The sequence below is a fragment of the Camponotus vicinus genome, unplaced genomic scaffold (genome assembly GCF_025532165.1).
Source record: "Camponotus vicinus isolate PSW18456_S1 unplaced genomic scaffold, iyCamVici1.0 SCAF_2, whole genome shotgun sequence".
NCBI classification, from domain to species: domain Eukaryota; kingdom Metazoa; phylum Arthropoda; class Insecta; order Hymenoptera; family Formicidae; genus Camponotus; species Camponotus vicinus.
Window position 1 is genome coordinate 19,886,631 of NW_028141956.1, and position 144,179 is coordinate 20,030,809.

The following is a 144,179-nucleotide window of genomic DNA, read 5'->3' on the forward strand; positions in this document are numbered from 1 at the left end:
ACGTCAACAGGTTGTAACATTCTCGTTGAATTTGGATATAAACAAATAAGAATTATCTCTAATTCTGAACAAAGTTTGCTTACTTCTAAAGTGACATGACTGCTATGCCCATCGACAAATAAAATAACAGGAAATTCAATCTTTTCTTTTTTGAGATAAGGATAAAATATATTTTTTAAATATTCATAAAATAATTCTACATTCATCCAGCCACTTGGTGTAACACCGATTCCCCAATCATTAGGTACTGATCGTCCAACAGAGGCAGGTAATCTTTTATAAGGAAACACAACAGTCGGTGGAGTTGTTACTCCACTTGCACTAAATGTAAATAATACAGTCAAATTTAACTTAGAATTTCCTCTATCGATTTCATAAACATTTCGTGCTCCACGAGGAGCTATCACATTTTTCATCTTTGAACATACCATAAAGTACGTTTCATCACTATTAAATATACGTGTTGGATCTTCCAAAATATGTAAATAGTTATGTTCTGCTAAATAATTATATACCTCTTTAAACCAATTTTTAATATCATTTTTACTAACACAAGAACTAGCATTGGTAACTCCTTCTGGATGTCTTTCAGTAAGAATTGGGTTTCTTCTTAACAAACCTTTATACCATCCATTCCCTAGTACGTTGTTACGAAAAGGATTTTTTATCTTTGTTTGATTCAAAAATTCTTTGACACTAGTTTGTACGTTGATTTTTCTCACAGGAAATCCTTTCCGTTGGCAATCAATAATCCAATTTACCAAATCATCTTCTCCACTACGACCTAATACAGGAGCTGGACCTGGAGTTGTTTTCACAAATGCATTACTCATTCTAAACTGGATAGTCGATCTTGGGACACCATATTGTTTTAAAGCTGCATGTTTTGACATTCCATTTTTTATTGCATGAATAGCATCTTCAATTTGTTTTTCACAATATTTTTTTTGGTACTTGTTATCTTTTTTAACTTTTGGCATTTTTTTAATGGATCAATTTAGAAATGTAACCTAAAAATTTTTAATTTTTAGGTTACATTTGTTATTAATTATAATTTTTACATAAACTAATATATTTATAATAAATTATTTGTTTCTATTTATTATGTTATAATACTGAATATAGTTACAGCTGAAAAATATATCTTTTTAGTAATAACAAATATAACTTACTGTCTTATCTGTCACTCGATGTAAGAGGCTAATAACTGTCACATAGTTTCCATAACTACAAAACAATAATTGGCCGAGTGGCCAATTACTGTTGTAAAACGTCAATCGTGTGTTAGTCGTTGGCATAATATAATTTTTAAAATATATATGTTATTTTCACCGATATGAATTTTTTTTACAAAATTTAAACTTTATTAATGTATGTCTATCACGAAAACAAAAATTATATGTCATAAAAACATTTAAAAATTTGCAAATTGTTGGTTCCACTCTTACGGTTTTTTGATTGAACGGAGACAATTTTCAAGTATGTTACCAAAGTCATTTTAATCATTATTTATATAAATTGTAATATATAGAAAATAATTAAATATTAATTGTATTTGAAGCAGAAAAATGTATTAAATATTTTTTTATTTGTAATTAAAAACATTTTAATAGTATTTTCTTTTAATCTTTAATTTTTTTAAATGTGGCCAATCATTGTAGAGTGGCTAATAACTGTACTGTTTACCCCTATTACAATAATATTAAATAATAATATTATTACTTAACAAGAATATCTAATATGATTTATTCTTTATATCTTTTTAAATTTTATGTCTATGTCATTAATTTATCTTCTTTCTTTCCTTTTCCCAGTGAGAAATGTTGGTCGAATCTACATCGATTCGAAATTGATTCGACAAATTATTTCTCACTGGGTTCTTTCCGTTAATTTCTTCTTTCTTTTTGGTTTGCTGCTCTACCTCTTCTTTCCTCTTTATCTCTTCTCTTTCTTTTCTTCTCGCACTGTTTTTCTATTGCTTATTCTTTTTTAACTCTAAATAAATAAAACGTTTATATATTAATCTCTCTCTCTATCTCTCTCTTACATATATACAGGGTGACCCATTTTAACTTAGGCAGCCAAATAACTCGAAAAATAAGCAAGATAGAGAAAAATGTTTTAGACAAAAGTTGTATGGTTTCGAGGGGGCCATAAGATGGTATCATTGGTTTGACCTTGAAGAGTCATTTGAAGGTCACGTGAAGGTCACTTCAATTTTTTTAAATGGAATACCCTATATATTTTTGTACATTCTTGTAGCTTATTTCGAGAGCTTTCCAAAACACTATAATTAAGTACCTTTCCGTTAAGTACTTTTTGAGTTATGATGCTTGAAATAATTTCTTAATTTTACATAAACCGTAAAATATCTTGTAAAATATTCATTTTTCGATTATCTTACCTTAATACTTTTATGTACAAAATAATGAGAGGAATCAATTGGTGTAAAGAAAACACATAGTTGTTTTTAAGAAAAAATATGGAATTGTTAATTGCAAATTACATATTTTTTCTTCGAAACAACTATGTGTTTTCTTTACACCAATTGATTCCTCTCATTATTTTGTACATAAAACTATTAAGGTAAGGTAATCGAAAAATGAATATTTTACAAGATATTTTACGGTTTATGTAAAATTAAGAAATTATTTCAAGCCTCATAACTCAAAAAGTACTTAACGAAAATGTACTTAATTATAGTGTTTTGGAAAGCTCTCGAGATGAGCTACAAGAATGTACAAAAATATATAGGATGTTCCATTTAAAAAAATTGAAGTGACCTTCACGTGACCTTCAAATGACTCTTCAAGGTCAAACCAATGATACCATCTTATGGCCCCCTCGAAACCATACAACTTTTGTCTAAAACATTTTTCTCTATCTTGCTTATTTTTCGAGTTATTTGGCTGCCTAAGTTAAAATGGGTCACCCTGTATATACAGGGTTTGTCAAAAGTGTGGAAACCCCTAAATATCTCACAAACGGTGCATTTTAGAAAAAAATGTTTCAAGCAAAAGTTGTTTGGTTTCAAAGGGGCCATAAGACGGTACCATTGGTTTGACCTTGAAGAGTCATTTGAAGGTCACGTGAAGGTCACTTCAATTTTTTTAAATGGAACACCCTATATATTTTTGCACACTCTTGTAGCTTATCTCGAGAGCTTTCCAAAACACTATAATTAAGTACCTTTTCGTTAAGTACTTTTTGAGTTATGAGGCTTGAAATAATTTCTTAATTTTACATAAACCGTAAAATATCTTGTAAAATATTCATTTTTCGATTATCTTACCTTAATACTTTTATGTAGAAAATAATGAGAGGAATCAATTGGTGTAAAGAAAACACATAGTTGTTTTTAAGAAAAAATATGGAATTGTTAATTGCAAATTACATATTTTTTCTTCAAAACAACTATGTGTTTTCTTTATACCAATTGACTCCTCTCATTATTTTGTACGTAAAAGTATTAAGGTAAGATAATCGAAAAATAAATATTTTACAAGATATTTTACGGTTTATGTAAAATTAAGAAATTATTTCAAGCCTCATAACTCAAAAAGTACTTAACAAAAAGGTACTTAATTATAGTGTTTTGGAAAGCTCTCGATATAAGCTACAAGAGTGTGCAAAAATATATAGGGTGTTCCATTTAAAAAAATTGAAGTGACCTTCACATGACCTTCAAATGACTCTTCAAGGTCAAACCAATGGTACCGTCATATGGCCCCTTTGAAACCAAACAACTTTTGCCTGAAACATTTTTTTCTAAAATGCACCATTTGTGAGATATTTAGGGGTTTCCACACTTTTGACAAACCCTGTATATATATATATATATATATATATATATATATATATATATATATATATATGCAATAAAAGTTAAATAAGATAATTATATATAAATAACTTATACAATATCAATTTTTCTTTATCAATTTTCAGAAATTCTAAAGTTAAATATAAATTTCCTTATATACATAATTTTTTACGTATCTATTGTTTCGTTGATTACCAAGATAAACTTTTAATGCTTGCCAAGAACGAACTCGCGAAAACGCAACATAAAGTTGCCCATGATTAAAAACATCTTTACGAAGATCTAAACCAATTTTATCAAACGTTTGTCCCTGTGATTTGTTAATTGTCATAGCAAAAGCTAATCTTATTGGAAACTGTCTTCTGGAAAAAGTAAAAGGATATACATTTTCACAATATAATGTTATTCGATTCAAGAAAACAATATCTTCTGCTTTGTCACCTGTTAAAATCTTACACTTCAATATATGATCCGCAAGCTCTATAACCATTAATCTAGTACCATTGCAAAGTCCTTCATTGATACTAAGATTTCTAATCAACATAATGATACAATTTGGTCTTAAACGTAATTCATGTGGAGATAGAGATGGTGGAGATAAACTATTTAAATATTCTGGTAGCACAGCTTCACTAATGTCACCATTGTCACTATTTACAACACAATCTACACTTGTATAAATTTTTTCATCAGCACTATCTAATAATTCAACAACTTTTTTATTGATTTCGTCTACATCAACATTTCTTGCAGAAAGTATCGCACATTTAGCTATTTTAACAAACTGTTTTTTCCGTATTAAATCTCCATATATACACAGTCTGTCCCAGATCCGATGAGACTGGTCTAAAAAAAAATACAAAGCGTTTATTATTTTGATTTTTTATTCTTGTTTATTCAAAATAGTCTCCTTCTGAGTCAATACAGCGCTGGAAACGTTCAACAAATTTTTCGAAACATTTTTTATACTCATCGGCTGGAATGGCCTTTAGTATGGCGGTCGAAGTCTTTTGGATGACCGGGATGGTATCGAAACGATTTCCTTTCATCGCCAATTTCAGTTTGGGGAATAGCCAGAAGTCGCACGGAGCCAAATCAGATGAATACGGTGGATGATCGATAACAATGATGCCGTTTTTCGTCAAGAATTCACGTACCATGATGGCTTTGTGCGATGGTGCATTATCGTGCAACAAAAACCAACTGCCTGGCTCTCGATATTCCGGTCGAACTCGTCGAATTCTGGCCCACAATCGTTGTAGAACTCCCAGATAATATTCTGCGTTCACCGTCTGACCAGAATTCGACGAGTTCGACCGGAATATCGAGAGCCAGGCAGTTGGTTTTTGTTGCACGATAATGCACCATCGCACAAAGCCATCATGGTACGTGAATTCTTGACCAAAAACGGCATCATTGTTATCGATCATCCACCGTATTCACCTGATTTGGCTCCGTGCGACTTCTGGCTATTCCCCAAACTGAAATTGGCGATGAAAGGAAATCGTTTCGATACCATCCCGGTCATCCAAAAGACTTCGACCGCCATACTAAAGGCCATTCCAGCCGATGAGTATAAAAAATGTTTCGAAAAATTTGTTGAACGTTTCCAGCGCTGTATTGACTCAGAAGGAGACTATTTTGAATAAACAAGAATAAAAAATCAAAATAATAAACGCTTTGTATTTTTTTTTAGACCAGTCTCATCGGATCTGGGACAGACTGTGTATCTTCCACAATATCAGCATTAATAGGCGCTACACAACATTCAGGAATTTGTATATTATCATCGAAATCATTTAATATGCCATCTCCCATATCCAACAAAAACTTTGCAAATTCAATTTCTTCTGGAAGAACTCGCATATTTTGTGTTAAAGAAAATTTTATGAAATGTTTCCAAGTAGAACTAAATTTAATAGAAAGATTTACAATTTCACTTCGAGTAGCATGTACTTTAATAGGCAAAAGTTGTTTGAAATCGCCACCTAATAAAACAATTTTTCCACCAAAAGGAAAATCCTTATTCATAACATCACGTAATGTTCTATCCATAATCTCTAAAGCATATCGTGGTGCCATTGGTGCTTCATCCCAAATATAAATCTCAGTTTCTTTTAAATATTGAGCTTCTTTTGATTGTATTTTAATAGCAGATGATGAATCAGCAAATAATGGAATCGGTAACCCAAATGTCTTATGAACTGTTTTTCCAGTAGGTAGTAATGTGGCTGCGATTCCTGTAAAAGCCATTGTACATACGCGTTTATTTCTAATTCTAGCTAAATGATAGATAGTTGTATATATAAATGTTTTTCCTGATGGACCACCTGGACCATCAATATAGAAACAATTATTATTATGATTATTATTGTCTAATCTATTTAATAAAAGATCGACTATTTCTTTTTGCTCGTCATTTAATTGTCTATATTGTTTGGTACCTATTTCTATAGCTTCTTCAAGTGTCATATAATCCTCCTCATCACTATTTTCCATTAACTGTTCCATTTGAGGAAAATCAGCAAGACTTTTACCTTCAGCACGAAGCATATCATTAATTCGCGCATAAGCTTTATTTTGACCTTGTAACATACCAAAATGTCTAACGTAATCCTCAGACATAGCCACTTTAAAACTTTGTCACAATTCTTCAGGATGTAGCGGCTGACAATGTAATAATATACGTACAAATAATCTACGAAGTTGTCTCGGCATCATCCATCCAACAGCTTCATTCATAGCTCTTTTCCATTCATCATCATTTTCAATTAAGCCTAAAGCTAAACATGCTGCTGAAAACGATTGACAAACTTCTCCATTTACAGTTTTTATTTTATCAAAACTCGTAGCTCCCTTTACTGTGAGTAATAATAGACGTAAATGATATAATTCAATTTGTGTTGGGCTAACAGAATACATTCGTCCTATGCAATTATAATGATTCTTGCGTTTACTCCAACGTGATACATTTCGACCATTAATTTTTACTTTTTTAAACGTATAATAATGTGGAATTTCTACATATAAATATTGTTTTGCTTCTTCATCGCGAGAATTCAATGCAAAATAATCTATTAACATAGTAACTTGATCTAAAGCAGAAGTCATAGCTTCTTCAATTGCTTCGTTTTCAATTATAACATTTTGTTGATTAGGAAGATGAACAGGTAAACGTACGACAGTATGGCTTTTATCTTGTAAATTTTTCTCAAGAATACGCCAGCTTGCTTCTACAGGTCCAACATAACGAGCTTCTATAAAATTGCGTATTTCATCATGATCTATAATTATATTTTCTGTTATTGGTTCAATTGTAATAGCAGCAGCATCATGTCCTTTATAAATATATTTATACAGATAATTAACTGATTTGATACTTGAAACAACTTCAACATTAATATGACAATTAAATATAATTGATAAAATAGGACAATATGGAACTACATAACGATTATCAACTATACAGGGTGACCCATTTTAACTTAGGCAGCCAAATAACTCGAAAAATAAGCAAGATAGAGAAAAATGTTTTAGACAAAAGTTGTATGGTTTCGAGGGGGCCATAAGATGGTATCATTGGTTTGACCTTGAAGAGTCATTTGAAGGTCACGTGAAGGTCACTTCAATTTTTTTAAATGGAATACCCTATATATTTTTGTACATTCTTGTAGCTTATTTCGAGAGCTTTCCAAAACACTATAATTAAGTACCTTTCCGTTAAGTACTTTTTGAGTTATGATGCTTGAAATAATTTCTTAATTTTACATAAACCGTAAAATATTTTGTAAAATATTCATTTTTCGATTATCTTACCTTAATACTTTTATGTACAAAATAATGAGAGGAATCAATTGGTGTAAAGAAAACACATAGTTGTTTTTAAGAAAAAATATGGAATTGTTAATTGCAAATTACATATTTTTTCTTCGAAACAACTATGTGTTTTCTTTACACCAATTGATTCCTCTCATTATTTTGTACATAAAACTATTAAGGTAAGGTAATCGAAAAATGAATATTTTACAAGATATTTTACGGTTTATGTAAAATTAAGAAATTATTTCAAGCCTCATAACTCAAAAAGTACTTAACGAAAATGTACTTAATTATAGTGTTTTGGAAAGCTCTCGAGATGAGCTACAAGAATGTACAAAAATATATAGGATGTTCCATTTAAAAAAATTGAAGTGACCTTCACGTGACCTTCAAATGACTCTTCAAGATCAAACCAATGATACCATCTTATGGCCCCCTCGAAACCATACAACTTTTGTCTAAAACATTTTTCTCTATCTTGCTTATTTTTCGAGTTATTTGGCTGCCTAAGTTAAAATGGGTCACCCTGTATATACAGGGTTTGTCAAAAGTGTGGAAACCCCTAAATATCTCACAAACGGTGCATTTTAGAAAAAAATGTTTCAAGCAAAAGTTGTTTGGTTTCAAAGGGGCCATAAGACGGTACCATTGGTTTGACCTTGAAGAGTCATTTGAAGGTCACGTGAAGGTCACTTCAATTTTTTTAAATGGAACACCCTATATATTTTTGCACACTCTTGTAGCTTATCTCGAGAGCTTTCCAAAACACTATAATTAAGTACCTTTTCGTTAAGTACTTTTTGAGTTATGAGGCTTGAAATAATTTCTTAATTTTACATAAACCGTAAAATATCTTGTAAAATATTCATTTTTCGATTATCTTACCTTAATACTTTTATGTAGAAAATAATGAGAGGAATCAATTGGTGTAAAGAAAACACATAGTTGTTTTTAAGAAAAAATATGGAATTGTTAATTGCAAATTACATATTTTTTCTTCAAAACAACTATGTGTTTTCTTTATACCAATTGACTCCTCTCATTATTTTGTACGTAAAAGTATTAAGGTAAGATAATCGAAAAATAAATATTTTACAAGATATTTTACGGTTTATGTAAAATTAAGAAATTATTTCAAGCCTCATAACTCAAAAAGTACTTAACAAAAAGGTACTTAATTATAGTGTTTTGGAAAGCTCTCGATATAAGCTACAAGAGTGTGCAAAAATATATAGGGTGTTCCATTTAAAAAAATTGAAGTGACCTTCACATGACCTTCAAATGACTCTTCAAGGTCAAACCAATGGTACCGTCATATGGCCCCTTTGAAACCAAACAACTTTTGCCTGAAACATTTTTTTCTAAAATGCACCATTTGTGAGATATTTAGGGGTTTCCACACTTTTGACAAACCCTGTATATATATATATATATATATATATATATATATATATATATATATGCAATAAAAGTTAAATAAGATAATTATATATAAATAACTTATACAATATCAATTTTTCTTTATCAATTTTCAGAAATTCTAAAGTTAAATATAAATTTCCTTATATACATAATTTTTTACGTATCTATTGTTTCGTTGATTACCAAGATAAACTTTTAATGCTTGCCAAGAACGAACTCGCGAAAACGCAACATAAAGTTGCCCATGATTAAAAACATCTTTACGAAGATCTAAACCAATTTTATCAAACGTTTGTCCCTGTGATTTGTTAATTGTCATAGCAAAAGCTAATCTTATTGGAAACTGTCTTCTGGAAAAAGTAAAAGGATATACATTTTCACAATATAATGTTATTCGATTCAAGAAAACAATATCTTCTGCTTTGTCACCTGTTAAAATCTTACACTTCAATATATGATCCGCAAGCTCTATAACCATTAATCTAGTACCATTGCAAAGTCCTTCATTGATACTAAGATTTCTAATCAACATAATGATACAATTTGGTCTTAAACGTAATTCATGTGGAGATAGAGATGGTGGAGATAAACTATTTAAATATTCTGGTAGCACAGCTTCACTAATGTCACCATTGTCACTATTTACAACACAATCTACACTTGTATAAATTTTTTCATCAGCACTATCTAATAATTCAACAACTTTTTTATTGATTTCGTCTACATCAACATTTCTTGCAGAAAGTATCGCACATTTAGCTATTTTAACAAACTGTTTTTTCCGTATTAAATCTCCATATATACACAGTCTGTCCCAGATCCGATGAGACTGGTCTAAAAAAAAATACAAAGCGTTTATTATTTTGATTTTTTATTCTTGTTTATTCAAAATAGTCTCCTTCTGAGTCAATACAGCGCTGGAAACGTTCAACAAATTTTTCGAAACATTTTTTATACTCATCGGCTGGAATGGCCTTTAGTATGGCGGTCGAAGTCTTTTGGATGACCGGGATGGTATCGAAACGATTTCCTTTCATCGCCAATTTCAGTTTGGGGAATAGCCAGAAGTCGCACGGAGCCAAATCAGATGAATACGGTGGATGATCGATAACAATGATGCCGTTTTTCGTCAAGAATTCACGTACCATGATGGCTTTGTGCGATGGTGCATTATCGTGCAACAAAAACCAACTGCCTGGCTCTCGATATTCCGGTCGAACTCGTCGAATTCTGGCCCACAATCGTTGTAGAACTCCCAGATAATATTCTGCGTTCACCGTCTGACCAGAATTCGACGAGTTCGACCGGAATATCGAGAGCCAGGCAGTTGGTTTTTGTTGCACGATAATGCACCATCGCACAAAGCCATCATGGTACGTGAATTCTTGACCAAAAACGGCATCATTGTTATCGATCATCCACCGTATTCACCTGATTTGGCTCCGTGCGACTTCTGGCTATTCCCCAAACTGAAATTGGCGATGAAAGGAAATCGTTTCGATACCATCCCGGTCATCCAAAAGACTTCGACCGCCATACTAAAGGCCATTCCAGCCGATGAGTATAAAAAATGTTTCGAAAAATTTGTTGAACGTTTCCAGCGCTGTATTGACTCAGAAGGAGACTATTTTGAATAAACAAGAATAAAAAATCAAAATAATAAACGCTTTGTATTTTTTTTTAGACCAGTCTCATCGGATCTGGGACAGACTGTGTATCTTCCACAATATCAGCATTAATAGGCGCTACACAACATTCAGGAATTTGTATATTATCATCGAAATCATTTAATATGCCATCTCCCATATCCAACAAAAACTTTGCAAATTCAATTTCTTCTGGAAGAACTCGCATATTTTGTGTTAAAGAAAATTTTATGAAATGTTTCCAAGTAGAACTAAATTTAATAGAAAGATTTACAATTTCACTTCGAGTAGCATGTACTTTAATAGGCAAAAGTTGTTTGAAATCGCCACCTAATAAAACAATTTTTCCACCAAAAGGAAAATCCTTATTCATAACATCACGTAATGTTCTATCCATAATCTCTAAAGCATATCGTGGTGCCATTGGTGCTTCATCCCAAATATAAATCTCAGTTTCTTTTAAATATTGAGCTTCTTTTGATTGTATTTTAATAGCAGATGATGAATCAGCAAATAATGGAATCGGTAACCCAAATGTCTTATGAACTGTTTTTCCAGTAGGTAGTAATGTGGCTGCGATTCCTGTAAAAGCCATTGTACATACGCGTTTATTTCTAATTCTAGCTAAATGATAGATAGTTGTATATATAAATGTTTTTCCTGATGGACCACCTGGACCATCAATATAGAAACAATTATTATTATGATTATTATTGTCTAATCTATTTAATAAAAGATCGACTATTTCTTTTTGCTCGTCATTTAATTGTCTATATTGTTTGGTACCTATTTCTATAGCTTCTTCAAGTGTCATATAATCCTCCTCATCACTATTTTCCATTAACTGTTCCATTTGAGGAAAATCAGCAAGACTTTTACCTTCAGCACGAAGCATATCATTAATTCGCGCATAAGCTTTATTTTGACCTTGTAACATACCAAAATGTCTAACGTAATCCTCAGACATAGCCACTTTAAAACTTTGTCACAATTCTTCAGGATGTAGCGGCTGACAATGTAATAATATACGTACAAATAATCTACGAAGTTGTCTCGGCATCATCCATCCAACAGCTTCATTCATAGCTCTTTTCCATTCATCATCATTTTCAATTAAGCCTAAAGCTAAACATGCTGCTGAAAACGATTGACAAACTTCTCCATTTACAGTTTTTATTTTATCAAAACTCGTAGCTCCCTTTACTGTGAGTAATAATAGACGTAAATGATATAATTCAATTTGTGTTGGGCTAACAGAATACATTCGTCCTATGCAATTATAATGATTCTTGCGTTTACTCCAACGTGATTCATTTCGACCATTAATTTTTACTTTTTTAAACGTATAATAATGTGGAATTTCTACATATAAATATTGTTTTGCTTCTTCATCGCGAGAATTCAATGCAAAATAATCTATTAACATAGTAACTTGATCTAAAGCAGAAGTCATAGCTTCTTCAATTGCTTCGTTTTCAATTATAACATTTTGTTGATTAGGAAGATGAACAGGTAAACGTACGACAGTATGGCTTTTATCTTGTAAATTTTTCTCAAGAATACGCCAGCTTGCTTCTACAGGTCCAACATAACGAGCTTCTATAAAATTGCGTATTTCATCATGATCTATAATTATATTTTCTGTTATTGGTTCAATTGTAATAGCAGCAGCATCATGTCCTTTATAAATATATTTATACAGATAATTAACTGATTTGATACTTGAAACAACTTCAACATTAATATGACAATTAAATATAATTGATAAAATAGGACAATATGGAACTACATAACGATTATCAACTATACAGGGTGACCCATTTTAACTTAGGCAGCCAAATAACTCGAAAAATAAGCAAGATAGAGAAAAATGTTTTAGACAAAAGTTGTATGGTTTCGAGGGGGCCATAAGATGGTATCATTGGTTTGACCTTGAAGAGTCATTTGAAGGTCACGTGAAGGTCACTTCAATTTTTTTAAATGGAATACCCTATATATTTTTGTACATTCTTGTAGCTTATTTCGAGAGCTTTCCAAAACACTATAATTAAGTACCTTTCCGTTAAGTACTTTTTGAGTTATGATGCTTGAAATAATTTCTTAATTTTACATAAACCGTAAAATATTTTGTAAAATATTCATTTTTCGATTATCTTACCTTAATACTTTTATGTACAAAATAATGAGAGGAATCAATTGGTGTAAAGAAAACACATAGTTGTTTTTAAGAAAAAATATGGAATTGTTAATTGCAAATTACATATTTTTTCTTCGAAACAACTATGTGTTTTCTTTACACCAATTGATTCCTCTCATTATTTTGTACATAAAACTATTAAGGTAAGGTAATCGAAAAATGAATATTTTACAAGATATTTTACGGTTTATGTAAAATTAAGAAATTATTTCAAGCCTCATAACTCAAAAAGTACTTAACGAAAATGTACTTAATTATAGTGTTTTGGAAAGCTCTCGAGATGAGCTACAAGAATGTACAAAAATATATAGGATGTTCCATTTAAAAAAATTGAAGTGACCTTCACGTGACCTTCAAATGACTCTTCAAGATCAAACCAATGATACCATCTTATGGCCCCCTCGAAACCATACAACTTTTGTCTAAAACATTTTTCTCTATCTTGCTTATTTTTCGAGTTATTTGGCTGCCTAAGTTAAAATGGGTCACCCTGTATATCCACCAGGACGTTCAAAACTTTTACCATTATCTCGTCGACGATAATAAGGATAAGCATCTTCATCCATTCTGGTCTCTTCAAGATAAGATTTAGGATAATGTTTCGAACATTTTCCATCTACCAAACACCAATTACCACAAGGTCCCTGAATCATATGTCTCATAACTATATCATGTAAAATACGATTTTCACATGGATCAGGAATTTCAGCAGAAATATATTTATTAACGATTTGTGGAGTTGTTATTTTGAAATTATATTTTAAGGTAATCAACATGTGAACATGTGGCAAACCACGTTTCTGAAATTCAATAACATATACAAAGGCTGTTACTTCTCCGAAAAATTTTTGCTTAACAATTAAATCAATTAAATAATCTTTTTTAATACTAAAAACACGAGCACAAATATTAGGTCTATCAGAAGCTTGTTGACCAGGCAAAATATTTTCTTCAATTTCACGCCATTTTGGATTGCAAGTCATTGTAATAAAAAGATCTGGTTTACCAAATTTACTAACAATTGCCATTGCATCTTGATAATTTTGTAACATATTACGTGGAGATCCAACAAATGTAGATGGAAGTATAATCATTTTTCCAATACGTCCATGTAAGTTATTTGCCATAGTTTGCATGTAATCTCTTAAACCTTGATATGTTTCAGTACGTAATTCTTTTTGATGCTCTTTACAATAATTTATTCTGTCTTTTTCAATTTTTACATAACTGTCTACAAGCCACTGTTGAAATAAACGACGACCTAATAAAAAGACATTAAATTCATCACGAATAGCCATGCGATATTTAATATACTGACCTCTATTTACTCGTTTATTACTATTTATTTTTCTTAAATTACAGTGCCATCCTCTAGTTCCATATGGATAAAATAATGGATATATCCATGGTTCAACATTTGGATCCATGGAACTAACATTTTGTAAAGCTTTGGTATTTCTATTACGTATTGTTACATATGATTCTGGAATTTCCCCATTAGCAGTTGTACGAAAAACAGCAGCAACTTCATTAGATCTTTGTGCATTATACCGACGTCGATCCATACCAGGTCTTAAAGTAAATAATAATTGTAACTCCGGTAATAATTGACCAGATTCCATTTCTAAACGCCGTTGATTTTCTAGTTCCTCACCCATCATTTGATAAGATTGAGCAAATATATTAAATTCTCGCATTATATGTTCAAGATTTTGTACAATTTCTAAATCTAAATATGAATTTTGATTAAGACGATGATCTATCGCTTCATTTGAATCCACAATAAAAAGTTGACCATTAGTAGGACTTTCATTTTGTGCAGCATATAATGCTGTATTAATTTGATAATAAATTTGACCTTGTATTTTGAAACAATATGGACCAGCTCGTCTATCTTGAAAGTTAATTAAATTTGCATTAAATGATGCAAACGAAAACGAACTATTATAACTACGAATATGTTGGAAAAAATCATTAGATTTTATATGACTACCATCAAATAAACTACGAATAAATTGAGGATGTTCAGGTAATGGTTGCAAATATACTGCACCGTGATTGCAACAATCGTGAAATGAACTTCCTCTATTAGATATTTTTTCAGCTGCAAAATGCTTTGCATTGCAGTGAACACAAGACACGTCCATAGAACCAATATAATATTCAACCACATTGCTAATTAATAAAGTATTATCATTAATTAAACGCGGTTGATTTTTTTGTCGTGATCGATAACGAGATTGATTTTCTGCACAATTTTGATAAAGTGGTGCAACATTTGTAGAATTTATGTTACTATTATTTGAAATTGCTTTCGCAATCTCACGACGACGACGCTGATTTTCTGCTTTCCTTTCAAGACGTCGACGTTGGAATTCTTCTTCTTCTTCTAAAGTACGTTCTGCTCTACGTTTTGGCATTTTGAAATAATCAAATAATTATACTAACAAATATAAAACTGTAAAAACACAATTTTAATTATATGTAATTTTTTAATTTATTTTTTTAATAATTCTAATCAAAATTTTTAAGTATATTGCAATAAAAGATCAATAAATAAAATGTAAATTATATATATTATTTTAAAGAATATGTTATAAATAAATTATAATAGAGAACAAATTAAATTAAAATTATTATACAGAATTTTAATTAATATATAATTATAAATGTATATTAAATAATGTAATTTTAATTATAATATATAATTTCTATACTTTTATCTCGCTTAATCATCATCATCATCATCATCATTATCATCATCATCATCATCATAATCATCATTAATTATTAATTCATTCAAAATTAATTCATTAATAAGTTTAATTTATTAATTTATTAATTATATTATAATAACGTCTTTATTAATTTTAAGTAATTAATTACAAATATAATTCTTCAATTATTAATAAATAATTTAATAAATAATTTATACATTAATAAATAATACAAGATTATAAATTTATTAATAATATTAACAAATAATATTAAATAATAATATTACAATAATATTAAATAATAATATTACAATAATATTAAATAATAATATTATTACTTAACAATATTATCTAATACAATTTATTCTTTATAACTTTTCAAATTTTATGTTTATCCAATTTATTTATCTTCTTTCTTTCTTTTTCTTTCCAATTCTTTTTTCTTTCTTTTTGGTTTGTTGTTCTACCTCTTCTTTCCTCTCTATCTCTTCTTTTTCTTTTTTTCTCGCGCTTTTTTCCTATTCCTTAATCTTTTTTGACTCTAAATAAATAAAAGGTTTATATATTAATATCCCTCTCTCTATCTCTCTCTTACATATATAGATAAATAAGATAATTATATATAAATAACTTATACAATATATATATAAATATATAATTACCTAATATTATATTTTTTTTTCTTCTGTCTCTCTTTTTCTTTCTCTTTGTATCTCTTTTTCCTTTTATATTACTTTTCTCTCTGTTCTGTCTTTTCTTTATCTCCACTCCCTCTTTCTCTTTCGCTCTCTTTCTTATGCTTATTCTTCTTTAACTTTAAATAAAGAAATAAATATACATATTATATATTAATACATACATAAATACATACATATATATATATATATATATATATATATATATATATACACACACACATACATACATATATATATATAGTATATATAAAAATAAGCTGAAACGAGATATAAAGATAGAAAACAATATAAATTCTCGGTAAATAAATCAGAAAGAGCTAATAAAGAGAAATAAGGAATTGTTCGCGAATCGCCTTACGGAGATTCCCGGCGATTCCGCCAACGCTTTATGTTTAACCGCGAATTGCGAGGCGACACTAATAAAATTGAAGATACGCGATTTAGATACGGTAATTATTAATAAAGACAGATGATCGATCAGGTATATTAGGCCTCTATCAAGAAACGATCTTTAAGGTTTATTTATCGTTCTATCCTTTCATTTGAAATATATCCGATCACAATTTGAAGAAGTAATTATATATATATATATGTATATATATAAATATATATATATATATATATATATATTGAAAAGAAAATTAAAGGAAACTAATGGGATAGATTGCTTTAAAGAATTGTTGGAGAGTGGGAAAGTATTCACGAAGTCCAATTCTGAAATCCAGAACGAATAGATAAGAGGAATATTCGTGAATTCCAATTCTGAAACCCGGAACGAATAGATAAGAGGAATATTCGTGAATTCCAATTCTGAAATCCGGAACGAATACATAAGAGGAATATTCGTGAATTCCAATTCTGAAATCCAGAACGAATAGATAAGAGTTATATGGAGAGGGGAATTGAACTGTTAACGATAAATTACTATCGATGGTTACTATGGAATTTTAACTGATCGAGAGTATTATTAATTAAACTCTTATTACCTTAAAGATCTATAACTCAACTCTTTAATTACTTAAAGATCGTTTCGCAATCGCCAATCGAATGGGAAGGGGAAATAAGGACTTGTTCGCGAATCGCCTTACGGAGATTCCAGGCGAATTAGGAAGAACAAGGAATGAGACTGGAGGAGAGGTGAGACAAGGATTGATTGATTGATAGTAATTAGTAAAAATATAATGGTTATTAAACCGTTTAAAATTATTTGTCAAACGTAGATTTGACAATACGCCTGACAACGCTCTGACAACTTATATTATATCTATATTACCTATTCTGTAACATTTAACGACAATGTCGCTATCATTACGTGTTATTGCGCATGTCAAAATACATGTATTTTCGTTAAAAAAATAGGCCTTATAGAATAGGCCTACAGTGGCATTGAAAAGTGCCGATTTAATGCAAATCGAGATTAATTCCACTGTTGTGAGTAATTAAAAATGTGGCACTTTTCAATGCTGTTTAGCCAATGAAAAGTGCCAGTTGGCGCTAAAAAGTGTCTATTGTTTCTTCATTTTTTGCCCTCTTTTTGTTCTTTTTGTCCTCGTCTTCAGGGTCACTCCATCTTCTCCCGCTTCCATTTTCTTCTTGGTTCCAATTCTCGAGCATACACGAACAATTTTCGTATACGAAAACAATATTCATTCAAATACGAATAATTGTTCGTATGAAAGTTGTTTGTATATGCTCAAGAATTTGGATTTTGATCTTCTTTCTTCATGCATCTTTCCTGTAAATCTACAACAGTCGACCAACTTTTAATATTGAGGAATGAAAAAGATTAATTATGAAGAATTAACAATATGTTATAACATATACATGGTCAGAACTTACAGTGAGTAACTTTGTTTCTAAATTTTAACTATTTTTAATGATGCTCAGCCTTAATTTCATGACTTTTCTTTTTCTAATCTAATATTCTATCACTCACTCACTCACTCACTCACTCACTCTCTCTCTCTCTCTCTCTATTTCTCTCATACGCAACTATTTATGTAAAATAAATAGTCGAAAGAGAGAGAGGCAGCGAGAGAGGAGAGAAAGAGAGAGAGAGAGAGAAAGTGAGTGAGTGAGTGATAAAATATTAGAGTAAAAAAAAAGAGTGGTGAAATTAAGGCTGAGCATCATTTAAAAAAGTTAAAAATTTTGAAACAGATGGAGAGTTACTCATTAAGTTCTGACCATGTATGTTATAACATTGTTAATTAGATTAGGAATATAAAAAAGTAAATTTTGGTCATGTACAAGGGCTGCTTTCGCCACAGAATCAAAATGATCCAGATAAAAATGATCCTGCGCTATTATTGGTTAAATCTGAAATTTCATTATGATGGTTCTAATAAAATTTCAGATTTGACCAGTCACAGCGTAGGATCATTTTAATTATGTTGCGAAAGCAGCCCAAAATGTATATTTAGTTTCATACAACTGACCTAATTTTCTTCTGGTTGCATCTCGTCGTGTTCATCGCTCCATAGTGTTCGTTCATTTTTATTTCTTTCTTCCGGACGATGCAAATTGTTGCGGGCCCTATTCCTGTGTCGTTGCTTGGCCGTTCGTAGAGCATCCCGCATATATGTTTGGAATGCAGCCCGCATTGGTCTTTCAAAATTTTTATTTTCGCAGATGGCATCTGTAAAAGGAAACAAATATAAAATAGTACCATTGATAACACAACTGTAGCATTATGTGTAACAGTATATCATACCGTAAATAGCGTTCACCAAACGGGTATTGTATAGTGGTCGTTGATTATCCTCACGCCCGAACCAAGTATATAAGTTCATCAAAGAATCTTGAAATATCTCTTTGAAGCACAAATTAACACACTCTTTGGCATTAAGACCACCAATAAAAATCAAATAATTCACCTATAAAGAATATTTTGCATTTATATTTTTATTTACATGTAGTCTAAGGGTTCTCACATCGACTTTAAAAGTTCCTATTAAAAATACATTGAGTTTTCTGTTGTATGTAAACGAGATCAATATTTTTTATTCTTGTAATTATCTAAAACTTAACTACATACGTAACTTAATTACATAAAAACTATTGAGAAGTTTAAATAAATAAAATATTAAAAAACTAAAAACTTTTACATTTTATCTAAATTAAAAGACTATAACAAATTAGAATTGCTTATTATGTCTCATACAGTTACGTTTTATACAATTTTATAGTTTGGTTTTAATTACAAGAATACAAAAAAAGTGCTATAACAGACTAACTGTGCGAGAGAGAAGATATTGTCTGCACCGTTATGTTTTCGCTCACTCCTCCTACTGAGTTAGCAATATAGGAGTACTATATACAGGGTATCCCATTTTAATGTCCCACCCCAAATAACTTTCTTATTTTTAATTTTAGAAAAAGATGTTTCAGACAAAAGTTGTATAGTTTCGAGAGGGACATGAGATGGTGACATTAGTTTGACATTGAAGAGTCATTTGAAGGTCACGTGAAGATCACTTCAATTTTTCTAAACGGAACACCCTATTTATTTTTGCACATTCTTGTGCTTATCTCGAGAGCTTTCCAAAACACTATAATTAAGTACCTTTTCGTTAAGTACTTTTTAAGTTATGAGGCTTGAAATAATTTCTTAATTTTACATAAACCATAAAATATCTTGTAAAATATTCATTTTTTGATTATCTTACCTTAATTCTTTTACGTACAAAATAATGAGAGGAATCAATTGGTGTAAAGAAAACATATAGTTGTTTCGAAGAAAAAATATGTAAATTGCAATTAACAATTACATATTTTTTCTTAAAAATAACTGTGTTTTTTTTACACCAATTGATTCCACTCATTATTTCGTACATAAAAGTATTAAGGTAAGATAATCGAAAAATGAATATTTTACAAGATATTTTACGATTTATGTAAAATTAAGAAATGATTTCAAGCTTCATAACTCGGAAAGTACTGAAAACTAACTTAATTATGGTGTTTTGGAAAGCTCTCGAGATGAGCTACAAGAATATGCAATAGAAAGTAAGGGGTTTCATTTAAAAAATTGAAGGTTACCTTTACGTGACCTTGAAGCAACTATTTAAGGTCAAACTAATAACACCACCTTATGTCCCCCTTGAAACCATACAACTTTTGTCTGAAACATCTTTTTCTAAAATTAAAAATAAGAAAGTTATTTGGGGTGGGACATTAAAATGGGACACCTTGTATACGGTATAGGTACACTTGTCTCGTTCTAATTTGTATTACCCTTTGCTAAAAACATTTGCCTCAATTAACTTCAGTGTTATTAATGCCATATGACACAGTAAGTATTATTAATGATAATTATTTACAAAAATATAATCATAGGAAACTATTGTTGAATTATTTATAGATTTTTTCTTGAATATTATCTCGAAACATTTTTTGAACAATGTTTCTAGAGAAGGATTTTACCGAAACGATTAACCAATCAGAAAATCACAACAAGGAGGGAGAAATCTATACGATATGATTGTCTGTTTCTCCAAGTTTGGCCGTCCCTCATCTTTATTGGCTCGTTCCAGTATGGCCGTGTTCAAAAATTTATTGCCAGTACAGTAAGGCCCATATTCTGAATCCTCTTTTATCGATAAAAGTGCTCCTAAAAGCGGCCTGTAGCCAATCAGAAGGCTTATATGCCACTTTTAGAGGCACTTTTATCGATAAAAGAGGATTCAGAATATGGGCCTAAATCTATAGTTTACATTACGTATAGTATAGATTTTCAGTACTGACAGTGAATTTTGGAACGCAGTTATGTATTAGAGTTCAGTGATGCTTATGACGCCATATTTTTTTTTAAGTTATGTGTATTATATATACTAAATAATTTGTTTAAAGAATGGCTTTAGCAAACAGGAATTAGATCAAATTTATTATAGTTTAAATCTTGATGTATGGATTAATCCTTACAAGTCGTTATTAGGACTTGGCAACTATGGTCCATATTCTGAATCCTCTTTTATCGATAAAAGTGCCTCTAAAAGTGGCTTATAAGCCTTCTGATTGGCTATAAGCCACTAATAATGGACCTATGATATTAATGTTATTATGGCTGCTCTTCAGTTGCATCTCTTGTATGTCTCTACTCAGAATATTTTCACAATTTTCAACTCTGCCAATTCATCTTCCACCTATCGGTGTATTTTGGGACATTGAGAACTGTCAAGTTAGTTTGCTTCTTTTATCCCAAAAAAAATCTATCATTAATGTAATCTTTTATCTAAAAAAATCTATCATTAACATAATCTAAAAAAAATCTATCATTAATGTGATATTTTACAATATTATAGGTTCCTAAAGGCAGATCCGCCATAGCAGTTACACAATTAATAAGAGATAAATTTTTTAATGGTTATAGGGAAGCAGAATTTATTGTAGTTTGCGACGTTTAAAAAAAAAATAACCAAATTATACAAGAACTGAATGATGCTCAGGTAAAATAGCTGTGCAATATGATTTTGTCATTGGTGAAATAAATTTGTTATATTATTTTCCAATTTATTTATCTTTCTTACACATTTATTAGGTTAATTTAATACATGTAGCTGCCACATGTAAGAATGCTGCGGACGAGAAACTTAAACAATCCATCAGAAGGTTTGCCGATATTCATGATAGCCCAGCAGCCATAATTTTAATATCTGGTGATATTAATTTTGCTGCTGATCTCAGTGATTTACGTCATAGGAAAAAAATTTATGTAATACTGTTACATAAAAAAAATACCTCAGAAGCATTAATATTATGCGCTAATGAACATTATGATTTTATGGAGCTCACAGAGCCGCTTCCGTCCAGAACTCCAACAAAGGTATGAAAACTGGTATATGAAGATAATAATATTGACAAAGATCCCCTTTTTATTTGAAGTTGCAATAATACAAATCATGGTATACTTTATATACATTTATTTAATGAATGATGTGTGACACACACATATACAGTAAAAAAAAAATGGATAAAATGGATATAAAACATTAATTCTATTATTAAAATAGGTATAATAATTAGCTTTTGAAAGTACACATTTTGGTATATTATTTTCTCCTGCATTTCATAAGTTAGAAAATTTATTTTATTAATCACAATAATAATGTAAAATAATAATAAAAATAATTTTTTAAAGAATTTTGATTAAAATTAATTTTAGTAAATATATATATATATATATATATATATATATATATATACATATATACAGAGTGGCTCATTATAAGTGATACATTGATTTTTCTCGAAAACCAAGGCTTGTATTAAAAATGTTTAAAACAAAAGTTGTTCTATTGGAAAGAGGACATAAGTTGATACCATTGGTTTGACCATTTGTGAATGTGCCATGATTATATGGAATTCAACTTTGTTTTTTTAAAAGAAATCCCCTATTTTTCATTATATATTCTTGTAGCTTACCTCAAGAGCTTTTCAAAACACTAATTAAGTTATTTTTTATTAAATACTTTGAATTAAGAAGTTTGAAATAATTTCTCAAATTTACATATATAAACTATAAAATATGTCATAAAATATTCAATGTTCGATTTTACCTCGATACTTTTAGACACAAAATAAATGACAAGTAAAATTTGATAATATTATTGTATATTCTTTATTTGTAGATAGTTGTTATACATTTATGCATAAAAAATTAATACAAAAAAAATATTTTTTGACATTAATATAATTTTTACATTAGAATATAGTTATAGGACAGTTTTGACATTAGAACGTTAATAGAATTAATGAAATAAATATTTTTTAAAAAATTGATTTGTATATACATGTGCTTTAGAAATGTTTAAATGACAATTAAGATTTTATAATATAATTGTATATTCTTTATTTATAAATTATTGTTAACATAGCTATGACACAGTTTTGACATTAGAACATTAATAGAATTAGTGAAATAAATATTTAAAAAAAAATTGATTTGTATATACATGTGCTTTATAAATGGATTAATTGAAATAAGATTGCAAATTGTAGGTAAAGGAGCTATGTGCATTACATGCACTAAACAATTTGTTTCAAAAACGTGAATGAAATTGAACAAATTTATACATATATATTTGCATATTTACAATTTACAGAATACTGTATAGAATCAAGTCATTTTATTTTACTATAATCTAAAAATAAAAAAATAAATAATTTTTATTAACAGTATCAAAATTTATTTATTTTAAACTTTATTTGACTTTTTAAGTAATAACATGTTTATTATGCTTATTCATTATTGTTTATTGCAAGTAATCAATCTTACAATCTTCTGGATTTAAGTAAAGTTAAATTATAAAGTATTCATTGTTTGATGATCTTATCTCAATACTTTTAGGTAAAAAATAATGAAAGAAATCTATTTGTGTAAAAAAATACATAGTTATTTAAAAAGAAAATATGTAATTTGCAATTAACAGTTACATATCTTTTCGTAAAGATAACTATGTATTTTTTTACACCAATAAATTCCTTTCATTATTTTGTGCCTAAAATTATTCAGGTAAGATCATAGAACAGTGAATATTTTATGAAATATTTTATGGTTTATATATTATAGCCTCGACATTTTCGTATTAGAATTTTCATCTTAAAATATTACAAAGAATTTATCATTAAAATATTGATCTCAAATTCAGTTACACCCTATATTGTATATACAGGGTGTTTCATTTTAATCGCCCCAGGAAAATATCTCGAAAAATATGGAAATTATAAAAAAATGTTTCGGACAAAAGTTGTATGGTTTCGAGGGGGTCATAAGATAGTAACATTGGTTTGACTTTGAACAGTCATTTGAAGGTCACATAAAGGTCACCTTAAATTTCTTTAATGAAATCTACTATTATATAAATATATTTATACAGATATTTAACTGATTTGATACTTGAAACAACTTCAACATTAATATGACAATTAAATATAATTGATAAAATAGGACAATATGGAACTACATAACGATTATCAACTATACAGGGTGACCCATTTTAACTTAGGCAGCCAAATAACTCGAAAAATAAGCAAGATAGAGAAAAATGTTTTAGACAAAAGTTGTATGGTTTCGAGGGGGCCATAAGATGGTATCATTGGTTTGACCTTGAAGAGTCATTTGAAGGTCACGTGAAGGTCACTTCAATTTTTTTAAATGGAATACCCTATATATTTTTGTACATTCTTGTAGCTTATCTCCAGAGCTTTCCAAAACACTATAATTAAGTACCTTTTCGTTAAGTACTTTTTGAATTATGAGGCTTGAAATAATTTCTTAATTTTACATAAACCGTAAAATATCTTGTAAAATATTCATTTTTCGATTATCTTACCTTAATACTTTTACGTACAAAATAATGAGAGGAATCAATTGGTGTAAAGAAAACACATAGTTGTTTTGAAGAAGAAATATGTAATTTGTAATTAACAATTCCATATTTTTTCTTAAAATACATCCATTATGAAGAATAATCGAAAGAATAAGATAATGATCAATTACTGATGGCACATTTAAATTAAAAAATAACATTATAAATTTTGATGATGACAAATATTTAAATTTAGATTTAATAAAGAGAAATATAATTAAATGAATAATGAATATTTTACAAGATATTTTACGGTTTATGTAAAATTAAGAAATTATTTCAAGCCTCATAACTCAAAAAGTACTTAACGAAAAGATACTTAATTATAGTGTTTTGGAAAGCTATCGAGATAAGCTACAAGAATACGCAATGATAAATAGTAGGTTCCATTTAAGAAATTGAAGGTGACCTTCATGTGACCTTCACATAACTCTTCAAGGTCAAACCAATGATACCATCTTATGGCCCCCTCGAAACCAAACAACTTTTGTCTGAAACATTTTTCTCTAAAGTGCTTTGTTTCCGAAATAATTGCGTGCGTTAATTAAAATGGCTCACCCTGTATATATATATATATATATATATATATATATATATATATATATATATATATATATATAGAGAGAGAGAGAGAGAGAGAGAGGGAGGGAGGGAGAGGGAGAGAGAGAGAGAGAGAGAGAGAGAGAGAGAGAGAGAGAGAGAGAGAGAGAAGGAAGGAAACTTAAGAAAAGTATGTTTGTGTAGGTGTGTGTATATATGTATATATGTAGAGAAATATAGACAAAATTAAAATAAATAAAATTAAATTAAAAAACAATTTTTTTAATTAAAATAAATAATAAAATGATTTGGGAAATTTTAAAGTCATCTTCTTTATTTTAAGTATAAAATGTCAATAATTTTTTTATATTTTAAACAAAATTGAATAATTGTTATTTCCTCATAAAACGTATAAAAATGTAATAATAACGTATAAAATAACATATAAATAATAATAATAAATATTAATAATAAAGCAATAATCAGGCTAAGTAACAAATTTTAAAAAGTACATTATTTTATTAAAAATATATTAATATAACATAAAATAGTAATAATATAATAGAACATGAAATTAAAGGAAAGAATTTTTCGAAAACTTAATGAAACTTGCAATTAATAAATATGTAATTAAATTTTTTGTTGAAACTTGCAAATGATAAATACGTAATTAATAAAATTTTCAATTAGTAATAGTTGTTTAATTATAAAATTTATATTGAATTTCTTTTATTCTGCATCTGAAAAAAATATTGTTTGTTAATATATAGAAAATGTTTTTTAACTAAAGAAAAGAGAACATAAAAGTTTAAAGCAATATAGTAAATGGAGACTAAATAAAGAAAAAAAAATCATAAAAATAAACATGGAAAATTATAAAAATATATAAAAAATTATCAACAATTTTAAAATTATTAAAACTTTTTACTTTGGAATATATACGATTATAAATAATTGTACATATATAAATTTTTTGAAGAAATATTTTTGCAAGAAAAAGTAAGCATTATAAACACAATTAAAAATATTGAAATTATTTATTTTTGCAACAAAAATGTAAGTAAGATAACTATTTAAATAATTTAACAATTTTAACGTAAATATTTTAGGGAGTATTATAGAATTCTGAAATTTTTATTCGGAATGATTTATTATGGTTATTTTTATTCTTTCAAGAGAAAAATTACGTTAGTTTTTAAAAATTATTTCTATATATAATTTTTAAATTTTATGTTTTTGTAGAACAAACTCGTTTTTTCATATACTCTTATTTGGCGTGGTGGTACTATTTACCTGATTATCTTCTGCTTTTCTTTTCAGAGGTATTTCAATAGCTTTTATCAATTCTTTTAAGGGCATTTTTCCAACTTTCTGATGTATATCTTTAATATTATTAACAACTAAATATGGGGGAACAGCTATAAAATTAATATATTAATTAGTAAATTGAATAATTCAATATGAAACATAAAGATAAGGAAAAAAAGAGAGTTACAATATATAAAAATCATCAAAGAAATAATTAAAAATTGATTTCAAATAATTATAATATCAAAGGAAGTAAATTATTTCGTACTGGACTTTTTAGAAGAAATTTTTGCATGAGAATAATTTAAAAGATAATAATTTAAAAAATTTAATTTAATTTAAGGAATAAATATATTCGAAATAAAGCATAAATATTTATAGGCAAAATATTAAACGTGAACAAAATGTATAAATGATTGTTGTATAAAATGATATTCTATATTTAGAAGAAAAAAAAATAATGAAAAAGATCAAATAAATTTAAATTAATTAAATTTTAATTTATTATTTATTTAAATTAATTATATTTTAATTTATTATTTATTCAAATTAGTTAAATTTTAATTTATTACTTATTTAAATTTAAAAAGTAAATTATTTCATACTTAATACTTAAATTTTAAAAAAATCTATTTTGTCGAAGTGTTTGCATTAAAAATTATTCAATGATATTTAATCTAATTAATTTATTTTTAATTTAATTGGTTTTATAAACATAAAATTAAATAATTAAAATTAATAACTGTATAAAGCTCCAATAATAATAATCAAAAAATTAAATAGGTAAAGAGAACCAACGGAATAATTAATTTGTTTTCTTTGTTATATTAAATTAATATTAAAAAGAGGAAAATGTCTCATATAAAAAAAGAATTTTTTAAAATTTAACAAAATTATAAAAAAAAATTTTAAATTATAAAATTTAAAAAAATTAAATTTAGAAAAAAATGTATATAAAAAAAATTAATTCTAAAAAATAAAACATTCATAGATAATATATTTTATATAATTATTATAAATATTTTTACCTGAACTTTGCATAGTTCCGATTATTTCAATTTTGTCACCTTTATTTAAATTTAAATTTAAATATTCATCATCATCAAAATTTAGAATACTAACTTCTAATTTAAATTTGCCATCGGTAATTGAACCACAACCTATGATTTTATTTAATCTATTGTTCATAACCGATGCAAAATTTGTTTTTATATATGCTTCTAGAACTGAGATATATATAATGTTAAAAATATGTTAAATAATTTTAAAGATTAAAAAGTAAATTTTTACTTTAAGTTACAGTACGAAAAATTTTTATTTCAACATATATTGTAGAAGATACATTCCTAAGTAAAATATTATTTGAATTTTACGGCGGTCTCACTTCGTTTAAGAGATATACGAATTAAAATAAAAAAATTACTTGTATCATCTTTTCGTTAGATTCTATTTATGCTTTTATATTTTTTGTTTACATTTGTTCGTCACGGTTTCATGTTATACTTTACTTGAGTATTTATATTTTTTTAAAGAATTTACCTTAACCACCAATCCTTTCATCTCATACCACGCCTGAATCAGCACGAAACGAGGTCTATTATTGTATAATTGCACATGAGTTTGTAACTTTTTATGCGAAACGAGGTCTACCATACACAATTCCAGAGTCAGTGTGAAACGAGATCTATGGTTCCTTGTTTCGCATGGAAAGTTACAAACACATATGGAATATACAATAATAAATAGACCTTGTTTGCGCTGACTCAGGTGTGATGTAGGGTGGACCTCGCTTCTCATTGAAAGTTGCAAACCCATATGGAACTATTCGGAAAGATGACCTCGGTAATGTTTTAAACAAAAAATATTAACATGTTTAGGATATAATGAAAATATGATATAAGTATGTAATTTCGAAATCGTATATCTCAGGAACGAAGAGAGATCGCTGCAAAATTCAAATAGTATATTACTTAGGAATGTATCATCTACAATATATGTCAAAATAAAATTTTTATGCTGTGTCACCTAAAATAAATATTTACCGTTTAAAATAATAAGCACACATAAAACTTACTAATACATTCGGAAGTATTTATAGCTTCACTTAATAAAATTTTTGCGGATTAAATGATACAAATTTTGGATTAGATTTTCCCAAATTATTAATCAATGTGTTTTTTCTAATTAACAATTCATAAGGTACATTACCATTGTTGTATATACTCATTTTGGGCATTCTCGCTTGTACTCCATCTAAATGAACAACCTATTCAAGATTATATTAATGTTAAACTATATTCATTTAATTAAAAAAAAAAGAAAAAGGAAAAATTATAATAAAAAAATAAAAAAATTACAAAATTATAAAAATATAAAAAATAAAAAAATTACAAAATTGCAAAAAAATTACATAATTTGATCTAATAAAATGCTCAATCCGATCTATATCTTCGTTCCACGCGACAACCTGTATCCTTCTTCCGGCTCCATTGTTTGGATAGAATTTAAAAAATTTATATTGTGGACTTCTACCAACAATACGAGACGCCTCGATGCCATCAACATAACCGATTATTTCACTATATAAGAATTATAAAATTATAAAATTACATACTTTCTTTTTGTACACAAAAAAAGTAATGCATTTGAAAAAATAAATCATAGAAAAACATAAAAAATAACCATAATAAAAAGTGAATCTACATTAACTATGTTATTTAGGTAGTGACATGAACACTATAACTAAAAAATTAATTAAAGAATTAGAAAGGACGCTATTATTGAAAATAAAACACAATATTATTATTATTTGAAAGAATTATTGTTATTATTATTATTATTATTATTATTATTATTTTAAATTATTATTAAAAAAAATTTATTTATGGTTTATTTAGAATATAGAATTTTAAAACTGAAATAAATAAATTAAAAGAGAGAGAGAGAGAGAGAGAAAGTGTGTGTGTGTGTGTATGTGTGTGTGTGTGAAATATATATAATGTAATATGTATAATATTTGTATATATAATCTATATAATAGTTTGTATATTTTATAATTGTAGTAATTGTTGTAATAACTATAAAGAATACGTACACTGTCGAATCAAAAATTTGAATTTTATCCAATATTTCATTTGGTGTTAAACAGTCTATTAATTCATCAATTTCATTCTCTCTTCTTTCGGGTATAGCTTCGTTTAAAACATCTTGAAAATCTGCTTCAAATTCCATTTTAAATTTGATTGATGTATATTTAATATTTTATGACTATATGTCTGTGAAATGTTTGTAATAAAATATTATTGATGTAAATATTTATTTATTAGGTTGTCATATAATTTATATCCTTTCTTCGATTGTTTTATTCAGAGAGTACTTCGTGTAATATAATAGATAAAAATCAATAGGTCGATTTTACCTATTACGATATTGACTATCTTAAACATTTTTCTAAGTATAGTGATATCAAAAATTTATAATCAAGCATATCATTTGGGAATATTGGTATATTGGATATTTGTAGATAATAGTAAATTTTAAACATATTTTAAATTTAAAAATTATTGAATATATTTTTAACATTGTATATATTTTATAATTCTACAAGCATAAATGAAATTTTACATCCATTATGAAGAATAATCGAAAGAATAAGATAATGATCAATTACTGATGGCACATTTAAATTAAAAAATAACATTATAAATTTTGATGATGACAAATATTTAAATTTAGATTTAATAAAGAGAAATATAATTAAATTAATAGGAACTATGCAAAGTTCAAAGAAAAAAGAATTATAGTAATTTTTTAATTATAGTAATTCATTAATATTACTTTGTTGGAAAACGGCTTCAAATTAAATTATGCTGTTTAAAATTTTTAGGATATATATCCATTTAATGTATCTAATGAAATGTGACTATAAATGGATTTATTTATTACTTCTCAATAGAATTTATATCCTTTTGTCAACAATTTGATTATATTTTATTTAGGAGTATTTAGGCGATATAATTGATGACAAAATTGATGATATGACCTCCAGATACTGCCTAGATAAATGCAGTTTATTCAATATCGAGGAGAGTTATTTACTTCGATTCGTGGTTGCCTCGAATGGCTGCCATCGCGGTATTTTGAGAATTTGTGTGTAAGAGGGTAAATAAATAAGATATATTATTTCATTTTATTAAAATTTAATTTAGAGTTTATTTATTTTGTTCATGTAAGAGCTCAATGGCGCGCGCGTAGCGCGCGCCTGTGTTGTTCTAGTTGTCTGTAAAAAGCACATCATATAAATAATATAATAATATTATATGTTAAAATATAAAATGACTGACATTGTTTATGTACGTAATGCATTTAAAACTTACTGAATTTCCAAAGCTAATTGATCCATTCTTCCATATATGGCTCTGTAAATATATTATTATATTTCTGTAGATGATTATAGCGTACATATATTCCAATTATAAAAATTTCTGTTCAATGTACACTCACTGAATTTCTGGTCTCACATGAAAATTGTAAAATTCTTCTAAAGCTTGTATTGATGACGAAGAGCTTGGCAGATGACTTGACGATGAAGTTGGCCAGATGTTTAAAGCCTGTAACTGAGTGTTATGTGGTGTATTTAATCAGCTACCAATGTGTTGTGTATGAGTAGCGGCAGCATGTGGTTTGTGTGTGAATGTTTGCGTTGTATCATGAAAATTTTGTCGTGCGTAGGATGATGACTGTGACCTTTCATACATAAAAGATGCTTGTGTTGTGTGAGTGACTGTTGATGGTTGTGTGTAGGATGATGACTGTGTGTTTTCATGCATAAAAGGTGTTTGTGTTGTGTGAGTGACTATTGATGGTTGGGCGTAGGATGACTGTATGCTTTCATGCATAAAAGGTACTTGTGTTGTGGGAGTGACTGTAAATGATTGTGAGTTAGTGAGTGAATGATTAGCATGCATATTAGTATCAGGCGAATGACTCTCTAATACTCCCCGTAACTCAGCGACATCCTTTTCTAATTGAGTGCCCTGTAGCTCCGTCATCTTTCTTCCTGAATCTTCCGCCTCGTCCGAAGATGTCGTTTGAAATCGTCGCGGTTTGATGATATTCCGTTTGGGACGATTCTCCATATCCTTTCTGTAAATATATATATATATATATATATATATATATATATATATGGGATTAATAATAGGTACTTTCCATTTAGTGACACAAGTCGATACAAATCTAAGGTCTGTTTTTTTTAGCTGCAGAGTTCAGAGTTTATCTTTTCCTTTCCAATGTGGAGTAAAAAAATAAACTTTAAACTGGTGCAGCTAAAAAGAACAGACCTTAAATTTGTGTTATTGAATGGAAAGCACCCAATAAAGTGAAATAAAAAAGTATACATATACAGGGTGACCCATTTTAACTTAGGCAGCCAAATAACTCGAAAAATAAGCAAGATAGAGAAAAATGTTTTAGACAAAAGTTGTATGGTTTCGAGGGGGCCATAAGATGGTATCATTGGTTTGATCTTGAAGAGTCATTTGAAGGTCACGTGAAGGTCACTTCAATTTTTTTAAATGGAACATCCTATATATTTTTGTACATTCTTGTAGCTCATCTCGAGAGCTTTCCAAAACACTATAATTAAGTACATTTTCGTTAAGTACTTTTTGAGTTATGAGGCTTGAAATAATTTCTTAATTTTACATAAACCGTAAAATATCTTGTAAAATATTCATTTTTCGATTACCTTACCTTAATAGTTTTATGTACAAAATAATGAGAGGAATCAATTGGTGTAAAGAAAACACATAGTTGTTTCGAAGAAAAAATATGTAATTTGCAATTAACAATTCCATATTTTTTCTTAAAAACAACTATGTGTTTTCTTTACACCAATTGATTCCTCTCATTATTTTGTACATAAAAGTATTAAGGTAAGATAATCGAAAAATGAATATTTTACAAGATATTTTACGGTTTATGTAAAATTAAGAAATTATTTCAAGCCTCATAACTCAAAAAGTACTTAACGAAAATGTACTTAATTATAGTGTTTTGGAAAGCTCTCGAGATGAGCTACAAGAATGTACAAAAATATATAGGGTATTCCATTTAAAAAAATTGAAGTGACCTTCACGTGACCTTCAAATGACTCTTCAAGGTCAAACCAATGATACCATCTTATGGCCCCCTCGAAACCATACAACTTTTGTCTAAAACATTTTTCTCTATCTTGCTTATTTTTCGAGTTATTTGGCTGCCTAAGTTAAAATGGGTCACCCTGTATATATTCAAATATTATTCTTAAAGAGGGAAATCAGAAGTCACCAGTAGTTGGAGAATATATAGAACATTCAAGAAAATCAATACATGCAAAACAGTTCCTAGAAAAAATTAAAAAATTAGATATTATTTTATGCAAGAAAATCAGAAAATAGCAAATTAAACGACAGAAAAAGCAAATGAATAATCATATAACTTACATAATTACATTTGTATATGTTTTAAGTATGATTCCTGTTTTGATTCCTCAAGCGCAGAAATGTAGAGAGCATCTAAAATATTTGAAGAATTCAGTAATTATTATATCCATTATAATTAAACTGAGTGAAAATTATATGACACAATTATACTAACCTGTATTCCAGTCATCCTGGAGACTTTGTTTTTCTTCCTGTAAATTATATCTAACGGAACAGCTGTAAATGTGTTTTTATTTTTTTACAGATTATCTGTATGTATAATTGCACTAACTATATACTCGCTGCTAACTTCTGACTCATTTTCATCACTACTACTGTTATCTATTGATGAACCACTCCAATAAGGCATTTTATAACATTTAAAGCGTACCTCATTTACTTGAATACAAAAAATTTCACTACTTATTGCGGAACATTTAAATATTTGAAGTGCTGAGGATAAAATGCCAATATCATAAAATGAATCTATCTTTTGAAATTTTTTTACAACCAGATAATATGTGGTTTTGTCCATGAAGATATTAACAACCCAGTCGACACAATTTGTTACTGCTATATAACTTGGGAGTAATACTTTATATAACAAATGTTTTGTGATATTTATATCACAGTTACTTCTATTTATCGCTTCCTATTATGTAATATAAATGTACGAATGCAACATATTATTTACATAACAAGCATGTGGTGCTTCAATATATAACCAATATTGCAGTATGATATTGCAGCAACGTAAAATCAATATCATTAATCAGTTATATGATAATATTATTTTTATATAGAATTTAAACGTTGAAACTACATAGATGTTATATTATGGCTGCGTTCCGAAATTCACTGCCAGTATTGTAAATCTATAGTTTACGTTACGTATATTGTAGATTTTCATTACTGCAGTATTTTCAAGTAAATATGTAACATATACAGGGTGAGCCATTTTAATTAACGCACGCAATTATTTCGGAAACAAAGCATTTTAGAGAAAAATGTTTCAGACAAAAGTTTTATGGTTTCGAGGGGGCCATAAGATGGTATCATTGGTTTGACCTTGAAGAGTTATTTGAAGGTCACATGAAGGTCACCTTCAATTTCTTAAATGGAACCTACTATTTGTCATTGCATATTCTTGTAGCTTATCTCGAGAGCTTTCCAAAACACTATAATTAAGTACTTTTTTGTTAAGTACTTTTTGAGTTATGAGGCTTGAAATAATTTCTTAATTTTACATAAACCGTAAAATATCTTGTAAAATATTCATTTTTCGATTATCTTACCTTAATACTTTTATGTACAAAATAATGAGAGGAATCAATTGGTGTAAAGAAAACACATAGTTGTTTTTAAGAAAAAATATGGAATTGTTAATTGCAAATTACATATTTTTTCTTCAAAACAACTATGTGTTTTAATATGTTAATATGTACTTACAAGGCAGAGATGACCGAACGATCGAAGCATCTCGAAACCATCGCGGTATTTGACGACGTCTTCGGATGAGGCCCCTCCGAAACAAAGAAGGATCGCAACAACCAACAATGCTGCAAATGTCCAGGAAGATATCCAGGACATAAGGAGGACTCTCGAAGAAGAACCTACTTATTTTTATAAAAATAATAATTATTATTATAATATTACAGAAGACTCGCACACATACATTCCATCACAAACAAACATTTTATCAGACGTAGCCGCTCCATCAAATACAAATTTTCAATCACTCGGTCAACAAGATACATTCGTTCAATCACACGCAGACAATGAAGCACATACATTAACTCGATCATACATCAACATTCAACCTTTAACCTCATTTCATAACACTAACATATCACAAACACCACAAACACAAAATTATAACACATTGCGCCAAACGGCAACCTATGCTGATAATGTTTTTGCAGAATTTCAGGATCATCATGGAAATTCTGGTGCACGCAGAGACGTCCCTTCGCAAAATTTGAATGTTGGCAGTGGAGAATCAAGGGCACATAGATATGATTCAACGCAACCAGAAAAGTCGGACATTCGGTAAATTTATACATATTTATTTATTACATGTTTATGTGAAGAGTTTTGTGTTATTATATTATTATAAAGTTTAATGTTATTAAAAAATAGAGAAATATTAAAAATATAGATTAAAATATACAATATTAAAAATATATCTATAGTAAAAAATATATTTAAAAACATTAGTAAAATGTATATATTCTTACAAAAGCGTTAATATTTAAATGTTATTTTATGTTTACAGGAAAATACACGAACGCTTAGATCGCATGGAAATACAAATGAAGCAAGTATCACATCAATTAATACATTTAATGACATTTTCATTGTACTGATTTGTCGTTATATTTTATTTGCAGATCAATAAATACTAATCTGGAAAAAATTTTGAAATGTGTCCAAGATCGTCATCGTGCACCATGAAAACCGGCCATTTTCCCTATAGCGTCACTTCAGGACATGGATGCTTTCGAAAGAATCGACGAAGATGGATATTCCAACGCCGTAAGTGAAAAGAAAAATTGTACTTTTTTTTATTTCTAGTTCTTCGTATTCCAATATATAATTTTATTAATCTTTGTTGTAGGTGAATTATTTCCGTTACATCGGCGGTTTTAATTTGAGAGAAGCTGTCAACATCTGCCTAAAGGAAAGTTTGAAGGATATCATCGCGTCATCTTTTACATGGTGGGGCCGTGAAGGACACCGGTCATTGCACAATACTCATCTTGTTGCGGCGATTTATGGTACAAAATCGAATATATTTGTTTATGCATTGTTGATATAACTTTGTGTGTCCTTAATGATAATGCAATTTGCGTCTATTTTTCAGATGGTGTATGCCAAAATAAACATTTTGAAAAATCTACGCGTTCTGAATTCCAAGTGCAAATGCGAGAGGCCTTGAGGATGTCCAAGGAGAGACACAGGAGCAGATCACGCAAGACCATTCCGCACGGCGGCGGCACAAGGGTTCAACGATCTTTGGAACGACGAGCAGTCGAACGAAAGTACGGATCGAGAAACTATTGACGATTAGATAACGTGTATGTAAAAATTTTGATTTTATTTCTTATTTAAATATTTTTGTAATTTTTCGTAACATGACAAATTTTTTTATACATCTTTAGATAATGGAAACTATACTTGCGAGGACGAGGAGGAGGACAAGGACGAAGAGGAGAGGAAGAGGAGAAGGAAGAGGAGAAGGACTACTACGCGATCAGTGGATTCAACGACATATGTCGTTGAATGGATCGTATCTCTCTCGAGAAAAGCAAACGGCACTTTTCAGCGCCTTTTTTAATCATCCGACTTGGATAACCTCGATTATCGCAATAAAGAGCACTTTTCAGCGTTAAATTTTAAGAACCTGCCATACACACAAATACACACACATGTACACGCACTCACACACAAAAAATATGAAATATTAGAACGCTATAAAAAGCGTTGCAATTATAACACGCACGCACGTACGCGCGTAAAAAGTATATGTAAAATAATGTCTAAATAGTTAGAAATATAATTATAAAAATATCATTCAGTTTTCATTTTTATTTAAATAAATGTAAAAAGCGGACTTTAAATCCATTTAAATGCATTATTTTATATGAATGGTAAAAAATTGCAGATTCTGCTCGGTTTTTGCTGCCAATCTGCCGTCAGATTGCGCGCGTGCAGATCCTGTTCGGTTTTTGCTGACAATCTGACCTCAAGCAGAGCTGCCAAGTCCGAGACGCAAGCAACGGGCAACACGTAGTGGAGGGGGTAACGGGCATGTACGCGTAAGCGTACGTGTGAGCTCGGCGCTTCGGCTAGCTTCGGATAGTAGAAGAGGACAGAATACAGTTTTCTGTCTCCTTCTTACCAAGCAGACAACGAAAGCGACGGGCGACGCGCGACGCTGCTCGCTCTTTGATATCTCGATATACGCTTGATCATATGTATATGTATATATATATATATATATATATATATATGTATGTATATGTATATATATATGTACATATAAATATATATATATATATATATATATATATATATATATATACATATACATATGTATATATAAATGTATATATGAAACGTAAAAATATATTATAAAGCTATAATATTTAATATAAATATTTGACTTTTTTTCTACATATACATATATACGTATATATTTAAAATAATAAAATAATAAAAATGAGTGGCGATTTTCCACACCACCCACGAGGTATCACTAATGGCGCGTTAGGTTTCTTTTACGTGGACCTTCGCCTGGAGCCCTATTGTACCACATTGTATTGTATTATATTATATTATTTCGTCATTTACAAGTATGTCTGTAGTAGTGAGTCTAGGCCGGTTCTAACCCAGGGGCTCCGAGGGGGGGTGAGGGGCGAGGGGGAACCGGCGGGGGATGACGTCACGCGGGGGGGGGTGACGTCACGCGGGGGATGATGACGTCACGTGCGGGGGATGATGACGTCACGTGCGGGGGATGATGACGTCACACGGGGATGATGACGTCACGTGCGGGGGATGATGACGTCACGCGGGGATGATGACGTCACGTGCGGGGGATGATGACGTTACGTGCGGGGAGTGACGTCACGCGCGGGTAGGGGGGAGGTCCGCGGCGCGACCGGTGGACGAGGGGGTCCGCGCGGGGAAGGGGAGGGATCCGCGGCGCGACCGATGGACGAGGGGGTCCGCGCGGGAAGGGGGGATCCGCGGCGGGCCCGCGATGTGTCCACGTGTGAGAAGGACGGTGCACTGGTTTGAAAAGGATAGCGTAAAGTGTGTGAAGAGGACAGTGCGACAAGGATGGCATCAAGTGTGACAAGGACGACATCAACATACGACAAGGATGACGTCAACGTGGAACAAGGACGACGCATTGTAAGATGCTGCATAGGTGGGAGAAGGACGACGCAAAGGTAAGTGAGTGATAGCGATGAGCATATGAATGAGAGAGAACGATAATATCGCGAAGAGAACGCATACGAAAGAGAACGATAATAGTTAAGATAACGCGTGCGAGCGAGAACGAAGATATCGCGAGACTTACAACTAACGCGAGACTTATTGTTAGAACGATAGCGCGTACGAAAGAGAGAGAGAGAGAACGATAAATTCTTACAACTAGCGCAAGAGAGACGCAAAGGATGGGAGCGCAAGGAGAGGCGCGTAAATAAATACATTTCTTTTTTTTTTAAATTAAAATATAAAATTTATTTAAATGTGTGCGTGTATTATACAATTTTGTGTGTGTGTGTGTGTGTGTGTGTGTGTGTGTATGTGTGCGCTTAATATATAATAATATATGATATAAAATTAAAAAAAATAATAATAATAATATAATAATAATAATATAAAAAATAAAATTTAAAAAAATATATAAGGGGGAGGGGGAGTGCGCCGGGCTAAGGAGGAGGCCGCTCCTAGAATGCTAAGGGGTCGATGTGCCGGGCTGAGTGGAGCCGCTCCTGGAACAGAAAAAGACATTTGAATAGTTTTTAATAATTTATTTTAGAACTTTTGATATATTATAAATTGAAAGTTACTTACAATACTTTCCATGGCATTTTCCATTCACCGTTATACAATACACACAATTTATATTTTGATGCAGGTTTGGATTCACATATCTGTTTATCCTCTCGTCGACCATTCATATCATCGCGTAAACTCTAAAATCAAACATATTAATTTTATGTTTTAAATTTATTACACATCGACAAAAATATTTTACCTTCAACGTTTCCAATTTCCGCCGTAGTATATTCTCATGATCATCTTCTTTCAATTTTTCAAAATCTTCTATTAATTCGAGATTTTCACGCAGTTTGTTTCCAATACAATTTACTTTAGAATGATTAGGTTCTATATTGAAACATTTACATCCATGATATTTTGCAAAATCTCGCGCACATATTTCTCGAGCTAGAAGAAATGTCCTCAACGAATTTGTGCGAGGTTTTTCCAAGCCGAGCTCTTGATGTCTTATAAACTGAACGATTGAAGTTTCTAGATTCTTCTTTGAAAGTTGTTCCCGCTCGTATTGAAGTAATTCTTCATCATCACTAGTCCGAAAACGGAAATCAGGTTTCCCATCGGATGATCCCTCCTCCATTTCTCTCTCCTTTCTCTCTCTCTCCATCTCATCCATTTCTCTCTCTCTTTCCATCCAATAATCATCATCATCCGTATCGTCATCGATGATAATAACATCGTCTTCAGCCATTGCACTAACGTAACACAAGACTAACGAAACACAGAACAACGAAAGAAATAATATTCTAATGTCGCAGACTCCTCTTCATTATATATCTTTTAATATCTTTTGTCTCATTCCAACTAGAGCATCACGTCTCATCTACCTCAGCATTTCTCTACATCTTTAGCGGAGCGTGTTGAGAAAAGTATAACTATTCTTATTCGTATGGAAGGAAAGAATTAAAATCATAGATGGAATAAAAATAATTATTTATTGCACGCATCGTAAAGAATATCATTTACAGCACATGTTAATAATTCGCAATCGATTATTGATTCACTGTTAAAGACGTCACTATCACGTATCGTTTTTACAGCATCGCATACAGTAGTAATATTGTTACGTCGTAAAACAGTTTCAAATTGTTTAAATTTTTCATTTACGAGATATGTATTCTCACATAACCAATTGTGCATATGATCGATACAATTTTCAAAATTAAATAAATATAATAATGTCAGTGGTTTCATGTACAAAGAATTGTCACATAATGTGAGTTTTACAATTTTCGATTGATACATTTCAATCGATAAATCTCCAATCCTTAATGGGAGAGCAGTCGATTGTAGAAATTGTTCAATGTCTGCTTGCTTCTGCATCAACAAATTCCATGTTGAAAAAGGCAACACTATTTGATTACCTCGATTATCACCGAGAATCAGTTCCACGTACGACACAGCTCCAACGCTTATTCCAATGTCCAAATACTTGTACGACGTTGGGGTTAGAGCATATCTTCTTCCAAGTATGCGAGTCGCACGACGAGGCTGAATGCTATAAAAATATAAATAATTAGATCAATATTTAAAAAAATTAATAAATAAAATTTTTAAACGATCGAAACTTACGTGTCACATTTTTGCTTCTTACACGGTGGAGTTTCACCGTTTCGAATCGGAACGTAAAAATTCATATCGATTTCTTCAGCGAACCTTTCACACGCGCGATTGATGCAATACTGATCGTATTAGAATTAATATCAATTCAAATAGTATCGCAAATTGCGATGTAGAGGGGATTATTGCTGACACGACATTTTAATTTCATCTAAAATTTTGTCGCGCCGATGTACGGCTGCGATGACATCATCATCCCCAGAACAAAGATTTAGCTGAATTCGCTAAAATCGAGCGCCGATGTACGGCTGCTCCTGATGCAATCACGTCAGATTTTTCAAATGTACTTGACAAAACGTGAAATTTTCAAGGTTAAGATGCACATCGGAACAAAGATTAACCGTCAAGGTTAAAACGCACATCACCCCTAGACAAAGATTTAGCTGAATGTGCTAAAATCAAGCGCCGATGTACGGCTGCTCCTGATGCAATCACGTCAGATTTTTTCAAATGTATGTGACAAAACGCGAAATTATCAAGGTCAAATTGCAGACGCTACTCCGGGGAACTTTTTAAGATGAAATCATTCTAGAATGTTCGATGTCAGCTGAATGCGCTAAAATGGAGCGCCGATGTACGGCTGCTCCCGGTGCAACCACATCAGATTTTTCAAATGTACGTGACAAAACGTGAAATTTTCAAGGTTAAGATGCGCATCGGAACAAAGATTAACCGTCAAGGTTAAAACGCACATCACCCCTAGACAAAGATTTAGCTGAATGTGCTAAAATCAAGCGCCGATTTACGACTGCTCCCGATGCAACCACGTTAGATTTTTCAAATGTATGTGACAAAACGCGAAATTATCAAGGTTAAATTGCAGACGCTACTCCGGGGAATTTTTTAAGATGAAATCATTCTAGAATGTTCGATGATATGCATGAGACAGTATATAAATCATGATAAAGAGGCATATCGAAGACAAGAACAGCATTGTCCCGATGCGTCTTTCGCAGCAGAAGCGGGACAAGCATATCAACTTGCTGTACATTGAAGACGACAACAGCGTCGGACATTTTGCATGGATTAAGAATTTATCCCGACTCGTGAGCTCACAATTGAGCAAAAAGGAGCACAAGAAATATATCTGCGACCGGTAAGTTTAATTTATATTATTTGAATAATTATAGGTTATACACTTTGTTATATAAATCTTTAAAAAATTTTTCTTTTACAGATGCCTGCATTATTTTAATTCGGACGCCAAGTTGCAGTCGCATACGGTCGACTGCGGAAAGATGAACGATTGCGCTGTTCGATTGCCGAGCGATAAGGACAAGTGCCTCGAGTTCAATAACTTTAATCGAAAGGAGCGGCTTCCATTTGTGGTCTACGCTGACTTGGAATGCGTTCTGGCCAAGATGGATGAAGAGAAAAACGTATATCAACATCATCAAGTATTTAGTATAGCTTACTATGTACATTGTTCATACGACGAATCTTTATCGGCGTACCATTCGCGTCGTAGCGCCGATTGTATAGCATGGTTCGCCGAAGACCTCAAAAATTTAGCGTTACGTGTAAAAAATATTTTAAAAACAAATGTCCCCATGGTAAATTTGACGTCCGAAGAGTGGGAAAAATTCCATAGCGCCACTCAATGTCATATATGTGAAAAACCGTTCGTGGAAGACGATACACGCGTTCGCGATCATTGCCATCTGACCGGGCGGTACAGAGGTCCAGCACACTCAAATTGCAATTTAAATTATAAAGAATCTTTTTGTATTCCCATAGTTTTTCATAATTTATCCGGTTACGATTCACACTTTATTATCGAGGAAATAGCCACATCGTTCGAAGGGAAAATCGAGTTACTTCCGATAACAAAAGAGAAATATATTTCGTTCACAAAAGATGTTTGTATGGATGAAGAATCAAAAAATCATATAAAATTACGTTTCATCGATTCATTCAAATTTCTCGCATCGAGTCTCGACAAATTGGCATCGTTTTTGGATAAAGACAAACTCAAAATTTTAAAATCAGAATATCAAAATTTATCAACAGAAAATTTCAATTTGTTAACGCGGAAAGGTGTATTTCCGTATGAATACATCGACTCGATAGATAGGTTGCAAGATACGTGTTTACCACCGCGCGAATCATTTTACAGTTCCTTGACCGATGACACTGTATCCGAGACCGATTACGCGCACGCCGAGAACATCTGGACGATTCTCCATTCGGACGCTAGGCGAATATAGCGACTTGTACCTTAAAATTGATGTCTTGTTATTAGCCGATATTTTCGAAAACTTTCGAGATAAATGTATCGAAAGTTACGGACTCGACCCCGCGTATTACTATACTCTCCCCGGATACACGTGGGACGCCATGTTGAAGCATACGAAAATTACGTTCGAGCTGCTTACTGACATCGACATGGTTATGTTCATCGAACGTGGTATACGCGGCGGTCTGAGTCAATGTTCGGGTAGATACGCTCGCGCTAATAACAAGTACATGGAGTCGTACGATCCATCGAAACCATCATCGTACCTGATGTACTTTGATGTAAATAATTTGTACGGATGGGCAATGTGTCAACCGTTGCCCTATGCCGATTTTCAATGGGTCGACGACATAACCAATTTTGACGTATCATCCATCACGCTAGATTCACCTACAGGCTATGTCCTCGAAGTGGACCTCGAGTATCCGCAACATCTTCACGATGTGCACACTGATCTACCGTTTTGCCCGACACGCGACAAACCACCTGGCAAGCGGGAATTCAAACTGCTTGCAACGTTATATGATAAGAAGCGTTACGTGATACACTACCGCAACCTGCAGCAGTGTACGCGTCACGGTCTTCGTGTTACAAAAATACATCGAATTTTACAGTTTTCACAATCTCCCTGGCTTCGAAATTACATAGAATTAAATACACATTTTAGAACATTGGCTAAAAATGATTTCGAAAAAAATTTATATAAATTAATGAACAATGCGGTGTTTGGTAAAACGATGGAAAATGTGCGCAATCGTGTCGATGTTAAATTATTAACAAAGTGGGATGGTCGGTATGACGCAGAGGCAATGATCGCGAAACCAAATTTCCACAGCAGAAGCGTTTTTTCAGAAAACTTAATCGCTGTGGAATTGCGTAAACTCGAGGTGAGAATTCTACAAACCGATTTACGTGGGTATGTGCATACTCGACATATCCAAGACATGTTTGTACGAGTTTCATCACGAGTATATGACGCCAATGTATCGCGACAAATGCCAGGTAATGTACACCGATACGGATAGTCTCATATATCACATTGAGTGCGCGGATGTGTATGAGAATATGAAGCGCGATATCATCAGATTCGACACGAGCGATTATGCAGTGGATAATGCGTAAGGTATACCGCTTGTAAATAAAAAGATACCGGGCCTGATGAAGGACGAAAACAACGGTACCATAATGACCGAATTCGTCGGGCTCAGAGCAAAGATGTACGCGTTACGAGTGAATGGGAAAAAGGACACGAAGAAAGTTAAAGGTGTCAAGAGTAACGTTGTTGCGAGAACGATAACGTTTGACGACTACACGCGGTGTTTGAAAGAAGAAATTGAAATGACGCGTCAGCAGTCGTGTATACGATCTAAACTGCACCAAGTATACACGATCTGCGAGACGAAAATTGCTCTGAGTCCGTACGACGATAAGCGGTATATCGTACCCGAAACCACCGATACGTTACCATGGGGACATTATAGAATACCATTGTAAATAAATGTATATTTTATTTATTATTAATTGTATATTTTGTACATAACCATGTATATATTTTTATATTTAATACATTTTATATATTTTTATATTATTAAATATTTATATATTAAATTATTTATATAGTTTATATATATATTATTTTAATAAATATTTATAATACACTATTTTTATGTATCCAAGAGTTGTATGATTTATCCATTCCCAACCATTTCACGTATACGTCATCACCCTTTTCCCGCAAAATTTTTTCCACGAGATATACGTCGGGATTAGCGACGCGTTGTAATTCGTATTCGTAGAATCCTCCAGCGACGGGATCTCCACGCGAATCTTCGAGTATGAATGTCGCGGGATTAGTTTTCTGCACCTCGACAATCTTAAAAACTTCGGTCGTCCAATTAGGTGTGAAACCTTTTTCAAAGATGGTCTTGTATTTGCTTACGCGTACCGAATCGCCTACTTTAAATTTTGTCGGAGCCGCAATTTTTACGTTGCTATACACCGTATTTAAAAGTTTTTCGGCGATCGCTGGAGTGACGTCGGCAGGTCTCATGCCGATGGTGCGATGTTTTCGCGTATTGTACTCTGCAACGAGTCGAGATAGCTCGTCGATCCATTTGTAATTTCCGTTGAGCGTAAACATTTTCCACATATTGTTTTTCAAAGTACGGTTGAATCGTTCCACGACCGAGGCTTTCATAATGGAATACGTCGAGTAATGATTAATGTTGTGTTTCTTCATGAGTTTCTGCACACTCGCGTTGTAAAATTCTTTTCCTCTGTCGGTTTGAAAATTTTTCGGACACCTTTTATCGTCTCCAATAATCTTTGCGATCGTTTCGGACATTTCGTTTCCGCTCTTACTCTTGAGCGGTACGGCCCACGCATACTTGCTCAACACATCGATAACTGTGAGTATGTATTTATAACCCTTGTTGAGTCGAGAATACGAACGCATGTCGACCACGTCCGCCTGCCACAGATCGTCGTATCCGCGTACAATGACGCGTCTTCGTGGAAAATTTCTTCTCGCCGGAGCATGTAGTTCCTCGACAAGTTGTCGCTTTTCGGAGGTGTTTATCTTCTTTCGCACGTTTGATCGAGGCATAATTAATATTGCGATATTAGTATCTCTCGTTTACTGTGTCGAGTCAGATGTTGCATATCTCAGCACATTCTTTATCTCGTCCATCATTATTCGTAGCGCCTGCACGTGTGTTTCAAGCGTGATAATTTTTTGCTCAATTTCTCCCTGTCGATCTCTCAAAAGTTTATCCACGTATCGTTTGTTGACGGCGTCAGTATCAGTTTCTGGTTGCGCTACACGTTGAATCTTGCGCGACCTTGCGTCAAAGCCGATAGTAGTCTGGCAGAGAGCGTTATCGCGAACGTAATTTCTCAATAATTCATTCCATTGATAGTACAAATTATTCGACGTTCCGAGCGATAATCCAAATTTATTAATCGACATTTCGGTACCGAGAACTTTGACCGAATGACATGTATCGTTGACGCATAGTTTAATTTATAATAATGCCAGCCTCGCGAAGTTCTTCGATAATTGACAAGATTTCATTGTCGTGAGCATTGTTGCCGGCTCGACGTGAGGCGTCCAGCAATCGCAAACGATCTATCAATTCGTTGGGATCGTTCCAATGCACGTAATCGATCATGTTGTCGCTTAGCGTCATGGTGTGCGGCGCGTCTATACCTCTTCCCACCTTTCTATCGGGGAATAATGGTGCAATTATATATTTGTACTTGTATCCTTTGTTACTTTTAATAGGATTATTAACTTTGTTGTCAAGTTTATGCGCATTTGTTGCTTTTAATATACTTTGATATTTATACAAATCGTCTTGAGTGTATTTTTTATGATTGGGAAATTTTCTAAAAATCAAATCGTAGATACCTTCGGATCCCGTATATTTTATTCCATCGATAATTATATTATCTTCCATGTCCACATCGAAACGTTTATCACCGAGCATCATTCCTTCGCTGGTAAATTTAACACCGTAGACGTAATCCATACTCTTATTTTTATCAACACTCATGATAGCTCCTATATATTTTTGCGCTAGTGGACCAAAATGATCTCGGAACGTTTTCTGACCTTCGGACGTTTCTAATTCATGTCGGACCAATGTTACAAACAAATCGGGCGTGGTCTCATAAATTTCTTCGACGGACGGGGATGGTATTGTTTGACGCGGTTGTACTTTTATCGGAGTAGAAACAGTAGCCATATTAGAAAATTGTTTCCTTCGTTTCGATCGATTCGGTGTCGAATATATCGGCGAATCGTTTATCGGCATATTTATCCGTGCTCGCTTTATTCCTTGCTTCGACTCTTTTATTTTTTCCTTGTGCTTCTCTCCAAACGTTAAACTCAATGGTTCAATTTTCGGCGCATCAAATTCCACAGTATTTTCGATAAGCTGTTTTAAAGGTTCGGTAATTGGCTTAAATTGTCTTTCCAATGCAACGTCTTCCTCCATTTTACCAGTTTTCAAAGCTCGATATTTTTTGCGAATTGATTCGCTCATTTTTGCAATCTCTATCGCAATCTTTTCACGATCGCCGTTCATGATGCTTGATCGATGTGTCGATGACGACTGATCGCTTTACGGTATCGCGAAATCATTAAATCCTCTTCTATATCGTCCATTGATCAACGTGCTGTCTTTATCAATGACTACGAAGCCATATTTGCGTTGCCAACATTTCTGACACAATGCGCGGAAATCGTCGTAAGACATGTCGGTATTTACATGATCGTTGTACACATGTTTCAAGTTTGTGCCGTCTTGTTTAAATAAAATCAAAAGATTCGCATTGTCGCGTATAAGATGCTTAGGTATCTTGGCATACGTTTGACAAAGATAGAAACAGTCGACGCTCGAGTGTCGACCCATTGCAAAGTATTCTCTTTTCGTATCTTGCTTGTCACATGCCACGTCATCAAAGATAAAGATGGAATTCGGAAGCGCCTCGCTCGGTGGAATGACATCGCTGTTATTAGAGAATGTGAAATAACCAATTTCGTCTATAGGTGCTAATAAATTTTCCAAGTATCTATATTTCGGTTGTTGAAGCGATTTCGAGTATACGTACGCGTTCTCGAAACGTACACCGTACGGACTTTCTATCAAACTAATCAACACGTTTGTCTTACCGCAGTTTGAAGGGCCGCAAACGATACCGCGTATAGTAGTCGGTAGCATGTTTCCATGCTTGCGTACTTTTTTCTCCGATATTAGTCTATCGTCGAAATTTGATACTTTGATTATCCGCGCTTGTCGCACGAACCGCATGTTTTCTCTTTCGAATCAATTTTGCGAATGATCACGAGGGGGGGAGACCTATTTATAGAGGTGTCTCAACTCGAAACCGTTCAGTATCAAAATGTTTCTCCTTCTGTCGGATGAAAGAGACATTTTCCGGCTTACCGCCGAACAACTGCAGTATATCCCAAAGATTGTTTTACTACAAAATTTTGGTGATTACGTGGAACGATTGTGGGACAAGCTTCCAGAATATATAAAGGCTGATTCGGAGGTTCGACAATATCGTTCGTGCATGCGACATTACAATCAGCCGTGGCAGCGAACGCACATCGACGGTCCGCCACCGTTAATAAAAGATTGCTACGAATGTCAGCGAGAATCGTAAGAGGTAGCGGTCTCTTAAATCGTGCGATAAACGCGCTTCCCATCGAATTACATATTCCCGGTTATCAGTTTTGCGGCCCGGGAACTCGATTAGAGAAACGATTGGCTAGAGGCGATCGAGGCATCAATCCATTGGACGCCGCTTGTCGCGAGCACGACATTGCTTACTCGCGAAGCAACGACCTCGGTCAACGACACGTCGCGGATCGCATACTAGCTGCAAGAGCGCGAGAACGCATTACCGCGAGGGATTCGACTCTTGGCGAAAGAGCAGCCGCTACGACTGTTTGGGCGGCAATGAAGGCAAAGACAAAACTCGGCATGGGGATGAAAAAGCCATCGACGACAAAGAGGAGGAAAAAACGAATACTTCCAGTAGCGAAACGCGGTGGTATTTTACCACTTTTACCGTTGTTGGGAGTTGTCGGTTCTTTGGCCGGCGGTGCGGCGGGAATCGCAAAGGCGGTAAACGATAGCAAGGCTGCGCAACGTCAGCTGGAAGAGTTGCAGCGTCACAATCGCGCTATGGAAGGTCGCGGACTTTATCTCGCTCCGTACAAGCGTGGACAGGGATTCTCAACAAAGTCTAAGAGAAAAAAAAAAACGTCGAAAAAACATTAAAAATGCCTACGGGTGCGATAACTAACGTACAATTGGAACAATTGGCGAAACGTATGCACATACCGTTCTTTAGAGATGTTTTCATGCGCAATAATTTACCAATAAGCGGTGTACGACGAAACGAGAGCGGTATCGTCAATTTGGATGACGTTGATGGTCCCGGTACTCATTGGGTAGCGTACGCAAAGAGGGGAGATCGTGTCGTATATTTCGACAGTTTTGGAAACCTTCGACCACCCAAGGAACTTGTGCGATATTTCGGACGAGTGAAAATTGAATACAATTATGCATCTTATCAAAGTTATAATCAGAGCATCTGTGAACAGTTGTGTTTAAAATTTCTTCAAACAGTCGACGATCAATTTAAAGCCTGACAATCCATCGTCACGACTCAGTATTCGTTCGACATGTCACTGACACTTACGTTGACTGGCAGAAGCAGCGTTCTCGCTGTAAGCTATTTTCCCGCTATAGATTTGATTGATGCCGATTACGAGCTTGGATTAACGGATTTTGAAACTTATTATACGATTCCAAACGTAAATTTTTCGAATAATAAATTTTACTTTGGCAACGACGACAAGGAAATTACTATTCCCGAAGGATCGTACGAATTGCACGCTATAAATGACTATCTCAAACGTGCAATTTTGCAAGATGAACACCTTTCCAGAGATGTTGAAAACGATTATGATGTGGAATATCCAATAGCGCTTCGCGCCAATCATAGCACGCTAAAGAGCGAAATCAAATGTGCCTACAGAATAAACTTTACCAAACCCGACAATGTAGGATCCTTGCTTGGATTCTCGTCGAATCGTATATTGCAACCTCGCGAGTGGTACGAATCGGACGAACCGGTTAATATTATAAACGTAAATATTATTCGTATAGAATGTAACGTGACTACTGGTGCGTACAGCAATGGCATGCGCGTACACACAATACATGAATTTTCACCGAGCGTACCACCAGGATATAAGATATCGGAAACGCCGGCACAGATCATTTACCTGCCGATCATCGTACGGAGCATTACGGATTTAACGATACGTATTGTGGATCAAAGAGGTCGATTGCTCGATTTTCGAGGAGAGGAAATTACCGTAAGATTGCATATACGGCGGCGACAAACATAGTATGCTCGTGCTGAACGAAACGGAGCACGCGAGAGACAATACTTTTACGAGGGACAATACTATTGTGGTATCGGGTGACAATAATAAGATAGCCATTAAGAAGAAGCTGAGCGCGTTGAATCGTGAATTTTTAAAATCATTGGGATTCATCGTACGAAAAGAATGATTGATATTTTGAATATCGGAGGTGAGCCGGTCTTTGACGATCGCATCGTCAAGATTGAGACTCATACATACAATCCGTACGCCAATACGACGCTTGGATATAGCGACGAGATACGAATACCTATACAACGTCAGGATTTGTACACGTTACCGTGCGAAAGCTTTCTTTACATCGAGGGAAGGTTTAATGTGCGTAAAGCGAATGACGAAATGAAGGTTGTATTGGGAAACAATTGCGTCGCATTCATGTTTGATGAGCTTCGATACGAACTCGACGGAGTAGAGATTGATCGCAACAGAAATGTTGGAATAACTTCGACGCTCAAAAATTATGTCTCTAACGCACCAGAAAAGTATAAACTTGAAGAACGCTGCGTGGGATTTGACGTACAATGGTGACAAAAATTATTTCAACTATTGCGTACCGCTCAACATGCTGCTGGGATTTTGCGAAGATTATAAACGCGTTGTGATTAACGCTCGTCACGAATTGATTTTGATACGTTCGCGCAACGATAATAATTGTCTATTCGGACACCCATCGTCGGAAGCAGAGATTGAATTACTCAAGATACAGTGGCGTATGCCTCATGTAATATTGAACGAGATTAATAAATTGTCGATGTTGCGAATGTTGGAAAGCGGACGATACTTGAACATGAGTTTCAGATCTTGGGATCTATACGAATTTCCTCTGCTGCATAGCACGACTAAGCATTCATGGACCGTGAAAGCCGCCTCCCAGCTAGAGAAACCACGATACGTGATCTTTGCATTGCAAACTGGTAAAAAGAATTCAGTGCCACAAGATGTTACATTGTTCGATGACTGCAAATTGACCAACGTTAAACTCTATTTAAACTCGGAATTTTATCCCTATGATGATTTAAATTTAGATTTTGAAAAAAATAGATTCGCCGTTCTATTCAACATGTACTCTCGTTTTCGCAAATCTTATTACGGATGCGATAACAGCACCACGCTATTAACCATTTCAAAGTTTCTACATTGCGGTCCTCTCGCGGTCATTGATTGCTCGCGACAAAACGAGTCTGTCAAAACTGCTACCGTGGACGTGAGAATAGAGTTTGAATGCAGGGAAAATATACCGGCGAATACTACCGCCTATTGTCTCATCTTGCACGATCGGGTTATCGAATATAATCCATTGACCAATGTAGTCCGCAAAATTACATAAGTCAGCAAATATCCCCTCCATTGCATATGAAAAAATATAAAAGATTGAGATGTTTGACGATCGACATCAGTCTGCGATCGGATCTTGTCATCATGGCTGTGCCAACGTTTGTGGATCTACAAGGATTTATCGTTGACAAAAATTTTGTCGTGAAGGAAGCTGCTGTTCTGAGAAAGGGATCCATACTTTCTCATTACATTTTTACATGTCCCGAACCATGGCACATGCTCACAAAATCTGAGAGATGTCAGGTTTTATGGCTGATGAAAAATCACCATGGATTATCGTGGAATGATGGACACGTTTCATATTGGAAATCGAAACGTTTAATTACGACGGCGGTGATGGGTGCAACGGGGGAGGATGATGATGCGTCACCTCTCGTGTACGTTAAAGGGTATGAAAAACGACAATGGTTAGCTGATGTACTGGACAATGATGCGAGAAACGATGTGATTATCGAAACTTTGGATGCAGACTATGAGGATGTAGCTTCTTTAAATAAGTTAGATATTAAGAATACTGTACGTTGTGAAAATCATGTAAAAATTGTGCTTTAGAAAATGTTTATTTTGAATGTTAATTTAAGATTTATAATTGGTGGTTGAAATATCATGATAATGATTCGTCGAATCCATATTTATAATAAATTGATGATGCAATATATTTTTATCGTCTTTCTTATTCTCTCCTTTCTTTCCTCATCTCTATCTATGTACGTGTGCAGTATCGTGTTTCCGTACGTGACACAGCTGCCGCAGATATTGTATTTCGATACTATATTGTGGTATATGATAAAATATTTAAATATTTGATAATTGAATATAGTTTTCGTTCGATAGCTGTTGATTTCCGTTCGACAACCGTTCATTTCCGTTCGATAGTCGTTCGTTTCCGTTCGATGGGCGTTCATTTCCGTTCGACGGGCGTTCGACGGGCGTTCATTTCCGTTCGACGGGCGTTCATTTCCATTCGATGATCGTTCGTTTCCGTTCGACGGGCGTTCGTTTCCGTTCGACGGGTGTTCATTTCCGTTCGACGATCGTTCGTTTCCGTTCGACGGGCGTTCGTTTCCGTTCGACGGGCGTTCATTTCCGTTCGACAAGCGTTCGTTTCCGTTCGATGACCGTTCGACGGTCGTTCATTTCCGTTCGATGACCGTTCGACGAGCGTTCGTTTGCGTTCGACAGTCGTTCGTTTCCGTTCGATGACCGTTCGATAGCCGTTCAATTGCTGTTCGATGACCGTTCGATAGCCGTTCGACGGGCGTTCGTTTGCGTTCGTTTCCGTTCGATAACCGTTCGAGCAGGGTTGACACATTATATTATAATGTTATATTATATCATGCATACTTTTGTCTTACGATGCGTTTTTGGTAAAGCGATAATGATACGTCCTTATTCTAAAGTTTCGTACCGAGACCTCGTTGTCTCCTCACAAAGTCGCGATATGATAATATTAATATTATATTATATACCACGCTGAGTTGCATGGGACCATACTTTTGTCTTACGATGCGTTTTTAACATGGTGATAATGCTACATCTCTACTATAAAACCCCGTACCGAGACCTCGTTGCCTCGTCATAAGTTCTGAACCGTGTACGAGAAGAGCCGAAAAAAAATAAATAAAAATGGATATGGATCAAACGAACATCTATCCGGATTGGAAGAAAAAATTATTTGACATTCTGTGCATCGTGTTCCTGAAGCTGACGTTCCTGTGGAATGTAAGTATTGAATGTATTATGATTATTTTATAAAAATTGTAAAAATTGTGTATTTTTAAATAAATATTTCTGATATAGTTTCAGGATGAAGTCCGGATACCGGGCTTCATAAACATTGAATGGAGGCAATGGGTGCGGACGGTGCGTCGGGCTAGGAGAAGCCACTTTTCATATATGTGGGGCGACACCCCGGAGAGTCGCCAGGTCGAAGATACTTTCGACCTGCGGCGGCTTTTCGGGGAAGAGCCTCACGAAGAAATAGAGGAACTATGGGACATAGAAGAAGAGGAGCAGGAGGAGGAAGAGGAAAGAGAAGAGGATGAGGAAGAGGAAAGAGAAGAGGAGGAAGAGGAGGATGGAGAAAGAGAAGAGGAGGAAGAGGAGGATGGGGAAAGAGAAGAGGAAAGAGAAGAGGAGGAAGAGAAGGATGGAGAAAGAGAAGAGGAGGAAGAGGAGGATGGGGAAAGAGAAGAGGAGAATGAGGAGCAGGAGGAGGAGGAAAGAGGAGTGGAGGAACACGAATGGATCGATAGATGTAAGTGTTTTTTTATAAATCTTATCGTAATATATTTCTATTAACACATCATTTTTTTTTCTGTTTCAGGAGCGGCCTGCCTTTAGCCCGGCGCATCGCCCCCTCCCCCTTATATATCTTTTTTTTATATTTTATATTTTTTATATATATATTATATATTTTTTAAATTTTATATTTTTATTATATTTTTTAAATTTTAAATTTTATATTATTATATTATTATTTTATTAGACATACACACACAAACACATACACACACACACACACACACACACACACACAAATTGTATAATACACGCACACAATAAATGTTATATTTAGTATTGAAAAGAAATGTATTTATTTACGCGCCTCTCCTTGCGTTCCCATCCCTTGCGTCTCTCTTGCGCTAGTTGTAAGTATAGCGATATCGTTCTCTCTCTCTCTTTCGTACGCGCTATCGTTCTAACAATAAGTCTCGCGTTAGTTGTAAGTCTCGCGATATCTTCGTTCTCGCTCGCACGCGTTATCTTAGCTATTATCGTTCTCTCTCGCACACGTTGTTCTCGCGATATTATAGTTCTCTTTCGTATGCGTTCTCTTCGCGCTATTATCGTTCTCTCTCATTCACAAGCTCGTCGCTATCACTCACTTACCTTTGCGTCGTCCTGCTCCCACCTATGTGGCATCTTACAATGCATCATCCTTGTCCCACGTTGACGCCATCCTTGTCACACGTTGATGATGTCACGTGTCATCCTTGTCGCACTGTCCTCTTCACACACTTTACGCTATCCTTTTCCCACACGTAGCGCTATTCTTCTCACACCACCGTCTTCTTTCCGCGGATCCCCCCTATCCGCGCGGACCCCCTCGTCCATCGCTCGCGCCGCGGATCCCCCCTACCCCCCGCGGACCCCCTCGTCCATCGCTCGCGCCGCAAATCCCCCTACCCGCGCGGATCCCCTCGTCCATCGCTCGCGCCGCAGATCCCCCCTACCCGCGCGGACCCCCTCGTCCACCGGTCGCGCCGCGGATCCCCCCTACCCGCGCGTGACGTCATCATCCCCCGCGTGACGTCATCATCCCCCGCACGTGACGTCACCCCCCCGCCCGCGGTTCCCCCTCGCCCCTCACCCCCCCTCGGAGCCCCTGAGTTAGAACCGGCCTAGACTCACTACTACAACTTACTACAACTTATACAGACAAAATATTTTTGATACACTTTTTAGAAGTGTGATGTCTGTTATACAGACAAGATATTTTTTATACTTTTGCTTTTTAGAAGTGTGTGTGTGTGTGTTGTGTCTGTTACACAGACAAGATATTTTTTATATTTTTGCTTTTTAGAAGTGTGTGTGTGTGTGTGTGTTGTGTCTGTTACACAGACAAGATATTTTTTATACATTTGCTTTTTAGAAGTGTGTGTGTGTGTGTGTTGTGTCTGTTACACAGACAAGATATTTTTTATACTTTTGCTTTTTAGAAGTGTGTGTGTGTGTGTGTTGTGTCTGTTACACAGACAAGATATTTTTTATACTTTTGCTTTTTAGAAGTGTGTGTGTGTGTGTGTTGTGTCTGTTACACAGACAAGATATTTTTTATACTTTTGCTTTTTAGAAGTGTGTGTTGTGTCTGTTACACAGACAAGATATTTTTTATACTTTTGCTTTTTAGAAGTGTGTGTGTGTGTGTGTGTGTGTGTGTGTGTGTTGTATCTGTTACACAGACAAGATATTTTCTATACTTTTTAGAAGTGTAGTGTCTGTTACACAGACAGAATTTATTATTTGTGAGACGAAGAACCAGCTATGTCAGTGGTATCTGCAGCATGTAGTCTTAAAGTACTTTTATCTTTCTTAAGAGCAGGAGCATATAATTTGTCCGTTGACATTAGACACAAATGTTTTTCATTTCAATGTTTCAATTTTCATTTTTATAGCTGTTTCTCCTCTCGTTTTTAATGCAGATTTAAAAACACAAATTGCATTAACAGTAGCCGACGAAAAACTGTTACGTTTTTTCGTTTTTAAATTATTTAAAAGAGAAAACATTCTCTCTGGATCGGCATTTGAATTTGGAAGCGATCTTATAGTATTTATAACATTTGTTAAATTGGGATATTTAACAAGATTATTACAACGACTTTGTAAAATTTCTTTCCACATGCTGTCGAAATTTAATTTAGAAAAGCTTTGTTTTTCTTCCATTGTAAAATCTAATGGTAAGGCAATCCATTCTTTCTTTAAACCATCTTCATCAAAACCGCCGATAGTTTTAGCTATAAAAGAAACATCATTGAATGATGTTTCTCTATTATTATCAAATAAACTTATATATGATTGAAAAACTTGTAACTTTGACAAAAATATATTATTTATAGGTAATATTTTACGTATTTCTTCTGCAGCAGTCACATAAAATATTAAACAATTCTCTCGAATAATTCTAACTATGTTTATGTGACCTTTGAGCGTTAATTCCTTGAGATATTCCTCACATTCTGATCCTAAAATAATTTCATTTATAGCTTTTTGATTTTCTTTTAGTGAGAATATTATATTTGTAGAAAATGGTTTTAAATATTCTTCTTTTAAAAAATTCCGACAGATTTGGAAAAGAAAGTTTATAGATTTTGGATGTAACAAATGAATCCTTGTTTCTAATGCTTGAAAGAATGCATTAAATGCATTAAAAAAATTCAAAACGTATATTAAAAACAGAAAATAAGCTTTCATCTCTACGTTGTCCATCATAGATAGCAGATATTCTCCAGAATTTGTTTTCTCGCTCACAACCATTTCAGTAAGAAAGTATTTAATTGTATCCCAAGATTCAAGAAGCCTTTCGATACATAAATAGTGCGAAAGCCAGCGCGTATCACATAATTTCAATATTTTGCGATTTGTTTCTTGGAAACATTCACAAAATTCACGAAAAATAGCCGAACGTTTTGGACTACTATTGAGATAAGTAGCAATTTTTTTTAGAAATTCGTCGCAATATGTAGGCATTTTAGAACAAGCAGCATGCGCTGCTAATGCGGAGGAATGACATGGGCATGAAAATGTTAATAAATGTGGACATATTTCTTCTAATTCTTTTTTAAACGATAAGTGTTTTCCTGTCATAACAGATGCATTATCGCATGATAAGGCTATGATATTTAAAAACGGTATCTGTAATTTCCACATTTCACATTTAAATGCCTGAAACAACTTTTCTGCGCTTGAATCTTTGGCATCAATATCAATTAATTTAACTAATTGTGAGCGAATATCTAATGTCTCTGGATCAACGTATCGAACAAGAAAAGTCATCCATTTATTATTTGTTATATCAGATGTTTCGTCAATAAAAATTGTAAATTTTGTATTTTGAAGCTTATTGACGACACGATCTGTTTCAACTGGGCATAAAACATTTGTAATAATGTTTTTACATTTCGTTCGGCCCATTCTCATGTTTTGTAATACATTAGGATCTTTTCCTATATGTTGAAAGAAACTAAGGATGTCTTTTGCAGTTTGATGCGAAATATTTTTATCAGCAATTAATGCCGCATACCGAATTTCTGCTGTTTTTTTTCGCTCATCAAACGACAAAAGTGAATCATTTATTATATTTATATTTTCATTCGTATTCTTTATTTCTGTTTCATGTTTTTTAGATATTTCCATATGTGTTTTGGATTCTGTGTGACGATAAATTTGCGATAAACCACCAACCATGGATTTATCACAGAATGAACAAAAAAATGAATTTTCATCGTGTGATACTTTGCGTAGCCATGGTTTAAATAATTCGATTTCCAACCATTTTTCTTTAAATTTAGTCTTTAAATTTATGTTAATTTTTTCGGATATTTTTTTATTTGAAATTGTGTTTTCAATATTTAATGAAGATGAAGTATGTATTTGTAAATATTGCAAATATATATATACATATATTGTTCGCGAGCGGAATCCGACAGTGCGACGATAGGAACGGAAGGCCTTTAAGTGAAAAAGTGCGCGCCACGTTCACACTCAAAACAGACGTTTATTAATGTCAAGAATAAAAAACAATAGTGTTCAGTGCAGCGATTGAGTGATTCGCGGAACAGCGGTGTAACGGAGTAAGAGTTCCGCGATCTTCGCGAGCGGAATCGCGAGCGGTGTAGCGAGATTGCGATAGTTGTTATAACTTTCACGTCGGAATCGCGATGAGCGAAAAACGAGGAGTACGGCACAAAAAAAAACAGGAGTGACGCTAACAGTTTGTGACGAAAAAAAGGCGGTGTATTTCACGCGGACAATATAGACAAGAATTGTACAGTTATTCGCGAGATTGTGAGAGAGCGCGAGGGCACTCAACACGAACGGTTTGTCGTGCTCGGTCTAACTTTGGCGAAAAAAACGATTCGATTGCTCGATCGGTGCTATAAACTCGGCGATGATTGCAAGAGAGCCTCGAACGGTTTCGGGCACGCACTTTTATTACCCCGACCTTCTAGAAGATTCGCTATAGTGATAAATCACTTTGAGAGTGATAACAAAGGAGGCTGCGAATCTTCTAGAAAGTCGGAGGGCATAAGTGTTGATGTTTTTATTTCCTTAGCTGGTAGCCCGTTTAAAATTTGGGCTAATCTCGAGGCTCGATGTGCGCAAGTGAAGGCATTTCGCGCGACGCGCGCATCGATATTAATGCGAGGTACGCGCAGCGCGAATCCGCAGCTTAGCGCGCGGATTACGATTCGCGTAACTGAGGCGCTTAATAGGATTAATTATAATAGGTTAATTACAGATAAATATAGATATATATGTACATATATACAAGCGCCTGTCAGGCTAATTTCGGAACAATAGTGCAAGCGGTTTTTCGAATGCGTATGCGGTTAATCGTAGTCAAAGCGAAATAGCGGTCGTTATAAGCGGTTTGATTTGCGTTTTATCAGAAAAGATAGCGGAAGTCCGAGTGAGTAAGCGGTCGTATAATAGAATAGCGGTTTTAACTAAGCGGAGCGGTTTGACTAAAGCGGTTTGACGAAAAGTGCGAGACTTCGCCTTGCTCGCGTGCGGTGCCCGTTATATAGAGCGCGGATTTTGGGTCCCTTTGCGAGGTGGGCCAATAATTTTAATTGTTTAGCGGTGACCTCATGGCGCCGCGTACAATTGGCCGCCGATGAGGTCTGACGTCGGCTTTTTCGCGGTTGCCATGCGCGCCGTCTTTTTAGAACAGCTGATTGGCAATCAGCTGATCGTAACGTATGGGCGCGCATACCCGCACGTTACGCTGATTTTGTCGACGGTTGATATTGTTATTGTCAATGTTTATGACACGCGTTTCTTATGTCCAAAAAAAATTAGAGATAATTCGAACGATCGAGTTTTTCTGGCGAATAGAGGTCTCGAGAAGTTTCTCGACGCCCGTTAATTTTGAATTCTCGAGTTATAGAACATTATTCGAAATATTCTAAGTAATTTAATTCGGGATGAATTTTATGATTTTCGAACATCCCGCCCGCCTCGTCAGTACGTGACGAAATTTGCGAGTGTGTTCAGGCGCGGGCAGGTGTCGCGAACGGTCCGATTGATGAGTTATTGATAGCGATCATGAATGGAATGCGTGACGTAGTACAAAGACACGTGTTGTTCAGTTTATTCGTGTCTTCGGCGAGAATAAGTAACGCGTGAATGTAATGAGATTTATACAGTGGTGAAAATGTACAGAGAATGTGTGAATAATCTCGCGAGTGCAGTGAAACTCGAGGATGATGGTGAATATTAAGAATGTGAAAGTGAAGTGCTGTGATGAGTGACAGTGAGCGCGAGATTAAAACGCGAGAAAGAGAATAGAGAAACAAAAGAATTGATAACGCGGCTCGCGAATCGCACACAGTATCGAATGTGCACGAATACAATTGAATGCAGTTTCACGCGGTATTTCCAGAAATATAAAACAAGTGAAGTATAATATACATATATACAGGTTAAAGAACAATACAGAAAGTTGTGATTTCTCACGCATCCAGAGACGATGGCTGCGGTGCGTCGAGAGCCTTGGGTAGCAGGACGATTTTTACAAGCGGTCGGAGGAGCGTTGAGGATGTTGTGCGCACGGTGACCACGCGAGTTACGCCGTCGTCTCCCGGGTGCAGTGCCGTAATTCGGGCGAGTGGCCACCGGGTTGGAGGTGTGACCTCGGTGCGCACTAGGCACAGGTCTCCTATTTTCGGGCCTGCTTCGCTCCTGGTCCATTTCGGTCGGGATGACAACGCTTGGAGGTATTCGCGCGACCACCGCTGCCAATAGTGGTCGCGCAATTTTTGTACAAGCTGCCATCGTGAAAGCGTGCTGTCCTTCTCGGTGGCCAGCGACGACTCGGGCACGGCCAGAAGAGGAGCTCCGATGAGGAAGTGCCCGGGAGTGAGTGCCGTCAAGTCGTCCGGATCGTCGGTCAGTGGTTGCAGCGGGCGCGAATTGAGGCACGCCTCCACCTGTGTGAGGAGGGTCGTCATCTCCTCGAAGGTGAGTGTGGCCTCGCCGATGACCCTTCGGAGGTGATGCTTCGTGGACTTGACGGCCGTCTCCCAGAGTCCGCCGAAGTGAGGTGCTGCGGGGGGGTTGAACCTCCATCTTACGCCGTCGGAGGCTGCCGCCTGTGCGATGCGACGGCCGTCGGATGAGGAAGCGCGGAACATCTCTCGAAGCTCCCGGCTTGCTCCAACGAAGTTAGTGCCGCAGTCTGAGAATACTTCATGACAGAGGCCTCGCCGGGAAACGAAGCGGCGGAAGGCAGCCAGGAATGCTTCAGCCGTGTAGTCCGACGCTACCTCCAGATGGACCGCCTTGGAGCTAAGACAGACAAACACAGCAATAAAACCCTTGTGTGCCCGGTGACCTCGCCCTTTGCCGGTTCGGATGAGAATCGGGCCGGCATAATCAACCCCCGTACGCTGGAATGGACGGGCAGGAGTCACCCTTTCCAGCGGAAGGCTGCCCATCATTGGTTGTGGTGTTGCGGCTCGCCATCGTGTGCACGTTACGCATCGATGGATTGACCTTTTGACGATGGCTCGACCTCGAGGAATCCAAAACCGTTGGCGCAGCATTCCGAGGGTGAGCTGCACCTCTCCGTGTAATGTTCGACGGTGGCAGGAATCCACCAGGAGATGAGCCACCCAGGACGCCGGCGGAACGATTATAGGATGCCGTTCGTCCTGCGAGAGGATTGCGTTTTTTAGTCGGCCCCCGACTCTTATCAAGCCACTGTCGTCCAGGAATGGACTTAGTTTGATGAGCGGACTGCGTGGTGGCATGGTGCGATTCCTGTTCAGCGACGAGACCTCGAAGTGATAATGCAGTGCCTGGGCCGCTTGAATCCAGTGTATCAATGCTGCGTTGATCTCGTCTGGCTCGAGTGTTGGTGCGGTGTCGGTGGAGTGCAGCGTTGATGGCGTGGCTTTGTGTCGCCAGCGACGACACCAGGCTGTAACTTTCAAGAGCCGGTGCAGCGAGGAGAAGCGGAGGAGAATCTCAGGCTCGATGATCACTTGCCTGACGACATTGAACGAGCCGACGTTGCGTTGCTCGGGAAGCTCGGCGTCGGCCATGCTGCCGCCTTCGCTTGGCCAGGAAGGTTCGCCTTGACGAAGCCAGGCAGGTCCCGTCCACCTCAGTGAATGATTGTTCAGAGCGCTGGGCGGGATTCCTCGAGAGGCACAGTCCGCTGGATTCTCCCGCCCGGGCACGTGTCTCCATTGTGCCTCTGGAAGGTGCTCCTGGATGTGCGACACCCGGTTAGCCACGTATGTCTTCCAGCGAGAAGCGTGCCCTTGGATCCAACACAGCGCTACCTTGGAGTCCGACCATAGAAAGACAGGCACTGTAGACAAATTCAATAGAGTGCGGGAGTGAACCGCAATATTAGTTAGTAGAGTGGCAGCGCACAACTCGAGTCGCGGCAGCGACACAGGCGTCACTGGAGCGACCTTGCCCTTGGCCGTCAGGAGGTGAAGTGTGGTTTGATGATGCGTCGTGGAGCGGAGGTATAGGCACAGTATATACAGTAGCGCAACTCTCTGTCGGCACCTTTGAAGTTTGTGTAGCATAAAATGAAATGCCCATGCGCGAAGTCAGCGAGTATACTAGTACTGCCATCTGTACTTTCCTCTCATTCTTTCCTTTGGTTTTCGTTCTCTTTCTAACACATTATAATATGTAATATAAATTAAATTCAATAAAACTTGAATATATGTACATAAATAAATTGTAAAAAATATAATACAAAATATATAATGCAAATATATATAAAAAATAGTATATATGACATGATGTGAATATTAATTAACCATTTTATGTCATATATAACTGATAGCAGAAAAGATATATACTCATAATACTCATATATAATTTATAATATATTTACATATTAATACTTATATATATAATTTTTAATATATTTATATATTAATTGTACATACGTATATTTTATATATATATTCAAAAACTTAAAATTAAAAAAAAAACATTTAGATTGAGACTACAATCACTTAAATTTTATTATATAAAATATATATATTTATGAGCAAAATGAATAAAAAAACAAGAAATATATATTTGTTAATAATATATATTTATTTATAAACAGTTGTATTTCGTTAAAAATATTTATTTCACAAACAGACATAATCTTGAAACTAAACCTTTTCTCTCTCAAATCATCTGACCATACCTCAGCTACTCGGTCCACCTCAGCATGAATCAGAAAGAGAGAATGAGAGAGTAGAAGAAGAGAAACAAGAAAGTGTTTTACATTCAATTAAAATACAAATGTGTGAAATACGTTATAACATATATGTCATATAAACGTTTGATGTTTACATCATATAAACATCAAACGTTTATATGACATATATGTTATAACGTATTTCACATTTGTATTTTAATTGAATGTAAAACACTTTCTTGTTTCTATTCTTCTACTCTCTCATTTTCTCTTTCTGATTCATGCTGAGGTATGGTCAGATGATTGATTTGAGAGAGAAAAAGTTTAATTTCAAGATTATTTCTGTTTGTGAAATAAATATTTTTAACGAAATACAACTGTTTATAAATAAATATATATTATTAACAAATATATATTTCTTGTTTTTTTATTCATTTTGCTCATAAATATATATATTTTATATAATAAAATTTAAGTGATTGTAGTCTTAATCTAAATGTTTTTTTTTTAATTTTAAGTTTTTGAATATATATATATAGAATATACGTATGTACAATTAATAGATAAATATATTAAAAATTATATATATAAGTATTAATATGTAAATATATTATAAATTATATGTGAGTATTATGAGTATATATCTTTTCTGCTATCAGTTATATATGACATATAAAATGGTTAATTAATATTCACATCATGTCATATGTACTATTTTTTATATATATTTGCATTATATATTTTGTATTATATTTTTTACAATTTCTTTATGTACATATATTCAAGTTTTATTGAATTTAATTTATATTACATATTATAATGTGTTAGAAAGAGAACGAAAACCAAAGGAGAGAATGAGAGGAAAGTACAGATGGCAGTACTAGTATACTCGCTGACTTCGCGCATGCGCATTCCATTTTATGCTACACAAAATCGGGAGAGTTGCGCTACTGTATATACTGTGGTATAGGACCGCGGCGTATCTTCGCTCCGAAGCGTCGGCGAATCCATGGAGCTCGATTTTGGTGTTCGGCCCGTCGCCGTTCAACCAGCGAGGGACTTTCACCTCGTTCAAGAGTGGGAGCTCGGAAAGGAGGTTTTTCCACAGTTGTGTGTCTGCCGACGGAAGAGGGGTGTCCCAATCCACCTTCTTCAGCCAGGCGGATTGGATTAAAATTTTAGCCATCATAGTGATCGGAGTGAGCCAACCCAGTGGATCGAATAGGCGCGCGGTTTCCGAGAGGATGCGTCTCTTGGTGAATTCCGAGATTTTCCGGACCTGGATAGTGAATGAGAAGTGATCGCCTGCCGGGTGCCAGTGTAACCCCAGTGTTGAGTGCCCCTCGTGAGACCACGAGGGGAGTGATGTTGTGAGTTGGTGTTCCCTCGGCACTCCAGCCAGGATGTTGAAGTCGTTGGCCGCCCACTTCCTCAACGGAAATCTGCCCGCCGTGCATAGGCTGCGAAGCTCCATCTGCAGAGAAGTGGCCTCCGGCAAGGTGCTGGCTCCGGTTACGATGTCGTCCACGTAGGTATCGCGGCGCAGCGCGACAGCTCCACATGGAAAGCGAGGGCCTTCGTCGTCGGCGAGCTGGTGGAGGGTGCGTATTGCCAGGAATGGCGCACAAGCTAGACCGTACGTTACGGTCTTCAAGCGGTATTCGCGGATTTTGTCGGTGGCATTGAGCCGCCAGAGAATCCGTTGGAGATCGCGGTCCTTTGGATCAACGAGGATTTGACGGTACATTTTCTCGATGTCCGTCGCGAGAACGTAGCGGTGCCAGCGCCAACGTATTAGGACGTCGGCGAGAGCTGGCAGGAGATTGGCTCCAATGAGCAGGTGAGAATTTAGTGAGGCGCCGGACTTCGTGCGTTGTGATCCGTTAAACACCACACGAAGTTTGGTTGTAGTGCTAGTGTCCCGCAGCACTCCATGGTGCGGTAAGTAGCATACGGCGGTGTCTTGATTTAGCGGTGAGCTTATTTCCTCCATGTGTTGCAGAATCTCGTATTCCTGCATGAAGGAGCGGTACAGATCGCCGAACTGCGCGTCCTGGGCACGGCGGCGTTCCATGGCGGACAGCAGGCGCTCGGCCGGCTTGCGAGTCTCGGCGAGAGACGGAGGCGGTCCGGCGAACGGCAGTCTTACGACGTACCGTCCGGATGGCGGCGGTGAGTGCGGGTGAATAGTTCTCGCACTTCTCTTCCTCTGAGGTGAGAGCGGCAGGAGCCGAGGGTTCTTTCTCCTGCTCCCAGAACCGCTGAACCAGGTCGTTCAGCTCATGGTCAATGGAGCATTGGTGAATGTTGTGGCTGCTCTGGAGCGTAGCCCGGTGACCTCCCGACAGGATCCATCCAAGTGAAATCCGTTGAGCGATTGGCTCGTCCTTGCGCCCTCTATGAGGAGACCATCCTGAAGAATGGCGGAGTACACGTCAGCGCCGAGCAGTAGGTTGATCGGATCTCGATCGAGGTACTGCGGATCTGCCAAGGAGAGGCCGCGAATGTGTGGCCAGGTGAGGCTGCTTCGCACGATGGGTCCCTGGTACGACAAGAGGCGCGGAAGGACGTACGCTACGACCGGAAGGGTTGCTCCTGTCACCCCGGAGAAGAGGCTCAAAGCTAGTTTTCCGCGAGTTGTTCCGGATGCTCCTCCAATACCAGCGATGGTCATCGAGGAGCGGATTCGAGGCAGATGCAGACGCTGCGCCAGGGCCTCAGAGACCAAGGAAACTTCTGATCCCTGATCAATCAGTGCACGAACGTCTTGCGGTCTTCCCAGGTGGTCGCTGATAGTGACGCGTGCGGTGGCGAGGAGGATCGCCTTGTGGTCCGACGCGAGTCGCGTGGTGGATAACGAGTTCGCTCCGTCGGATGGCGTGTACGCGTCGTGAAGCAAAGTGTGGTGCCGTGATTTGCACGTGAAGCAAGTTTTAACCGACTGGCACTTTGCTATTAAGTGGTTGCCAAGACAATTATAGCAAAGTCGGTTTGCTTCCACGATGCCTTTTCTCTCGCTTGCGGGCTTCGCTTTAAAGTCTGTGCACTGCATGAGGGAGTGCTTCCCTTTGCTCAAGGCGCACTTCGAGACGTCGGCATTGTTTCTTACGAAGTGCGACTTTGCCGACCGGGAGTCTTCTCCAAGTTTTGCGACGGATTTCGGCTTCGCGGCGTTTAAGGTGAGTATTCGCTTCGAAATGAAATCCATCAAGGCCGTGTGACTTGGTGGATCGATGGAATCACACGTCGAGGTTTCCCACTCGAGCCGAGTTTGTGGATCGAAGAGCTCGACGACGAGGTGGTTAAATAGGTCCATCCCGTGGGAGGCGATGGGCCTGTCGATGCTCTCCTGCGCGTTGATGGCGGTCATGGTCGCGTTGAAGACGCGACTCAATTCTTCAGCGGTCTCGGCCTTCATCTTGGGCACGGCGATAAACGCGGCGAAATTGGAGCGGATAAGTTCTCTCTTGTTTTCGTAATGCCGGCTTAAGATAGTCCACGCTCGCTCGAAATTGCTCCCAACTATAGGTAACGGACATATTAATTTTTCCGCAGGACCTTGCAAACATGACCGGAGGTAATGCAATTTCTCGACGTCGGAGATCGATGGATTTTCTCCGATGATTGACACGAAGAGATCGCGGAAAGCTGGCCAATCTCCGTACGCGCCTGAGAATGTCTGGAGCTTAATGCGCGGCAGCGAAGTTTTTTGAGCGTGCTCCTGAACTGGCTCGGATCTTGGCGCGGTGGACGACTCGATCTTTAACTTATCGGCGTACCCTAACAGAGTACTTCGCTGTGTCACGTAAGTCGTCTCTGCGACATCAATGAAATCGGACTTAGCGTACTCACTTTCAAGGTATCTCTCTTTTAGGGCCGCTCGAATAAGCTCGTGCTGAGCTTCGATTTTTCTCCACAGGCTGTCGAGGATGGTGAGACGAGCTTGGATGGCGCCAAGGGTGATGTTGTTGACACCCATCTTCCTGAGGTTGTCCACGGAGCGAGACATGCGACCGTGGATGTCGCTCTGGACCTCCAGTAACGCCTTCAGATCGGCACTCATTTTGTCTTGTTTGTCTGTCTAGGATACACTTCACCACTTGAGAACTTCACCCACGAAATTGCGGATGCGGATAAAGCTCCGACTCGAAGGACCAGAAATGTTCGCGGGTGAATGCGTCGTTACAAGAGGCGCGATGCGTTAAAGTTTCACAGGAGGACACCACACGATTAGATAATAAGAACGAGCCACGACACGTAATTTTTTTGTGTTTTTTAGTTTTTATTGTACGACACTACAATTATAATTTAAAGAAAAAAATGAGTAAAGATAAATGTACAAGTTAAAGAGCTGATTTCCTTTCAGATTATCGAGCGGTTTCAACACAGCGGTTTTATCTAAGAGATTGAGGAAAGTGCAAGAGAGTAAGCGGTCGTATAACAGAATAGCGGTTTTAACTAAGCGGAGCGGTTTGACTAAAGCGGTTTGACGAAAAGTGCGAGACTTCGCCTTGCTCGCGTGCGGTGCCCGTTATATAGAGCGCGGATTTTGGATCCCTTTGCGAGGTGGGCCAATAATTTTAATTGTTTAGCGGTGACCTCATGGCGCCGCGTACAATTGGCCGCCGATGAGGTCTGACGTCGGCTTTATCGCGGTTGCCATGCGCGCAGTCTTTTTAGAACAGCTGATTGGCAATCAGCTGATCGTGACGTATGGGCGCGCATGCCCGCACGTTACGCTGATTTTGTCGACGGTTGATATTGTTATTGTCAATGTTTATGACACGCGTTTCTTATGTCCAAAAAAAATTAGAGATAATTCGAACGATCGAGTTTTTCTGGCGAATAGAGGTCTCGAGGAGTTTCTCGACGCCCGTTAATTTTGAATTCTCGAGTTATAGAACATTATTCGAAATATTCTAAGTAATTTAATTCGGGATGAATTTTATGATTTTCGAACATATATGTACATGTATACATATATATATATATGTATATATATATATATATATTGCGACGTTTTATTTTTAATTATACACAATATTTCTCCTCGAGGTGTTAGAGAGGAGAATGACAAAGGGGGAGCGAAAACGTCGTCAAAAACACAAGGATAGAGATACTCGCGCTTGGAGGAACTAAGATAGAGAGTGTTCTCGCGCGAGCCGCGGCGAAGCGAAGGCCGTCTCGTAATCTCGAAGTTGGGCGCCAGATACGGTCTTTCACGTATCAGTTTCGCTAAACGCCAGAATAACGCGAAAAACGTTAGCCTAATTCGCCACGGGCCGACTAGCTCACCTAACGGTAGAGGGGCAGGGTCTGTTGAAAAGGATTTGAATTTATTGAATTATTTTTTTATGCGAGGCTTTCAGGAATTACGAAAATCGACAGGCACAACGGACTTTAACAATCATGGAACGCGAACACTCAAATAAATTACGCGAGCTTAATATAAAAGAAAATATAACAAATTTATTCAAGAAAAGAAATATAAAAAAAAGAATATAAAGTAGAAGAAATAACGAATTCAAGAAAGAAATAATAATAACATAAATTAGCAAATCTGAATTAACGAAATATAACTGCGGTTAACATAACTTCGAAAATTTGAAATAACGGAATGTATAATCGATAATTCTTCGACAGCGGTGATTGTTGGAGTTAAATTTGCCGCGAATAGATCGGAGCGTTTGACGCGTACGATTGGCTGGCTCAATACCCCGAGATTCTAAGCGATTGAAGCGACTAGTCAGTATGTATCGCAACCTCGAACAGATAGCTCAAGAAACCAAGCGCTAGTAACAAGTCTACGAAATTAAGTTACATAATTACGTAACATTGTGACGCGGAAATATCCGAGATAAAATTATAGTGTATATTCTTGACCAGCCGCGGCTCGCCTGGCGAATCGTGGTCACGCTGTACTCACAATTAATTAAATAATAAAGAATCAGTGAATAAGTAGCATGTTCAAATTTTAAATTATCGAACATCTCGTAAATTATGGAGCATGCGACAACATAAAAATTGGTCCTTCGAGCCGGATGAGTGCGCGTTTTAAGACATTGCGATCGCCGTTTACAGGTGTCTGCGGGTTCTGGATGCGCGCTGGTCACTAAACAGGACATTGAACGTTGATTTAGACGAATTATTGGTGATAAGCGACGCGTCCGATGTTCAAATTATAAACGTTGGTCGTTACCTGTTAACCTTGTCAGGCGCGCGCGCCGTTCAGATGAATACATCGCGCGCGGCTGCCGTCTGTTTTTGTTTTTCGACCGTTCGGTGGGATAAGCGAGGATCGATTTAGCATTATCGGTGGATGACAATGCCGAATATGGAGGTTCTTCGAAAACAGAGAAGTGTCGTAAAGGGAAAATTGACAGTGATAAAAAACTTCGTCACCAGGGCCGCGAAGGACGTGGAAACAGCACCAGAAGAAATTACAGCACGTCTACAGGCCGTTGAAGAATTGCATTGCAAGTTTCAAAATATATCGCAACAACTTTTAACGACCGAAGACGCGCCTGATCAGAGGGATCTCGCGGAGGACTCGGAATTCGACGAGCGATATTATACAGTCAAGGCAGAGTTATTGAAGTTGTTGAGCAAGATCGAGCCGCGATCAGCCGGACCGTCGGTCAGACGCTCGACTGGCGACGCAACGGTGATGCAGGTGTTGGAGCAGCAAACAACATTGATTCAAAGACTAGCCGAACGCAGTGAAAGCGATACACTAGTTCGAACAATGGAACAGCAATTGCAATTGTTGGAGAGATTGAATACACATTCAACCGCGTCAATAAGAGAGCCTCAAGTTAAGTTGCCACTGATAAAACTGCCGTCGTTCGACGGAAACATAGAGGAATGGAAACGATTCTCTGACACATGTAAAACATTAATACACAACAGTGAATTATCGAACGTGCAGAAACACCAATATCTAGTAGGAGCATTGAACGGTCAAGCCGCAAGAGTAATTGAATCAATAGAAATTTCGGAGGACAATTACGCCGTCGCTTGGGAGCTGTTGAAGGAAAGATACGACGATGAACGAGGCATATGAAGGCGACACATACAATGTTTGTTCGAGCTGCCACAGGTGAGATGAGAATCAGCAGAAACTATTCAAGAATTGGCGGATCACGTTCAGAAGCATTTGCGAATATTACAAGTTATGAAACTCCCTATCGAATCGTGGAGCGAATTAATCATTTATTTAATCGAGAAGAACTTAGACAATGTTACGAGACGACGCTGGGAGGAGCACGTCGAGCGACAAGAGAGCGTAACAACGATGATCGAGTTTTTGCAACGACACAGTCAGTTGTTGCGGCGAGCAGCCGTCGACGTTGGTATTGGCAATTCGAGGAACAACGTAAGCGACAAGGACGGAGCAAATAAGCAGCGAGCCTCGGATTCCAAATCACGGAGCAAGACGGTATTGACGACCAGTACGCAAGGAAGGAATTGTTACCTTTGTCGAGGGCAGCATCTTATATATTCTTGTAAACAATTTTTGAGCTTGTCCGTTGGAGACAGGATAAAGGAGATCAAGCGATTGAGACTTTGTCTGAACTGTCTTAGAAACGATCATTTTTCAGAAAATTACAGGTCTGGTTCATGTCGGAAATGCGGCAAGCGGCATAACACATTGTGTCACGCAGGCGTAGGAGTGACCGGTTCGGCTGCGGATTCAGCAAGAAGTTCTGTCGAAGGCTCGGAAAGGGCGTCCGCGGGCGCCGCGCTGTGCTCCACGACGGGCGCAGGGACGGCGTCAGCGAGTTTCGGCGGGGCGATCGGTGGCATGCGCGGTCGATGCGTTCCGAGCGATGGCGAGCGGAAGCGAGTGTTGATGGCGACGGCGATCGTGAATGTCGAATCTAATAGCAATTATCAGTTGCGAGTATTGCTGGATAGTGCGAGCGAAGTAAATTTTATAACGTCCGCTGCGTGCAACAAATTAAATATAAAACAGGAAAGAATTCGTGAGTCTATTAACGGTCTGAATGAGATGAGTTGCATAATCAATCATGGTTGTAAATTAATTATGAAATCGCGAACATCTAAGTTTAAGTTAAGTTTGTATTGTTTGGTTGTACCGAAAATAACAAAAATTCTGCCTTCTTTTTCGATTCGAGCGTCGGATTTATCGATACCAGAGAATTTGAGTTTGGCGGATCCATTATTCTTCAAACCCGGGCATATCGATGCTCTTATCGGCGGCGAATTCTTTCTGCAGTTATTAGAAACCGGTAAAATAAAGCTCGGCGACGAATTGCCGACGTTACAGAATACAAAATTCGGCTGGATAATTGCGGGTCCCGTACCACAACAGGCCATCGAGGGTCGAACGATCAACCGTCAATATTTGACAAATCATATGTTTGTCGACACAGTTGTCGTCCGTTGACGAGACTTTGAAAAGGTTTTGGGAATTAGAAGAATATACAGAAAACACAAAGCTATCAGGGGAAGAAGAGAGCTGCGAGAAGCACTTTGTAAACACTGTGAATCGAGACGCATCCGGACGGTTTATCGTCAGACTGCCATTTCGCGAAAACAAGGCTCAGTTAGGTCGATCAAGAGAAATAGCAATAAAACGATTAAATTATTTAGAAAGAAAATTCCTTAAGAATTCAAGCTTACGCGAACAATATACGAGGTTTATGCAGGAGTACATTGATTTAGGTCACATGTCTAAAATAACCGAGAGCGTTGGCATTTTGAATCCGGTTTATTTGCCACATCATAGTGTAATTCGCGAATCAAGTACAACAACCAGACTACGTGTAGTATTCGACGCATCAGCAAAAACTGCGTTTCGCTCAATGATACGTTGATGGTAGGAAGAATTCTTCAAGACAACATTATAGATATAATCTTACGATTTCGACTACATGTAATCGCGATCACGGCTGATTTACAGAAGATGTATCGTCAAGTTTTGGTACATCCGGACGATCGCGATTTTCAAAGAATCGTATGGCGTTTTTCCCCGAGCGATTCTATTGGCGAGTACCGATTGAACACGCTAACGTACGGACAGGCGAGTGCGCCGTTCCTAGCGATTCATTGCGTGCGACAGCTGGCCGGTGATGGAGCTGCTCAGTTTGGCCTTGCGTCGCAAGTATTATTAAACGATTTATACGTCGACGACATTATTACCGGAGTAGATAGCGAGAGCGATGCGATCGAGTTAATTTCACAATTGAATTTAGTATTGCGCAGGGGCGGCTTCGAGCCTCACAAGTGGCTCTCGAATTGCCGGGAAGTGTTGCGGGATTTGCCGGCCGCGGATCGAGTCGATGGGGCGTCTGTGTTGATGATTGACGCGAGTTCTGTCAAGACATTGGGTTTGAATTGGTGTCCCGCGACGGACATGTTTCGGTTCTCCGTGGACCCATTGACGACTTCGATTAGAACTAAGCGCGGGGTGTTATCCACGATATCTAGAATATTTAATCCGATCGGATTGATTGGTCCGATCTTGACGCGAGCTAAGCTAATCATGCAGGAGACGTGGGCGTCGGGCCTGGTTTGGGATGATCCGTTGACGGATAGTCTGGGTCGAGCATGGGATGCATACGTGGACGATGTGCGTGGGGTTGGTTCGATTCGGATCCCGCGCAGAGTCGTTCAGTGCCTCGGCGCGGTGTGCTTCAATCTCCATGCGTTTTGCGATGCTTCACTAAAGGCATACGGGGCTTGCATATATTTACTATCAATAGATGGAGACAATAAAATCAATTCGTCATTACTATGCTCAAAATCGCGCGTGGCACCGATTAAGAGCAAGACGGCTACATTGCCAAGGCTTGAGCTGTGCGGAGCCGTTGTTCTGGTGAGATTGCTTCAAATCGTGAGGGAAGCACTCAGAATTAGTATTGGGGAGGTGCATGCATGGAGCGACTCGATGATCGCGCTAGCTTGGATCGCCGGCGACCCATCCCGTCAGAAGGTGTTCGTGTCGAACCGAACGTCGGAAATACAGTCGATTCTTCCCGCGAGTCATTGGCATTACGTCGATGAAGCCGAGAACCCGGCGGATCTGATTTCGAGGGGCACCACTTTGAAAAATTTAAGGGAAAGTGAGATTTGGTGGGTGGGCCCGACATGGTTGTCGCGTTTTGCGGATTACAAACAACTTATGGTGCGGCAATCTTTCCTCACTGAAAAGGATGAAAGCATTGTCCGATCTGAGCAGACGATAGGCGCGCGAGTCTTCGCGAGTGTGGACAGTTCGAATGATACCGTCGAGTTCCTCTTGAATAGTTATTCTTCATTATCCAGGATAGAGCGCGTTATAGCTTGGATGATTCGATTCAGGATCAGCGCGGGTTCGAATCGCGATAAGCGTAATTTCGAGCATCTATCGGTTTCTGAAATTCGTAACGCGCATATGATTCTGGCGGTACAAAGAATTCATTTTGCGGACATAATAAAAAACGTATTAACAAATAGACCGGTTCGAACCAGTAGTCTGGCGTCGCTCAGTCCCTTCATCGACGGGGAGGGACTCCTCAGGATGGGCGGTAGAATGCAGAACTCGCCGTTGACATTCGAAGGAAAACATCCTATCATTTTACCATCCGATAGCAATTTTACTAAATTATTATTTGAAGCAGAGCACCGGAGACTGTTGCACGTGGGTCCGCAGGCATTGCTATACTCAATTAGAGAAAATTATTGGCCGCTCAAGGGAAAAAATATTGCGAGAAGGGTGACACATGATTGCGTCAATTGCTTCCGTAATAAGCCGAAACCGATGTCACAAATTATGGGACAACTGCCCGCGGATCGAGTTACGCCTGCGCGACCATTCTTCGTGGTCGGGGTCGATTTTGCTGGACTCATTACGACATTGATTCGTCGAGGTCGTGGAGGAGGAACAAATAAATCTTATATCTCATTATTCATATGTTTCGCGACTAGAGCAATTCACTTAGAGGCCGTTAGTGATTTAAGCTCTGCATCATTTGTGGCTGCTCTCAGACGTTTTACCGGACGTAGGGGCTGCCCACAGCGTATATATTGCGATAACGCCGCAAATTTTGTAGGAGCAAAAAATAAATTGCGCGAGTTATATGAATTGCTAAGGGACAAGAAGCAAAAATTGATGGATGAGTTTTGCGTCCCCAGTCAGATCGAGTGGAAATTTATACCACCATCGGCTCCTCACATGGGGGGGTTGTGGGAAGCCGGAGTAAAATCGTGCAAATTTCATCTAAAACGGGTAATAGGGGAGAGCCGTTTAACGTTCGAAGAGCTGACGACAGTGTTGGCTCAGATTGAGGCGTGTCCAAATTCGCCCGATCTGTCGATTGCCGGCTGCGGCGGCGTATCCGCAACCTCTGACATCGGGTCATTTTTTAGTGGGTGGCTTGTTGACCGCGCTACCGGATGTGTCGAATTAATGGACGTACCCGGTAATCGACTTGATCGCTGGCAAACTGTACAGAAAATCACGCAGGATTTTTGGAAAAGATGGAGCCAGGAGTATTTAACATCATTACAAGGCAAGACTAGATGGACAACCGAGCGAGAGAATTTAACGGTAAACGACATCGTTCTAATACAAGAAAGTAATACGCCACCATTAAGGTGGAGGTTAGAAAGAGTAATAGATACTCATAAGGGCATTGATAAAAAGATACGCGTTGTAATGCTTAAAACTGCAAATGGAATATGTAAGAAAGCAATTAGTAAATTATGTAAACTTCCGTTATCAGACTCGCAATCTATAATAAGCGTAAGTGAGCTCACAGATGAATTGTTATTAAGGTGGGCGGGATGTTGGAGTTAAATTTGCCACGAATAGATCGGAGCGTTTGACGCGTGCGATTGGCTGGCTCAATGTCCCGAGATTCTAAGCGATTGAAGCGACTAGTCAGTATGTATCGCAACATCAAACAGATAGCTCAAGAAACCAAGCGCTAGTAACAAGTCTACGAAATTAAGTTACATAATTACGTAACATTGTGACGCGGAAATATCCGAGATAAAATTATAGTGTATATTCTTGACCAGCCGCGGCTCGCCTGGCGAATCGTGGTCACCCTGTACTCACAATTAATTAAATAATAAAGAATCAGTGAATAAGTAGCATGTTCAAATTTTAAATTATCGAACATCTCGTAAATTATGGAGCATGCGACAACAGTGATAACAATAACAACACGAAATCGAGACCCTAAGAAAGCGCTGATATTTGTAGTTCTCCTGGTCCGTTTTTATGGCCGGACTTTGCGAGGCCGAACGGCGTTTCGAAAACGTAACGGAAATTTCGACAATCTCATCGACGACTCCTTTTACCGATCTTTTCCCTTTTATTCTTTCACTCGCTCATTTAGTCGACAGCAATATGTTCGAAAAGAGGCTTAACAATTGAGCGAGAGTAATTAAGCAATTTGCGAAGACGGAAAATCTCGCTTGCGACGAACGCGTTCGATTCGATCGATATTCGATAGCCGTCGGACGCCGCGTACTTTCCTTTCGGCGTAACGCCCTTTATTCACACGCAGTTCTCGAATTTCGGCAATATCTCAATTTATCGTAATCGATTATGCACACTCACACGCACGACAAATATCTCGCAATAAACGCAAGGTACACACGTAACGAGCGCGACAAAGACAGCACGATATTCGCAACGTCACGATACGCACACGGTCACACACTCACATACACGCTAATAACGAAAATCGCCCGAAGATCGATTGCGGGGATGTCTTACGCGGCTTCGACAACTCTTTTCGACAGCACGGATAGCGAACGCATTCCCCGCGATTTACCGCGCACGTGGTCGATATACGAGAGCCGGTCGCTACGTGTTTTACGACACCCCAAATCCCGGAGAGAGACGAACGGTTCTTTATCGACTACGGCCGACGTTACGATCGTCCTTGATACCTCGGTCGCTTGTCTCCGGTCGCCCGAAAATCGCGAGCTCAGTACAAAGCCCGAGCGACAACGAGACACGAAAATGGCGACGGCAACAGAGCGGCCGGTCCGCGGACGGAATCGCATACGTGGCTTACAATTATGCGATGAGCAACCTCACCGATACTTTCTCCCGCAGCCAGGGGGATGTTCCTCGGCTTCGTTCTCTCGATCTCGACAACGGCTCACACGAAGATAACGACAACGACGAACAAACCGACTGCTTTTAACGAGCGCCCGCACCAGAATGTCTCCCTGGATCTCGCGATCCAGGGTCGATAGCGGCGTCAATCCTGCGCGCAGGGGTGCGCGGATTCGCGGCCAATAGCGCCGCGACACGCGAGGTAGGTATTAATGCGCCTCGCGGCAACGCCGTATCGGGGGCCGTAACGGCCCCGCTAATTTGAAAATCTTAATGTCGGCGACCCTGCTGTCGGCGGTCTTCCGGAGGTCGATCTTACGTCCTCCGTCCTCGGAGGTTAGCGCCGATCCGGCCCGGTGATCCCGGTCCCAGACAGCTGTTTCTAGGAGACTTTTCCTCCTTTAATTGAAGGGGACGAATTCCACCCGCGGTTCTGCGCTGTCCGGATCCTCGGGCGCTATTTTCTCTCTCTCCTCGAAGGCTGGAAGCGCCGTGTCGGTGGTCGCAAAAAGATTCCTCTTCGATTTCTTCCGGTTGTTTTCCGGCGGGTTGCCCGACGTACAAAATAATAAAAAAAATACAATTAGAAAAATGCGAAATTACAATAATAGCTCGTCTCTCCGGAAATCACGATACGGCTCTCTCTATCTTTTTCTGGCGCGGCCGCTCGGCTCGCGCCCCGTCAAGATATTCGGGGCGGATGGACGCGCGTCGGGACGGCAACGTCACACCCCCCCTGCCAAGAGAGAATGTATCGGCTTCAGTCACCCATCACGGCTACAAAATCGGACTTTCCGCTTGTCCTTTCGCACATGTTCGGGCGACCAAAGTCTCCGGAGCCAAGGCAGACACAAAAAACAAATTATGACACAAAATAAAAGAAAGAACGAAAAAAAGAAACCAAAAGAAAAGAATAACTAACGAAACAAAAAGCGACTTGTCATCGTCTTCCACGAATTTGGTTCGCGATCTCGTCTCTCATTGGGGCTCGCAGTCTCGGTTTGTCGCTGGACCGTCCCGTTCGACGTTCGCGATCTGGTTCACTAACGGTTGTGTGGCTCGAACGCAAAGGTATCTAATCTTAAACGCCTGGAGGATCAGGTGGAGCATTATATGGTTTCAAATCCTTAATATGCACCTTACCTATCGATCGATTAAAGGATTCTGTCGCTCGTTGATCAAATGGGCATAAAGACACGTCCGACCTCCTCCCACATACATCCCTATCTTTCTCTGGAGGCCTGCCTCGGCCCTATCTTAGGGTCCATCCGCCACTGCTATTTGGTACAGTGGGGATTTTAGTATATTCTAGAGGGATCTTGGGGGATGTGGTCACTCTACGGCGTTGTGCTCGTCGGTGCCGTTTTATACGGAAGGCCAGTCGGAAGCCAGCATGTACGCGAATACCTCCACCGGCACTCATTTGGTCAGCGAGCGACCTTTTCAAGGATCCTCCATGGCAATCGGCATTGCATCCATCGAGCAAGATACCAACATCACTCTGGAGTCGCATATCACTGTGTTAAAAAGCAGCATTAGGTGTGAGGTCTGGATAGCTCAGTGGTCTAGAGCAGTTGCCCGGAAAGCGAAAGACTCGGGTTCGATTCCCGATCCAGCCACTTGCGCCTCACATATTTTTCTAGTCTGCGAATATTGTTTTCTAGCAATTATTCGTTAGGCTGAAAAGGGTGTGAATGCTCTCTCCACAGGATATGCGTCGATGCCGTTGCCACGGATGGATTCTGTCGCTCGTTGATCAAATGGGCGTAAAGACACGTCCGACCTCCTCCCACATACATCCCTACCTTTCTCTGGAAAGATTCCCCTTTCCCTTTAACTCGTATACTACCGGCGACAACGTTTTCGCGATAGTAAACGTGATATTTAGTCGCTAACTTAGCCGAAATATTCTGCACGGCTGACGACAACACATGCTGCCGCTTTAGAACTTGCTCGCCAATCGCAAAACGATGCTCTCGCTTTCGCAAATTATAATAATGCGCCTGTCTATTATGGGCGGCCTCTAAGTTTTCTACCACTCAATCTCGCAAAGCCTGAATTCTTTCCATACGCTCTTTCCAATTTTCGGGATTCGCTTCCGCGACTTCGACAGCTGACTCGTGTCTCCCACGCACGGTGTTAACCGGCTGGGGTTCCCTACCGAAATTTAAGAACGCAGGAGTAGCCTATAAGGAGGTATGGTACGCCGTGTTGTATGCGAATCTGAACTCAGCCAAGTGTATATCCCATTCGCGATGATCGTTTTCGAGAAACGCCGTAATCATAGTTTTAAGTACCTTATTGACGCGTTCTACCGGATTCGCCTGAGGATGATACGGAGGTACGGTTGAGTGAACGATGCCATACTCTTCCGCAAACGCCTGTAATTCGCGATTGATGAACTCAGTGCCGTTGTCCGTCAAGAGTATCCGCGGCGCGCCCCAACGGTTTACGATTAATTCGTTTAAAAGCTCGCGAATCTTTTTGCCCGTTGCTTTCCGGAGCGGGCTACATTCAATCCATTTGGTAAACAGGTCTTGAATTACCAGAATATACGCGTTACCGTTTTTGCTCGGCGGAAAAGGACCCATGATATCCGCCGCTACTACCGTCCACGGAGTTTCGACAGCTCGGCGTCCCATTAAACCCATCGGCACATTCTGTTCAACTTTCGTCCTCTGACAAACATCACAATGTCTGACATAATCGACGATCCCACGAAACATACGTGGCCAAAAATAACGAGTCGCTACTCGCTGATACGTTTTCTCGACTCCTAAGTGACCTGATTGTGGAACATCGTGAGCCTCCCTAATAACGTTCGCGCGCGCTTCTTTAGGAAGTACTAACTTCCATTGCTCGAGATTGTCGACAACTTGAGATACGACAGCGTTCGGCTTTCGATACAGCTGATCGTTTTCGATTTTCCAACCCGAATTCTTACGCGGATTAGTTTCCACGTCTCGAACGCGTGCATCATACCAAGTGTCTCTGATAATCGCAACAGCGCATAATTCGTCGGTAGTCTCATACATGCGCGACAGCGCGTCAGGAACATGATGTAATACTCTTTTACGGCGCTCAATCGTGTAATCGTATTCTAACAATTCTAGAGCCCATCGTGCTAATCGGCCTGTGGGATTCTTTAAATTATGTAACCAGCGTAAACTACTATGATCCGTGATGACTTTAAAATTATAACCCTCGAGATACGGTCTAAACTTTTTAATCGACCAAACGACAGCCAAACATTCCTGCTCGGTCGTAGAGTATTTCTTTTCGGCCTCCGACAGCGCTCTACTCGCGAACGCGATTACGTGTTCTACGCCTTCCAATTCTTGCGTCAATACCGCTCCTAAATCGACCGAACTCGCATCCGTTTGTAAAACAAACGGTAATTCAAAATTCGGACACGACAGCGTAGGTGGTGACGTGATGCACGATTTAACCGACTCAAACGCAGCTTTTTGTTCATCCCCCCACTCCCAAGAGAAACCCTTCCGGAGGAGACGAGTTAGCGGTTCTAAACGCATCGCTCACTGCGGTATAAATCGGCGATACCAAGACGCCATCCCTATAAACCGTCGTAATTATTTGATGTTTTTCGGTGGCGGATATTCGACAATCGGCGCGGTCTTATCAGGGTCTACCTTGAGCCCTTCCTGTTGTATCAGGAATCCAAGATATTTCATCTGTGACCGACAGAATTTACTCTTTTCAGGATTTATCGTAAGGCCTGCCTCTCTAATTCGGTCTAACACGCGCTTCAACCAAGTCAGGTGTTCTTCGAAAGTACGCGTTACGACATCGTCCGAGTAGGCGAAAGCATGAGGTTCCATTTCCGGACCTATAAGCCGATCAAGTAAACGTGGAAATGTCGCGGGGGCACCGGTGAGACCATACGGCATTCGGGTAAAATGAAACAGCCCTTTTCCCGGTACCGTAAACGCCGTTAACTCGCGACTATTTCTCTCGAGCGGAATCTGAAAATATGCCTGACTTAGATCGATAGTCGAAATATAACTAGCCGATCGTAACTTATCGAGAATTGTGTTCATATACGGTAATGGATACGCATCCTTTTTCGAAACGCTGTTTAATTTTCGAAAATCCAAACAAAATCGACAGCTTCCATTAGGTTTCTTAATCATTACGATTGGGCTAGACCATTCGCTTTTAGATGGTTCGATAATTCCTGCCGCTAACATTTTATCTACCTCCGCGTAAATCACTTCCTGAATTTTTGGCGAAACGGGATAATACCTCTGTTTAATCGGAGCATGTCCGCCGACATCAATTTTGTGCTCCGTCAAACTAGTCGCTCCCGGTTTATTCGAATCGCCTACGATATGACCCTCTAAGAATTTATCTAATCGCTGGCTTTTTCGCGCGACGACAACTCATTCAAATCGCAGCAAATAAGCGGATCCGATTTCGACAGCCGAGCCCATTTGGTTTTGTGAATACGGGTCGTTTTCGCGGGAAGACTAATTTCTCGCGGGCCGTCATCCGACTTTCGATCTGCTAATTTCGCGCTTTCGGACACGAAAAAATTACCTGATTCGCAACTAGCAGGATTCTCGATTAAATTTAAGTGAAAAATGGGATCCACTGGCTGGCTCTCGAAACGATACACAACGGCTGGTTCATCCTCAAAGTACCATTCTTGGCGTGGAAAATTGATTATCATACCGAATAGCCCCAAAAAATCAAGTCCAAGTATGCATAGTATTGCTAATGACGGTAAGGCATACGCTCTCAAAGAATTCGTCCTATCATACAATGTAAAAGGAATATCCACCTCCCCCCTAACGCGTGTCGTTTGGCCGGTCGCCGTAACTACTCGTCGGCCATCCGACTTTCGAAACTTTAATTTTAACCTGTTCACCAATTCGACAACGCTAGAACCTAAGAAAGTTCGAGTCGAACCACAATCCACTAGAGCGCTAATCTCGTTTCCTAATAATTTAACACGAATAAATAACATCGACGGAATGTCACGACAACCAAAGGCACTGAACGAAAATTCACGAGAACAATTAACGACACGAAAAGGGGGTTGGGGTTGAATAGGAGTCGGGTCCCCCCTATTATTCGACTCCTTTACTCTTTTCCCGAACAGTCGGGACACGTTCGTAAGGTTACTTCCGCTCGATCGCAACGATAGCAATGCAGTCGCGGAGTTGCTGTGCAATTTCGCGAAATATGACCGACACCCTCACAATTCCAACATTTTAGTGTGGAATTTCGCGAAGCAGTTTCTACGGCCGTCGCCCCTGAGGACGACGAACTTGTCTGAACGGCCTCCGCTCCGATCGCGGCTCGAGTTGCGCGATTTTTGTTTTTCCTCTCCCTGCGAGAACCGGACCTCGATTCTGATTCCGCGTTAGGCGTACTCAACGCGCCAAGAGTTTCCCGGCCTCGGGTGGACTGTTTCATATTACGCGGTGCGTGGTACGCGAGATCCGGAAACAGAGATTTCTCCGGAGTCGGGGGAGGCCGATAGCGTTGCGACAGCTGATAACTAGCCTCCACGCGAGTCGCCAAATCTTCTAAAGCGTCCAAGTCTTCCACCTCATTTCGACGGATGAACTGCTGTAGGCGTGGTAATAAATTTCGAAACGCGCTGCTTACTTGCTCTGACTCAGTCCACGGTGGCGACAACCGATCGAATATGGCTCGAAGACACGTCAAAAAATCAGCGACAGACTCATGTTCCCCTTGAGTCCTTCTCATAATCTCTTCGCGAAGAGCAAATTGAAAATCCGGGTCCCCGAATCGCGTTCTCCACGCATTTTTAAAAACGGTCCAATTCGACAGCCGATCGCGTTTACTACGGAACCAATGAAGTGCTATGCCAGTTAGAAAGAACAGCAAGCAACGCAAAATGTCTTCGTCGGGTACGGGAATTAACTCGCGACCTTCCTCAATTCGAAGTAAAAAGGTCCTCCCCTCGCGTACCCGAGAACTTCAAATTCCATTTTCGCATGACGTTGTACGCTGTCATCGCGGAATTTCCAGTGTTTTCGCGCGAGAAATCTCGTCCTATCGAGCGCGGAGTATCGCGGGAGCTGGAAGGTGCGCGAGATCTCGCCTGATCCATCGGGCTATCAGGTCGAGCCATCGCAACCGTAGGAACTTCTAAAAGTTCCTCGTCCGACATCTTATCCGTATTAAATTTTCGGTCTTTGCGTACGCGACGCAGCAAACGCGCGGTCTGAATCGAATAACTTCCTTCCGTTGAAAGTCTACGCCGCTGTAATTCCTCAAGTAATTGTTCGCGATTTAACACGAAAATCCAGTCGTCCTCTGGGTCGACTTGACTCATGCGATAAAGAAAGAAAAACCCGAAACAAAATAAATAAGCTTGAACTCAGCAAGACGTGGCAAGATCACCGCGATCATAAACGTCGATAACTCAATAACACAAGACAAAGCCGTTATTGTCCAAACGCTCGAATATCGACAACAAGCACGTAAAAGTCGATGAAAGAAAAGGATTTCAAACGAAAACGTTAACGGCAAACGAAACGAAATTACAACCAAAGGCAATCACCCGACAAAATAATTTAACTCGCATAAGCTCCCCGAACTTTTTCCATTTTTACATAACATCATCTATGACGCTATCCCCAGGGCACATAGTCATGTTGCCAATAGCTTTGAATTAGTCAAAAAACTATCAGGTGTACAGCTAAATGACCACTTTAAATTACTATCATTGGATGTTGTTTCTCTTTTTACTAACATCCCATTAGATTTAGCGTTGGATAGCGTCTCAGAGAGATGGTGTTTAATAAAAGAAAAGTGTAGCATTCCCCGCGACGAATTCTTGACTGCAGTTCGGTTTATATTAAATTCTACTTTCTTCACTTTTAATGGAAAAATATACCAACAAACATTCGGAACTCCCATGGGCTCTCCCCTATCCCCCATCATTGCCGATATCACTCTGCAAGATTTGGAAAATAAAGCAATTGGACGAGTTTCCTTCAATCTACCATTCTATTATAGGTATGTGGATGATATAGCTTTGGCGGCTCCCTCTTCTATGTTCAATGAGGTCTTGGGTATCTTCAACTCTTTTCACCCAAGGCTTCAGTTCACATTGGAGGAGGGAGTTGATAATAAACTTAATTTTCTTGATGTTACGATAATCGTGAACAATAATTTAATTGAATTCGATTGGTATCACAAACCTACTTTTTCCGGGAGATATCTAAATTATAAGTCGAATCATCCACTATGCCATAAGAGGGGAACAATCGTAGGATTGGTGGATCGTGCCTTTTTATTATCGCATCCGAGATTTCATCAAAAAAACTTTGAGCTGATAGTCGGCGTCCTCTTGGACAATGGCTATTCTCTATTTTACATTTTCCATGTAATACGAGAGCGTCTGAAGTTGCTATTGGCCTTGAATCGGACAGGCTTGGAGCCCGACGAGGACCACCCTGAGAAAAGACCCTCTTCATATTTTACAATTCCATACATTCCAACGTTTTCGGAACAATTTAAGCGAGTTCTTCGTAATCATGACACGGGAGTTTCTTATTTTGGCTTAAATAAACTTCGTAATTTTGTCAAGGTCCATAAAGACATAATGCCAAAAGATTCGTGTAACAATGTAGTGTATAAAGTCTCGTGCAATGATTGCGATGCGTCATATGTCGGCCAAACTAGCAGACAGTTAAAAAAACGAATTTCTGAACACCGAAATCACATTCGACGAAATACGTCACAACCTTCGGTTATAACTAATCACAGACTGGAATTCGGTCATGATTTTAATTGGGAAGAATCTGAGATTTTGGACAGGGAGTCCTCGTTGGGCAAAAGGCTTGTCTCTGAAATGCTGTTTATCAAGCGCCAAAAAAATGGCTTGAACTTGCAGAGTGATACAGAGGGCTTGCATCATACATTTGCGACGATAATCGATAATTTATCGAAAATATGAGGCGTTCGTTCACGCGTCGGTATGTTTGTTATCGTTGAGTCAACTGCGCATGTCCTTGGTTGAGTCCATGTTTACGTCCTGACAACCGAGGACATATTTATACAGTTCGTCATCGAATCTCGAATCGACATGAGGCGCACAGCGGCATACTATATTATTAATTATAAAAAGCGCGGAATCTGATGAGCCATGCTTCTAACTATTAATTTAAGCAAAAAAGCTTATTCACGTGTAATATCTTTCGGTATTTATTTTATTATTTTTACTCGATTTGTTAGATCTGCTGTGACGTCGCATAGCATAACTATAGTATATTTAATTGATTGTTGGAAGCAGAGCGCTTACTAGACCTCCGCGGGATTCAATTTAGCGTCACCTACGCGTCGAAAACAAATTCGTTTAATGTAACGCGTCACTATCTGTAATATATATTGTTAACATCGCGCTGAAGAAAGATCAAAAGATGATCCGAAACGTTCGCTTTTTGTTATTATAATATGTTTTTTAATACACTAATATTGAAAAAAGAAAGAAGTGGTGTTGCTTCTCTGCGCTCCAAATACCGCGCGTTGGCTCTTATGCCATTTTCTTTTTAATTTTTTCCTTCTCAACGCGTGGCCCCACGTTGGGCGCCAAATTTTTGCGACGTTTTATTTTTAATTATACACAATATTTCTCCTCGAGGTCCCCTTAGAGAGGAGAATGACAAAGGGGGAGCGAAAACGTCATCAAAAACACAAGGATAGAGATACTCGCGCTTGGAGGAACTAAGATAGAGAGAGTTCTCGCGCGAGCCGCGGCGAAGCGAAGGCCGTCTCGTAATCTCGAAGTTGGGCGCCAGATACGGTCTTTCACGTATCAGTTTCGCTAAACGCCAGAATAACGCGAAAAACGTTAGCCTAATTCGCCACGGGCCGACTAGCTCACCTAACGGTAGAGGGGCAGGGTCTGTTGAAAAGGATTTGAATTTATTGAATTATTTTTTTATGCGAGACTTTCAGGAATTACGAAAATCGACAGGCACAACGGACTTTAACAATCATGGAACGCGAACACTCAAATAAATTACGCGAGCTTAATATAAAAGAAAATATAACAAATTTATTCAAGAAAAGAAATATAAAAAAAAGAATATAAAGTAGAAGAAATAACGAATTCAAGAGAAAGAAATAATAATAACATAAATTAGCAAATCTGAATTAACGAAATATAACTGCGGTTAACATAACTTCGAAAATTTGAAATAACGGAATGTATAACCGATAATTCTTCGATAGCGGTGATAACAATAACAACACGAAATCGAGACCCTAAGAAAGCGCTGATATTTGTAGTTCTCCTGGCCCGTTTTTATGGCCGGACTTTGCGAGGCCGAACGGCGTTTCGAAAACGTAACGGAAATTTCACAATCTCATCGACGACTCCTTTTACCGATCTTTTCCCTTTTATTCTTTCACTCGCTCATTTAGTCGACAGCAATATGTTCGAAAAGAGGCTTAACAATTGAGCGAGAATAATTAAGCAATTTGCGAAGACGGAAAATCTCGCTTGCGACGAACGCATTCGATTCGATCGATATTCGATAGCCGTCGGACGCCGCGTACTTTCCTTTCGGCGTAACGCCCTTTATTCACACGCAGTTCTCGAATTTCGGCAATATCTCAATTTATCGTAATCGATTATGCACACTCACACGCACAACAAATATCTCGCAATAAACGCAAGGTACACACGTAACGAGCGCGACAAAGACAGTACGATATTCGCAACGTCACGATACGCACACGGTCACACACTCACATACACGCTAATTAATAACGAAAATCGCCCGAAGATCGATTGCGGGGATATCTTACGCGGCTTCGACAACTCTTTTCGATAGCACGGATAGCGAACGCATTCCCCGCGATTTACCGCGCACGTGGTCGATATACGAGAGCCGGTCGCTACTCGTTTTACGACACCCCGAATCCCGGAGAGAGACGAACGGTTCCTTATCGACTACGGCCGCCGTTACGATCGTCCTTGATACCTCGGTCGCTTGTCTCCGGTCGCCCGAAGTGCACGAAAATCGCGAGCTCGGTACAAAGCCCGAGCGACAACGAGACACGAAAATGGCGACGGCGACAGTGCGGCTGGTCCGCGGACGGATTCGCGTACGTGACTTACAATTATGCGATGAACAACCTCACCTCACCTTTCTCCCGCAGCCAGGGGGATGTTCCTCGGCTTCGTCCTCTCGATCTCGACAACGGCTCACACGAAGATAACGACAACGACAATGACGAACAAACCGACTGCTTTTAACGAGCGCCCACATCAGAATGTCTCCCTGGATCTCACGATCCAGGGTCGATAGCGGCGTCAATCCTGCGCGCAGGACTGCGCGGATTCGCGGCCAATAGCGCCGCGACACGCGAGGTATTAATGCGCCCCGCGGCAACGCCGTATCGGGGGCCGTAACGGCCCCGCTAATTTGAAAATCTTAATGTCGGCGACCCTGTTGTCGGCGGTCTTCCGGAGGTCGATCTTTCGTCCTCCGTCCTCGGAGGTTAGCGCCGATCCAGCCCGGTGATCCCGGTTCCAGACAGCTGTTTCTAGGAGACTTTTCCTCCTTTAATTGAATGGAGTGAATTCCACCCGCGATTCTGCGCTGTCCGGATCCTCGGGCGCTATTTTCTCTCTCTCTTCGAAGGCTGGAAGCGCCGTGTCGGTGGTCGCAAAAAGATTCCTCTTCGATTTCTTCCGGTTGTTTTCCGGCGGATTGCCCGACGTACAAAATAATAAAAAAAATACAATTAGAAAAATGCGAAGTTGCAATAATAGTTCGTCTCTCCGGAGATCACGATACGGCTATCGCTATCTTTTTCTGGCGCGGCCGCTCGGCTCGCACCCCGTCAAGATATTCGGGGCGGATGGACGCGCGTCGGGACGGCAACGTTACGATATATATATATATATATATATATATATATATACAGGGTGACCCATTTTAACTTAGGCAGCCAAATAACTCGAAAAATAAGCACACTACGAAAAAATGTTTAGAATCAAAATTTTGTCATTTCGAGGGGGACGTACAATGACGTTAAAATGAGCCCCCCCACCCCTCCCCCTGGGCGGTGAGGGGGGGCAAGTTTGAAATCTTAAATGGGAACCCCTATTTTTTATTGCATATTCGGAATCTTTGGCTAAAAACACATACAATTTGTCTGAAACATTTTTCTCGATTCATGATAGATGGCGCTGTAATCGACGAAATTCAATTTCTTCGATTTCTCTTACTGAGAACCCATGCTTACGATTCTGCAATAAATTAACAATAAAAATACCACGTTTTCATTGTTAATACTCGAAATTAGTCTTAAAACAAACTTCTCATTATTTTTTATTACTCATTAATTACTTCTCAAGAAACTGCTTTTAGCGTAACCCAGGAACAACGTCGTGGACGTAGCAGTTTTCTGTTCCCTTCGGGGTGCTTGATTAACGTGAGTCCCCTCGCCTCTCACAATTCGGGGTGCTTGAACGTGTGGTAACCCAGCCAGTGAAGGCAAGGTCGTGTGGTGATCCAGCCAGTGAAGGCAAGGTCGTGTGGTGACCCAACCAGTTAAGGCAAGGTCAAGTAGTGACCCAGCCAGTGAAGGCAAGGTCGTGTGGTGACCCAACCAGTTAAGGCAAGGTCAAGTAGTGACCCAGCCAGTGAAGGCAAGGTCGTGTGGTGACCCAACCAGTTAAGGCAAGATTGCATTGTTATCAGCTCTCTCCGCATGGAGGAGATGCTCAAAGTGTGCACCATTATTTTCTAAGGATAACAGTAATCGACAGCGAAAGTTACGTTGTACATTTTCTAGCATTAAAGGAGTTATAGCTTCACAAGCTCTTCTTATTCTTTCCATCATATTCAATCTTGTCGTTGGAGCTTTACTATACACTGCATCTTTAACGTATCCCCATAAAAAGAAATCAAGGGGGTTCAAATCCGGTGATCTCGGAGGCCACAGAACTGGACCACCCCGCCCTATCCACCGATTTGGGAACCTTTGATTCAAAAACATCCGTACAATACGAGCATAATGAGCAGGAGCACCATCTTGTTGATACCATAAATTTAGTCTAACTGCAAGGGGAACATTCTCTAGGTATGCTGGCAAATCATTTTCGAGGAATTCTAAATACATTGGACTATTAATTGGACGTTCAAAAAAATGAGGTCCAATGACTTGGCCATTGCAAATGCCTACCCATACATATAAACTCCAACGATGTTGATTAAGCACCTCACGATACCAATGTGGATTTTCTGGTGACCAATAGTGGCAATTATGCCTATTGAGACTACCATTGCTGATGAATGTTGCTTCATCACTGAAACAAACATTACTAAAAAAATCTGGATTCTGATCTAACATCTCAAGAGCCCATCTACAAAATTGTACTCTGAGTACGTAGTCGGCCTCACTTAATTCCTGTACCAGAGTAATATGATACGGATGGTAATTGACTGATCGTAACAATCTATGTGCCGTAGTTTGAGGGATTCCCAGTTCTCGTTCTATTTGACGGGTACTAATATGGGGATTTTGATGAACCATAGCCAAAACTGCGAGCAATCTAGGGTCATTATTATTATGAAGTCTATTCCTTCGCCTTTCGCGATGAAGTGGATTATTACGAGATCTCCTTTCAATGTTTATAATTTGTTGATCAGTAGGATGGCGGCGATTTGGGAATCGCTCCGCATAAGTACGGGCAGTAAGTCTGTAATTTCTACCACATTCGCCAAAGGTTATAAGAATATCGACTACTTCTGTAGGCGTATAATTTGCCATTTTACCAGAATTTTATCAGAGTACAAATGTTAAAAAAATACATAAACACTTGTGACTTTGGCACTAAATGGACAAAATTTTGGAGGGATACTTAGAGGAACTCCATCAGATGGAAAGTCCAAAATGTCTCGGTACTTTGGACCATTCAAGTTGCCTAAAGGGCAGGTTACGCTAAAAGCAGTTTCTTGAGAAGTAATTAATGAGTAATAAAAAATAATGAGAAGTTTGTTTTAAGACTAATTTCGAGTATTAACAATGAAAACGTGGAATTTTTATTGTTAATTTATTGCAGAATCGTAAGCATGGGTTCTCAGTAAGAGAAATCGAAGAAATTGAATTTCGTCGATTACAGCGCCATCTATCATGAATCGAGAAAAATGTTTCAGACAAATTGTATGTGTTTTTAGCCAAAGATTCCGAATATGCAATAAAAAATAGGGGTTCCCATTTAAGATTTCAAACTTGCCCCCCCTCACCGCCCAGGGGGAGGGGTGGGGGGGCTCATTTTAACGTCATTGTACGTCCCCCTCGAAATGACAAAATTTTGATTCTAAACATTTTTTCGTAGTGTGCTTATTTTTCGAGTTATTTGGCTGCCTAAGTTAAAATGGGTCACCCTGTATAGTCATTTGAAGGTCACGTGAAGGTCACTTCAATTTCTTTAAATGGAATACCCTATATATTTTTGCACATTCTTGTAGCTCATCTCGAGAGCTTTCCAAAACACTATAATTAAGTTAGTTTTCATTAAGTACTTTCCGAGTTATGAGGCTTGAAATAATTTCTTAATTTTACATAAACCGTAAAATATCTTGTAAAATATTCATTTTTCGATTATCTTACCTTAATACTTTTATGTACAAAATAATGAGAGGAATCAATTGGTGTAAAGAAAACACATAATTGTTTCGAAAGAAGAAAATGTAATTTGCAATTAACAATTACATTTTTTTTTTCGAAACAATTATGTGTTTTCTTTACACCAATTGATTCCTCTCATTATTTTGTACATAAAAGTATTAAGGTAAGATATACGAAAAATAATTATTTTACAAGATATTTTATGGTTTATGTAAAATTAAGAAATTATTTCATGCCTCATAACTCGGAAAGTACTTAATGAAAACTAACTTAATTATAGTGTTTTGGAAAGCTCTCGAGATGAGCTACAAGAATGTGCAAAAATATATAGGATATTCCATTTAAAGAAATTGAAGTGACCTTCACGTGACCTTCAAATGACTCTTCAAGGTCAAACCAATGGTACCATCTTATGGCCCCCTCGAAACCATACAACTTTTGTCTGAAACATTTTTCTCTCCCGGGCTTGGTTTTCGAGATATTCGACTGGATGGATTAAAATGGGCCACCCTGTATATATATATATATGGGGCATTCTCTGTCAACGGGAGACCCCCCCTGCCCATTTTTTGTATCAACCTAGGAAGTTCATCCGAAGCGCAAATTGTAGCTTGATGTAAGTACTTTCACATGTCGTCTGGCACTTTTCAGAAATCAAGATGGCTGCCCCAATATGGCAGCGGAAAGTCCGTGAAGCAATGGAAAAATCGAGTCGTGACTTGTAATATGTGAAACAAACGGTTGCAGGAGCTTAAAAATGATTATTTAGGGGTTTTCAAGGTCTCTGAATACAAATCCGTGGTCAGAATTTCGCAATTCAAAATGGCGGATCCAATATGGCGAAGAACTACTAAACAGTACCTTAACATGTGTCACGCATCACCTGAATCGGCTCCGAAACCATTAGTCTAAGATTTTTAGAGTTGCTGATTACAAATTTTGAGTTGAAATTCGGGAATTCAAAATGACGGATCCAGCCAATTATAGCAAGATCTTCAAGGGATCCAGCCAGCGAAGGCAAGATCATGACGTGATCCAGCCAATTAAGGCAAGATCTTGGAGGGATCCAGCCTGTGAAGCAAAGAGCATGACGGCGAACTGTGGAAAATAATGTCGAATTTTACTCTACGTTTATGAAAGATACTTTTTCTTTTTCCAAAGAGTTGGAGAACCTTCTAATGATAACTTCTTGTTTGTGTGTGATTTCAAAACAGTGATTTTTCAGTATTTGTGGAACTGGATGTGCTGTTTCAAATCTTTTGTTCAGCTTCCTTCTCATCTTATTATGTTCGACTTCGGTAAAGCCGAAAATCCTGATATTTTTGAAATAATTCGTCGCCCATTTGAACAAAGCTTCAAACGATAAAATAGCTTCCGATGGTTTTGCAGTAAGGCTGGCTCTATATGCTTCTCTCTTAAATGTTGCGCCGAGACCGTCATACCCACTTTTTCCATGGGCAGCTGCGCTAAAATGCCATTTTGCTTCTACGCCAAAATTGTCTTTATGAATCAGATTCGCAATTTGGAATCTGTTTTTAAAATGTTGTTTCGCGCCATCAGTCGTGTAGATTATTTTCTTCACTCTGCTAATACGTTTTCTTATTTCTGGAATGAGCAAGTTCTGAACCGAGCAAGTTTTCTACCGAGTATTGTCTCGGTGCTGATCACGCACCGTTTCCTAGTCCGGCCATCCGGACGATAAACGGGGTAGAGATTTACAAAAACGCGCGTCTTCTTTATCTTCGGACCTTCCTAAAACGCACCCTGACACCGGCGAGCTAGTCCGCGCGTTTAAAAACGGTAGGTCGTTTCAAGATTTTCCTAGGATTATTTAACATCAGTTCTCAGAACTACTTCTCATCAGTTATTTTGAGAGCTAGTACTTACTTTAAGTTCACTGAACATCAGTCCTTTTCAGGGCTCAAAGACCTCGCTTCATATTGGATTTCCTTCACGTTAGTCGCATCCAACAGAATTTGCCCATCATATCAGATTACTCTCGAAAAGATCGATGTATATGTCTGTTCAGAAAGTCTGGCGAAAAAGTCATGTTGGAAAAGATTTACGCACCATATCAAAGTCAATGTTGCAAATGTTTCCTCATTTACCGCAGGATTGTATATGTATTGTGTATGTGCTAATTGTAGGAAAATGTGTAAGTCTGATTCACAAAATATCAATCAATCTACACAAGATACCAGTGGTATCTCTTATTTCTTACAGAAGTCCTCAGAATTTGATGCTGAAGATTCTGTTGAAGATGGAAATCTCGACGGAGTCTCGAATCAGAATCTTCAGCATCAAATTCTGAGGACTTTTTATAATCTAAATTAAAAAAGGTAATTATTTACTTTAGGAGTGCAACCTCTGATGACCTTGACCTTGACATATGTTATAGTAATCACCCCTCTGAGTAACCTTCAAAAGGTTTCAGCCGTCGCTCGTGATTCGTTGAAAAGTTATCAACATAAGAAGTTATAATAATAAACTTTATTGATTCCCCTTGGGGTTACAATCTCTACAATATACATACATTTATAAAACTTACGTCTAAACTAAACCTACTTAACCTAAACACGCTTTACTTTCTGAAGGTTCGCGACTTTACCTCGCTCCTCCTCCTTTATCATACACCTACACACATCTCGCCTGGGCTTTCGCTTCCTCTTGCCTTTCAATTAGTCAAGCATCCCTCTCCCACTCCCCCGTCTTCACTCTCCCTCTCATTCTCTCCCCCCCTCTCATTCTCTCTCTCAATCATATCCTCTCATTTACTCTCTTTCTCTCCTTCCCTCTCCACCTCCTCTCCTCGCCCTCATCACCACTCCCTTTACTCCCCCCTCCTCATAATCTTTCTCCCTCTCTCTTGACTCCTCCTCTCCTCTCACTTTTTCCTGACCTTCTTCTATTCCTTGTCTTTCTCTTTCTACTTCCCTCATCCACCATTCCCCCTCTCCCCTCTCCACTAACACCCATTTCACCGCCTCCTGCCAACTTTCTCTCTCTATATTCCAATTTCTACATCCTTCCCACACATGTTCCCACGTTTCCATTTCCCCTCTGCACATCCTGCAAACCTTATTCTCATCCTTCTCCCAATAAAAGCCTTCCCTTATTTCATTGCCTAGCCTGAACCTCATTACTCTCCTCCATCTGCTCTCACCCCATCCATTCCTTAAATACTCCGGTATTCCCTCCCCTTTCACCTCTCTGTACCACTTACTAAAATTGGGGTTCATAATCCTTTCCTGTCTCTCTATCTTCTGATCTTCCCTATCTTTCTTGATTATCTCACCAAACCAAGCCTCACCCTCTTCTTTTTTCTTCTCCATCACTCTAATCTCCCAACCTCTATCTTCAAAAAATTTCCTTCTCTCCTCTTCCCAATTTGAGCCAATTTTTCCCTCTCCAGCTCTTCCCCTCATTTCCTCGCAGCATAGTCTCGCTAATTCACTTTCCTTTCCCTCTTCAAGTCTCTTCTCAAATCCCCATGCCCTTCTTCCCGCTCTTTCCCTTAATTTTCCTCTTTGTATTTCCTCCCTTATCATATACCCCGATGTTCTTCTATCTAATCCAAAAACCCACCTTATGTACCTTTCTTCTATCTTCTTCATCCCTTCCCTCTCTTTCAATCCCCATATCTCTACCCCATAACTCATTACCGTCCATATCAGCCTGTCGAACAGCCATAATCTTCTGCTCCAGTCCCCCCCGAACCTTCTCTTTCCTATACCACACACCTCTCCCATCACCGCGGCTGCTTTTTTCACCCTCTCTTTCACATATGCTTCCTGACCACCGTTTCTTTGTAACGTTCTAAATATTTGTACTCTTTCACTTCCTCCATCTTTTTCCCTTTCCATCTCCATTCTCTTTTCTTTATCCTCCCTCTTCCTTTTCTGAACCTCATTATCTTGGTTTCTCCACATTTAATTCTAATCCTTTCCTATCCAAATACTCTTCTAATCTAACTATCATACTCCTCATCTCATCCTCCTGCTCCGCCAGTAACACTATATCATCTGCGTACGCAAGTGTATAAATTCTTTTCCCCCCCAATTTAACCCCTCCCCATTTTACCTTCCCCATTACTTCCTCTAAATCGGCTATTAGCAAATTAAATATAATCGGATTCAACAGGCACCCCTGCTTTACTCTCTTTGCCATCCAAAAGCACTCTTCTACTTTTCCTCCCCCTTCCTTCACCCTGCTTCTCGTTTCTCTTAAGGCTTCTTTAACTCTCCTAATTAACCCCTCCCTAATCCCTCTCTCCTTCATTGTCTCGTACAATATCGTCCTATCTACCGTATCAAATGCTGCCCTCAGGTCCACATATATTACTATTAATTTTTTCCCTATCCCTAGTTGCTTGTTTATCAGGTAGTTCAATACATATATATTATCGATCGTTCCCATATTCTTCCTAAACCCTGTCTGGTTATGTGGTATTATCCGTTTGTTCTCGCTATTTTCCTCTATTCTTTTCGCCAGTATCGCCATATACACTGTGTATAATGACGACATCAGAATAACTCCCCTATAATCGTTTTTCTTTTTCCCATCTCCCTTTTTCACTATCGGAATTATAATCCCTTCTTTCCAGTTATCCGGTCACACTTCTCCCTTCCAAATCCTATTACAGAACTTCCATATCCTCTCCTCTACCTCCTCCCCTCCATACTTCTCCCGGTATCCCATCCCTTCCCGCTGCCTTCCCGACTTTTATGTTTTTAATCACTTCTTTTATCTCCCTTCTGTTTATTCCTTCCTCGTCCGTTCCATCCTCTCTTTTCTTTCCCTCTCCGTCTCCCACTACTATTCTATATTCTATTCCTCCTAATAGTTCCATGAAATACCCTCTCCATTCTTCTGCTTCTATTTCCTTATTCACTATCCTTTTCTTTTTCCTACCTCTGTTTACTATCTCCCATATATCTTTTTCACTCCTAGCCTTGTAACGGTCGTATTTTCGGACGTTTTCTTTGCAGCGCGGATAGATCGCCGGTGCAAGGTTCGTTGGAAAGAAAATACGCGATGTGTTTCAAACGAACGTATTTATTCGAATAGATAAGTGTACAGAGTATGTGTATGCGAATGTGTGTGTGTGTGGGTGTGTGTGTGTGTGTGTGCGTGGTGAATAATTACGCTGGCTGATTAATAACGCGACAAATGCAGTTTCGTCTTTAATTCCGGTCTTTGATCGCGTACACCTGTTTGTGTTTACGGCGCGTGAGACAGCGCGTGTTTTTGCGGCGCTTTTTCCGCGAGGAATCCCCGCGGTTCTTAGAATCCTCGGGTTCTCGGAATCGACGGTTGCTTTCGCGAGAATTATTATTTCCTCGACAATACGATTTAAAGTCCGCGTTCGGTCTACTATAATCGGTGCGCTTTAATCACAGCGGCGGATGCCGTGAAAACGGTATGCGCGTGTTGCGCTTTGGCGGCGGCGGCGGAGGCCGCGATATTCGGATGCGCTTATGCGTTCGGTAACAAAATACGCGGCGGCGGAGGCCGCGATAAACGGATGCGCTTATGCGTTCGGTAATAACATACGCGGCGGCGGAGGCCGCGCTAAACGGTTGCGCTTCTGCGCTCGGTGCGGTTGATACGTGCGGCGGCGGAGGCCGCGATGATCAAATGCGCGTATGCGTTCGATGTTAAAGTACGCGAGATAGGATCGCGTCGCGAAGGATGGTGATCGCGTTGCAGCTGGGTCGAGAACACTCGACTCGGGGCGGCTCTGAGCTCCACCTTCCGTGATGGCCCAGCTGCGGATTAGGCGGTTTGCACTTGTACTTCGGAATCGAGATCACTCGGCTAAGACGGAGCGCGCTCCACCTTTCGTCCTCTGTAATTAGTGCCTGGTAGGATTTCTGGATTGCTGCTGAAGCGTACTGCTTAGAGCGGATCAGGAATATCGTGATTAGACGCCGAGATGGGCCCTTTTTATACCGACTAATTGCCCGCGTCGGCGCGCGGCGGTATAACCCCTTCCGAACGGTTTTTCGGAAACGGTACGGTCGGGTCCGTTCGGAGGGGTTCGGGTTGAGCGCCGAACGCGGGTTTTCGCCGGTCGGCGGTTCGGGCCACCTCGGCTCTGATCGGCGGTGTTCGGCCGTTTCGAGCCCTTAACGGCTCTGGGCCGTAATGAGAACGATTAAAAGATGGGCGCACCGCGCCCCTGCCTCTGCCCGGCGGGTGTTCTGCCGGGCGGCAGCTTCCGGCTGGTGTTCTGCCGGGAATTAGGAACGATGCATCGGGATGCATCGTTACAGCCTTACTCACTATATTTTCCCATCTATCATTTTCCTCCTTCTTCTTCCTTTGGCACAATTCATTGTACTCTTTTTTTGACTCTCCATATTCCTTTTTGTTCCCTCTATTTTTTCTCCAACTTCTTAGTTTTTCCCTCGTCTCCCTTTTTTGCTCCTACATTCCTCATCCCACCATCCCCCCTTTCTCTTCTTCTCTTTACTTAACTCCTTCTTTGTCCCCTTTAACGCTTCATTTATCCTCTTTTCTATCTCTTCCCATTCCTCATCTACGCTCTTCCCTTCTATCCTCTCTATCCTAAGGTTTCTCCTAAATAGCTCACCTCCGTCTTCCTCCCACAACTCTCCTCCCCATCCTTTTACCTCCACCTCTCTTTTTTTCCTTTCCGCGTTTCTTCCCACCCATATTTCCACTGGGTGGTGGTCCGAGTCGATTCTATCACCTATCCTCATTTTCTTAACTTTACCTCTTACTTCTACGTCTCCAATTACGTAATCTATCACCGTGCACCCCTTGCCACCCGTGAATGTAAACTCCCCCTTTTCATCCCCCCTCATATTGCCATTAAAAATGCTCCAACCCTTATCCTCTATTAACTCCACCAACTTTCTTCCTTCTCTGTTTATTTTCTCATCCTTTGACTGTCTCCTTTTTGAACCTCCTGATCTTTCCTTCTCCTCTTCCGCTACCGCACCTCCCTCTCTTCCCGTTCTCGCATTAAAATCCCCACCTATCAACGTATAGTTTCTCACTTTTCTACCTTCCATCCACTGTTCCAATCTTTTCAATATACCTTCTAAATTCTTATTTACGTATACTCCTACGATTCTCCAACTCTCCTTCCCCACCCTCACACTCCCTTCCATTAATCCTTCCTCTAAAGATTCAATCCCTTTCTCTTTTTCCTTTAATTCCTTCTTTATTCCCATTACCATTCCTCCAATTGCCCTTCCCTTTTTATTCATTCTCTTTGCTGGCTGCACCCCCCATATATACCCCTTCGGTAAATACTCTTTTATCCTGCCCCATCCCTTATTATCTACCCATGTCTCTGACAATACTATCACCTCCCAGTCCCTTAGTCTCCTCCAAAAATCCCTATCCGTATTTTTCAGCCCCGCTACGTTCCAGAATACTATACTCCATTCCTCTATTCCTTTCCTTCTCACCTCCCTCCTTTCCTTTACAATCGTTCCCCCTTTTCCTCTTCCATTTGTGTCCCTTGCTTCCCTCCTCCCCTCCTCTTACATTTCCTCTCTCATCCTTCAACACCTCTTCCTCCTCATCCCATCTCCACCATTGTTCATCTATCTTTATTCTATCCTGTCTCACCCACACCCTTCTCCCTTTTCTCTCCTCACTCCGCGTTATTTCCTGCAAATTCCATCTGGCTTTCCTTTCCCTCCATGTCAAATCCTCTGATATTCTCTCCTTTCTTCCCTTTAAAATTTTCTTTTTCCCTATCACCTCTCCCTTTTGCCCTTCACTTCCTAGTTTAACTAATACCATTTCCCCCCCCTTTTTCATTGATTCCTCTCACTCTCCTAACCTCTTTTATTTCCACTTTTACCCCCACTATCTTCAAAATCTCCTCCACTGCCTCTCTTCTCTTTCCCTCTCTAACCTCCACACCTCTTATTATAATGTTCTTCCTCTTTTCTTCCTTTTCCCTCCTCTCCATATTCCTTTCCACCTCTTTAAGCCTGTTTTCTATATTCCTTTCACCCTTCCTATCTCCCCCTTTACTATCCCCTGTTTTCCCGTTATTTTCTCCTTCTAATTCCTCGATCCTATCCTTTAAATTTTCTATGCCCTTCCTCAGCTGCTCTCCCTCCTTTCTCTACTTCTCCTTCTGCTCCCTAAACTCTCTCCTTATCTCCTCCAATTCCCCTTGTAATAATTTTTTCTGATCCCTAATCTCATCTTTTTCTCCTCCATTACCTTTCTAAGCTCCACTTTCATTTCCTTCATTAAATTTCCCCATTCCTTTTCACCTTTTACAGTCCCTGTCCCCGAGGATGCCGGCGTCTTTTTACATTCCCTAAATATTCCTTCCTCTTCCTCCCCACTCTTCTCCATCTCCTCCCTCTTTCTTTTCCATATTTCATCTAAACTTCCTATACTTTCGCTCCTTTCTCTGTCCTTCCCTGCCTTTCTACCTCCGCCACTCCCTTTCTCCATCTCACTCTACCTCTCCCTCTCTGATCTTTGCCTATCTATATACCTTTATACTCGATAGCCTGTGTTCTTTGCCTATCTGCCTATCTTCTATACTCGATGCCCTAAAACCCGTCGCTCGCTGTCTCTTCCTCTCTACTATTTCTATACTCCGTGCCCAACTGACTCTACTCTACCCTGTATAACCCTTCGATTTCTCCCTTCCCACCTCCTCCCCAACTCCACCAACACTCACTCCTCCACTATCACTCCTCCACTTTCACACACTCACCTCTGCCCTCTGTCCCCCTTCTTTTATTTCTCTAAAACTCTCTCCAAAAACTGCTTACTCACGCACATGTCCCTCTATACCGGCACCGGAAGTGAAAGCCACATAAGAAGTTATAATGGAATGTAAATTTTATTGACACCGTGTAGATAGAACTATAGTATATATAACCTATCTAAATATGAATTGTAGTCTCTGTAGAATTCTCGATTCTTATTTATATACAAGTGTTCAATTGTTCCTTAGACATTAAAACTAAAATTTGGTTTAAATAAAAAATAAGTTTGGGCTAGGTTATACCTTTCGAAAGTGGAGCCTCCCGCAGGGGGGTAGAACTCACTGTATCCACGCGTATACATTTTACTTTGACTCTCGCAGAGAGTGAACTTTGCTTCACCTTGCAAAGTACACGCGAGGTCCACCCCACACCACCCTTGAGTCAGCACGAAACGAGGTCTATTATTGTATGGTTCCATATGGGTTTGCAACTTTTCATGCGAAGCTAGGTCCACCCCACACCACCCCTGAGTCAGCGCGAAACAAGGTCTATTACTGTGTAGTTCCACATGAGTTTGTAATTTTCCATGCGAAGCGAGGACCCATAGATCTTGTTTCGCGCTGACTCAGGAGTGGTGTGGGGTGGACCTCGCTTCGCATGGAAAGTTGCAAACCCATGTGAAATCATACAATAATAGACCTCGTTTCGCGCTGACTCAGGAGTGATGTGGGGTGGATCTCGCGTGTATCTTGCAAGGTGAAGCAAAGTTCACTTTTTGTGAAAGTTAAAGTAAAATGTATACTTTCAGTGTGAAACATGAACATCTATATGTACACAACATAAAAAAATGTTTCATTTGTTAAGGGTTGAACTCACAAGAATTAGTAATAGAAATCGTTCACAATGATGTCTAAGGAACAACTGAACACTTGTATGTGAATAAGAATCGAGAAACTACAATTCATGTTTATATAGGTTATATATACTATAGTTCTATCTACACGGTGTCAATAAAATTTATATTCCATTTATAAATTTAATGTTGATAATTTTTCAACGAATCACGAGCGACGGCTAAAACTTTCTGAAGGTTACTCGGAAGGATGTCCACTATAACATATGTCAAGATCGAGGTCATCAGAGGTTGCTCCCCTAAAGTAAATAATTACCCTTTAAATGACAGTGAAAATAAACTTTCTGGAAAGTATTGAGGCAATACATTGAAGATATTTATATCAGTTGATTACCAGACTCTATGGGCCATCGCACAAGCCTTTCCTCCACACATTATATTAAGTACTAACCATAAACTTTGACTTGTATGTAACTTTAAATTTTAGTAAACACATAAAGTTTATACATTATGTCATATTCTTACTATATTACAATTTTCTTTAGCGTTGATTGAAATGTAAAATTATGTATGAATCTAACAAGGGGAGTATCAGGTAGTGAGATCACCGATTTCAATGAATTTTAAATATGTTTTAGAGTAGCCCTCCCACTACTTAATAGCCAAGTGAGACGATACAATATTCAAGTATTCGCGAGAAATTTGCATCGAAAGTTTTCCGTGCGCCTTTTATACCGCGCAAATTCGAGAGGTTTGCAGGTAGTGAGCGTAGCGTAGCGGATAAGGTAGCGGACGGGAATACTGGACGTTGCAGGTTCGATTCCTTTTTCCAAATTTTTTTTTTAATTTTAAATGTAAATTTTTACAAAATCTACATTTACGTGAATTATTAGACAACATGGAGTCGTTAAAGTAAAAAAATTATTATTTTTATTATTAAAATTTAATATTATTAAATATTATTATTTTTAATATTATTTATTTATTATATCGAGTCTTCAGCAGCAGAAAAACTTTCACAGTAGAAAAATGCTCACACTAGTCACATAATATTGAAATAAATTTCCTTGCAATTTATAAATGTGATCTTGGACTTTTTTATTAAATACCGATATTAATCGAAATGATATTATTCGTACCATTACAGACGGAAATGCGGTGTAAAATATATAATATAAAATATGCATTAATATAAAATGTGCATTAATGTAATATAATTATTAATATAAAATATTAAATTTTAATAATAAAAATAATAATTTTTTCATTTTAACGACTCCATGTTGTCTAATAATTCACGTAAATGTAGATTTTGTGAAAATTTACATTTAAAATTAAAAAAAGAAATTTGGAAAAAGTAGGAATCGAACCTGCAACGTCCAGTATTCCCGTCCACTACCTTATCCGCTACGCTACGCTCACTACCTGCAAACCTCTCGAATTTGCGCGGTATAAAAGGCGCACGGAAAACTTTCGATGCAAATTTCTCGCGAATACTTGAATATTGCATCGTCTCACTTGGCTATTAAGTAGTGGGGGGGGCTACTCTAAAACATATTTAAAATTCATTGAAATCGGTGATCTCACTACCTGATACTCCCCTTGTAAGTAGCGATCAGTACTTAATACATATAATACAACATGTTATGAAAAAGTTTGTGCGATAGCCCTTATAGTTTGATAACTAGATATAAATATTTTTATAGTATCTTCCCAATCTTTTTCCAGAAAGTTTATTTTCAGTATCTCTTAAAGATGGATCTTCTAGACTTTCCACAAAATGATAATATAATATTATGTCAAAATATATTATGTCTAACAGATGAAAAAAATTTCATAATATTTACTTTTTGATAAATATTACAAAATTCACAGTTCACTTGGTTGTTGTTAAATGTCACAAATCTGTGTTTTTATATAAACAAATCTAGGTTTCATATAATACTAATAAATGTACTTGGCGTCGCGACGCTATCGCGTCGCGTGATAATAACCTTTAATATGTCACTTTTCTTTCTTGTTCCGCACTATAACTTTATTTACTCATTTATTTATGTTTTTAAACAGTAACCTGACTGTTTAATCACTTCTTTTTCTTGTTACACTATTCCACACTATACTCTAATAATTTTACACGTCTTCACACAAACATATAATTTGTTTCTTGTTAAAGCATTTTATACACCAAAGCGTATAATCGTATATACGCACGGTGTGAACGCCGCTTGAGGGACAAACTCGCTTTGCTTGTGTGCGTGCGAGCATACGTACGTGAGACTGAAGAAAATCCGGGAGGAAAATAAAACCTAACGTAAAATGTCACAATTCTGGCATGCGGTAATCATTTCTCGGGATTGACTGCACCGATTTTATTCAAACTGGTCGCAATCGAAAGCTTGTATCCATATTATATAATAAACGTGCCGTTAGATTTTTGCTTAAGGTCTTACTTTCTGAAATATCTTAATCGAAAGTTTATATGACATGAAATTCCGGATAAGCTACTTGGTAGCGCCGCGTCGAGAGTAGTGACTCTCAATGCTCGGATCCTGTTTTTTATATACTTGGCGTCGCGACGTTACCGCGTCGCTTGATATGTATGTATGTATATATGTATGTATGAGGATGAGAAAGAAAGCGAGAGAAAGAAGAATATTGAGAGAGGAAAAGGTTAATATATGTATAATAATTATTAATTATAGTTATATGTACAATAATAAATAGAAAATAAATATATAAATATCGTCTAAAAATAATTTTATGACTTAAAATGATTAATAATTATTATGATATATAGCTGATGATGATGATGTTGATGATGATGATGATGATGATGTTTTTTATATAGATGTGCATTTAAAGTTTAAAAATCGACTTTCAATAATTTATTTGTTTTAATACATAAAATATATTTATGTTTTAACCGTTGGAGTGCCACGGACTTTGTAAATACTTGATCGAAAAATGCCAAGCGGTGCGATAGCGCTTGTCTAATTCTGAGTCAAAAAATGCCAAGCGATAGCGCTTGTCTAATTCCGAGTCAAAAAAAGCCAAGCGGCGCGATAGCGTTTATCTAATTCCGAGTCGAAAAAAAGCCAAGCGGCGCGATAACGCTTGTTCAATGCCGTGTCGAAAAATGCCGAGCAGCGCAATTGCGCTGTTTTTTTTTTACTTATAAGTAGTTATAATTATTATCTCTTCGAATTTAGTGCTAGGGCTATCGCGAAATTGCATAGCTGCATATACATAGCATAAGACCATATGGACCAATGAACATCGAGTATTATATTATGTAAGTCAATATAGCGATTTAATACTCGATGCTCATTGGTCTATACGGTCTTGTGCTATGCATATGCAATTTCGTGTGCAATGGCCCTTACTCTGACATTCCTTTAAGCATAAGTAAAAATACTGTGTTAAAATCATTTCAAAATATCATTTAAATATTTTTATTGCATAGAAAAAAGGTATGTATACATATATATTCAGTAATTTTTGATGTTATTCTACTTTATAATTTTATTTTATTTTTATTTTACCCTTCAGTGATTCAATAGCCTCCAAACATAAAACAAGACATAACATAATAGACAAGTCAAATTATGAGAGCGATGATAGTGATGTTGTCACTTTTAAAAGAATAAGAATAAATGTTTTTGATAATTCTGATACCAATGAGTCTCACTATGATACTAATACTCATAATACTAGTCATATTTCAAAATATATTAGGATTACGGAAGATGAATATTATGAACAAGACAATTCATTTAAATTTGTAGAAAAATCGGGACCGCAATATCTTTTACCTCATAGTACTAAACCGATCGAATATTTTAATCTCTTTTTTACTCCGTTTCTTTGGACAATGATGGTTGAAGAAACAAACAGATATACTGAAGAATTATTAACATCATCTACAATAAGTGATAAATCTAGATTGGCAAATTGGTATCCGGTCACATACTAGAAATGAAGGCATTTGTGGCTGTTTTGTTAGAAATGGGGATAACCAGAAAGCCAAAAATATATTCATATTGGACCAAAAATTCGAGAAGTATACTCTGGTTTAAAAAAATATTCCAAGGAACAGATTTCAAAATCTTTTAAAATGTTTTCATTTAGTTAATAATAAAGAATGTTTTCCACCGGTTCATGAAAAATATGATGCGTGTGCAAAATTTAATCCCATTGTTGAGCACGCCAATAAGATGTTTCAACTATATTACACGCCACACAAAGAATTATCAGTAATTATGCACTTTACGGACGACCTCACCGATTTCAATGATCTTGACATATGTTGTCAAGCTCACTCTCCTGAATATCAAAAGGTTTTAAGTGTCGCCCGTCATTTATTAAAAAGTTATTAACAAAAAAAGTTTTACGAATTATGTGCAATATTTAGACATTATGTACGTTTTAAGAGTCAAGGTGAAATGTACACGCACCGGCAGGAACGGTGTCCCGGTAAGTTTGTGTGACGCTCACTGACGTCACACTCACACAAGCGAAGCGCGTATGTACACGGGCCGGGCAGCGAGAGAGAAAGTGCAGGTAGAGTAGTGGAGAGCATTCCGATGTTGCGTCCTTCGCGCACGGCACAAGAGCGAGAGAGAGAGCACTATAAGAGGTGATAGTGATAGCGTTTTCGACTTGTCGGGTTCAATCGCTCCAAGGTAGTTTACTAGATGTTATTGACCAATCACAGCCATTCTTTTCAAGAATGTAACCATATATTCTTCGGTTGAACCGCGTGCACCAAAGGCCGGCGTATTCATTCTATTAAATTAAATAATAATTAAATTATATAAAAAGATAAAATTTAATGAAGAATAAATTCTTGGCTACGTGCGCGCTTCGCGTGTGTGCGTATGACATCGGCCGTCCACACATACATACCAGGACACCATTCCTATCGGTGCGTGTACATGCGTGGATACAGTATGTTCCGCCCCTCCTACGGGGGGTTCCACTTTCAGAAGATATAACCTAATCCAAATCTATTCTGATTTAAACCAAATTTTAATTTTAAATCAGAAATAGGTTTGGGTTAGGTTATATCTTTCGAAAGTGGAGCCCTCCCCCTAGGGGGGGCGGAAACTATTGTCTCCAAGCATGTACATTGCAAGATAAAACGAAGTTCACATGGGTTTGCAACTTTTCACGCGAAGCAAGGTTCATCTCAAACAAAATTTTAGTTTTAAATCAGAAATAGGTTTAGGTTAGGTTATATCTTCCGAAGGGGGGCAGAACCCACTGTCTCCAAGCATGTACTTTGCAACACAAAACAAAGTTTATTCTACATTCAATGACCTTCGCTATATATTAAACATATATTCCATCAAATGTATCTTCTTAACCACTTCACTGGTAATGGCCCATATATGGCCAAAAAAAAAAGTGCCACAACTGGTAATGGCCCATATATGTCCACTATGAATAACTTTGCCAATTTCCAACGGATTTACATGAAACTTGATACACCCACATTTTTCGGGTCGCTGATGACAAATTTGGGATCGAAATTTTAAAATTCAAAATGGCGGATTTAATATGGTGAATTAATTTTGTTATTCTATTATTATATTTCTTATTCCATTAGAGAAGATTCAAATTCGATATGTTCAAGTTTGAATGTCTTGAACTAATCCATTATCTGCGACCAAAAAACATACCGAGTGTGATATATTTCCATAATGGAATATCAAAGTTAATCACTAGAAACCGCCATATTGGATCTGCCAGTTTAAATTTTGCAATTTTGTCTATAGATTCATCATAAGAGACTCGAAAAACGCGAACATATTGAATTTGATCTTCTCCATAATGAAATAAAATTAGTTCGCCATATTGAATTGGCCATTTTGAAATTTCGACCTTGATTTACTTGCGTCACCAGCGACGCAAAAAACCCCTTATAGATAAACTTTCATGTAAAATACGAATTTATTTGCTCTCACCAGTTTTGGTACAAAACGTTAATTTCGAGTGTACCAGTGAACTGGTTAAACGTACATGCTGTCGCAAAATCATATTATATTCATTAAACTTTTTTCGTTAATAACTTTTTAATAAATAGTGGGCGACATTTAAAACCTTTTGATACTTATTCAGGAGAGTGAGCTTGACAACATATGTCAAGATCATTGAAATCGGTGAGGTCGTCCGTAAAGTGCATAATTACTGAATTATCTATTGATGAATCCCAGGAGCTATATTCTGTAACTTCTACCGACAGTCATCGGTGTCGTTAGCGGCATCGACCGACAAATATCGATAAAAGTTATTCTATATCACTGTTATCGACAAACGCGTAACGACACGTATCGTTTATGAACGACGATCATCGGTATGTTTAACGTGACACCCCCTACGTGACGAAAACGCCGTACCGACATCTTTTTAACAATATTGTATAGTGGAAAAACAAGTGGAACAGCAAGTAAGTTGCAAAAATAACCCACACAGCACCAAGTCGTCTAAAAGTATTACTAAAACTGGACACTTTTTTTTCAGACATCTTTTACTGACATCGTTAAGTCGACGGAAAGATGGCTAAAAGTCGTCTCATGACCCGAATTCAGTGACTTTTTAGTCTTGTCCATATGATGACTAAAAGATGACTTGATTCAATCTATATAGATTATCGACACTCGGTAGTAGGAATACTTCAATACACGCAATAAATGGGCTATTTCTCCCATTTATCCGCCTAATTTCTAATAATCTGTTTAATATTCTGAATCCCAACAAGGAATCCAGATTATTAAATAAATTATTTTAAATTCAATTTGTCAGAAATTAAACTGATAAACAGTAATGTCAGGAAAAGGATGCGGCTCACACGCATACAATCATTCTGCGTAGCACATGTATGTGGCTCTCTCTGATTGATGCGTGCGAGCAGTATCCTCTTTCTGGCATTACTGCTCGTAAAAAGCAAAAATATGCTTCAGATTTTATATTAATTACTAATTCTTTATATACATTTCATGATAAATATTAAATACGAGATAAGTTAAGAGTGGTTCGCCGCGTAGCGGCAAGCGAAGAAACACGTGCCACATACTATTATGTCTTTTTTATGTCATCTTTTTCGACAAAGTGAAAAGATGTCTTTATAGACATCTTTCCGTTTTGTCGAAAAGATAACTTAAAAAAGACATCTTTTCGTTATCTTTTAGTATAATGTGCTGTGTGGGAAGTCTTGCTTTCAAATGGTCAGTTTTTATTTATGAAATAAGATTGTTATTTTGGTGGAAAATACGTATAATTATGTTGGATACTTAGTAAAAAAATATAAATAAAAAGTTTAATAAAAATAGGATAGGTTAGATTAAGCTGTCATCTGATTAAAATTTGTACTTCTATTTTAATTTATTTAATATAACGAGTGTATATATATATGTGTTTTATAAAAATGTGAATTATATATATATATATGCAAAGAAAATATATTTCCTTTAATTCAAATCTGCCGCGCTCCACATGCTCCGCGCGCCTTTTAATAAACTTACGTTAGATGGTGGGATAGGTATGATGACTAGAAGAATTGAAGATAGATATGGATATATAGCTAGAGAGACACAGAGAAAGATTACGTAATCGAGCACATGTGCATAGAAGCAATATAGAGAATAAAAGTTTGAATTAATTAAGATAGATTGTAAAAATGAACCAAGTCAGCGTAAATAAAGAAGTGATAGTAATAGCTTTAATTATCGTTTCTTTATTTACAGGTAAGAGTGCACATATTGTAAATAACCATTGTAAATAGTGAATAAATTTTCCTCTTTATTTACAGAGAAACACATCTTGTTATTATTGTCGCTGATACCGCAGTCCAACAGACAACTATCTTATAAAACGACAATTTTAGTGAAAATGTCGACGAAACTGCAATTTGAATTTACAGTTATAGCATCGCCAACGGATGCAAAAACAAATGTGATTGCCATAACCTCAATAACGACAGAAGATGGGAAAAAGTACGCATTACCAGAAGAAAAAAAATTTTTAAGCGAACATAGAGAGATGATGAAGACAGATAATTTTAAAAAGGTAAAGAATAGTTTAACGAGAAGAAACCAATCTAGGAAAATATGGATCTCATTAACAGAAGAGATGAAAGTGACGTATATTGATGAAGATAGCAATATACAAGTGGGTGACCAATACTTAGAAGAGATAACAGAAAATTATGAGAACAAAATACAAAATGAAAAATTGAATGAGATATTAGAAAAACTTGTAGAAAATACGAAAAAGAAAGAGCCTAAATTAAATTTAAAAGATGTAGCAGAGAAGTTCATAATTGAAAAATTTACAAGTAAGAACCCAAACGCAGAACAGTGGATAGAAACATTTGAAAAAGAATGCACACGATGTGGGATAGAAAAGAATGAAACAAAAATTGAAATATTGAGATTGTTCCTAGATGGATCATGCCAAAACTGGTACAGTTCTAGGATGATAAAAAACAGTATCGACTCTGAATGGATAGAATGGAAAGAAAATTTTCTAGAGACGTTTGCAAGCAAGAGTTGGAACACAGTCACGTACGCACTATCGTTTGAATATAAGGAAGGATCATTAATAGATTATGCAATGAGGAAAGAAAAACTTCTGCTAGATGTGAACAAGAATATAGATTCAAAAACGTTAATTGATTTAATAGCAACAGGACTACCAGGGTTCATTATGAACAGACTGAATAGAGAAGAATTAAAAAGAACAACAGATTTGTACAATGAGGTTAGTAAATTTGAAAGTTTAATGTATAAAAAAAATTCTATAAAAACTAAGGATGTAAAATCAGAATATAAAAGAAAATTAGATGAAAAAAAACCATGCAAAACATGTGAGAACTTAAATAAAGGTGTGAGATACCACCCCGAGGAGAAATGCTGGTTTAAAATAAAAGAGATAGAGAAAAAAATTAACACATCAGGTATAGTGGGAAACAGTTCAGTGATCGATGTAGAATTGAACACAGAAAAAAAATGAATAAACACACCATTAATCAAGATTAAAATAATTTTAGAAAATAAGCTAGAAGTTCAAGGAACGTACGATCCAGGATCTCAAGTATCACTCATAAATTCAAGACTGGTTAGAATAGCAGGGGAAAAAGATGATGTAAACGAGATATACTTGAAATCGGTTAATGGTGTGGGAACAACAAAAGGATTAATTACAATTAAGGTAAAAATATTTGATATAGAAAAAGAGATTGTAGAGGAATAGATGATGAAATGGTCTTCAGGATCCCAGCTTTTATCTACTGGAGAAAGGAATAGCAGGATAATTTGCGTCAGAAAACGCAAATTAGATACAACACTATTCACTTAAATGTCTTGAATTTATTAATTAGCCAAAGCTGCACTCTTACTCGCACATCTACACAATGTTTTCACACTTGTACATCGTTTCTCTCAAATTCAATTAATTGCGCACGTGATTGTAAATGCTAACAATTTATGCATAGGCGATGTACACACATGCCGCGTTCGACTTAGACTGCCGGAGACCGGTGGAATTTGAGTACTTACAATATTTCATATGCGATGGCGCTTTTAATCTAGAATTTCGGAGATCGTCACGTGATATAATTTGAATCCTTAACAAACCGCCCGCCTTGAACCGTCTGGTTCAAATAATTATCAAAGTAACGAATAATATAGGACGATTCGATGAATATTACATGTAGTTGCTTACTTTCGTTACATATTACGGTGCGGTACATAATACAATGAGTTTCGCTGTTTGTGACTAATTATTCAAGTTCATCGAAGTTGATTGAACAGATAGAATTTCAGTGAAAGTTAATTACATAGACAGAAGATAAAGGTGAATTCTGATCAATCAATCGTACAATAATGATTCATAAGTATAATTCTTTGTGAACCTTTATAAATTTAACTTATCGATATTATATTAACGAGTGCATTCGGAATCGGTGTTATCAGACTCTAAAGCTACTGGCAATTGTGCAATCTCAGTTATTGGACGTAGAAAGGTTGAGTTTTCAGTTTTTATTCGAACAGTGCGAACTTTATCATCGCGACCCGGAATGCATTCGATAATTCTTCCTAAAAGCCATTTCGAGGCTGGAAGGTTTGGTTGTTTCAACAAAACTAGTTGTCCTAGTTTTATATTAGGTTGTTCAAGACGCCATTTTGTGCGTTGCTGAAGTGAGTTTAGATAATCAGTAGACCATTTACGCCAAAAAATTTCAAAACATTGTTGCATGGCCTCCCAACGTGATAAACGATTTTCATTTAAATAGATTAGAGAAGGTTGAGGAGTTGATATCAAGCTACTGCCTGTCAAGAAATGACCAGGAGTTAGAGCTTCAAAGCTTTCTATATCGTCAGTTAAGGGTCCAAGTGGACGTGAATTTAAAACACCTTCAATTTGACAAAGTATTGTTGTTAGTTCCTCAAACGTTGGAGTTCGATTTTTCAAGATTTTCGTAAGATGTCCTTTAACGCTGCGCACGCCCGCTTCCCATAATCCTCCAAAATGAGGGGCTGCAGGTGGATTATAAATCCACATAATTCGATCGTTAGTTAATAAAGTTCGAAACTCGGTATTTGAGATTGCCTCGTCGTATGCAGTTCTCATAAGTCTATCAGCGCCACGAAGATTCGTACCGCAGTCGCTGTACATTCTCTCGGGCAATCCTCGACGCGAAGTAAAGCGTTTGAAGGCCGCGATAAACGCATCAGATGAATAATTCGATACTAATTCTAGATGAATTGCTTTAACTGCGAAACAAATGAAGAGAGCAATGTAGCAGGGTTGGGATTTATGGCCGCGACCAGAACTAAGACGTATCTGAAGCGGACCTGCATAGTCGATTCCGCAATCAATAAATGCACGCGGAGGTCGAGTGATTCGTCTCTTTGGCAAGTTTGCCATAATTTGATGCGATAATTTCGCTCTTACTTTTGCGCATTCCAAACAATTGTAAACAACAGACTTCACAAGAGTTCTCGCATTGATCACCCAATAATTTTCACGTAGAGTACTCAAAGTTAAACGTACGCCTCCATGCAGGCATCTTCTATGAACATCTTCGATTATCAATTTTGTAACTCTATGCTTAGCTAGAATAATTGGATGCCGATTGTCGAAAGTGAAGTCAGCGTTCTCTAAGCGACCGCCGACTCGAATAAGAGAATCTGTCAAATATGGAGTGAGAGACGAGAGCTTACTTTTCTTTGGACATGGTAAATTGTTTTGAAGACTTGATAATTCAAGTGGAAATAGGATGTTTTGTAAATTTTAGAACTAGTTCTGCTGCGTTGATGTCGCTTGCCGTAAGGAGCTTTGTATCACTCGTATGTTCGTTTACTTTGTGAGAAAGAATTTCTTTTGCTTTTAGAATGTAAGCTACTGCTCGGAGAATTTTACTCCATTTAGAGCAACGTTCATACAATTCGGATAATTGATCGAAAACGAATATAGTGAAAGTGACATGAATTTTTCTATTCTCTTCGAGATCTATATTAGAGGGCAATTGAATTAAATTTTCGGGCCAGTCAGATTGTGAATGTGATAGCCACGGTGGTCCTTGCCACCAGAGTGATGAGTCAATCAGTTGACTGACGGACATTCCTCGAGAGACAAGATCAGCAGGGTTAGTTTTAGTAGGAACATGCCGCCATGTATGGTCAGGAAGTAATGAGTGTATTTCAGACACTCTATTTGCGATGAACGTTTTCCATTTTGCTGGATGTTGACTGAGCCAAGTGAGAACAATACTTGCATCAGTCCAACATTGAAAGGGTACATGAGTTAGGGCTCTTGCATTTCGAATTGAAGTTAAACATCGAGCTAGCAATAAGGCTGCTTGAAGCTCAAGTCTAGGAATGCTTTGTGATTTTATTGGAGCGACTTTTGATTTGCTCATTAATAAAGTAACAGTGATTTGGCCGTTGTAATCTTCAACTCGTAAATAAATTGCAGCTCCGTAAGCTATTTTTGACGCATCAGAGAATCCGTGGGTTTGTACAGAACGGACACTTGGTGAAAAGCCAGTCCATCGTTGAATAGAAATTGAAGTTATTTGATTCAGTGAATGGAAATAATCGAGAATGGATTGAGTTAGGTTTTCCGGCAATGGATCATCCCATGAATAATTTTCACGGAATAAGTTTTGAATGAAGCATTTTCCAATAATGATGATAGGTGATAGCCAGCCCATAGGGTCAAATAGCTTTGCGATTAACGAAAGTGTAGTGCGTTTAGTAATTCGCTTTGGAATGTCAATAGTTACTTTAAATCCGAACATGTCATTAGATGGATTCCAATTAATCCCAAGTAATTTAATGCCATCATTTTCACCTGTAGGCGCTGTCCAGGCAAGCCCGTGATCTGATGAATCGATACCAAAAAGTAAATCATGCGAGTTGCTTGTCCATTTGCGAGCTTGGAATTTTCCTCTATCGAGTAATAGAATTAGTTCATTTCGAGCGGCTAACGCATTGCACTTGTTATGTGCTCCAAAAAGAAGATCGTCGACAAATGTATCGTGTAGAAGTATTGGTGAAGCGAGAGGAAAACTCTTTCCTTCGTCCTCTACTAATTGTTTGACAACACGAAGCGCGAGGAACGGCGCTGAACGTGTTCCATACGTGACAGTCATGAGTTGATACTCTTTCACAGGCTCAGTATGAGAATAACGCCATAAAATGCGTTGAAAGTCTACATGATTTTCATCTAATAAGATATTGCGATACATTCGAGCGAGATCCGCAGTAAATACAAATTTATATGAACGCCAATTGATCATTATTGTTATTAGGTCTGCCTGCAAAGCAGGGCCTTTGTACATGAAGTCGTTTAATGACATGCCATTTGAAGTTTTCGAGGATGCATTGAAAACCACTCTTAATTTGGTCGTTTGACTGCTCTCTCTGAAAACGGCATGGTGCGGTAAGTACACAGGTTCGACTGATAACTTAGATGGTTGTGTAGACGGGAAAACTTCTCTCATATGATTCATAGTTTCGTATTCTTTCATAAATTCCGAGTACATTAGGCGATAAGTATCATTTTTTGCTAGACGAGATTCGAGAGTTTTCAGAGATGATTCAGCGACATATCGAGATTTGCCGATTGGCAGTGGAAGATCCGAATTAAATGGAATCTGTACAATATAACGTCCGTCATCAGTCCGTCTATGCGTTTGTCGAAAATGGGTTTCACAATTTTCATCCTCTACTGAAAGTAATTTGGACTGTGGAAATTCCTCGATTTCCCAAAATCGTTGTAAATTTGAATTCAACATTGAGTTTGTAATTACATGATTAATAGTAATTGCATTATTCAAACCTTTGGTTGGGCATTGCATATTACCAGATACAACCCAACCGAAGATTGTTTTTTGTGCAATGGGTTCATCAATTTTACCTTTGCGTACGCCATCGAGAAGAAATGCTCCATAAAGATTAGCACCAATTAGTACATGTATTGGATCATCATTAAAAAAGTCATCTGCAAAATCGAGGTTCGACAAGTGAGACCACGAGGATAAATCACCCGTGTATTGAGGTTTGTATGAAGTAATTTTTTGCAATATCATAGTAGTAGTATGAACAGATGAGTGGCCATGATGATTAGCGGAAATGCGAATATGCGCGGCTGATGAGACAGGCCCAGCGTTGGATTCTCCAACGCCAGAGAGTGATTCTGAAATTCGTTCCGTCTTTACGCCAAGCGCGCGTGCGAGATCGTGGGATACGAACGACCACGTTGATCCAGGATCGAGTAATGCTCGAACTCTTATTGCTCTTTGCGACGGACTTAAACACCAAACGCGAGCTGAATATTTGTATGTGATATTGTTGTCGAGCAAGACAAGTGTGACAAAGTTGGAGATTTGTTTACGATCTGCATACCGCTTTCGCAAGATAGTTGCTGTGTCGCGTTTGAGTTATCGTCTTTTGATTTAATTTCTACATCTCTATGTAACCATGTATGATGACGTTTTTGACATTTATAACAACTTTTATCGCTTTTGCAATCTGTTACTTTATGATTTGGTTTCAAACAATTGATGCACCATTTATGCGTTTTCACTAAGTCAAATCGTTCTGTTGGACTAATTTGCTTGAATTTTTTACATTTGAATAACTTATGATTTTCTTTGCATAATTGACAGGAATCTTCTGTATTAGAAGCTAAATGTGATTTGATCGATGATGATTGGAATTTTGTTTTCGACTTCGAAATCATTTGATTGTTTACATGTATTGATTCGGACGACGATGTTTCGAGTGACTCTAGTACTTGTATACGAGCTAAGAGAAATTTATCAAAATCATCGAATTTTGGATATTCTGTATTGGAAGTAAGCGAGAGTTCCCAATCACGTTTGGTGCGTGAATCTAACAAAACAACAGCGCGATTAATCAAAATGTCATCGTAGCCATCCGTATTGCGGCCTAATTGTTTCAACGCTCCAAGATGCTTTGTAATTGAGTTACGCAAATTTCTAAGTAGTGCAGGTGATTCCTTTTTTATAGGATCAATAGCGAATAACGCATTCAAGTGAGCATTTGTTAATGCAATTGTATTATTATATTGTCGAACAAGTAAATCCCATGCTACTTCGAAATTCGCATTAGTTACATCCATAGTAGAAATCAGATCAAAGGCTTCTCCATTGAGAGAAGTGCGTAAATGCCACAATTTTGTTACATTGTCATATGTGCGATTATTCTTTACAAGTGCGGTAAAAGTATCACGATAAGATTGCCATTCGGTTTGTTTGCCGGAAAATTTCGGTATTTCGATACGAGCTAACCTTACATAAGATTCGCCGAGGCTTGTAGCTGCCATGGGAGGTGTCGCTGCTGGAACATCCCGTGGTTGTAGCTCTGCGTGTCGTTCAGCAAGAGAGTCGAAGGCCTCGAAGATGAGGTTTTCCATGGTGGCAAATTCTTTCCTAGTGAAGTATGTGAGTGCCTTTTTCTCTTCGTCAGTGGCGATGCGATATGCTTGAGAATTTCGATGTTGACATTTAATCCACAAGTGTTTCATGTATCCTTCTCTACATGAAAGAACTGAGCTTGGTTTGTTATTTTGTATAAGAGATGCAATTTGTTCTATCTGGCGTTTCAGAGATTCAAAATCTTGCATTTGATCAGAGAGCAAGTCTGCTAAATCCATATCCTGGAATTCTTCCATATTGGTTGATATATTTTCTTGTTTGAAGCTTTTTTCTATAATTGTTTGGTCGAACGATGATCCAGATTGATTGAGCGAAAGATGGGACATTCTATTGTCGACTCGTACTGAATATCATATTGGGCGGCAATGCGTTACATAATAGTGTAAACTCTGGTAGGTCGAGTCTATCGAAAATGTCTATTTGTTCGGTATGTTTTGATTTAAGCGTTGATTGTGTGTGTGCGCATATCGTTTCGAAGAGTATGAGCGGTTCGTCGTATGAAGAAGCAAATAACGATGGCTGCTTCGTTGTGACGTCACGAGATTGGAATTTTTCCTTTGTTCTTTGAATAGCGTTGCAGTCGAAAGAAAATTGATGATGCAGTTCCCTTTGATCCTGGCAGGATCGCCAAATTTTTGTAGAGGAATAGATGATGAAATGGTCTTCAGGATCCCAGTTTTTATCTACTGGAGAAAGGAATAGCAGGATAATTTGCGTCAGAAAACGCAAATTAGATACAACACTATTCACTTAAATGTCTTGAATTTATTAATTAGCCAAAGCTGCACTCTTACTCGCACATCTACACAATGTTTTCACACTTGTACATCGTTTCTCTCAAATTCAATTAATTGCGCACGTGATTGTAAATGCTAACAATTTATGCATAGGCGATGTACACACATGCCGCGTTCGACTTAGACTGCCGGAGACCGGTGGAATTTGAATACTTACAATATTTCAAATGCGATGGCGCTTTTAATCTAGAATTTCGGAGATCGTCACGTGATATAATTTGAATCCTTAACAGAGATGGACGTGTATATAATTGAAAAAGAAGATTTTGAGGATTTTATTATAGGGATAGATATGGTGAAATCATTTAAATTAACACAGGACGAGAAATTAGAAATCACACAAAAAAAAGATATAAATATAGGAAAAACAGATAAAAGGATTAAGATAGATAATACGGAGCATGAAAGTAATTATAATGAAACTAAACGATATTCAGTAAATTTTAATGAACATATCAAAGAAGATGAATTTAAGGTTAAGCTAGATCATCTAGACAATATAAAAAGATTCAGATAGAAAAATTAATCGAACAATATAAGCCTATATTTGCAAAAGATAAGTACGACATTGGTACGGTAAGAGACTATGAAGCTAGGATAGATCTGATAGTAGATAGATACTGTAGTAAAAGACCATACAGATGTACGATAGAGGATAAAAGAGAAATAGAAGAACAAGTGGCAAGATTGCTAGAGAGAGGATTGATTGAAGAATCCTATAGCCCTTTTGCTGCACCAGTGACACTAGCATATAAGAGAGATGAAGGAAAGAAATCGAGATTATGTATTGATTTTAGAGACATCAACAAGATTATTACACCACAGGCTCAACCATTTCCATTAATAGACGATTTGATAATAAAGACGAGGAACTGCAAATTTTTCACTACACTAGATATAAACTCCGCTTTTTGGTCGATCCCACTACGCATTGAGGATACAAAGAAAACAGGATTTGTAACGCAAGATGGACATTTTCAATGGACTTGTTTACCGTTCGGATTAAAGACATCACCAGCGATTTTCCAAAGAATTTTATCAAACATATTAAGAAAGCATGACCTCAAAGATTTTACAGAGAATTACATAGATGATATTTTAATTTTTTCAGAATCATTCAAAGACCATATAGAACATATAGAAAAGGTATTAAAAGCAATAATAAATGAAGGTTTTAGACTAAAATTTAAAAAATATACATTTGCATCGAAATCAGTGAAATATCTTGGACACATAATAGAAAACAATACAGTGAGACCGATAAAAGATAACTTGATTTCAATTCAGAATTTTCCAACCCCTAAAACTCAGAAAAATGTCAGACAGTTTCTAGGGAAAATCAATTTCTACCACGAATACATACCGAAGCTCGATAATGTTAGATCCGTTACACAGATTATTAAGGAAAGATGTAAAGTTTGTATGGTCAGAAGACTGTGAGAAGTCTTTCACAGAAATAAAAAAGTTACTATGCTCCCAATCAGTGCTAGAGATATTCGATAAAGACTTGCCTATAAGAATTCATACAGATGCATCACTAGAAGGTATAGGTGCAGTATTAAAACAAGTTCAATATAATGGAAAGGAGAAACCAGTAGCATACTTTTCAAAAAAATTGAATGAATCCCAGAAAAGGAAAAAAGCAATATATTTAGAATGTTTGGCCATCAAAGAAGCGGTAAAATATTGGCAACACTGGCTAATTGGGAGAAGATTTGAAGTATATTCAGACCATAAACCGTTAGAAAATATGAACATAAGAGCTAGAATGGATGAAGAATTAGGTGAGTTAACATATTATCTATCACAATACGACTTTCAAATAAAATCTGTTCCGGGAAAAGATAATGTCGAAGCGGATTGCCTAAGCCGAAATCCGGTATTAGAGCCAAACGAAAATATTGAAGAAGTACTAAAAATAGTCAATTTAATGAAGGTAGATGAAATAAAAAAGATCAAAGGGACAATAAAATGATACAGAAAATGAAAGAAAAATTAATAGAAAAGGATGGAATATTTTATAAAAAAGTTAGAAATAAAGAAAAAATAATTCTATCTGAGAAGTTAAGTATAGAATTAATAAAAGAAACACACTCTGAATGATGTCACACGGGAATCAGACAAACAACGAACAAAATATGTCCTTATTATACAGCTACAAACTTAACAGAGAATATAAAGAAAATATGTAAAAACTGTGACATATGCATCAAGAACAAATCAAGAGACCAAAGTAAGTTTGGGTTAATGTCCCACTTAGGATCAGCGACTAAACCATTTGAAATAATGTCTATAGATACCATTGGTGGCTTTGGAGGACAAAAATCAACAAAAAAATACCTCCACCTACTAGTGGACCACTTCACAAGATACGCATTCATTTTAACATCCAAGACACAAAACGCTACTGATTTTATTAAGCTAGTTCGGAACGCATTAGAAACGGATGAAATTAGAATGATATTGACAGATCAGTACCCAGGAGTAAATTCAAGAGAATTTAAAGAAAGAGAGGGATGTTAGACTAATTTTTACAGCAGTCAATGCACCGTTTTCAAACGGCTTAAACGAAAGACTGAATCAAACTATAGTCAATAGAATAAGATGTAAAATAAATGAAAAAGAAGAAAAAAAGGCTTGGACAACGATTACTAGAGAATGTGTAGATAAATATAATAAAATGGAACATACAGTTACTGGCTTTGCACCGAAGTACTTGTTAGATGGCACAGACACAAGTAGTATACCAGAAGAACTAAAAAGAAAAACAAATAAAGATGATTGGATTAAAGATAAAGAACTAGCCTTAGAAAGGACAATAAAATCCCATAACTATAATAAAAAGTTATATGACAAGAATAGAAAGCATCATGAGTACAATACAGGAGACATGGTGTATATAGAAAATGGCAACAAATTGAATAGGAAAAAGCTAGATAACTTAAGAATTGGACCATTCGAAATAATAAAACAAATATCAAACTCCATATACAGAATCAAGACCAGTAAGAAGAAACCAGAAACAAGCTTATTCCACGTATCAAAACTAATTCCGACCTTCGAAGTAGAAGAAAACACAGACGAAGAGGAATAAATGAAAATGTCCGGAAAAAAAAGAAAAAAAAATTGTATATCCTTGCTAACTCTCTCCCTACGGGGGGGAGATGTAAAGAAAATATATTTCCTTTAATTCAAATCTGCCGCGCTCCACATGCTCCGCGCGCCTTTTAATAAACTTACGTTAGATGGTGGGATAGGTATGATGACTAGAAGAATTGAAGATAGATATGGATATATAGCTAGAGAGACACAGAGAAAGATTACGTAATCGAGCACATGTGCATAGAAGCAATATAGAGAATAAAAGTTTGGATTAATTAAGATAGATTGTAAAAGTGAACCAAGTCAGCGTAAATAAAGAAGTGAATAGCTTTAATTGTCGTTTCTTTATTTACAGGTAAGAGTGCACATATTGTAAATAACCATTGTAAATAGTGAATAAATTTTCCTCTTTATTTACAGAGAAACACATCTTGTTATTATTGTCGCTGATACCGCAGCCCAACAGACAACTATCTTATATATATATATATATGTGTGTGTGTGTGTGTGTGTGTGTGTGTGTGTGTGTGTGTGTATTAAATTCCATGTAAATAGCTAGCTACATATATAAATCATAATTCTAAGTTATACTCTTATTGATAATCATTTTTCAATTTTGCTCATTAAGCTTAGTAAAAAATCTTTAAAAATCATTAATTTATTTCTTATATACAGGGCGATCCTGAAAAACGTTATGTCTGTAAAATGACGTATTCCTGACACCATTCTAAGACAATTTTTCCTTTACCAAAATTTGATTTGAAGCGTAGTTTTTGAATTATTAAAGGAAGTAGTTAACGTATGACGGATCGAATACAAGAGGCAGGCAAGGGTGGCGCGATTCACCGTCAGACGCGGGTGCTTACGCGGGGCGCCTGCTGCGATCAGCTGGTCGCTATACACATACAGACACACATGCGAACACATACATTCTCTCTCTGTCTGTCTGTCTGTCTGTCTCTCTCTCTCTCTCTCTCTCTCTCTCTCTCTCTCTCTCATTCGCTCACTCACCTGTAATTTTTTTTCTTTTTTTTACGAGAGAGGGGAAAACGCATTTTATGCATACCCACCGGTCGATCCAGTGAGTTATGTGGGACTCGAGTACCAAGTCGAATTACCAACTCGGTACTCCCTACCCACTAAAAACCCCTCTCTTTTCACGAATTTCCTTTGACACACTGTCCCTCTGACTTCCTGAGATCTGTTTTCACATATCGTCAAAAAATAGTTATCATTACCTTGTTCGATGACTTTTGATGTATTGCTGTAATTGCTTGAAGGAGAAATGAATTTTCCGATAGATCGTACGTTCTCAAATTTAACGTAGATATCACGTTGCAAAAGACAAGAAATCCACACTAAATTATTAACTGAAAGTTTTTCTTCTTTCATGAACTGTATTCTTTTATAAACTTTAACGTAATCACATTTATTTACTCACTCGATGAGACGAGAAATTTACTAATGACTCTATCACTAATCACTATTAATCACTGTCGAATAATAACTGTTGGCGATTAAAAATCACTCGATGAAAGAAACACGCGCGGACACGTTACTACACGACGCGACGACGCGACAATGCGACGATAATTATTCGGCGACTGCAAGCAGTTTTTTGTCATGGTAGGTTGCGGTAGGTTAATGTACTACTGGCGCTATCGAACGCGATCATGTGTTCGATTGAAGAATGCGGTAAACATAATAAACATTTAATATATTAATATTATTATTATCATGAATGTGTGTGATATCCATACATCGTATATCTATTTAAAAATTAATTAGATTAAATAAGTGTTTTTAAAATATTTATTACTTTTACTATTATCATGTAAAATATTAATTTTAAATATTTATTTAACTATTTTATCTATTTATTTATTTATTTATCTATTTCACCTATTTATTTTTAATTATTTATTATCAATGATCGATTTTCGATTGAAAATCGAAATGAATATTAATATGTTAAATGTTTATTATGTTTACCGCATTCTTCAATCGAACACATGATCGCGTTCGATAGCGCCAGTAGTACATTAACCTACCGCAACCTACCATGACAAAAAACTGCTTGCAGTCGCCGAATAATTATCGTCGCATTGTCGCGTCGTCGCGTCGTGTAGTAACGTGTCCGCGCGTGTTTCTTTCATCGAGTGATTTTTAATCGCCAACAGTTATTATTCGACAGTGATTAATAGTGATTAGTGATAGAGTCATTAGTAAATTTCTCGTCTCATCGAGTGAGTAAATAAATGTGATTACGTTAAAGTTTATAAAAGAATACAGTTCATGAAAGAAGAAAAACTTTCAGTTAATAATTTAGTGTGGATTTCTTGTCTTTTGCAACGTGATATCTACGTTAAATTTGAGAACGTACGATCTATCGGAAAATTCATTTCTCCTTCAAGCAATTACAGCAATACATCAAAAGTCATCGAACAAGGTAATGATAACTATTTTTTGACGTTATGTGAAAACAGATCTCGGGAAGTCAGAGGGACAGTGTGTCAAAGGAAATTCGTGAAAAGAGAGGGGTTTTTAGTGGGTAGGGAGTACCGAGTTGGTAATTCGACTTGGTACTCGAGTCCCACATAACTCACTGGATCGACCGGTGGGTATGCATAAAATGCATTTTCCCCTCTCTCGTAAAAAAAAAAAAAATTACAGGTGAGTGAGCGAATGAGAGAGAGAGAGACAGACAGACAGACAGAGAGAGAATGTATGTGTTCGCATGTGTGTCTGTATGTGTATAGCGACCAGCTGATCGCAGTAGGCGCCCCGCGTAAGCACCCGCATCTGACGGTGAATCACCCTTGCCTGCCTCTTGTATTCGACCCGTCATACGTTAACTACTTCCTTTAATAATTCAAAAACTACGCTTCAAATCAAATTTTGGTATAGGAAAAATTGTCTTAGAATGGTGTCAGGAATACGTCATTTTACAGACATAACGTTTTTCAGGATCGCCCTGTATATATATATATACATACATACAGGGTGGGCCATTTTAATCCATCCACGGGAATATCTCCTCAGGTAGGGCCGATAGCGGAAAATGCCTCAGACAAAAGTTGTATGGCTTGAAGGGGGCCATAAGATGCTGTCATTGGTTTTACCTTGAAAAGTCGTTTGAAGGTCACGTGAAGGTCACCTCCAACTTTTTAAATGGGAGACCCTATATGCTTTTACATATTCTTGTAGCTTATCTCGAGGGCTTTCCAAAACACTATAATTAAGTTAGTTTTCATTCAGTACTTTCCAAGTTATTAGGCTTGAAATCATTTCTTAATTTTGCATAAACCATAAAATATCTAGCAAGATATTCATTTTTCGATTATCTTACTTTAATACTTTTATGTACAAAATAATGAGAGGAATCGATTGGTGTAAAGAAAACACATAGTTTTTGAGAAAGAATATGTAATTGTTAATTGCAAATTACAAATATAAAAATATAAAACATAATGAAGACATGTATCTATGGAGTTTTCACAATATCTTATTTTGTAATAGTTCCTGCAATTTTTCATGGGCGTTAAGTTGTTGCTCGTCTACTTTTAATCTTCTTTTTTCGATATCGAGTCGTCGTTTCTCATTTTGAGCTGCTAGCAGTGCTGCTTCTGCTTGTTTCATAGAAGCTTCTGCAGATAACTATAATAATAAATGTAACATGTGATTACTACTATATAATACCCACTGTTTCTTGTACAATAATTAGAATTTCGTAAATCATCAAAAAACAAATATTACCTGCATAGCTGTGGCGTGATTTCAGCAATGTGTGCGAATTGCTCACGTGCATCTTGCAATTGTATTCCGATTCGTTGTTTGTTTGTTCTTGTAAAATAAAAACAACAAAGTTGTACTAGTAAATAGATAATTAGTAAAAAGAAATTCATTCAATATTGATATTAAAAACGAGTATACGTATGTTGTATAAATGTCTACTTACGATTATATAGTTTTTTTATTTCGCTGCTGAAACTTGTTCGATGCTTTCAAAGTATGATCTCCAGTCTTATTTTGTAATTGGCCAGCAGTCTCGTTGCAATGTACAACATTCAAGTAATTTAATTCTTGAGATGTAGGTTCGAGGTCATTAAACAGTTCTTCAACTGTTTCAAGAAATGAAATAATGCTTAGTATGTTATTGTAATTGTTACGTCCAGACTCTGGAATGGATGGGCCGTATGGAAGGACGCAACTTACTTACCCCGTGACACACTTTATTCGGGCGTGTGTATGGATCGGGTCGAGCGAATGTGAAGGGCCTGACACAGGTCAGCGACCGAAGGTCTCTTTAACGCTGCGTTTTTAAGGCTATTCGCTCGGTGGTCTCTTTTTGGTAAAGGAATTTAATCCTTGTTATGCGGGATGGGACTTAGTGTGATCTCAGGATTTAGGGAAGAGAACGGGTTAATAAAAAAAATAATTAAATTATGCATTAAATTAAAAATACATATATTATAAAAAAAAAGGTAAAGGAAGAAAAATACATCTTAGCACTTATAACTATGTGTGTGTGGGTATCTGTGCGTATGTATATATTCTCGCGGGTGTTACAATTGTTCGGAGGACATCAATCGGAATATACAAGGGGATTGAATCTACAATTTAGTTCCGACTGGAGGATACAATGTTATATAAATAAATGTGGCATAATGAGTGAGCGTGTGTGTGTTACAGGAAATGGGAGGAATTATGTACAAATTTATTTGGTGAGGGGGAGAGGTGAAGGGGTCAGGAATCTTCAACTCTAACTGTGGAAGGGGGAAACCTCCTCCAGAGGTCTTGGATAGGAACACCTAAGGGGAGCTGATAACCCGGGAGGTACCAGGGGATGACGGAATTGGAAGGGGCGGTGGTTATGTGATTAAATAGTTCTTGGTGGTCGACTGGGCCTGGGTCCATGCAGAATGCCCCTTCAGGTATGCGGAAATCGAGGAGGGGGAACTGGGTTAAAAAGTAGGTTAGTGGATCGGAATAGGCAGGTTCAGAGGTTTCATTAAGGTTAGAATGTTCCGGAGGGTCGATAGGGAACTCAGAGTCACAGGAATCTTCCTCTAGTTCTGGAAGGTCTCTCGCGAAGTCTTCAAGAGCTTCCCCGAACTCAGAAGATTCGGAAGGGTCACCGTTAGAAGGCAAAGGTGGGTCCGAGTCAAAGGTAATAACGGGTATGGGGGAAGGAGAGGGAGATCTTAGCGAGGGTGCAGGCGAGGGGGAAAGAGAAGGTCCGAAAGGCAGGGGAAAGGGGGGGAGGAGATTGTTCTAGAGGAGTCGGGATAGAAGATCGTAGGGGGCGAAGGAGGCGACTGGACGGGGTCAGCGGGAGGTATGAAAGGAGAAGAAGAATGGTGTGGAGAGGAGATAGGGGAGTAATTAGGTACAGGTACTCCCCAGTCTAATCACCCTCCCCCGAGGGTGATTAGATTGGTGTGCGATAATATCTGGTTTTAAAATATTAGCTGAATCGATAGTTGTATTATCTACGGGATCGCTATTAGTGGATTGAACTAAGGATCGAGCCAACTCCTCTCTCAGCCGTCTGCTCCATCGATTCCGCCAACGTTTTATACCCGATCGCGAGTTGCGACGCGGCACTAACAAAAGTAAATATGCGCGATTTTAAATACGGAAGTTACTTAACGGGGACGGATGATTGTTTGGTTTTATTAGCACACAATTGGGAAACGATCTTTAAGATCCGTTTATAGTTCCATCCTTTCATTAAGGAAATAAGCAGTTACGAATTTTGAAGAAATAGTTATATATATATATATATATGTATAAATATATTGAGAAGGAGATTAAAGGAAACGAGTGGACTGGATTACTATTCAGAATATTTGGTGAGGACAGAGGAATATTCGCGGATGTCTATTCAGAAATCCTGAGCGAATAAATAGGAGTATGCGGAGAATTATTCGCGGATGTCTATTCAGAAATCCTGGGCGAATAAATAGGAGTATGCGGAGAATTATTTCCGGATGTCTATTCAGAAATCCTGGGCGAATAAATAGGAGTATGTGGAGAATTATTCGCGGATGTCTATTCAGAAACCCTGAGCGAATAACTAGGAGTTATAGGGGAAGAGAAGAGAGATTGAATTGACAAAGAGAAATTATAATTATCGATGGTTAGTATGGGATTTTAATTAGTCGATCGTATTATTGATTAACTCTTATCACGTTAAAGATTTATAGATCGAACCCTTTTAATTACTTAAAGATCCTTTCGTATTTGGTAATCAGTGGGAAAGGAAAATATTAAGAAAGACTTACTACTTATAGCGAGTGTAGGAGTGTGCAAAAGGATTTAACCCGGACAGAGTTTGTACCACGATCGCACGGATGGACGGCGTCACAATTGTAGAACAGGTGGCTCGGTTGGTCCCACGGTTGAGGCACTTCACTCACACTTCGCGTTTTCGATCAGTTAATTTAACTCGAAAAGAGAAAATTTCCTCGTAGTCAGACGGACAGATTTTTCTTTTAATACTGCGGAGAAAGCTGAATGTTGTCGGAAAAATTTGAATACGGAACTGTGCCTCGCGTCTTGCGCTCAAGTTTTTAAAGTTATTGCTCCTCCTCTTTTTTGGATAGTGGGAATCCTTTTTGGGCGAATGAGATAATTTCAGTTACTCCCTTCTTAAGGGCAAGGAGGCTGATTTTGGAGGGGGAGGCGTTTCTAAGATTTTTAATAGGTTGGCGCTTTTGGTTCAAGATTTGGCTCTATCCAGCAGAGAGTGGGAGCTTAACGGACAGATTTATGACTCGCGAGAGTCTTCTCGCGTTTCGGCTAGCACTTAAGGGTGGCCAGGCGAATTGTTTAGTTTCCCCTTTTTTTTGATAGCCCGCCTAGGATACTGCAGCCCAGAAGAGTTTCTGATTTCATGATCAGCTCCACGTAGGAGCGCTATAAAAAATTTCATTGCGGCTCTGATTCCGATTTTTGTTTAGAATTCTAAGTTCCAACGACTGGCCATCCTTAGCTCTAACTTTTCTTATTTATTTATTGCTTCGAGTCTCTTGGTCTCAGATATCCGCTGCAAGGATTAGATATACGTATGTTTATCGTTGGCGCGATTCTTAAGAAGGATCGCTTTGTTTCTAGAGTTTCAATGGTTCTAACGGACGTCCCAACTGTAAACATATGCGAGTTCGATTTTATTACACTTTATTTTAGTGGAATTTCTTATTTATAGCGACAGGCTATCTACGTAGTCTAGGCTTATTTATTATTTTTCTTTTCCTTGGTTCTCAGATATTGCCAAGAGATTACCCGCGCACGTGGTTATCGTATAGTTTTTGTATGGTTTCGAAAAAAGAAAAAATTCGCGACGTCCATCGGACGTAACATAACATTATAGTTAATTTCAATATACACTATCAATATTGTAAATCCATAATATATGCGATATAAATAACGAATCTGCAGTACTAGCAGTAATTATCGGAACGCAATTTATATTCTTAAATCAAGATATAATGTTTGCAATTTTAAAATTAAATTTTCTTACCATTTTTGTTACGCATATCTGTGTGTTCAATATTTTCATTATTTTCAACATTTAAAATGTCTGCAATAGATGTTGTTGCTGGTAGATGTTGGAGGATTTCGTCATTTCCGCTTTCTAATTGTAGTTGATATTCCTGTAAAAAATACGTAATAAAATCTACATAAAGCAAATTTCAAAAGATCTATAAAAAAGTAATTTATATTTACAGCTAATTTATATTAAAAGCACAACATATCAATAACATTTGAAATATGTACCTCTTCCTCTGGAGTGCTATCTGGACAATCAAAAGCACCTTGCACATACTCCAATCCCATAATGGCAATAACACGCTGTTCTAATTGATCTGCATTAATCGGAAAATTCCCAGTTCCGTTTTTTTCACATCTGAGCTTTGATGCTTTCTTAGATGCATTTCTTTTCATGTCTTTCCATACCTGAATAAGTGATTAATGTATACTAGTAATAATAATATGTACTAATAAATAATATAAAAATACAATAAAACTTAATATAATATTATTAATTATATAATACTATTAATATAAACTTATCTAATTTTAAATCTTTCTGTAATGTTATAAGACAAAAATATGCATGCATAAAAAATAGAGAAATTAAATACAGTTTGCCATTGTTTTGTTGTTTTAAGGTGATTCGATAATGCATTTAGCATTTTTGCTACTTCTTCCCATTGCTCGGCATGGTGAATTTTTCCCTCTTTTGTTAAAAATTTCCCAGCAGCAAACTCAGAATGAGATTCCATATATTTGATCAATTCTTCATATGGCATTGATGTCCTTATTGCACGGCTTTTTTGGCACTATACATAATTGGAAATATTGAAAGAGATAAAAAAAAGTTGAAAGAGATCTAGATAACTATTTGATTGTTGAAAATATAAATAAATAAAAACGTACCTTCCTTGAGAATTCATTTTTGCCTTTTAATTAGCGTAACTGAGTTTTAATATTACTTATTCAGACGAATATCAGTTGTGATAACAGAAATATCGTTTCTCATCAAAAGAAATGTTTTTATCTCGTTATCATTATTATTGCACTCGAATGTCGCTACTCTAGTTTACTTTCTTATGTTGCTTCAATGCTATTTGAAAACTATTATTTCTCACTTTTTATCATACCTGTATCTTACCGACAAACTCATACCGATTACTGTCGCTTGCAACGACAACCATCGATACGACATATATACAGAATAGTCTTTATGTATAGATGTCGGTCGTGCAACCGATCGACGTCGTTACCGTATCGAACCGACAGTTATCGGTAGTAAGTTACAGAATATAGCTCCTGGTAGGAACTCTTTGTCAATCAAGTATTACGCAATATTTACCAAATAAAAAACACCACAAGTGGGGTATAAAATTTTGGATGCTTTGTAATGCAGTATCAAAATAATGTATATCTTTGGTAAATATTTACCTTTACACAGCCATCCCCAAATGGCTTGACCTTGACATATATTGTCAAGGTCACTGCCCTGAGTAACATCCAAAAGGTTTTAAGCGACGCTCATTGTTTATTAAAAAGTTATAAACAAAAGAAGTTTCATAAATTTATTAATACATTTATCGAAAGAAAAATCGGTAAATGTGCATAAAAGGTCAAACCTCGCCGATTTTATAGTTACTGAAATATGTTGTAGAGGAACATTTTCTGAGTAATTCTACGCAAGAAATAAGTGGGGGATAACATTGGTTTAGAACAGTGCTGGGATTTACTTGCAACTTTCGGCCAGATTTCTCAGCTTACGCCTACCGTTCCCCTCTTACCGCTCGTGCCACTCGTAACTAAGGAGCGCTCAGGAACGTGCGCATCACAAATATAATGTGGCAATCTATCTATCTGACAAGGAAACATCGCGACATGATACCAATCGATTTTAACGAAACTCGTTGTAGCGATAGATCTTCATGTCAAATAATATTGGGTAAAGGGATAAGTTGCGCTTCTTAAGTACTTGCGAGAAAATCAAAATTAAAGATTTTCGATCGACTTGTGCAAATCGAATAGAGCGTTTTATCGAAGAGCGCGTGGCGCAGCGGCAGCGTGTCAGACTCGTAGCATCAAACGTTGCTGGTTCGATTCTTGATGAGTAAGATTTTTTCAAGATACAATTTTTTGCATCAGAATGCAATTATTACACAAAATAAATGTACATTACACGAATTAATACATAAATGAAATTTTAGTTTTGTCTATTTTTCAAAAAATTTAATCCATTTGACTGCTAACAGTAATAGATAGTGGAGGAACGTATATAGTGTAATATAGTGAATATTAAAATGGAAAATATGCCTGATTTTTCGTAGATGTCGGAACGTGAATGTGACATTAATTCATTTTATAGTCATAAGTCGAAATTACGGCTGAAAGATGCAATTATATATTTTGAACAATTACTTCTCGAAAATGATCTTGTGGCACGAGAATCGTCTGGAACAATTTCTCACGAAGCAATACAAATTGGCGAATATTAGTATAAATCCACCGTTGAAATGTTGAACAACAAAATATTTGTAGAAGCAGAAGAATTAATTATGCAAGAATCTGACAAAGAATATGATTTTCATGAGGTTCAAGATGATGATTGCGACCAATATGTATTATCAGAAAAAATATGAAATTTACGCAATATATTCATCTGGAATACAAAATCAAGGTCGTCAACATGACCAAAAATTACCCAAACTGGAATTTCAAAAATCTGCAAAAGAAAGGATGTTCCCGTTAAAAATCTATGAAGCACTTGTATCGGTGGGAAAATTATATTAAACATGGAGGAACGACTATAGACAAATACAACATGATTGACTCTTGGACATATGATCGTTTCGTGGAAGCTAGAGCCAATTACCAACAAGTTACTACTAGGAATTTGCAGCAATGGGCGCTGATCGCTGCAAGTCAATTCCAAGACTTTTCTTTTAAGGCATCTGATACGTGGGTCGTGAAATTTAAAAAGCAACACAGAATCAGACAAAGAAAAATTACAAAATACGTAACCGCAAAAGAAACTGCCACGATAGACGAAATATTGGTTGCAGCAGACATTTTTCGAGAATAGACATTGAAATTAATTCCCAATTTTCACAAGGATTTTATCATCAACACAGATCAAACAGGTAAATAAATAATAATAATTTCTGTATAAAAATAACATAAGATACATTATAACTTTCTAATATATTTACAATTGTGTATAATCAATATGATTATATATTGCAGGATCAGTCTACATACGATAGAACTTTGTCCATGCGAGGGGCGAAAGCAATTTTCGTATAACGACAAAGCGCTAATAAAATCAGCCATTCGTACACAGCACAATATGCGATTACCATGTCCAGAAAATTAATACGGTGTGTATTTATTTGTTTACACTGTAGCGACACACGTGCGCTACGTCACCCTCATCGTTGACCGCGTAGGGACGATTGTCTCCTACTCCGTTTTCACTTTCGTAAATTTTACAACCCTTGCATGTTACGCAGCCTTCCATCGATCCCTTACATCGCCGACTAACATATGGCAAGCACACGGTTTTTTCCTACACAACGGTCACTCGTCCCTCCGAGAATCTTTCCGATTATAAAACTTTCTCCCGAATCGCGCATGCCGAATCCTGGTTTTCCAGGATTCATTCAGTATCCCGCTTTCGACGAGTCTACAGCGCATCTACAGACAGCTCACATAGCGCCTTCACACAGTACACACAAGACTTCACATAGTATACAAGACGCTCAAATTTATAGATTGAAATAAACTCGGAGCTATCTAACTGCGAAACGTTAATTTCTTATATCCTGAGATCACCCACAAATTGGTGACTCCGATGTGATCGCGTGATCTCGCGTACGCGTATCGTTTTTTTTTGCCGTAAAGTGCATTTGTGGGTGACCGTGTAAGTACGTGGAAGGATTAAAGGAACCGACGGTGAGACTCAATCGCTATCCGGGTTATCATGGCCGAAGGAAGCTCTGCCGCGGCGATCGACCGCGTAGCTATCAAGATTCCACCATTCTGGGCTCAGGACCCTGAGCTGTGGTTCCGCCAGGTGGAGAGCCAATTCGCACTCTCAGGGATCACGAGCGATGACACGAAATTTCATTACGTCACGGGCAACCTCGAAGCCCGATACGCCGCGGACGTTCGCGATATACTGCTCGATCCGCCCGCGACCGAGAGATACCAGCTCCTCAAGACGGAGCTCATACGCCAGCTCGGTACCTCGCAGGAAAAGAAATCGCGGCAATTACTGGAACACGAAGAGATAGGAGACCGCAAGCCGTCCCAATTCCTCCGCCACCTACGCGGGCTGGCGGGCACCGCTGTCCCGGACGAGTTGCTCAAAACCATCTGGCTAGGGCGACTCCCAGCGTCCATGCAAGCCATTCTGGTAACTCAGGCGGAAGCTGGTCTGGATAAGATGGCCGAGCTCGCCGACGCGGTAGGCGACGCTTTGCCCGAAAGACGCCATGTGACGGCCGTATCCGCGGACTCGTTCAAGCCGATGCTCGAGCGATTGACCATCCATGACCGCCAAAATGGGGGAGTTGGTGAATGGACTCCGTCAAGAGATCGCGGCGGTCGACGACCGTGTTTCGGCGCGCGGTAGTCGCTCACGGGAGCGGCGCTACCCATCCAGGCAGCGCACGCGCAGCCGCGGCCACGGCAAAGACGGAATCTGCTGGTATCACTGGCGATTCGGGGCCGATGCGACAAGGTGCGAACCGCCGTGCAACTTCCACACGGGAAACGATCAGGGCGGTCGTTAATGGAGGCAAGCGACCCGTGCCCTACGTCCCTCCGTCTGTTCGTTACGGACAAAGACTCCAGGACGGAATTTCTGGTCGACACCGATCTCTGCGTTTATCCACGATTGTTTCTACGCGGGCTGCATGAAAAGACAACGTACGAGCTCACCGCAGCGAATAACAGCATCATCGCGACTTACGGAACGATTACGATTACGCTCAACCTCGGGCTACGCAGGGCCTTCACGTGGAGGTTTATCGTTGCTGACGTCTCTAAGCCAATTATCGGAGTGGATTTCCTGGCGTTCTACGGCCTACTCGTTGACATTCGCGGCCGCCGCCTCTTAGATCAGTTGACCTCGTTGACTGTCAAAGGTCACGTTGCAACGTGTGACATTCCCAGCATCAAAACGATCGTCGGGACATCGATCTACCACGAACAGCTGCGGAAGTTCCCGGAGATCACACGCCCGGGCGGCGCCCCCCCCGAACCGAAGCATTCGACGCGGCATCACATCCGAACATCGCCTGGGCCCCCCGTGGCGAATAAGCCAAGACGTTTGCCGACGGAAAAACTGCGCGCGGCCAAGAAGGAGTTCGAGACAATGATACGATTCGGAACGGCACGGCCATCGGAAAGCTGTTGGGCATCGCCGTTGGTCCCGAAGAAAACCAGCGACGAATGGCGACCGTGCGGAGATTACCGAGCATTGAACGCAAGAACCGTGCCAGATCGGTACCCCGTGCGTCACATAGAAGACTTTGCGCAGTCGTTAAGAGGTAAAAATATTTTTTCAACCATAGATTTAGTTCGGGTGTACAACCAGATTCCCGTCGCACCGGAAGACATCGAGAAAACGGCTATCACGACACCGTTCGGGTTATTCGAATTCCCATTCATGTCGTTTGGCCTCCGCAACGCCGCGCAAACGTTCCAGCGTTTCCTCGACGAAGTCCTCCGAGGCATGGACTTCTGCTACGCGTACATAGATGACATACTCATCGCATCGACCTCCGAACGCGAACACCTGCAGCATTTGGAGGCCGTGTACGAACGGTTGAGAAAATATGGCGTGATCATCAACCAGACCAAGTGCGTGTTCGGGCAGACAGAAGTCAAATTCCTTGGCTACCGAGTTTCCGCCGAGGGAACCCAGCCCTTACCCGAGAAGGTCGAAGCCATCCGGAATTATCCACAGCCAACTACGGCGAGACAACTGCGACAGTTCCTGGGTATGTTAAACTTCTACAGGAGGTTCATACCCAGGGCGGCTCATCTCCAAGCGCCTCTGAACGACCTGCTCCACGGAAATATCAGGGGCAAGACCCCCATCACCTGGACCACGTCGACGCAGGTCGCTTTCAACGAATGCCGGGAGAGCATTGCGCAAGCGGCCCTACTGGCTCACCCCGAACCTAACGCGCCGCTTGCAATAATCTCCGACGCCTCGGACTTCACGGTAGGGGCGGTCCTCCAACAACGAATCGGCGATAGTTGGGAACCATTAGCCTTCTTTTCCAAAAAACTAAGTAGTGCCGAAAAGAAGTACGGCGCATACGACCGGGAACTCCTCGCCACTGATCTACCTTGCTGTCAAGCACTTCAGACATATGGTAGAGGCTAGGACCTTCACGATCTATACAGACCACAAGCCGATCACGTTCGCCTTCCGACAGAAAGCCGATAAGTGTTCGCCCCGGCAGTGCCGTCACCTCGACTTCATCGGCCAATTCTCAACCGATATCAGGCACGTATCCGGCAAAGACAACATCGTCGCCGACGCCCTTTCACGCATTGAAGAAATCGCAACCGTGGACTACGAAGCGCTGGCAGCATCGCAAGAGACCGATAGCGAGTTGAGGACCTACATGGACGGAAACTCAGCACTGAAGATAAAAAAGGTACACCTACCGGGAACATCGGTAAGCGTGCATTGCGACGTATCGTCAACAACAGCAAGACCGTTCATCACCGAGCAGTTCCGCCGGGCGGCATTCGAGTCGGTACATCAACTCGCGCACCCAGGTATCAAGGCGACCGTCAGGCTGGTCACTCAACGATTCGTCTGGCCGTCGGTTAAAGCCGATTGCCGAAGATGGGCAAGAAGCTGCGTGGAGTGCCAGCGCTCAAAGATAACTCGTCACGTTTCGGCGCCGTGCGGAGCCTTTGCGCCACCGTCAGCGAGGTTTGAGCATGTACATCTCGACCTCATCATCATGCCCATCTCGGAAGGCCACAGGTACTGCTTGACCTGCATCGACCGATTCTCTCGATGGCCGGAGGTTATACCACTCATGGACCAGGAAGCCGCCACCGTCGCTCGCGCCTTCTATGAGGGCTGGATAGCCCGATTTGGCACTCCGCTTCGCATTACCACTGATCAAGGGAGGCAATTCGAGTCGCAACTATTCAAGCGACTTAGCGCGCTGTACGGGGTGACTCACCTCAGGACAACAGCGTACCATCCGGCGGCCAACGGAATGATAGAGCGACTACATCGACAGCTCAAGGCAGCCATCAAGTGCCACGAGAGTGATCAATGGACAAAGGTTCTCCCTACTCGGTATCCGAGCTGCGTGGCGAGAAGATTTGGGGGCGACCACAGCTGACCTTCTCTACGGCGAATCAATCCGGCTGCTCGGAGAGTTCTTGGCTTCAAGAGCACCCCTAGAAGACGACGCAGCCGAGTACGTCAAAGACCTAAGGCAGCACCTTCGAAGACTTCGTCCGACAAACGGCACCCGCCACGGCGAACGCCGAACGTTCGTCTTCAAAGACCTCGGTACTACGGACCAGGTATTTGTGCGTCACGATGCACCCGGAGGACCTCTGCAGCAACCATACGATGGGCCCTATAAGGTGGTTTGCCGCAAATCAAAAGCATTCGTGGTTCACATCCGAGGCAAGGATGTAACCGTGTCCATTGATCGGCTAAAGTCCGCCTACACTATCTTGGAAGACGGGGACAGAGGAATGACTAGCTCGCTACCAACCGAGCAGCGTCTAACGAGCCCTCTAAGTGCCAGCCCATCGTCGCAGTCGTCCGTGCCATCGGACCGGGATGCCCCAACAAATCCAGCAAGGAGGACTGACCCACCACCCGCCCAGGAACCGATCAGGATCGCCCCACGGCACGCTACACGATCGGGCAGACGAGTCCGATTCCCCGACCGACTTCAGGGCGGTTTCTCGTGATTGGCCAAATCACTAGCAGGGGGATAATGTAGCGACACACATGCGCTACGTCACCCTCATCGTTGACCGCGTAGGGACGATTGTCTCCTACTCCGTTTTCACTTTCGTAAATTTTACAACCCTTGCATGTTACGCAGCCTTCCATCGATCCCTTACATCGCCGACTAACATATGGCAAGCACACGGTTTTTTCCTACACAACGGTCACTCGTCCCTCCGAGAATCTTTCCGATTATAAAACTTTCTCCCGAATCGCGCATGCCGAATCCTGGTTTTCCAGGATTCATTCAGTATCCCGCTTTCGACGAGTCTACAGCGCATCTACAGACAGCTCACATAGCGCCTTCACACAGTACACACAAGACTTCACATAGTATACAAGACGCTCAAATTTATAGATTGAAATAAACTCGGAGCTATCTAACTGCGAAACGTTAATTTCTTATATCCTGAGATCACCCACAACACGAAGCGACAGGTGTATTCGGCCCTAAAGTAAAAAGAGCTGTCGACGAATTCGTCAAAATATATACAAATGTCGTAGTGACATCCTCGAAATTCGGAAAACTAACATCTTTATCTACACAATTTTTAAAAGAAGCATTAATACCATATGTAAAACAGAAGAAATTTCTTCTACTAATAGATTTGTGGGGTGGTCAAATAAATCATGCATTGTATGATGAAATTTTTCTGGACGATGATGGTGTAGGAACATGTACTCTTAAAGTCATTCCTCCAAAGTGCACACCGTTATGTCAACCGTGCGATGTATATTTTTATAGACAAGTAAAAAATTTGATCAAGCGCCTACAAAATTGTTCATTTTTAATAGAGCAAAGACGCGAAATAGCATCTCGTAAAGATTGCGTAAAAATACATTCAATCGTACATCATCAATTGTCTGCTCCGATTTTTGAAAATATGTTGAAGTATGCATGGTTTGCGTCAAAACTGACAGATGAAAGAGATGTATTTATGAATATTAATGAGATATGTCTCCAACTTGATATTTTAAAAAAACCATGTAGTTGTAAAAACGCAGCTTTTATATAATGCGCAAGATGTCGTTCGAATTATTGTTTCGTTTGTTTTTGATATGACGATAAATATCATCCTGCAATGTGCACTATTTCATCTACTTCCAATGAATAAAATTGTATCATATAAAAATGTTTCACAATTATTTTTGTTGTCTGGTAATCTCCTATCCGCAGTTATAAAAACAGTCAGTATTTATACTTATTTATTTCTACTCGTATTTATTTATTTGTACACAAACGGATTTCTTAAGCAGAAGACGCAAACGAGAAAATGCATTTTTGTAGAATAAAATAAACAAAATAGACAAAACTAAAATTTCATTTATGTATTAATTCATGTAATGTACATTTATTTTGTATAATAATTGCATTCTGATGCAAAAAAAATTGTATTTTGAAAAAATCTTATTCATCAAGAATCGAACCAGCAAGCAGTTTGATGCTACGAGTCTGACACGCTGTCGTCACGCGCTCTTCGATAAAACGCTCTATTCGATTTACACATAAGGCGCTCAAAAATCTTTAATTTTGATTTTCTCGCAAATACTTAAGAAGCGCAACTTATCCCTATATCCAATATTATTTGACATGAAGATCTATCGCTATAACGAGTTTCGCTAAAATCGATTGGTATCATGTCGCGATGTCCCCTTGTAAGTTCTCTTTATTGTAATTACGTTTCAAAATACAAATATTTTAAATTGTTACAGAACATATACGTAATTAATAATAGAATAATTATTTTTATTATTAATAAATAATAAAGAGAACTTAGATAGATTGCCACATTACATTTGTAACGCACACGTTCCTGAGCGCTCCTTAGTTACGAGCGTCCGGTGGCGCGGTCGCTAAGGCGCGAGCGGTAAGAGGGGAACAGTAGGCGTAAGCTAAGAAATCTGGCCGAAAGTTGCAAGTAAATCCCAGCACTGGTTTAGAAGATACAACAAATTGAAGTTTCACAATTTTAATGCTTTTTATCTCCGAAAATATTGATTTCAGAAAAAAAAATTTTATGCAAAAAATGAAGCCCCTGAAAAACTCTACAAAAAAGGTTATAAGCATTTTTTTCATAAACCTACTATTTTAGCTGTTATATAAAAAAATAATAATTTTAAATACATTTAATACAATTTAAATTTATATAGAATTTAATACAATTTAATACAATTAAAAAATATCACAAATGTATGTGTACACCCACACACACACACACACACGCGCGCGCGCGGGGGGGTGCAAGGGGGGCCTTCGGCCTCCCCTCCCGCAACCACTCCGCCGGTAGGCAAGGTGGACCTCGCTTTACAACTTACAGTATATATCCATTGTGATTGAACTCTTTGCAATGCGTCCCCTACCTCCGGGGTAGCCCCAAAGGGGCTTTCGGCTCCCTTCCCGCATCTTTCCCGGCGGTAGGGGACGCATTGCGAAGATTCAATCACAATGGATATATGCTGTAAGTTGTAAAGCGAGGTCCACCTTGCCTACCGGCGGGGTCGTTGCGGGAGGGGGGGCCGAAGGACTTGCACTCACCCCGCGCGCGCGCGTGTGTGTGTGTATGTACTGTGACGTTGCCGTCCCAACGCGCGTCCATCCGCCCCGGAAATCTTGACGGGGCGCGAGCCGAGCGGCCGCGCCAGAAAAAGATTGCGAGAGCCGTATCGAAATCTCCGGAGAGACGAGCCATTAGTATATTTCGCGCTATTATTAATTTATTTTTTTTGTATCATTTTCTTGACGTCGGGCAACCCGCCGGAAAGAAACCGGAAAAGGCCCAAAAGGAATCCTTGTTACGACAGCCGACACGACATTTCCTACCTCTGACTTGAGAACGGAGAAGGCGCCGGAGGAACAGGGCAGCGCAGAGTCGCGGGTGGATTTTGCCCCCTTCAATTAAAGGCGGAAAAGCGGCAAAGAACCAGCTGTCTCGAACCGGGATAACCGGACCGGATCGGCGCCACCCTCCGAGGACGGAGGACGAAAGACCTGCCTCCGGAAGACCACGGATAGCAGGGTCGCCGAAATTCGGAATTTTAAATTATCGGGGCCGTTACGGCCCCCGATACGGCGTTGTCGCGGGGCGCAGTAATACCTCGCGTGTCGCGGCGCTATTGGCCGCGAATCCGCGCACCCCTGCGCGCAGGATTGACGCCGCTATCGACCCTGGATCGCGAGATCCAGAGAATCATTCTGGTGCGGGCGCTCTCAAAATATAGTCGTTCTTTCCAAGTGTCGTCGTCGTCGTCGTTGTCGTTAAGAGAGTCGCTGTCGAGATCGAGAGGACGAAGCCGAGGAACATCTCCCTGGCTGCGGGAGCAAGTATCGGTGAGGTTGCCCATCGCTAAATTGTAAGCCACGTACGCGATTCCGTTCGCAGACCGGCCGCTCTGTCGCCGTCGCCATTTTCGTGTTTCGTTGTCGCTCGGGCTTTGTACCGAGTTCGCGATTTTCGTGTATTTCGGGCGACCGGAGACAAGCGACCGAGGCATCAAGGACGATCGTAACGTCGGCCGTAGCTGATAAGGAACCGTTCGTCTCTCTCTCCGGGATTCGGGGTGTCGTAAGACGCCTAGTGACCGGCTCTCGTATATCGACCACGTGCGCGGTAAATCGCGGGGAAGGCGTTCGCTATCCGTGCTGTCGAAAAGACAGCACGGATAGCGAACGCCTTCCCCGCGATTTACCGCGCACGTGGTCGATATACGAGAGCCGGTCACTAGGCGTCTTACGACACCCCGAATCCCGGAGAGAGAGACGAACGGTTCCTTATCAGCTACGGCCGAAAAGAGTTGTCGAAGCCGCGTAAGACATCCCCGTAAACGATCTTCGGGCGATTTTCGTTAGTAATTAGCGTGTGTGTGAGTGCGTGACCGTGTGCGTATCGTGACGTGGCAACTGTCGTGCTGTCTTTGTCGCGCTTGTTGTATGATCGGCGTTTATTGCGAGGTATTTGTCGTACGTTTGAGTGTGTCGCGGTGCATGATAGATTACAGCGAATTAAGAAAGTGTCGAAATTCGAGGGTTTCGCGTAGATAAAAAGCGTTACGCCGAAAAGAAGTGAAGCGACGTCCGACGGCTATCGAATTTCGAGCGAATCGATCTTGTTCGTCGCAAGCGAGATTTTCAGTCTTCGCAAATTGCTTGATTTCTCTCGCTCAATTATTAAGCCTCTTTCCGAACATAGTGCTGTCGATTAAAAGAGCGAGCGAAAGAACAAAGGGAATAGATCTGTAAAATGAGTCATCGATAAGATTGTCGAAATTATCGTTACGTTTTCGAAACGCCGTTCGACCTCGCAAAGTCCGGCCATAAAAACGGGCCAGAAAAACTACAAATATCAAAGCTTTCTTATAGTTTCGATTTCGTATTGCTATGGTTATCACCGCTGTCGAAGGATAATCTGTTATACGTTCCGATGTTTCAAATTTTCGAAATTATGTTAACCGCAGTTATATTCCGTTAATTCAGATTTACTAACTTATGTTATTATTATTATTTCTTTCTGGAATTCGTATTTCTTTTACTTTATATTCTTTCTTTATATTTCTTTCCTTGAATAAATTTGTTATATTATCTTTTCTATTAAATTCGCGTAATTTATTTGAGTGTTCGTTTTTCGTGAGTGTTAAATTCCGTTGTGCTTATCAATTTTAGCAATTACCGACAACCTCGCATAAAATAAGACAATATCCTTTTCAACGGACCCTGCCCCTCTACCGTTAGGTGAGCTAATCGGCCCGTGGCGAAATAGGCTAACGTTTTCTTTTCGTGTCATTCTGGCGTTTTAGCGAACTGATACGCGAAAGACCGTATCTGGCGCCCAATTTCGAGATCTCGAGACGGCCTTCGCTTCGCCGCGGCTCGCGCGAGAACACCCTCCATCGTAGTTCCTCCGAGCGCGAGTATCCCCTATCCGCCTTGTGTTTTTTTGACGGCGTTTTCGCTCCCTCTTTAACATCCTCCTCTCCAACACCCCCCAGAGGAGGATTGAAAAATTAAAAATAAAAAGCGTCGCAGTACACATACATTTGTGATATTTTTTAATTGTATTAAATTGTAGAATTACTCAGAAAAGCCTCCTCTACAACATATTTAAGTAGCCATAAAATCGATGAGGTTTGACCTTTTATGCATATTTACCGAAAAGTCAATTGTTACATAATTTCGCATAGATTTGTAACTTTCTACGCGATGTGAAGTGTATCCCGCATCACAAACACGGGTTGAGTTAGGTTATATCTTCTGAAAGTGGAACGCCCCGCAAGGGGGCGGAACATACTGTACCTACGCATGTACTTTGTAAGATGAAGCAAAATTTACTCTTAATGAAGGTTAAGATTAAATGAACTTTGCTTGGTATCCAAAAATTCTGTGAACCTTATCAAACTTCTTTTGTTTATAACTTTTTAATAAACAACGAACGACGCCTAAAACCTTTTGGATGTTACTGAATGACCTTGATAATATATGTCAAGGTCATGTCATTTGGGGATGGCTGTGTAAAGGTAAATATTTACCATATCTTTTTACTGTTATCGAGGTGTAAAATCAAAAATTAAACGAAATGGACTTATCCATGATGTCGTAGAAAAATTATTACAAGAAAGTGATTCCTAAATAAAGGGCATCATATACAGGGTGTTTGGAAATTCAATCGAAAAATTTCCAGAGATTGTCGGGGGCACCATAAGAATCATTTTTTGCAAATGAACCTGGGGTCGGAAACGTCATTACATCGCTACGGCATATGGAGTGTTCGAAAGAGTCGGGACCTCGAAATATCACAAAAAATAGGTTTTATAAAAAATTGTTTCAAACAAACAAAAGTTGTAGGGTGTAAAAAGGTCTATTTACTGGCGCCATGTGTTTGACCTTGGATGGCATCGCCAAGGTCACGACAAGGCCACCTTGAATTTTTGAAATGGAATCCTCCACTTTTTATTGCATATTCTTGTAGCCCTTCTCGAGACCTTTTCAAAGCACTAATTTTACCAACTTTAAGTAAGCCGTTTCGAAGTTAATGAAGTTATAAAGTTTTTCCTGATAAGTCGACGACTGTAGCTATCGTATTATTATCCACGAATGAAGGTAGAAGTAGTAAATGATGGTGGATCTACTTTTATAACTGACCGATGCGTATGATATTTTGGGCCATTTTTTATTACAGACATTCGAGCAAATAAAAACCTTCATTTTTTGTAGACGAGTTTCTATCTTGCATTCATCGGCTGGATCAGGCACCGATCTTGCCTTCATCGGCTGGATCAGCCACCGATCTTGCCTACATCGGCTGGATCAGCCACCGATCTTGCCTTCATCGGCTGGATCAGCCACCAATCTTGCCATGGTTGACTAGATCATCTTCCAATCTGGGAATCGAATTTGTGTTTGGATCTTTTGCCTTCGTGGGCGAGACATCTTACCATGAAAAGCTCGATAACTTCGAAACGGCTTACTTAAAGTTGGTAAAATTAGTGCTTTGAAAAGGTCTCGAGAAGGGCTACAAGAATATGCAATAAAAAGTGGAGGATTCCATTTCAAAAATTCAAGGTGGCCTTGTCGTGACCTTGGCGACGCCATCCAAGGTCAAACACATGGCGCCAGTAAATAGACCTTTTTACATCCTACAACTTTTGTTTGTTTGAAACAATTTTTTATAAAACCTATTTTTTGTGATATTTCGAGGTCCCGACTCTTTCGAACACTCCGTATGCCGTAACGATGTAATGACGTTTCCGACCCAGGTTCATTTGCAAAAAATGATTCTTATGATGCCCCCGACAATCTCTGGAAATTTTTCGATTGAATTTCCGAACACCCTGTATACAGGGTGATCCTCGTAACGTTCGCCACGATTTTTAAGGCACTTACAATAATCTAACAAAAAAATGTTTCAAACAAAAGTTGTATGGCTCGAAGGGAGCCATCAGGTGGTTGCAATGATTTGACCTTGGAGAGTCATTTGAAGGTCACGTAAAGGTTACCGTCAATTTCTTAAATGGAAACCCCTATTTTATATTACACATTCTTGTAGCTTATCTTGAGGGCTTTCCAAAACACTATAATAAAATATTTTTCCCTCAAGTACTTTTTGAGTTATAAGGCTTGAAATCATTTCTTAATTTTACATAAACCGTAAAATATCTTGTAAAATATTCATTTTTCGATTATCTTACCTTAATACTTTTATGTACAAAATAATAAGAGGAATCAATTAGTGTAAAGAAAACACATAGTTGTTTCAAAGAAAAAATATGTAATCTGCAATTAACAATTACATATTTTTTCTTAAAAATAACTATGTGTTTTCTTTACACCAATTGATTCCCCTCATTATATTGTACATAAAAGTATTAAGGTAAGATAATCGAAAAATGAATATTTTACTAGATATTTTATGGTTTATATAAAATTAAGAAATTATTTCAAGCCTCATAACTCGAAAAATACTGAATGAAGAAATACTTTATTATAGTGTTTTGGAAAGCTCTCGAGATAAGCTACAAGAATAAGTAATAAAAAATAGGGGTTCCACTTAAAAAACGGAAGTTGACCTTCAAATGACCTTGAAAATGACTTTTAATGTCGAATCCAAGGTCACTATTAGATAGCCCCCTTTGTTCCGTACAACTTTTATCCGAGTCGTTTTCCTTCAAATGTTGATCCCGAAAAGTTATGAGGATGGAACTTTTAAAATGGGACACCCTGTATATATATATATATATATATATATATATATATATATATATATATATATCAAGCATCGCGACGATACTTCTATGTACAAAATAATGAGAGGAATCAATTGGTGTAAAAAAACACATAGTTATTTTTAAGAAAAAATATGTAATTTGCAATTAAGAATTACATATTTTTTCTTAAAAATAACTGTGTTTTCTTTACACCAATTGATTCCTCTCATTATTTTGTACATAGAAGTATTAAGGTAAAATAATCGAAAAATGAATATTTTACTAGATATTTTATGGTTTATATAAAATTAAGAAATTATTTCAAGCCTCATAACTCGAAAAGTACTGAATGAAGAAATACTTTATTATAGTGTTTTGGAAAGCTCTCGAGATAAGCTACAAGAATAAGTAATAAAAAATAGGGGTTCCACTTAAAAAACGGAAGTTGACCTTCAAATGACCTTGAAAATGACCTTTAATGTCGAATCCAAGATCACTATTAGATAGCCCCCTTTGTTCCGTACAACTTTTATCCGAGTCGTTTTCCTTCAAATGTTGATCCCGAAAAGTTATGAGGATGGAACTTTTAAAATGGGACACCCTGTATATATATATATATATATATATATATATATATATATATATATCAAGCATCGCGACGATACTTCTATGTACAAAATAATGAGAGGAATCAATTGGTGTAAAAATAACTGTGTTTTCTTTACACCAATTGATTCCTCTCATTATTTTGTACATAGAAGTATTAAGATAAGATAATCGAAAAATAAATATTTTACAAGACATTTTACGATTTATGTAAAATTAAGAAATGATTTCAAGCCTTATAACTCAATAAGTACTTGAGGGAAAAATATTTTATTATAGTGTTTTGGAAAGCCCTCGAGATAAGCTACAAGAATGTGCAATAAAAAATAGGGAGTTCCATTTAAGAAATTGAAGGTGACCTTCATGTGACCTTCAAATAACTCTTCAAGGTCAAACCAATGGGACCATGTTATGTCACCTTCGAAGCCATATAATTTTTGTCTGAAACACTTTCTAGTAAAACTCTTCCTTATCGAGATATTCAACCGTGTCCAGACTTTTTTAACACCCAGTATAATATGAGAATAGACTTTTGATTGCGACCAGTTCGAATAAGATTGGTGCAGTCAATCCCGAGAAATAATGATCGCATATCAGAATTGTGACATTTTTCATTTCCCATCATCATGTTCATTTCCAGGTTCAGACTCACGTAGATATGCTCGCACGCACACACGTAAAGCGAGTTTGTCCCTCAAGGCGCGTTTGCAGCGCTCATGTCGATTACTCTGTCGAGTGTGCAATTACGCCTTAAGAAATAACATTATATGTATATGTGCGTGCATACACATGTAATACGTGTGTATGTGTGTGCATACGTGTGAGAGATTAATTTATGGTATAGTAATTTTCAAAAATCACCCCTTGGGAGATGGAAATTAATATTTCAGGAACGCAAAAATATGGAACTTATGTGATTAAATAAAATTTCTAAAAAAATAATTGTCATATAATAACAATTTTGAAAAATAGTAATAATAAAAAAATAGTAATCATTTAGAAACAACCCCTTGGGGGTGAAATCTAATATTTCAGAAACGGTGCACCACAAAAATATAAAGCCTGTACTGTTAGTTATGACTTGTAGAAAGACTAATTAAGCGTATAATAATAATTTTTAAAAACAACCCCTTGGGGGTGAAATCTGATATTTCAGAAACGATGCACCACAAAAATATAAAACCTGTACTGTTAGTTATGACTTGTAGAAAGACTAATTAAGCGTATAACAATTTTTAAAAACCACCCCTTGGGGGTGAAATCTAATATTTCAGAAACGATACACCACAAAAATATAAAACCTGTGCCGTTAGTTAAGGTTTCTACAAAGAGTAATTTACCATATAATAACAATTTTTAAAAACCACCCCTTTGGGTGAAATCTAATATTTCAGAGACGGGGAGCCACAAAAATATAAAACCTGTACTGTTAGTTAAAATTTCTACAAAGATTAATTTAGCGTATAATAATAATTTTTAAAAACCACCCCTTGGGGGTGAAATCTAATATTTCAGAAACGGTGCACCACAAAAATATAAAACCTGTACTGTTAGTTATGACTTGTAGAAAGACTAATTTACCGTAACAATTTTCAAAAATAAAAAAATTATCCTTAAAAATAATTTACTAATATTTTCCCCCAAAAAATAATTTACAGAAAGCATATAAAATTTGACAAAAAGGTATGAAATCCCTCTAAAAAAAAACCTTGCAAAGGTAAAAAAAATACGCCAAGTACACAAAAAATATTTCGCTTTGTATGCAACAAAACGTTTAATAAAAAAATGTCCCTAAAAATAATTTACAAAAATTTTCCCCCAGAAATTAATTTGTAGAAAGGATATAAAATTTTACAAAAAGATGTGATATCCCTCTAAAAAAAACCTTACAAAGGTTAAAAAAATACGCCAAGTACATAAAAAATATTCTACCTTATATGCAACAAAATGTTTAATGAAAAAAGTCCTAAAAATAATTTATAATAATTTTCCCCTACAAAACCATTTTTCTAAAAAACAAAACCTCAACAAATAATTATCATAAAAAAATATAAAAAAATAAAATATCAAAACTAAATAGGAAATCAATAATTACTATTAGCCAAGTACCTAAGAGCAATTTGTAAATTTGATATTATAGATATATTATAGATAGAAGTGATATATTCTATCTGATATTATAGAAATATTATACATAATTTCTCCCTAAAAAATTAAAACGCATTTTATATTTATTCAGAGAAACCTGATTTTTAAAATATTTAAAATCAACACTAAATGAGAATTAAGATTCTTTTAATTCCTAAAACATTTTTTATATAATGTATATAATTAAAAAAAAAAAACGTTTTACGCAAGTTTTAAATTGCACAGTCTTTAAATCGAAGTAAGTTATGAAAACTTGGCGTGCCCGGATCGTTTACATTATAAATAAATATATCCCCAATAAAATGTAAAATCTTAGACATTATACAATTAAATATTAAATCTGTGTTTGATTACGATCCAGGCACGCCAAGTTTTCATAACTTACTTCGATTTAAAGATTGTGCGATTTAAAACTTGCGTAAAACTTTTTTTTTAAATTATGTACATTATATAAAAAAATGTTTTAAGAATTAAAAGAATCCTAATTCTCATTAAATATTTTAAAAATCAATTTTCTCTGAATAAATATAAAATGCGTTTTAATTTCTTAGGGAGAATTTATGTATAATATTTCTACTGTATAAAATTGATTTTATGGCAAATATTATATCAAATTTACAAATTGCTCTTAAGTACTTGGCTAATAGTAATTATTGATTTCATATTTAGTTTTGATATTTTAATATTTTTTTAGGAAACTTATTTGTTTTGTTTTTTAGAAAAATGATTTTGTGAAGGAAAATTACTGTAAATTATTTTTAAGGACTTTTTTTATTAAACATTTGGTTGCATACAAGGTAGAATATTTTTTATGTACTTGGCGTATTTTTTTACCTATATCTTTATGTATGTGTGTATATATATATATATATATATATATATATATATATCGTTTCATTCTCAGTCGTGTCATTTTATTTTATCTATGGGAACTTATTTTATAATTATATTTAATAATAATTATATTGTATAAATTATATATAATAATAACAATAATAATATATTATTTTTTTTACTGGGAGTGATGTATTTTATAAGCGTGTGTGCAAGTATTAATATTTTCATAACAATATATAAAGAGAAAAGATCACGCGCATATGTGGAAGTCGATGCCGTGTTTCTCAATACGAAAATTATGAGTGTAGCACGGACACGCACCCAATAAACTTTATCGGCAATGCCAGAAAGTGGGCGTAGCACGGACACGCACTAAATGTCGATAATACATTATCGACAGTACCAGAAAATGAGTATACGAAATAGTTCTAACTTTGAAAATGGGTGTATCAAGCAGTCAAATAAAAAGGGCCTCCGCACAAGGTGTTCCGTAACGCATTACGT

General features: G+C 37.8%; 12 protein-coding genes, 2 long non-coding RNA genes, 1 other non-coding gene and 2 pseudogenes across 15 annotated transcripts; 8 read left to right on the forward strand and 9 right to left on the reverse strand.

The window, feature by feature from the left end:
- Positions 1–11,695: 11,695 nt before the first annotated feature.
- Positions 11,696–15,327, reverse strand: LOC145967136 (uncharacterized). The gene is made up of 3 exons (XM_083091798.1): positions 13,431–15,327; positions 12,010–12,390; positions 11,696–11,913 (listed from the first exon to the last, which is right to left on the reverse strand). Exons 1-3 carry the CDS (start codon positions 15,325–15,327, stop codon positions 11,696–11,698), a joined length of 2,496 nt encoding a protein of 831 aa, XP_082947924.1.
- A 2,676-nt stretch (positions 15,328–18,003) lies between these two features.
- LOC145966350 (uncharacterized) lies at positions 18,004–19,304 on the reverse strand. Its single transcript, XR_014437029.1, has 3 exons — positions 19,036–19,304; positions 18,761–18,960; positions 18,004–18,065 (listed from the first exon to the last, which is right to left on the reverse strand). It is a non-coding gene; the product is annotated as an uncharacterized LOC145966350 (long non-coding RNA).
- Positions 19,305–28,756: 9,452 nt separating this feature from the next.
- On the reverse strand, positions 28,757–29,746 carry LOC145966351 (uncharacterized). The gene is made up of 3 exons (XR_014437030.1): positions 29,634–29,746; positions 28,950–29,118; positions 28,757–28,805 (listed from the first exon to the last, which is right to left on the reverse strand). It is a non-coding gene; the product is annotated as an uncharacterized LOC145966351 (long non-coding RNA).
- Positions 29,747–30,911: 1,165 nt separating this feature from the next.
- On the reverse strand, positions 30,912–31,852 carry LOC145967137 (uncharacterized; annotated as a pseudogene).
- Positions 31,853–35,399: 3,547 nt separating this feature from the next.
- Positions 35,400–36,450, forward strand: LOC145967384 (uncharacterized). The gene is made up of 4 exons (XM_083092231.1): positions 35,400–35,538; positions 35,621–35,780; positions 35,867–36,080; positions 36,165–36,450. The coding sequence occupies exons 1-3, from the start codon at positions 35,494–35,496 to the stop codon at positions 36,064–36,066; spliced, it is 405 nt and encodes a 134-aa protein (XP_082948357.1). The 5' UTR covers positions 35,400–35,493; the 3' UTR covers positions 36,067–36,080; positions 36,165–36,450.
- A 1,977-nt stretch (positions 36,451–38,427) lies between these two features.
- On the reverse strand, positions 38,428–39,645 carry LOC145966535 (uncharacterized). The gene is made up of 3 exons (XM_083090651.1): positions 38,777–39,645; positions 38,593–38,714; positions 38,428–38,510 (listed from the first exon to the last, which is right to left on the reverse strand). Exons 1-3 carry the CDS (start codon positions 39,266–39,268, stop codon positions 38,474–38,476), a joined length of 651 nt encoding a protein of 216 aa, XP_082946777.1. The 5' UTR covers positions 39,269–39,645; the 3' UTR covers positions 38,428–38,473.
- Positions 39,646–42,582: 2,937 nt separating this feature from the next.
- LOC145967138 (uncharacterized) lies at positions 42,583–58,740 on the forward strand. Its single transcript, XM_083091799.1, has 2 exons — positions 42,583–43,000; positions 58,667–58,740. Exons 1-2 carry the CDS (start codon positions 42,583–42,585, stop codon positions 58,738–58,740), a joined length of 492 nt encoding a protein of 163 aa, XP_082947925.1.
- Positions 58,741–58,972: 232 nt separating this feature from the next.
- Positions 58,973–61,063, reverse strand: LOC145967139 (uncharacterized). The gene has a single exon (XM_083091800.1). The coding sequence runs from the start codon at positions 61,061–61,063 to the stop codon at positions 58,973–58,975; it is 2,091 nt and encodes a 696-aa protein (XP_082947926.1).
- A 1,497-nt stretch (positions 61,064–62,560) lies between these two features.
- Positions 62,561–63,754, reverse strand: LOC145967140 (uncharacterized). Its single transcript, XM_083091801.1, has one exon. It carries the CDS (start codon positions 63,752–63,754, stop codon positions 62,561–62,563), a length of 1,194 nt encoding a protein of 397 aa, XP_082947927.1.
- Positions 63,755–63,955: 201 nt separating this feature from the next.
- Positions 63,956–65,743, reverse strand: LOC145967141 (uncharacterized). The gene has a single exon (XM_083091802.1). The coding sequence runs from the start codon at positions 65,741–65,743 to the stop codon at positions 63,956–63,958; it is 1,788 nt and encodes a 595-aa protein (XP_082947928.1).
- Positions 65,744–70,609: 4,866 nt separating this feature from the next.
- LOC145967142 (uncharacterized) lies at positions 70,610–73,483 on the forward strand. Its single transcript, XM_083091804.1, has one exon. It carries the CDS (start codon positions 70,610–70,612, stop codon positions 73,481–73,483), a length of 2,874 nt encoding a protein of 957 aa, XP_082947930.1.
- A 2,823-nt stretch (positions 73,484–76,306) lies between these two features.
- Trnas-gga (transfer RNA serine (anticodon GGA)) lies at positions 76,307–76,380 on the forward strand. Its single transcript has one exon. It is a non-coding gene; the product is annotated as a tRNA-Ser (tRNA).
- Positions 76,381–81,674: 5,294 nt separating this feature from the next.
- On the forward strand, positions 81,675–82,718 carry LOC145967143 (uncharacterized). Its single transcript, XM_083091805.1, has one exon. It carries the CDS (start codon positions 81,675–81,677, stop codon positions 82,716–82,718), a length of 1,044 nt encoding a protein of 347 aa, XP_082947931.1.
- Positions 82,719–105,871: 23,153 nt separating this feature from the next.
- On the forward strand, positions 105,872–106,993 carry LOC145966647 (uncharacterized). Its single transcript, XM_083090903.1, has one exon. The coding sequence runs from the start codon at positions 105,872–105,874 to the stop codon at positions 106,991–106,993; it is 1,122 nt and encodes a 373-aa protein (XP_082947029.1).
- A 930-nt stretch (positions 106,994–107,923) lies between these two features.
- Positions 107,924–113,185, reverse strand: LOC145967144 (uncharacterized). Its single transcript, XM_083091806.1, has 3 exons — positions 111,895–113,185; positions 109,406–111,817; positions 107,924–109,173 (listed from the first exon to the last, which is right to left on the reverse strand). Exons 1-3 carry the CDS (start codon positions 113,183–113,185, stop codon positions 107,924–107,926), a joined length of 4,953 nt encoding a protein of 1,650 aa, XP_082947932.1.
- Positions 113,186–127,202: 14,017 nt separating this feature from the next.
- Positions 127,203–138,875, forward strand: LOC145967145 (uncharacterized; annotated as a pseudogene).
- On the forward strand, positions 128,361–129,174 carry LOC145966277 (uncharacterized). Its single transcript, XM_083090252.1, has 2 exons — positions 128,361–129,010; positions 129,060–129,174. Exons 1-2 carry the CDS (start codon positions 128,361–128,363, stop codon positions 129,172–129,174), a joined length of 765 nt encoding a protein of 254 aa, XP_082946378.1.
- Positions 138,876–144,179: the final 5,304 nt, after the last annotated feature.

Bases quoted from the DNA above. Each gene is read 5' to 3' on its own strand.
- LOC145967136 (XM_083091798.1), bottom strand. From the start codon at position 15,327: ATGCCAAAACGTAGAGCAGAACGTACTTTAGAAGAAGAAGAAGAATTC. The intron at 12,391-13,430 runs GTAAAAGTTTTG...ATATTTATAAAG, and splicing joins TTATCGTCGACGAGATAATG to GACATGATGCTGCTGCTATT. The intron at 11,914-12,009 runs GTAAACGCAAGA...TATTACTCACAG, and splicing joins TCGAAATGAATCACGTTGGA to TAAAGGGAGCTACGAGTTTT.
- LOC145967384 (XM_083092231.1), top strand. From the start codon at position 35,494: ATGGATGCTTTCGAAAGAATCGACGAAGATGGATATTCCAACGCC. The intron at 35,539-35,620 runs GTAAGTGAAAAG...TCTTTGTTGTAG, and splicing joins AAGATGGATATTCCAACGCC to GTGAATTATTTCCGTTACAT. The intron at 35,781-35,866 runs GTACAAAATCGA...TCTATTTTTCAG, and splicing joins TCTTGTTGCGGCGATTTATG to ATGGTGTATGCCAAAATAAA.
- LOC145966535 (XM_083090651.1), bottom strand. From the start codon at position 39,268: ATGGCTGAAGACGATGTTATTATCATCGATGACGATACGGATGATGAT. The intron at 38,715-38,776 runs GTAAAATATTTT...GTTTGATTTTAG, and splicing joins GGAAATTGGAAACGTTGAAG to AGTTTACGCGATGATATGAA. The intron at 38,511-38,592 runs GTAAGTAACTTT...TTTCTGTTCCAG, and splicing joins AAAATGCCATGGAAAGTATT to GAGCGGCTCCACTCAGCCCG.
- LOC145967138 (XM_083091799.1), top strand. From the start codon at position 42,583: ATGGTTATGTTCATCGAACGTGGTATACGCGGCGGTCTGAGTCAATGT. The intron at 43,001-58,666 runs GTACGCGTCACG...AGATTTATACAG, and splicing joins CTACCGCAACCTGCAGCAGT to TGGTGAAAATGTACAGAGAA.
- LOC145967139 (XM_083091800.1), bottom strand. From the start codon at position 61,063: ATGCTACACAAACTTCAAAGGTGCCGACAGAGAGTTGCGCTACTGTAT.
- LOC145967140 (XM_083091801.1), bottom strand. From the start codon at position 63,754: ATGGAACGCCGCCGTGCCCAGGACGCGCAGTTCGGCGATCTGTACCGC.
- LOC145967141 (XM_083091802.1), bottom strand. From the start codon at position 65,743: ATGAGTGCCGATCTGAAGGCGTTACTGGAGGTCCAGAGCGACATCCAC.
- LOC145967142 (XM_083091804.1), top strand. From the start codon at position 70,610: ATGTATCGTCAAGTTTTGGTACATCCGGACGATCGCGATTTTCAAAGA.
- LOC145967143 (XM_083091805.1), top strand. From the start codon at position 81,675: ATGGGCTCTCCCCTATCCCCCATCATTGCCGATATCACTCTGCAAGAT.
- LOC145966647 (XM_083090903.1), top strand. From the start codon at position 105,872: ATGTCGACGAAACTGCAATTTGAATTTACAGTTATAGCATCGCCAACG.
- LOC145967144 (XM_083091806.1), bottom strand. From the start codon at position 113,185: ATGGAAGAATTCCAGGATATGGATTTAGCAGACTTGCTCTCTGATCAA. The intron at 111,818-111,894 runs GTATGCAGATCG...ACAAATATTCAG, and splicing joins GCAACTATCTTGCGAAAGCG to CTCGCGTTTGGTGTTTAAGT. The intron at 109,174-109,405 runs GTAAAATTCTCC...CATATTTGACAG, and splicing joins TGAACGTTGCTCTAAATGGA to ATTCTCTTATTCGAGTCGGC.
- LOC145966277 (XM_083090252.1), top strand. From the start codon at position 128,361: ATGGCCGAAGGAAGCTCTGCCGCGGCGATCGACCGCGTAGCTATCAAG. The intron at 129,011-129,059 runs GTAGTCGCTCAC...GCGCACGCGCAG, and splicing joins CGACCGTGTTTCGGCGCGCG to CCGCGGCCACGGCAAAGACG.